At 34.5% G+C, this 144,179-nt stretch overlaps 1 protein-coding gene, 1 long non-coding RNA gene and 1 other non-coding gene across 3 annotated transcripts; 2 read left to right on the plus strand and 1 right to left on the minus strand.

The window, feature by feature from the left end:
• Positions 1-23,981: 23,981 nt before the first annotated feature.
• Positions 23,982-47,193, minus strand: RGS18 (regulator of G protein signaling 18). Its single transcript, XM_060644352.3, has 5 exons — positions 46,819-47,193; positions 46,254-46,355; positions 45,118-45,179; positions 27,220-27,386; positions 23,982-25,756 (listed from the first exon to the last, which is right to left on the minus strand). The coding sequence occupies exons 1-5, from the start codon at positions 46,935-46,937 to the stop codon at positions 25,499-25,501; spliced, it is 708 nt and encodes a 235-aa protein (XP_060500335.1). The 5' UTR covers positions 46,938-47,193; the 3' UTR covers positions 23,982-25,498.
• A 4,556-nt stretch (positions 47,194-51,749) lies between these two features.
• LOC132687007 (U6 spliceosomal RNA) lies at positions 51,750-51,856 on the plus strand. Its single transcript, XR_009613950.3, has one exon. It is a non-coding gene; the product is annotated as a U6 spliceosomal RNA (small nuclear RNA).
• Positions 51,857-66,154: 14,298 nt separating this feature from the next.
• Positions 66,155-108,253, plus strand: LOC132685756 (uncharacterized). Its single transcript, XR_009613307.1, has 2 exons — positions 66,155-66,293; positions 107,988-108,253. It is a non-coding gene; the product is annotated as an uncharacterized LOC132685756 (long non-coding RNA).
• Positions 108,254-144,179: the final 35,926 nt, after the last annotated feature.

A 144,179-nucleotide genomic window follows, 5' to 3' on the forward strand; every position in this document is an offset into this window, starting at 1 on the left:
CTTTTACCTCTTTGGTTAGGTTTATTCCTAAGTATTTTATAGTTCTTGGTGTAGTTGTAAATAGGATTGATTCCTTGATATCTCTTTCTGTTGCTTCATTATTGGTGTATAGAAATGCAACTGATTTCTGTACGTTGATTTTGTATCCTACAACTTTGCTCAATTAATATATCAGTTATAGAAGGTTTTTGATGGAGTCTTTCGGGTTTTCCATGTAAAGTATCATGTCAACTATGAAGAGTGAAAGTTTGACTTCTTCTTTGCCTGTTTGGAAGCCTTTATTTCATTTTGTTGTCTGCAGAGGCTAGGACTTCCAGCACTATGTGGAACATAACAGTGTGTGGAACCAACACAACAGTGGTGAGAGTGGACATCCCTGTTGTGTTCCTGATCTCAGGGGGACAGCTCTCAGTTTTTCCCCATTGAGGATCATATTAGCTGTGGGCCTTTCAAATATGGCTTTTATGACATTAAGGTTTGTGCCTTTTATCTCAACTTTCCTGAGGGTTTTTATTAAGAAAGGATGCTGTATTTTGTCAAATGCTTTTTCTGGATCTATTGACAAGATCATATGGTTCTTATCCTTCCTTCTATTAATGTGATGTATCACGTTGATTGATTTGTGAATACTTGTGAGCCAATCCTGCAGCCCAGGAATGAATCCCACCTGATCGTGGTGAATAATTTTTTTGATATACTGTTGAATTCAATTTGCTAGTGTAGTATCTTGTTGACAATTTTTGCACCCATGTTCTTCAGGAATATTGGCCTCTAATTCTCCTTTTTAGTGGGGTCTTTGGTTTGGGAATCAAGGTAATGCTGGCTTCATGGAATGAGTCTGGAAGCCTTCCTTCCCTTTCTATTTTTTGGAACAGCTTGAAAAGAATAGATATTAACTCGGCACTAAATGTCTGGTAGAATTCCCCTGGGAAGTCATCTGGTCCAGGACTCTTATTTGTTGGGAGATTTTTGATAACTGATTCAATTTCTTTGCTGGTTATGGGTCTGTTCAAATTTTGTATTTCTTCCTGTTTGAGTTTTGGTTGTGTGTGGATGTCTAGGAATTTGTCCATTTTCTCCAGATTGTCCAGTTCGGTGGCATATAATTTTTCATAGTATTCTCTGATAATTGTTTGTATTTCCGGGTTGGTTATGATAAGTCCAATTTTGTTTATGATTTTAGCTAATTGGGTCCTTTCTCTTTTCTTTTTGAGAAGTCTGGCTAGGGGTTTATCAATTTTGTTTATTATTTCAAAAAAACAGCTCTTAGTTTCATTGATCTGTTCTACCGTTTTTGTTTTTTTTTTTTTTTATTCTATATTGTTTCTTTCTGCTCTAATCTTTTTTATTTCTCCTCTTCTGTTGGCCTTGGGGCTTGTTTGCTCTTCTGCTTCTAGTTCCTATAGGTGTGCTGTTAGACTTTATATTTGGGATTTTTCTTGTTTCTTGAGATAAGCCTGGATTGCAATGTATTTTTCTCTTAGGAATGCCTTTGCTGCATTGTAAAGGGTTTGGACTGTTATGCTTTCATTTTCATCTGTTTCCATATATTTTCAAATTTCTTCTTTAATTTCCTGGTTGACCCATTCATTCTTTAGTAGGATGTTCTTTAACTTCCATGTATTTGGGGGTTTTCCAACTTTTTTCTTGTGATTGATTTTGAGTTTCATAGCATTGTGATCTAAAAATATGAACAGTATGATCTCAATATTTTTATATTTATTGAGGGCTTTTTGTAGTCTATTTTGGAGAATGTTCCATGTGCACTCAAGAAGAATGTGTATTCTGTTAAGTCCATCTGGTTCTGTGTGTCATTCAGAGCCATTGTTTCCTTATTGATTTTCTGCCTAGATGACCTGTTCATTGCTATAAGTGGAGTATTAGGGTCCCCTATAATCATGGTATTATTATCTATACATTTATTTATGTTCATGATCAATTGATTTATATATTTGGGTGCTTTCACATTGGAAGCATAAACATTTATAATTGTCAGCTCTTCTTGATGGATAGACCCCTTAAGTATGATATAATGACCTTCTTCATCTAATGTTACAGTCTTTGTTTTAAAATCTAGCTTGTCTGATATAAATATGGCACTCTGACTTTCTTTTGCCATCCAGTAGCATGATAGATAATTCTCCATTGCTTCACTTTCAATTTGCAGGTGTCCTCAGGTCTAAAATGAGTCTCTTGTAGGCAGCATATAAATGGGTCTTGTTTTATTATCCATTCTGATACCCTATGTCTTTTGATTGGGGCATTTAGTCCATTTACATTCAATGATTATTGAAAGATATGAATTTAGTGTAATTGTGTTACCTGTAGGTTTCATGCTTGTGGTGATGTCTCTGGTCCTTTGTAGTCTTTGTTGCTTTCTACTCACAGAGTTCTCCCTAGGGTCATCTGCAGGGCTGGTTTAGTGGTCATGAACTCCTTTAGTTTTTGTTTGTCTGTAAAAGCCTTTATCTTTCCTTCTATTCTGAATGACAGCCTTGCTAGATAAAGGATTCTCAGCTGCATATTTTTCCTATTCAGCAAATTGAATATTTCCTACCACTGCCTTCTGGCCTGTGAAGTTTCAGTGGACAGGTCTGCCACTACCCCTATATCTACACTTGTAGGCTGAGGCCTGTTTGTCCCTGGCTGTTTTCATGAGTCTCTCTTTGTCTTTGCATTTTTCTAGTTTCACTGTGATATGTCATGGTGTTGACCTGTTTTTGTTGATTTTGAAGGGAGTTCTCTGTGCCTCTTGCACTTGGATGCCTGTTTCCTTTCCCAGATTAGGGAAGTTCTCAGCTATAATTAGTTCAAATAAACCTTCTGCTCCTCTCTCTCTTTTCTTCTTCTTCTGGAATTCCTATGATATGGATATTATTTCATTTCATGGAATCATTTAGATCTCTAATTCTCCCCTCATGATCTAGTAATTTCCTTTCTCTCTTTTTTTCAGCTTCATCATTTTCCATAATTTTATCTTCTATTTCACCTATCCTCTCTGCTTCTTCCATCCTTGCTGTCACTGCATCTAGTTTATTTTGCATCTCATTTATAGCATTTCCTAACTCATCATGACTAATTCTTAGTTTTTTTTATGTCTGCAGCAATAGATTCTCTGCTGTCTTCTCTGCTTTTTCAAGCCCAGCTATTAGTCTCATGACTATAATTCTAAATTCTTGTTCAGACATATTGTTTCTGTTTCAAGCAATTCTCCTGCTGTCATTTCTTCCTCAAATTTCTTTTGAGGAGAATTCTTCTGTTTCATCATTTTGGCTAAATTTCTGTCTTTTACTTGTTTTAATAGCTTGTTATGTGTCCTGCACCAGTGAGTGCTACTATATTAAAAAGGTATCATACACTGTCCAGGGCCTGACATTCCAGTAAGTGTTTCTAGAGTGTGCTGCATGCACTCTGTTGTTGAATATTTGGCTGCTCTATTCCACTAGTCAGCCCTCTACAAAACTCCTCCTTACTTATAGTGATGGATTCTTTGGACCTTCCATCAGGTGTGTTTTGATTTGTTCAGTGAAGTAACACTGGAAAAAAGGAAGGAGGACAGGGGAAACTGATCCTATACAAAGAGAAAAATGAAAGGGGTGAAAAAAAAAAGACCAGGCAGAGAATAAAAGAAACTATGTCTTAATCCAGAGAGAGAGAGAGAGAGAGAGAGAGAGAGAGAGGTAAATAAAGTAGGAAATACAGAAAAGGTATAAAAAGAATAGAGTAAAAATGCCTGATTAAACAAACAACCAAAACAGATGAAAAAAACACACAAACAAATATATACATATATAATATGAATTGACCAAAACTAAAATCAGAGACTATGAGCCTGATTCCAACTGACAAAAAAAGAAGAAGAACAAGAAGAACAAGAAGAAGAAGAAGGTAGAAAGAAAAAGAAGGGGAAAGAGAAGAGAATGAAAGAAAAGAAAAGAGAAAAACAAAACAACAACAAAACAAACAAACAAAAAATATAGACTAACATATAAAACTGCAAGACAGTTGTCTGTTGGTACCTGAGACTAGTGGCTCTGCTGGTCTGGAGGAGAGGCCATCTGGTTCATTCAGTGTCCCTCGTCCAGTAAATAAGCAGTTACCAGGCACAGAGGGGTAGGGTTTTTTGTAAGCAAGTCCCACCTCCATTAGTGGCTGCTGCACTGTCCCCTGAAGCTCCACCATGTTGGGGAGGAGAAGGAAAGGGGAAAAAAATCACAACCTCCCTGGACCGGGTGCCTCAAACCATGCTGTTCAGGCAGCCCTCACAGCGTAACACGGGCTATGGCTTGTCCTCACAGGGTCCCTGGTGCTTCTTAGGTGCTTGACTGGGATTCAGTAACTGACATCTTAAAGGATCCCTCACCTCGAGGATCTGGTTCTGGGGTAGTGCCACTCTGCCCTGCCTATATGGTTGGCGACTATAAGGTTTTGTCCTTGGTGGGGCAATATACCCTCTTCCCACAGTGATCAAGGGAGTGGATTGGTCTTTCCCAATGCACTTGGGAGATCAGTATCATGCCCCAGGACTGGCTCTCCCTTCCATATCCTCTACCCCACACACGCACACCAGGGCAGCTTTGGTTGGCAGAAAGTCATGCACCCCTGAAAACTCTGATCTTCAGCTTCTTAGAGCTTTTTTCCAAAAAAGAAACTGGCACTCTCTGTATTTCTCATTCCCCTGTCTGCGGTCTAGAGAGGTTTTTCTCTTGTCCTAATGCAACACCATACTTCCTTCCACAGCCTCTCTTTTTCTGCCTTTTGTCCCCCCACCCTCTGTGCCCATGCTGCTTTATTTCCCCAATTTTCATACATGCACCTCTGTCCCACCAAGCTGTCTCTGTCTACCTGTGGAGATTTTTCTGTCACTGTGAAGACTGATTTTCTAGGTGTTCCAAGTGTTCTGACCTCAGTACAGCTGTGTTTGAGGAATGAGGGAAATCCAGGTCCCTCTACTTCTCTGCCATCTTAACTCCTCCCTGTAACCTCCTAAATTCTGAGGGAAGATCTGGTCGAACATTTTTTTTTTATATACGTGGCCCAATACATTGAACATGCTTAGTGACTTTTAATAATGACAACAACCTCATAAGTGTATAGCACCCATGTTTTATGCATTCTTTGTCATTCTTATAATGTTTTATGGCCCAAATAACTTCCAATTAGATTAAAAATAAATCTTTCCTGTTTGATTGAAGGAGCATCAAATCTTTATTTTTTCAGCAGACTGTGCCTGTTAGCATATTTGAAATGAAATAAAACTGTGTGTTCCTTCCTTTGATATTGTACAGGTAATCAGATTATTTGCTAAGAAATTATCTTTCAGAATTAACTCTCTTCATGGTTTTTATTTTTTCCTTTGGCGGGACTTCCCCAATTTAATACCCTTCCAATACTTTTGGCAATCATATAAAAATTCCATGGCGGGATGAGTCAGTATTGCAGGTAAACTTTGGAAATTATGGGAACAGATATCTGAATTTCTGAAAATTGAAATTCCAGGAAAATCTTCCTCTTAAATTTTCTTCCTTATTCATATAATGTTACAATTCTCCTGTCATGTGAAAGGAAGTGTCTTTCTATTAGTTTTCTAAACTGCAAGTAACATGTTACGTATATGGGGCAGTGACAGAATAATAGTGGTACGTTTTTAGTAAAAATGAATCAGGGCAGCTATTGTGTGCTGGGCCTGCTCTTCCTCTGCTGCCACTTGTCCTGGGAAACTGACTAAACAATAGAAAGTTATCTTTATAAAAACTTCAAATGTATATAGATTTGTGTGTATGTGTGCATATCCATTAAAACAAATTGCCACTGTCTCTTCCACACCAAGCTTCTCAACCTGACCACCTTTTGTCTCTGTCTCCCAAACATATCCAGTCCCATTAAGAAGCAGAGTGTCATAACTGTGAAAGAGAAAGGAGTCCCTTTATGTTCCTAAAAACATGTGCTATTTGTTTTAGGATACAGTAGCCTAGCTGAACCCACAGCCCACACAACCCGTGCCTACCCCAGCTTTGAGATGTTGGTGGAAGTGTCTGGATTGTCCCTGAGAAGCTGATGTTGCAGAAGAGTGTCCAGGGATTTATATGAAAATAAATATAAACTTGGCTTCAGCAGTACAAGCATTATAAAGCTGATAGATACAAGGGTCTCCTCCTGAAAGCTGGCATCAGTCCTATAATTAGGATCCACTAATGTCTTCTGTGGATTAACAACTTGGCTTCCAGGTAGACATGACTATGAAAATATAGGTAGCTCCTTGTACACATTTTTGTCCTGTGCCCATTTCACTCTTTAACTCTTCAGAATAATTCAAAGTAAATTATGCTAGCATGTGAAAGATTTTGTGGGTTTGGATGAGAGTAAGAAGTAAATCTTAGTGTTATTTACCTTCTCACTTTGATACTTTTTTTGACTGCCAAGCAAAGGTGTGGGTGACATTTGAAGTACGGTTAACTGATTTGGAAGAAGAGGTTTTTTTTTACATAATTCTAGAGGCTTTTAAAAGTATGAGTGGGATTTGCACAGCAGGTGGTGAATGGCAGCTGTTTGGGCAGAATCCGAACAAGAATATCAGACACCTCCACATTATAAAAGTCTCAAAAACAAAATATGCTGGGTCTGATGTATGACAATGCATATGAAATTACCTATTACTTTTTTCCCTTTTTTTAAAAAAAGTTATAGTTATATTTTTTTCTGTAGTTTTAATTTAATACAAGACGAAAAGTATTTAATATAAATTAATTTGAATTTAAAACCCCAAATAAGCCCTTCCACCAATGGTATAATTATAGCTTTAAATGTTTCCATTGTTGTACTTCGCACTTATTGTTTTGATTAGGAAAGTCATAGGGAGGGACATTGTAATTGGATTTGAGTTGGGATCTGATTTTGAATCCCATTTTAACCACTATCATCTTAAGTTAAAACAGGGATGGATATTTAAAAATTTTTAGTGTAAAGTTTTAAAAAAGTTTGTTTCTGTTTTAAGTCCAGACATTCATTCATTCATTGAAACTTTTTTCAGTTTCTACTCTATATGATACCCTATATAGAATATAAAGATGAATAAACCATAAATTAGATTTCTATATAGAGAATGAGAAGATGTAATAGAAATAACCATAAATATGGGTCGCCTGGGTGGCTCAGTCAGTTGAGTGTCTCACTTTGGCTCAGCTCATTATTTTGCACTCATGAGTTCTAGACCCACATCAGTCTCTGTACTGACAGCTCAGAGCCTGGAGACTGCTTTGGATTCTGTGTTTCCCTCTATCTCTCTGCCCCTCCCCTGCTTGCACTCTCTCTCCATTACTCAAAAAATAAAATTAAACGTTAAAAAAAAAGAAATAACCATAAATATGTGTAGAAGATGGGCGCCTGGGTGGCTTAGTCGGTTGAGCGTCCGACTTTGGCTGAGGTCGTGATCTCACAGTTCGTGAGTTCGAGCCCCGTGTCGGGCTCTGTGCTGATAGCTCAGAGCCTGGAGCCTGCTTCGGATTCTTTGTCTCCCTCTCTCTCTGCCCCTTCCTCACTCATGCTCTGTCTCTGTCTCTCAAAAATGAATAAACATTAAAAAAATTTATGAAAACATATGTGTAGAATATGATTGCATCAGAATGTTGATATAAGACTAGAAAGATTATGAAGCTGCCACCAATATACAGCAAAAACCAAAATCAAGAGACATTGAGTAGGACAGATGATTAAAAAACAGTATTGATGATAAACTAAAAAAGCTTCCCTATACTAAGTAAAAATGAGCCATGAACATAATGGATATTAAAAAATATTAATTGGATAAATACATTATCTCTTTTAGTTCTCCAAACAACTAATAAAGGAGAAATAATTATTTTCATTTTATAGATGAGGAAACTTATGAGTAAAAAGTCATTAGCAACTTGGGCAAATCTATACAACAATTAAGCTTTAGAACAGAGATTTAAAGTTGGCTTCATTGTATTTCAGTTTCTGCACTTGTAACCAGTATACATTTTTGTGTACCCCAGGAAGACAATTAAAATACTGTAATACTTATAGGTTGGAAGCTGTATTTGTCACTAAAGAACTAGAGTGTAAAGTAGAGAAATCAAGTGAGGCCAATGATGTACCAAAGTCATTTTCTGATCTACCACAAGAACGATTTAATGTGGGGTTGGTAATTCACTGACCTGAGGTTGTAGTACACCTGATATTTATAGTTAAGCTCTGGGCTGGGACTGTAAGGTAGATAGGTAATTAGAATGGCCAAAATTACTTCTTTAAATTACATTTTTATTTTAATTTCATTATAGTTAATATACAGTTTATATTAGTTTCAGGTATACGATATAACAACAATTCTATACATTACTCAGTTCTCATCATAAGTGTACTCATTATCCCCTTCACCTATGTCACCCTCGCCCCACCCACCTCCCCTCTGGTAACTGTTTATTTCTTCTCTATATTTAAGAGTCTGATTTCTTGCTTTCTTTCTCTCTCTTTTTCCCTTTGTTTTGTTTCTTAAATTCTATGTATGAGTGAAATCATATAGTGTTTGTCTTTCCCTTATACTTATTATACTTATACTTATTATACTATATACCTCTTAATACTTATTATACTATATACTATTATACATATATACTATATACTATTAGTTAGAATACTATATGCTTCTTGTACTTATTGTAGCATTACTTATGCATATATTTTTAAGTCTGCAGCCCCATCCATGTTGTTGCAAGTGGAAAGATTTTATTATTTTTATGGCTTAATAATATCTATCATCTGTTTATCTATCTATCTATCATCTATCATCTATCTATCATTTATCTATCTATCTATCATCTATCATATATCTACTGCATCTTCTTTATCCATTTGTCTATCGATGGACACAGGTTGCTTCCATAATTTTGTTATCCAAAAATTCACAGTATACTCATTAAGTGAGTTAATTTGTATAAAAGAATGGATGTTTGAGTCATTATTCTATAAAGAGTTCTCCTTACCTGGTCTGTTCAATCTACCCTTAACTGACATGTTAGAATCCATCTACTAGTTATAAATCTATTAACTTATTCTGACTCATGACTTTCAAAAGGTAATATAAAAATAAATTGAGGCAAATAGAATTCACTTTTTTAATTAAAAACAAAACCCTAGATACTACCATTCAAATGGGTAAATACATATAAACACATACGTATACACCATATATAAAAATGTCATACAAATTATATAAATATTTCCATAGACAAATGTGTAAGTATCTCAATATATACATTCCAAGATACCTCCCCCCATGTGGATGTGGTTCATTTTAACTCAGTTACCAATGAGTCAGAACAACATGTACATAATTCTGCAGACACAGTTCAAGTATACTATAGGTAAAATAGAAGTATGCATATTTTGTGTTAAATAAGCTACTCAATGAATTATGTGATTGGGAAAATCTACTTTTAGTTCTAAAAACTCAGGTTTCTAATGAAATACTGAAATACAAACCACCATACCCTGTCCTGACACCTCTCACCTTCACCATATGGAAAAAAAAACAATAGTAATTCAGCAAATATATATTTTTATTTTTAAATAAATATGTTCTATGTATTAATTTATGCAATTGATATTTATTTTGTATCAGTATCAGTATGAGTCAGGTGCTGTGATAGGTTTTTCATATATATTATATCATTTAATTTTCACCCATTTTAATATTATAAAATTGAAATTTCAGGTCTCTAAACCACTGTGGCCATGAAACACAGTTCTGGTTCAGGTGGATAGGCAGAGGCCCTTTGGGAGGGTGTCTTTTCAGAAAAGAGGGTCCTGCTGTGATCAGAGGAAGCCTCTAGCACTTTCTTCACTTTCTCTTCTCTTTGTTGGACAAGCAGACCTCAGGCCTACTATTGCTGCAGCATACTGCCATCATGAGGACAAAAGGCCTTGAAAAATAACAGAGCAATTAGAGGAACCCTAGCTCATAGATATGTCAGATTGAGCCAACAGACCAGTCCTGGCCTGCTTATTATGTGAGGAAAAACAAGGCTGTAATTTTTTTTTAAAGCTACTGCTAGTTTCTGACTAATAAAAACACACAGGTAGAACGTGAAAGGCTAGCACAAAACACGGGCCTGAACAACTCCAACAGCAGTATGTTTTTCTGTTTTCCAAACTGTGTTGATATCCTTAAGGAATTCCTAGATTTCAAGGAAGACAGGCAAGTGAATGGTTAGAGTTATTATGGCCCAGATATTGCTGTTCTATTATAAGCAGAGTTTCATAAACACTTGTTTTTCCCCCATATAGGATCCTTTTTGACAGCCTCCTGTATTTTGGAGAACTAACCTCAGAATAATTCATTTGCTCTCCTACAATCTTCTAAACCTTCCCCTCATCCTCCTGTAATGTGTGTCCCAGGGAGCGAGATAAAATTTGGTCACAAGATAAAGAGGGAAAATACTCAAAAAGGCTAGAAAAAACATAGGGCTTTACATGAAACATATTTATTTCCTAAATTCATGCCTGGTTTTTCTTGTATATTTATTTTCAGAGGTCATAAAATTATTTTAAATGTTAGTAGTTTTAATGTATATTAAAGTGTGTTCAGAAGTTCAATATATAGTATTATGCAAGCTGTTTATAAAACATTTTTACTATGTGTCAATCTCCAAACAATTACAATAGATGTTTCGAGAAATGTCCATTGCTTTTAGGTTTAGATTCACTCCATGACGCCAATAGTAGCTTCTAATTGGTATTTTACTATTCTGCTACAAGCTAAAGACAGGTAAGTGTGTACATATGTGATATGAAAAGCAAGTATTTTTTTACCAACATTCTTTTTCAAAGTAAATCATAGGTTTCATTGGGCTTTTTGAAAAAGTGTTTGTCTTCTCTTCCATAGTGCTCCTTTTTTCCATCTCTAGTTGCAACATGACTGAAAGCTTTCGCTTCCTGTAGTCAGTAAGTGAGGCAGCAGGCAATTGGACATTATAATTGTCTCTTTTGGAGGCTTACAAGGGTTGGTGGTAAAATAATAATAAAGTGGTTAGGTTAGACAATATTGTAGTCTGACATTCATCTCAAAAATTCTAAATGTGAATACTAATGCTAGGATTAAATATAAGGTTGCATTTTAATCTACTTTACTATGTGAAATTATGAAGCCATAATCAACTGAGTCTGATTCTGTGGAAATTAAAGTTAAAATTATGCTTATAAAAATGTAATTTAATATTCATTTCTAGCACTAATCATTGCTTAACATTTTAAAAGATGGAGGAAGACAAGGCACCTGGGTGGCTCAGTTGGTTGAGAGTCTGACTTAAGCTCAGGTCATGATCTTACAGTTGTGAGTTTGAGTCCCATATTGTGGTTGCTGTTGTCAGCCTGTCAGTAGAGAGCCCGCTTCAGATCCTCTGTTTCCCTCTCTCTGCTGAGGGACAGCTTATGCTGTCCTCCCCAACAATAAATAAATATTTTTTTAAAAATGATGGAGGATATTTGACCTGATTCAATAACTAAAAATTAAGTCTGTTCTTACATAAATAGTACATTATATATCCAAAATATTTAGGTAAGTATGTCTCTATATATAAGATCATGAAAATGGCTTTTGTTAACAGTAATCTTTTGCATTTGTAAAGTGTGCTTCCTTCAAAAGGCTGAAAGTATGTTTTAAATATCTTTGTACTGCTTCACGGTAACTCTGTGAAAAATGAAACAGATCTCTTTAAAAAATGTCATTTTAAAAAGAATTTTCTCTATGGGAATAAATGACCTAACGTTGAATAAATAGCTCCTGAAAATCTATTGCTCCCTTTGTCTCCCTCAAAGTGTACAGTCAGATCAATGGTCTCATTGAACTTTGCACTGGTCTGAAATAATCTAATGTATTTAACCAATTTTAGGTCTAATGTTTTAAAACATTAAAACATTAAAAAGGAGTAATTGATCCTGTCTAATTTATCAATTCATGTATCCCAAATCTTTCTTGCATGTTTATGATATAAAATAGTTGTTCAATAAATACTTAATATCTTCATTCATATCAGATGATGACTCTGTAAGTGTCATAAATGTGTATACATAAGCGTTTGGAAGTTTAAAGAAATGTATTAGTGTTTTTATTATTGCATGACAAACTACAACAAACTTAGCCATGGGTGAGGACTCTGGGTAGGGTTCAACTTGGGTTTTCTACTTAGGGTCTCGCCATGCTGAAATCAAGGGAATTGTCAGGGTTGTGTATTTATGGAAGTGGCTATCCTATCATAGTTTGCTATATAATATAAATAAACCAGGATAGGATCTGCACTAGTTTTATTTTTTATTTTTTTTATTTTTTTTTTATTTTTTTTTATTAATTAATCATTTTATTTTCAGAGTAGATCACTGAGCATGCACTAAAGTCTTGAATGCAAATGATATTAAGAGAAAAAATGCTCTTATCATAAGTTTAAGTGAAAAAGTTAAATTCAGAGTATTAGAAATATTATATGAAATGTTAAATATCCTTTGAGCTCCATTCTACATGTTGTTGAAAATGGCATAGAAAATATATCTTTTTTTTTTTTTTTTTCAGGGGCCAAAGGCCTTTTTTTTTTTTTTTTTATTTTTTTTTTATTTTTTTTTATTTTTTAATATATGAAATTTACTGTCAAATTTGTTTCCATACAACACCCAGTGCTCATCCCAAAAGGTGCCCTCCTCAATACCCATCACTCACCCTGCCCTCCCTCCCACCCCCCATCAACCCTCAGTTTGTTCTCAGTTTTTAACAGTCTCTAATGCTTTGGCTCTCTCCCACTCTAACCTCTTTTTTTTTTTTTTTTTTTTTTTTTTCCTTCCCCTCCCCCATGGGTTTCTGTTATGTTTCTCAGGATCCACATAAGAGTGAAACCATATGGTATCTGTCTTTCTCTGTATGGCTTATTTCACTTAGCATCACACTCTCCAGTTCCATCCATGTTGCTACAAAAGGCCATATTTCATTTTTTCTCATTGCCACGTAGTATTCCATTGTGTATATAAACCACAATTTCTTTATCCATTCATCAGTTGATGGACATTTAGGCTCTTTCCATAATTTGGCTATCGTTGAGAGTGCCGCTATAAACATTGGGGTACAGGTGCCCCTATGAATCAGTACTCCTGTATCCCTTGGATAAATTCCTAGCAGTGCTATTGCTGGGTCATAGGGTAGGTCTATTTTTAATTTTCTGAGGAACCTCCACACTGCTTTCCAGAGCGGCTGCACCAATTTGCATTCCCACCAACAGTGCAAGAGGGTTCCCGTTTCTCCACATCCTCTCCAGCATCTATAGTCTCCTGATTTCTTCATTTTGGCCACTCTGACTGGCGTGAGGTGGTATCTGAGTGTGGTTTTGATTTGTATTTCCCTGATAAGGAGCGACGTTGAACATCTTTTCATGTGCCTGTTGGCCATCCGGATGTCTTCTTTAGAGAAGTGTCTATTCATGTTTTCTGCCCATTTCTTCACTGGGTTATTTGTTTTTCGGGTGTGGAGTTTGATGAGCTCTTTATAGATTTTGGATACTAGCCCTTTGTCCGATGTGTCATTCTGCACTAGTTTAAAAAAAAAAAGATAGTAAGGGGATCCTGGGTGGCTCAGTCAGTTGAACGTCCGACTTTGGCTCAGGTCATGATCTCACACTCTGTGAGTTCGAGCCCCACATCGGGCTGTGTGCCGACAGCTCGGAGCCTGAAGCCTGCTTCGAATTCTGTGTCTCCCTCTCTCTCTGCCCCTACCCCGCTCATGTTCTCTCTCTCTCTCTCTCTCCCTCTCTCTGAAAAATAAATAAACATTAAAAAAAAAAGATAGTGAATGGAAAGCATTTAATCCAGGTTTCATTTATTGGTGTAACCTAACTTTGACCTCATGGTAAAGAAGCTAAGGTCATGCAAGAAGATGATGTGTTTCTCTCAAAGTTTGATTTTGGCTGTGCCAGCAGAATCTAGGTAATGACCTCTCCAGCTCCCCACGGTTGATTGTAGGTAACAACAGTACCGTGCCTTTTCCTCATCTCTTATTACCGTGCACTCTGCCCCTGATGCTTTTATTTTTCCCATCTCAGCACAGACTACAAAGCCTAACAAGCAACTAGGAATCAGATTCTATGTCACAGTTGCTCTAGCAGGTGGAGGTGGCTATGGAAGGACAAAGGAGGCCGCAGGAGGCAAAGAGGCATTTTAAAAAGTTTAATACCCAAGAGCCCAATGCTACAGGAAGAAACCTAGGAATAAGACAAGTCATGCAATGTGTTTTTTAGGCATTATGCTCATTCTGATCAACAGAAACACAGGATCATGTTACTGAATTAATATTTTGCAGGACCCTTTATATAATTTCAAGAAACTCATCTGCATACTCAGTAAGGTTCATGAAAATCATACTTCTTTATCAAGAAATGTAGAGAATTATTAGTTATTCTGATTTAAAGGGAACAGGATAGGAATCAGTTGAGTGACCTGGAGAGAGACTGTAATTTTGTGAAACTTTTATTCAAACAATTTGATTTTAAGATAAAGAAGTAACAGATCAACAGACATCTGCCACACTTCTGTGAATAAGAATGCAATTTTAATCTTGTTCAAATCGATAAACATGGAACATAGTCAATAAAGATGTATGTGTTGGCTGCCATGGGTTGAAAAAATACTAATATAGGTTTAATGAGAGACGAAGAGACAATCAGCATAAATGTAAAATGGACATAGACTTACATGATTAGTAGAATTGCATAGAGAATTATGTTAGTAGTTGACAAATAGCATTGATAAACATTTTCTAAGGCCAATGAATAAATGAAAGAGACAATGAAAACAATGGCTAATTCTCAGACTTTGTTTTTATCCTACAGGATCGTCTCTTCGTGTCTCTCAGAATGAAAGTATGCTAGTTGACATCATCACAAAAAGTTTGTTGTAATTGTTGAGCCATTTCCTATAATAATTGCTTTTTTAGCCCTGAGGTTGGTTTTTAAAGCTTGAATTATGAATATTTCATATTATATTATTTTCATATTCCATGTGCATACCTCATGCAAATTAACTTTCTTATAGCCTCACACTGACCTTTACCTCATTGAAGGAAATTAAATTGTAAAGTGAATCTGCTTAGGAAAATCTTTTTCAAAAAAATGTCTCTTGCTCTACATTGTTGAGGTTTAACAGAAGCCTTTAGCCTTCCAAGTCATCAATCCTATTATATAATGAAATGAAATTTGAGATAATTGATAAAAAATTAAAATACTTTGCTTTTCTCAAGATGAAAATGAAATAACAGTGTTTAAAATATTAGAATTTAGTAGATAAGAAAAAGAGTAACTGCAACAATTGGCTCTTAATATTTTCAGGATTTGAAGGTGCTTTTCAACCCATATACTGGCATAGCTGACATTTTTCTCAGGCTGCTTGAAATTGATAAAACACATATTGAAACAAAGACATTCAATTCTGGAAATATTTAAAAATCCTCAATTTGTACTTCCAATAATATATTCACATATTAAGAAATAAAAAATACCTTAAATACCTAGAAACAAAAAAGATATGCTATTTTCCATGTTACTACAAATAATAAACTGTTTTCTGTTTTATCTGAGAGTGCTTTCAGAATAGTTGTTAAATCTCGATGATTTCTGAGGAAAATAGAAATACAGGATGTGTGTTTTCTATGCACAAAATCTCAGCTTTCTTCTAAAATTTGCAAACGTAACCTCATGATGCCTGGCGGCAGTGATGTCTTGTATACTAAAGAAGGAGAAAAACTTTGAGCTTCCTATGCACCATTTATTTTAAATTCACATAGCATCTTGTTTTCAACACTCTGAAATCATATTACATGGACTTTATTTCTTTTATCCAAACATCCTGATTCAATTTTCATATTAAAGTATTTTTTAATGTAACATCATGCATGGCATCAAAAATAGAAGCGTTGGTGTTTACTTGTGCACCCAGAAAGTTTTGTTTGTAAGCCAGGTTTAAAGGGAACACACCTATAAAAAGAGAGTTTACATATTTTAGAATAATCTCAATTATTACTTAGTTTAGGAAGATGAAGTCTGAGAGATAAAATAACCAAATCTATAAAATCAAGAGATCCAGTTTATTTTTTTAGGAATTTTAATTTTAAAAGAAGTAGAAGAAAGAATAGCCATATATGAAGTGGTAAAATTGTCAAGCTTGTTGACGTTAGGGGTTGAGAAACAAAAAATATATAAGTAGATTCCATAATTGTTTAATAAATTGTATGATTCAGCTACATATATCAATACATGTACAAAATTCTTTCCCACTTGAGGAACATTTCATAGAGATTAATTGTCATTTCTCCCAGAACTTCCCTTCTCCTCCTTGCCATTTTTGTCCAATCCTACATTTCCTTCTATACAATCCATTGTTTTACTATGACTTTACGTGCTCCTTTACTTTATGTAGCATAATTAGAGGTTTTAAAAAGAATATTTAATCACAAATTTTCAAATGTATAATTGTGATTTTACATTTAGTATCTGAACCCGCCCTTTTTTTTTTCCTCATTGAGGTCAAGTCTGGTCAGAATTATCACTTACCCTTTGAGGAGACTTGAGCAAACAACCCATTTTATATCTTTGCTAAAGACTTAGCCTTATAATATGGAAGAGAAAAATTAATGTCTATGGTCAAAACTTACAATTTATTTTTTTTTAATTTTTTAATGTTTATTTATTTTTGAGAGAGAGACACACAGAGCACAGGAGGGAGAGGGGCAAAGAGAGATGGAGACACAGAATCTGAGGCAGGCTCCAGGCTCTGAGCTGTCAGCACAGAGCCCAATATGGGGCTTGAAGCACAAACCATGAGATAATGACCTAGGCAGAAATTGAACGCTTAACCGACTGAGCCACCCAGGTGCTCCAAAACTTACAATTTAAATGTTCACTTTTTATATTATTAATTTTAACTGGCATTACTCATTCTAGCATTTAAGTATATGTAGTATATATAAAGTATGAAAGAAGGAATGAGATTTTTTATAAAACAAAATAATAAATCAGCAGAGCTCCAGTTATGTTTTATTAAAATTATTCTACCAAATATTTAAAAATTAAGGTAGTTTCTATTTAAAAATTAATTTAAGCGATTAGCCCATTTAATATATGACACACGTCCTCAGTATAAGAGCCAAATACCAAACTACTTAGCTTAGTATGTTATAACTGAGTAGTTATATAAACTAAATATACAATTTTAATGTAAAGCATAACAGTAAGTATTTCAGTGGTTACAAAGGTCAAGAAGTTGGGAATTGCACATATATATCTCTATCTATCTATCTATCTATCTATCTATACATATGATTAAAATTATAATACTGTTATGAATTATGACTAAAAAATCAGGTACTATGCTAATAAATGCACACACATGCCTTATTTTATTGAACTTGACTTTATTATGCTTTGCAGATATCGCATTTTTTAGAATTTGAAGGCTTGTGGAAACCCTGCTTGAGCAAGTTACCAGCACCATTGTTCCAAGAGTGCTTGCTTACTTTATCTTTGTGTCACATTTTGATAATTCTTGCAATACTTCAAACTTTTTCATTATATTATTCTATTTGTTATGGTAATCCATGATCCATAGTTATAACTTGATAAAAGCTCAGATGATTGTTAGCATTTTTTAACAATAAAGTATTTTTTAATTAAGATATGTACATTGTTTTTTTTAAAACACTATTGCACACTTAATAGAATACAGAAGTGTGTGAGCATAGTATTATATGACTGGGAAACCAAAAGTTCACTTGACTTGCTTTATTGTGATATTCTCTTTATTGAACTAGTCTGGAACTGAACCAGCAATATCTCTGAGGTATGCCTGGCAATTAATTTACTTCATTTCTTCCATAAAATAAACTTCTGTGAATTTTCATTGCTTCAAAAATTGCCATTCAACTTAATTATGTCTTTAGAATTTTTAAGTAAAACAAAAATAATTAATTTAATGTCTTTAAACAATTATATATGTACATGTGTGTATTCACTAAAATTTATGTATATATTTATATACTTATATTTACTTATATATTTATATAAATCAGCAAAAATACATTTGAAGGGTAGAATCTAGTTTTATTTTGATTTTTGATTAAGGTTTAATTTTCAGTAAAGCAAACTAGATGACTTCTTTGAAAGGATGGTGTATTTGGTATACTCATCTGATAATGTATTTTATATCAGAAGAAAATCCTGATATTTAGTAGGTACTGATAAATTTTTATTGACGAGATGAATAAATAAATTATATTGGTTGATATCGGAATCATGTTTTCACACAAATTCTTTATTATTGTTCTGACTGTTCTAGAGATGACTTTACTATCCTGACTTATAAAATGTGAAAATCGATGGACACAATCTCTAAATCTCCTTTCAGCACTAGTGTTAAGTGTTGGAATAAAATGTAAGAAATCTGCAAATTGTCCAATGCAGTTTCCCCATAAGGGAGTGGATTTCCCTTACCAGAACAATGTCATGCTTTGAATAGAAAATTTCAAGTCTTGCCAATTTGTCCTTGTTCAAAAACGACATGCAATGTTTTCTTTCTTTAAAAAAAATTTTTTTCTTTGAGAAAGAGAGCACAAGTGGGGGAGGGGCAGAGGGAGAAGTGCAGAAGATCTGAAGCAGGTTCTGTGTTGACAGCAGCCGGCTGGTGTGGGGCTCAAATTCATGAACCATGAGATCATGACCTGAGCTGAAGTCAGGCACTCAATTGACTGAGTCATCCAGGTGCTCCAAAGATTTTATTTTTAAGTAATCTCTCCTCCCAACGTGGGGTTGGAACTCACCACCCCCGAGATCCAGAGTCACATGCTCCACTGACTGAGCCAGGCAGGTGCCTCTCCAGAGCATTATAACTAAAAATATACTGACTTTTAAAAGCCATTATTGTATACCTCATGTCTATCTTTCTGCTTTTGGACTTCCTTTACTCTTCCTCATCCCTTATCTTCATACCTTGTAATCCATTAATTTTTTTCACATACTGCTTTTAGGATTTACCTCAAGTATATTATCACCTGTCATGTTTGAGATTTGGCTATATTTTGTTCATGGCTTTATTGCTCTAGTTCAAATTGATATTATAAATTATATTTTTAAAATAAAGAGAATTTATTCTTTCCAAACTTCAATACTATTTTGAAAATTTAATTTTTTGTTATCAACAAACAGAATTCTCTTAATTAATATTCATGTTTATAATCCATCATTAGAATGATGACAATAGTAAATAGATTTTAGAACAATTAGAAGGAAATATACACGTGCACTAAAATGCTTGTTCTGAATTGAAAGATTAGGTCTTTTTTCTTCAATTTATTTTCTTAATGCATTATATTTGTCTTTAAATCATATGTAGAATTAAAAACTGTTTCTCTTAGATATGTTTATAGTACTTTTTAAAACCATGATGTGATATCAGAGATTGTGATTCAGATTATGATAATTTTCAGTTTTCTATAATGCATTCTTGTTTTCCAGAATGTATACATTGCTTTTGTTGCCAATATGCATGTTCTTAAAATTAAGATATTTTCCCCCCATTTAACCTTTGCCGATGACTTCAAGATTACTTGGACATGTTTCAAATATTTGCTGGAAAATTAGCTGAGAAAGATATTTATTAGCTGAGAATATGATATGTTCTATGATAATTATGTAATCTTATGTAATCTTTCTGACTCAGCCATTCAAGAAAATGGAGGCCCCAATCTAAGTTATTCCTAAATTTCTAAAAGATTCATAGATTCTATATGAAAAGTGAAAAAATGAAGATTAAATGATATCATTTCCTTTGTTAGGCAGATACAGTTGCTAAACACAATACTATTTGCAATATTCAGGGATTTAAAAAATGCTTCTTTTTATGTGATTTTTAAAGCACAAAAATTACTATTTTATTGATTTCTCTCTATTTTTATCTGTTTAAATAGAGATTCTAATTTTCAAGTCAAAATTTTTTGCAAAGTATAAATATTATCTTATATCACCCCAAACATTTGCCTATAAGACTTTCTTCAATGAAGAAACTGTGATACTGTGTGGCAGAGAGAATACAGTTTACCCAGTAGACTGAAAAATAATGGTAATTATTATTATTTTTTTTAAAAAATCACACTACTGGTATATTTATATATATGTGTATACCATCCTGAAATCATCTTTTACTTACAAATTCTTGGCAAAATAGCCATCTGGAGAAAAAACAAACAAGAAAATACACTATAAATGGCTAGCAAATAATGTTAGTGGACCAAATTGCAAGGTTATTGTTTCCTTCATAAGCATGTGATTCCTTTTAGAGAATGTTAATTTTTTTTCACAATAAATATGCTTATAAATAATATAAATAAGTAAAATGTTATGGTTTCAATAATGATTTTTCAATGAATATTTCATAATTTCAGATATCATTCATCTGATTTTTTGGTTGATATTCATTTACCAGAGTCTCAATACTCTGCTTGTCACTTTCTGTTAAAGATCTACTTCCAAAGCCTCTATGTGAAGTAATTTTTTTGTCAATAAAACCTAAATACTTTTCTGAAATCTCCTACTTAACGGTAGCCTTTAATGAATCAAATCATAATGTGAATGAAGTCCATTTATCTCTTCCATGAGATCTCAGGTTTATAGAGACAAGCATTTTAAAGCAAGTTTCAATGGCAAGATAACAATTCAATATCTCACCTCGTACTACAAAATATACTCAGACGTATTGTGAAGACACAAAGGTATGACTCCGGTGTTTTGTTACATCACATGAAAATGTCTGGCAATTTTTTAGAGATAGGGATAGCAAGATATCTGTGACTGTTTTGCATGTTGGATTGAAATGACTAGTTTATGTGTTTGCCTACATACGAGTATCGTCAGGTGTAATATCCTCAACAATATACTCTACACTATGTTTTTCACTTTTGCATTCCTACCATCCAGTACAGTGACTGGAACAAAGGTGAAGTATAGCCAATATTTATTGAACTTCAGGGGTTCTGTATGATAAAATAAGGATAAATTAGGTATAGAGTATTCCAAACTATAGGTTATTAAATAAATGTATTACAGATATTGTTAATACTGATTTGACATCATTTGAATTCATATTTAAATATTCTAATTTCTCTACAGGTAACAATAGTTCAATGTTCAGAAGATAATTATTGGGTTTTACATGTTGATGGCCATCTTTCCAAATATTTTCTATCTCCTTCCTTGCTCTAGCAAAAAGAATATTTATTTTGATTATTATTTATTTTCTGTGTATTGCTAGTGATATCAGAAATGGACTGTAAACAGACTATCTGAAAGTTAATACTGTTGTTTTCACTAAATTCATGATATTTTAAATATTTCCTTTGGTTACTACTTCTAAAATTTCATTTCCACTCTACAAAATTCAATTTGAAGGTAAGGTTCCTCAAAAAATATGTGTATTTTCTGTAAAATGGTCATATCTTTTAAAAGCACAGTTAATATTGGCTCATTATTTTTCATATGCAATATTTTTCTACTTATGCTGTTCATTTTTCTCTATTGTTCCTCAAATGATATGATTTTTTAAAATGTTGTTTAGATTTTTTTTTTTACTCTACAAAAGACTTTTGTACAATTGGTTGTTTATAAAGTAAAAACACATGAAATTAACATAACCCCTCAGTCTTAAATAAAATGTATTCTTAGATATGTGTATGCTTTTAGTTCCGCTTTCATTTTATAAAAGGTGCACGAAATTTCTACAAGTTAGTGGGACTACTGTGTTTCTCTTAAACAAGTGAAGAAATTAGCTATCCAACTCTTAGCTTCAAAAGATAAATGATATCTGCATCATCAGTCATGGATGGATTTACTATCTGGTATAAATATGAAGGAACATCTTGTGTAAAGCATGGCTTTTAGCTGAATATTGTATTATGCAAATTTTATCAGAGAACATACCATGAAGAAAGTTTCTTTCTCTCTCCTTTTCACTCTGCTTGATTCACTTCTGAATGTCCAGCAGTTAACTGTACCAGTCAAACACAAAGTGTTCAATAAATATTTGTTCATTCATTCAACATGCAACAGAAGCTGGGTTTGGCTATGTTATATTATCTTTAATTTTCATTATTGAAAAGATTCCAGTTAGTGTTTATGAATAAACCCATGGTTAAATTGGCAAGGATCTTTGTATTTGTTTTCTCTTTTATAGATAGATAATAATTAAAAAGCAAGGAAATTAAATAGAAGACCAATCAATGTAACACAGTGAAAATAAAATTAATGTGTTTAAATTTTAGCTAATGTTATTGTTAAGTCTGTGAGCACTTTTGGAAGTATGTATCTTTAATATGCTTTGTCCTTTTTTTTCTCCTAGAGAAGGACTTCATTGCACATAATTAGTAAGTTAAGTTTTTTTCAGCTTTTCTTTAGAAGAATATTTTAACTTATAATTTTCCAATATTTTTATATGACTAAAATGTCATTACTTACTTTTCAATGGAGGGCAAATTTATAAAAGATTAGGTGAGAGCAAGAACTGTTCTCCCGCCCCCGTATTTTATTCAAGAAAAATCTCCTTATTCTCAAGGGACATATATTTGTTTTTAACATAAACATTAGGAAAATTTATATCATAATTAAAATGTGATACGTAAATATTGAGAATAATTCCGATATTTTAATGTTCATGCACTAAGATCACTGTGAATGTTTATTTCAATATCACAAATGAGAAATTGAAGTTCAAAATATTTAAGTATATTTAGGTAACTTTCCCAACATACTACACTTGATAAGTGGCAGACCCAGGATTCAAATAAAATATGCCACATTCAATTAAAGTATGCCTTTATTCTTTGCTGAAATGTGAATTTTCCTCATAATGCATCCTTTTGCTTCCATTTGATTCCATATTCACGTATTGAATTTCTATTATGTACAAAATATGGCAGCATAGGTATTGACTTTTGTCTATGGACTTCAAGATACTCCAAATTATCTTATTCAAGCCATTTAAAGACATTCTATTTTATACATATGATCAGTCAAAAAAAATGTAAGCTACATTTCCTGTGGTTTCTTTCCTTTCATGTATTTCTAAGTTTTCTATAAAATTATTCCTATTAGACCAATATCCCATATTAACTTTTAGTCTGAAGTTTTCCTTCATTAACTATACATATTTGCCTCTTTTCCTTCCTTGGGCATTAATCAAGAGGTGCTTTGGAGAATATCAGGTGATGTACTTAGAATCAGTAAATGTAGGGACCATAAAGAGGATTAGAATTAGAAATGCTGAGCCCTTTTATTAAACAAAACATGGTTAAGATAGATATGTTTAGAAGTTAAATGAATTTCTGAGGCTTATACATCTGTTTAGGGAGCCCAGGCACTGAGGTTCTCAAGATCTCAGACTTTTATTATATATTTCTGCAATTCCTTCAGCCATTGCTCAGTACTGTCTGCACAGTTTTACTCGGCTTCTTTCACTTCTCCAAATGTTTATTTTGTTTTCTGTTTGTGGCCACATTATCCTTGGTATGTTTTTGAAGGGTCCCATTGAATATTTTAAACAAGATATTGGACACATCTGTGAAGTATTACAAATAAAAAAACCCCCTACATAATATGTATTTGTAGTCCTAGAACAATGCTGTTAAAAATCAGCCCATGATTTTTCTGATGATACCAGAAAGCTTGCATGGATGCCTGGGTGGCTCAGTCGATTAAGCACCTGACTCTTGATTTCAGTTCAGGTCATGGTCTCATGGTTCATGGGATTGACTCCTGTGTCTGGCTCTGTGCTGACAGTGCAAAGCCTGCTTAGGATTCTCTTTCTTTCCCTCTCTCTTTGTCCCTCCCCTGTCCCTCCCCCCACCACATGTGCTGTCTCTCTCTCAAAATAAATAAATAAACATAAAAAAGGTACCTTGTATCAAGTCTTAACTGTGCATGAGGCAATCAGACAAAAAATAAAATACAAATCACCCAAAGAAAAATTAAAAATCACTTTCTTGGTTGATTTTTGAAAAGCATGATACCTTGTTTTCATATCTATAACTGTATAAAGAATTGAATTAGCATTAAGATCAGTGACAAAACATTTTAATTCTTTCTATTCCATTATCATTCTAAAATAAGAAAATATGTCTATGTGTAATTTGATGACAGAAAGAATATTCAATAATTAGCAAGAACACTTAATGGTAAAATAAACATTAACTGTACAAAAGAAGAAATTAAAAATATTTATTACTATAGGTAATCCATGATTTTTATATTTTACATTTCAACTAATATAACATTTGCCAAAGCCAAATGTATGACATCTTTAATTATATAGGCATTTACATGCAGCACACATTGAAAATTAAATATTTCCCTAAAGTAGAGACATATATTTATTAGCATAATCTTATTTTGAATAAGATAGAATTAAATGATTCAATGAGACTGGAAATAAGAACATGATCAATGGGGAACACTTTCTTTCTATGAGCCAATGTAGCAGATGCATGAGTCTCCAGGGCCTTTGACTCCTTGCTTTTTTACCTCCTCTCATTTCTAACTTTCAACCCAATCCTAAAAGTCTAAGCATGAAACCTAACTACAGCTGGGGTAAACTTCCTCTGGGCGTCATTCAAACCACTGACTGCCACTATTTTAATAGCAGGTTACTTATGTTAGCAGGTAAGAAGATGCTCCTAGTCTCAACCTGGAGCTATGTATGACCTGGTCATGTTTCTGTGACCACCAGAAATGTGCTCCACTTATTGGGTAAGCCCATGTTCATTTAGGAATGAGCCCACATGTGGATCCTATTCTCAGTTATCAATATGGGTTATGTTGAACTTGGAAGTTCTATAGATGTGAATGTGTCTTCCCCAAAGTTCCCGTTTCTGGTTTATAACTAGAGGTGATACAATGCTTATTCATGAGCCAGTGTTAGTAACACAAGAGCAAATGATTGTCTTCTCCTATTGTAGAACCAGATCACTTCTACACTCTCTATGACTGAAAGAGAAAGAAAGAGTCTTCATCAGTATGGAAACTGTGTTCTGAATATATGGATATCTGAGCAATAAATTGTTTAATCTAGAAAAATAATCCAAAGTAGATATTGGGTCTAACCATTGACAATTTTGCAAAAGCTTAACTTTAATTCAACTTTACACTCTCATAAAATATTATTACTTATTTACTTCTTTTTAATTAAGTAATGTTTTTGGGATTATGAATGGAATGAAGTCAAATGGAAGGTTTTACAGGATAAATTGGCAGATATAGTATGTGTTGTTAGAATGTAAATTTTGATTTACATTTTAAAAATCCATTGACATGGTGTATTTTATTTTAAAAGATGTACCCACTTGTAAAAAGTAAATATTCTATATCTTAAAAGCAGATTACAAATTTGCCATCAAAATGAACAAAATTAATTTTCTTTATAACCAAATGGCAACATCTGACTTTACATCCTGGAACTCAGCACAGGTGAATGAGCGTGATCGTCTTCTAAGATTTGTTGGTCTCTGAGGTCTTCCTTCTATCAAGTCTAAATAGATGTCAGACTTCAGAAAACGTGTGTAACTGTCTTGTTCCATAAGCTGATACACTCTGCTTTGTGCAGCATCAAAGCTGTGTAGGGTGGGTTGGGTGATGCTCTTAGTAATAACTTCTTTGGTGTGAAAATCAAGGTTAACCTAGATGATAATAATAACAAAAAAGCATGAATATGGTCAATCTACTTAAGTAAACACCTTTGAAAAACAAAGTGCAGGACTGATCCAGTGTTGGAGTGGGCATAATGTACTTGAATGCTTGGGTGATTTTCTTTGTTATGGGTCTAGGGATCCAATGATTTACTCTGGGTTGGCATTTCATCAGGGTCTTCTCTTCCTATGCTCCTGGTCCTTCTCACTTCTGCTAATTTAAGATAACGAAACATAGTAAATATCATAAAGACCATCAGGGTAACTCATTTTCAAAGTGGAAACTAAGCTTCACAGAAATCAAATTATTTTGAGTGAGGGCAGTGAGTTTGGGGCATATCTAGGATTTCAATGTGGGGCTTTTTTTTTTTAAATCACCATGCTCTTTTCATTTTATTATGATGCTTTCTTACAAACAAATGTGTGCTGAAAATGGAGATCTTATAAAGATATAAAATCTTTCAATGGTTTTATGAAACTACTACTGCTATATCTGATTCTGGTAGAGGTGTTTTCAGGTAAGGGTCCTTCCTTTTCCCTCATAGGTAGCACCATAAAACTAGCTGTTTTTAAAAATCCATGTATAAGGTTGGCCATGGGAAAAACAGAATAATGCACTGAAACAAAGAACCAACTGAAACATGCTGAAACAAGAAAAACAATCATCATTCCATGTGAAATGATATCCACATAGACGATGCTACCTCATGGACAATAGTAATTTATAGTAAAACAGAACTCTTACCAGTGATAGACTACCAGTTCTACTCCTTTAGCGAAGAAACACTATTTTTTGAACACACAGAAATATAGAAACTCTATTTAAATTACTTTTGAGGGTAGTCAGGTAATATTGGCTAGTTTTATAGCTATTGTTTTAGTGGTTGTATCACACAGTTATCTCACACTGAGCTTGTGGTCAAAGAAAATCACAACTGTTTTTTTTACTTGAACCATTGCCAAATTAGGTTTCCCTCAACTATTTATTATGAAATTTTCTTTAGTCTATCTTAAAGTGGAGGAATAATTATTTTGGGGCAATCAAAACTTTGCATTGGTAGATGAGTTCACACTAAAATGGCACATTATACAAACTTTTTAATTTCTCTTGCCTTCCTCACTTATAGAAATCATTAGTTTTGATGAGACATTGCTTATATTTAGGTTATTAATATGGATAAGTGAATGAATCTAAATGCTGCAAATAATTGCATTGACTCTTAGTCTAGAATAAAAATAACCCCAAGGAATGACTTCAATTATAATTTTATTTCCATGGCAAAGTCTTACAGTGAATTTTGTTTGTATGTAGGAATTTACATTAATACCCATTTTTACTTCAGTGAAATATTGACCTTTTGGTGGAATGTATGAGGATATCAATTTGATCAAGGCAGACTTTCTCAAAAAATTTTTCAAACAGTTTTAAATTTTTATGATCATCTTTACTATACCTCTTGTGGAGCATCATTCTGTATAAATTTCTCATATATTGCTTTTGCTTTAAGGATAATTTGTTGAGGGTCTTCGCTTTTTTTGAAATCTTCACAGGCTATCCAAAATTCAATGTTTTCCTCACTGAATTCAGTTTTAAGAAATCTGGTAAAAGTCTCTAGTCCATCTACCAAGAAAAGAAGTGATATATTTTAACTATAAAATATTAATTAAATGCTGAGAAATTATATTACATAATATTATTTTTTACTCCAAATATTTATTTAAATTCCAGTTAGTTAACATGCAGTGTCATATTGTTTCTGGTGTGCAATTTAGTTATTCATCACTTATATATAAGACTTAGTGCTCATCACAACAAGTGCCCTCCTGAATATCCATCACCTATGGAACCCATCCCCTGCCCAACTCCCCTCCAGTAATGTACTACTTGATATTAAAGTACAATTGCAAATGTTAACAGAATAACTACCTCTTCCCTCCAGTGCAATGAAGTAACACACATCTTGAAGAATATAATGAGGGACATCATGTAAATAAGCTGTAATCTTCACAATTATAAAAGGTAAGTATCATTCCTGTTGAAATGAGGCTGGTATCACACTTAGATCTGAGTAAGAGTGACAAATCCCTATTCAGGACCTTGCTTGGGTTTCTTTCAGATCTCTCAGCACCTCTCTCAGGGGTGTGGGCGTTATTCTACAGAGCCAAGAAACCATTCTATCTGGAGTTCATCCCCCCAATTCTAGACTATGCTTTTGTATACAGGACCCTGGAATTCCCTATCTAAAAGCTCTGTGTTACCAGGGTTTGCATGGTCTTCTTCCCTAAATTCATCCACTAAAGGCACACTGACTCAATGGTATGTATATCATTAGGACAGGACTTGGATCTGCAGGCTGGGGTGTCCAAAAAAATGTACAAAAAGAACTTTCACAGTGTGGAACCAAACCATGAGTGGAAAGAGAAGAAAGGCAGTCCATGTTGACAGAGTAGAACTGTAAAAAGTCTGAGAATTTTAAATTTAAACTTAATGGTTACACAGTATATTTGTCTAAATAGAAGGATGAAATATATACATTTTTGACAGTTTGTTAGCTTGATTTATAGCTCTTAAGCATTTAGACATTTAGTATGGGGGTCTCCATTTTTACTTTTTTCCTGAGCTCCTTCAATGTTAGTCATTGGTATCAAGCCTTTTGAAAGACAACCCGGTTTCAAGTTCATATTCAGCCAGTTACTATGTGGTCCTGAGTGAAATACTTTTCTTTCATTGCCTCATTTTCTCAATATTTAAAATTAAGATAATGATGATACCTACCAGATAGGGCTGTTTAGAGAATTAAAAGCATTGATTTCAGGTGAAGATGGAGAAGGAGGACCCTAAGCTCATTTTGCTCCATAAATAGCAACCACATCAGTGTAAATAACCAAGAGAATGACCTCAGGACTGGCAGAACAGACACTCCACAGCTAAATGTAGAGAATGTAGGGAAGAGGACACATTGAAGTAGGTAGGAAGGAAAGAGACATAGTTAGGAGTCAGGACTGGCAGAACAGACACTCCACAGCTAAATGTAGAGAATGTAGGGAAGAGGACACATTGAAGTAGGTAGGAAGGAAAGAGACATAGTTAGGAGTCAAATGGATCCATACGATTGTAGGAGGAAGGGATGCTGAAGGCCCTGAAAGGGGAGAGAAATGGACCCTCATGTCAGGCACCCCAGGCTCAGCCATAATAGTATAACACACATAACACACATAGGAGACACCCCTAATGCTCCAGATTCTGCTGAACAGGGGACATCGCACTATAGGGAACCACAAGACTTCTTCATAAGGCCATTACTTTCAAGAGCAGATCTAGCTGACTTTCCTAACACATAGAAAGATATACATAGAGCTAGACAAAATGAGGAGACAGGGGCTATGTCCCAAATAAAAGAGCAGGACAAAATAGAAAAATAGACTTGGGGAACTCAGCAATACCATCAAGTATAATAACTTTTTCATTATACAGATCCCAGAAGAAAAAGAGAGAGAAAAGGGGGAAGAAATTTTATTTAAAGAAATAATAGCTGAAAAATTGCCAGTCTGGGGAAGAAAACAGAAACCCAGATCCAGGAAGCACAGAGAGACCCAACAAAATCAACCCAAGGAGGTCCACACCAAGACACATAGAAATTAAAATGGGAAGAAGTAGAGATAAAAAGAGAATTTTAGAAGCATCAAAAAAAAAAAAAAAAAAAAGGAAAACAGTTACATACAAGGGAAACTCTAAAAGTCTATCAGTTGATTTTTCAGCAGAAACTTTGGAGGTCAGAATGCAGTGACATGATATATTCAAAGTGCTAAAAGAAAAAAAAAAACAAAAAAACCCCAAAAACCTGCAACCAGGAATACTCCATGCAGGAAGGCTAGTATTCAGAATAGAAGAATAGATAAAGAGATTTCCAAACAAACAAAATTTAAAGGAATTCATGACCACTAAACCATCCCTAAAAGAAATGCTAAAAGGAACTCTATGAAAGGAAAGGAAAACCATAAGTAGAAGTAAGAAAAGTAGAAAGCACGAAAACAGTAAAAGTAAGTATATCTATAAAAAATAGGTCAAGGGATTAAGAAAATAAAAGGATGTAAATTATGACACAAAATACAAGTATATCACTAAAGTAAGTCAGCAAACCATGAGAGAAGTAAACAAGAGAGGAGAGAATTAAAAGTGTTAAAACATGCAAGGTGCTTAGATCAGTGACTGGCACATAGTATGTATACTGTACGGGTTTCAGTGGTGGTGGTGATGATAATGGTCTTGATGACTATTATTTATTTAAGGTTCAGTCAGGTTAAGTTTTCATAGCTAGAATGTGGCAGGCTTAGAATTCCTCTCTAAGACAAACTGACTTTAAAACTAGTGCTCATTCAACTTTTTATGATATTCTACTTTTAAAAATTTTTTTTTAGATTGTATATTTATTTATTTTGAGAAAGAGTGCTCTGCACTGTCAGCAGAGAGCCTGATGTGGGGCTCGAACCACAAACTGTGAGATCATGAACTGAGCTGAAATCAAGAGTTGGATGCCTAACTGACTGAGCCATCCAGGTTTCCCTGATAGTCTACATTTTTTGGCCTATATACATTTTAAAAAATGAAACTTCTTTATTTTAGAAAATTATAAATTCACATGTTGTTGTAGGAGAACAGAGGTCCCATGTACTCTTTATCCAGTGTTCACCAAGGTAACATCTTCCAAAACTATACAGTTGTTGTTGAACAATGCAAGGGTTAGGGGTGCCATGCAATCAAAAATCCACTTGTAAGTTTTAACTTCTCAAAAACTATCCTGCAAATAGTTTACTGTTGACCAGAAGCCTTACAGCTAATATAACCTGTTGATTAACACACATTTTGTATGTATGTGTATCACATACTGTATTCTTACAATAAAGTATGCTAGAGAAAAGAAACTATTATTAAGAAAATCATAAGGAAGAGAAAAAATGCATTTATAGTATTGCACTGTATTGATTGAAAAAATCCAAGAGTAAGTACACCTATGCATTTCAAACCCATGTTGTTCAAGGGTCAAGTGTAATACAGTAAGTATCACAAGTAAGATAATAATATGCCACCATTTGTTTAACTATTTGCCCATTGAAAAACATAAAGAGGCTGGTTTTTTTAAACGTATTTTACTTATTAGAATTATTTTACCCATGGATTATTATAACAACCTTCTAATTAGTGACCCTGGCTCCAGGATTCCCTTATTTCTTCCCACAACCTCTTAGTTCATTATCCACAGTCTGGTTAGTATTATCTTGCTAGTATAGACCTTATCATGTCTCTTCACTGTTTAAAATTTTCCAGGTGCCCTTCATCTCTTTCCACTCTCTTTTTCACATTTTAAGATCCAAGAACTTAGAACATTGTGCTACAGTTGCTTGCTTGCTTTTATATCTCATGCTACTTTTTAAGATTCATGAGATGAAGACCTTTGTCTAATTTGCCACCAAATGTCCAACATGAAGAAAACATTCAATAATTACTTACTGAAATAAATGATCTACAAATAATTAAATACATGAGAAAAAATTTCATTAAAAATAAAAAAAGTTTTGGAAAATGTTTTGTGTTCTTCATAAAACATCAATTCTATAATAATTAGGAAAGAAATTGTTAAAGCCAGTACGTATAAAAAGGCAATAAACATGGGGCGCCTGGGTGGCGCAGTCGGTTAAGCGTCCGACTTCAGCCAGGTCACGATCTCGCGGTCTGTGAGTTCGAGCCCCGCGTCGGGCTCTGGGCTGATGGCTCGGAGCCTGGAGCCTGTTTCCGATTCTGTGTCTCCCTCTCTCTCTGCCCCTCCCCCGTTCATGCTCTGTCTCTCTCTGTCCCAAAAATAAATAAAAAACGTTGAAAAAAAAAAAATTAAAAAGGCAATAAACAAAGAAACAAAACAAAAAATCTTGTCATATTATAAATATGGATACATAAGGTATTAAATTAATAATATATTCATTTAAAAGTCAAAACTTATCTTAGCCTAATGTTATTAAATATTTAATTAATGTTCTAATTTCAAGCTTGTCAAGCAGAATTTTTATTATAATTTTACTTGTTTGAGCAAACAGAAAGGGAGAGAAATGGCAACTGATGAATTTTATTTCTGAATATTAGTAAGTTGGAGGTTGGCCTCATGAGTTTTGCCAAGGTGAGCCTTCTACTGAGAATTGGGTCCATGGTGTGTTAACAAAATGACAACATCAATATTCACAACCTTCAAGGTTAGAGTTTGTGGTAAATGCCATCCTATGTAATTTCAGACAAGCTGAAATATTTTTCTGGGGGTACATTGCTCCCTTTTGGATATCACTGTGGGCTATTCAAGCATATTCCTAATTCTATTTTGTATTCCTAACTTTGGTCAACTATCTTATTAAATAAGTTTGTTTTCATCCCAAATTCTCCAGTGAGCAACACATTAATTTATTTAAAACATATTTATTGGGGCTCCTGGATGGCTCAGTTGGTTAAGCAGCCAACTTCGGGTCAGGTCATGATCTCGCGGTCTGAGTTAGAGCCCCGCGTCGGGCTCTGTGCTGACAGTTCAGAGCCTGGAGACTGTTTCAAATTCTGTGTCTCCCTCTCTCTGACCCTCCCCCATTCATGTTCTGTCTCTCTCTGTCTCAAAAATAAATAAACGTTAAAAAAATTTTTTTTAAATAAATAAAAAATGTAAAACATATTTATTGAGTGCTAATTATATCCCAGACACTGTTCTCAATACTGAAGAATCTAGCTAAACAAAGTCGACAAAGTTCTTGATTTAATCTACAGAGCCCCATGTTAATTAGAAGACATATTTACTCTTAAACTATAAATAAGAGGGTCATGACAGAGTAGCAGGAACCAAATTTGCCCTCTGACCATACATAACCATAAAACTTGACCCAGTATCAAGGCAGGAGTTTTCAAGCATAATACAACTGGTAATAGGAACTGGAAACAGTGAGAGAAAAGAAACATATGAAGTGAGCCCTTTCTGTCTCTCTTTCTCTCTGTGTTCCTCTCCCACCCTCTCTCTTTCTCTCTCTCAAAATAAATAAATGAAATTAAAAAAAAAAAGAAACTGACCATGAAGTATCCAAAATATTGGAAGTAGCATGCAAGGACAGTAAAAAATCTATTATTAATTTGTTGAAGAACATAATAGTTAAGGCATAATGAGTAAATAAATGCAAAAAACTCAGCATAGAAACTGAAACTACGGAATCAAATGGAAATTCTAGATCTGAATCTTGAAAATATCTGGGGTAAAAAGTTATTGAATGGGCATGACAACAAATTAAAGAAGAAAGGGCGAGTAAACTAGAACAGAGTTGAATAGAAATTATTTAATCTAAGGAAAAGGAAAGGAGGAAAAGAATAATGACCACACAAAATTATGGGACAACCGGGAAATAAGATGTAACCTATAGATTCCATTTATATCAATGATGACATTACATTTAAATGGACTAAACATTCTGATTAAGAGTCAGAGATTGTCAGATTTTATTAAAAATTAAAATGACTATATATTGGCTATAAGAGACACATGCTAAAAATAAAATACCAGGAAGGTAGTATAAAAAGATGAAAATGATTCACAAGGTGTTTTGCATAAGAAATCTGTATAAAAACAATTTGATATGGCTCTCTCTCAGTAGAGAGGGAGGGAAGGAGAAAACAAAACAAAACAAAACAATACAAAACAAAACAAAACAATACAAAACAAAAACCCAAAAACACAATTTGATGTGGCCTGACACAGTGACTTCAAAATAGCATCTTTCCATTTCGTAATTGTAAAGTGGTCAACTGTTACTAGTAAATAACAATCCTTCATATACATGATCTTAATTGTAGACCTTTAACATATGAAGAGCTTTAATAAATGAAGCAAACTGGAAGAACTGAAAGAAGTAAAAAAATTATAATATAATTGTAGATTTTAATTGTATTCATGTATAAATTTATAGAACATGTAGACAGAATATTGATAAAGTAACGTAAAACATTATCAACCAAATTGACCTAATTGCTAATTATAAAACACATATAAAATTCAAGAGAACAAGAAAAGATTATCCAAGACAGACCACATGCTAGATAGGGTATAAGATAAATCTAAACAAACTTCAAAAGACTGATACCTTACAGAGTATCTCCTTTGCCCACAAGGGTTTTAATAAAAAATTATAACTAGTAACATAGCTATAAAAGTCTCTATATATTTGAAAATAAAATACACACATAAATTCATAGGTCAATATGGAATTACATGAGAAATTAGGATATATTTACAATTGTATTATAATGAAAATATGGCACATCAAAATTTGTGGGGTAGAGTTTAAACAATATTTAGAGGAAAATTCATTACATGTAAAGCTGTACTAATAAAAAAAGGGTATGAAAATCAAGATTTAAGTTTCTACTTTAAGAAGCTTGAAAATAAGAACAATTTAAAACCACAGTAAGTAGAAAGGAAAAATAATTAAAAACAGAGCAGAAATCTATATGAAGGAAAAAAAAAACATAGAGAAAATTAACAAAAGCCAAAAGTTGGTTCCTTGAAAACGTTAATAAAATAGAACCCTTAGTAAGCCTGCTTCATAGTAGGAAGCAAATCAGGGATATTACCACATATCTGGCAGATAGTAAAAAGACAGTAAATATTATGAACAACTTCACACCAATAAATGTAACTTAAATAAAATGAGAAAATCATTAAAAAAAGAAAACCTACCCAAAATGATGCCGAGGAAGTGAAAAATCTGATTGCCCTAATCCAATTAATAAACAGATTTTATAATAAAAATATTCTCTCTTCTCCCCAAAAATTTTGGGCCCAGACTTGGTGAATTTTATCAAACATTTAAGAAAAAGTGTTCTAGTGGTACCTGGGTGGCTCAGTTGGTTGAGCATCTGACTCTATTTTGGCTCTGGTAGTGATCCCAAGGTCATGGGATGGGGCCCTGAGTCAGGCTCTGAGCTAAGAGTGGAGCCTGCTTAAGATTCTGTCTCTCTCTGTCTCTTTCTCTCTGCTCCAACCTGTGCTCACATGTGTGCACTCTCTCTCTCTTTCTCTCTCTCTCTCTCCCTAAAAAAAGAAAGTATTCTAAAACAGTGGAGGGATGAATACTTTCCCCCTCATTTTAAGAAGCTAGGATAACTCTCATAAAAAAACCTGCCTCCTCCAAAATAAATAAAATAAATATTAAGAAAGAAAGCAAAAAGAAAATTACAGACCTAGATCCCTCATGATCACAGATGCAAAGATTCTGAAAAAATATTAAAGACTTAAATTTAGTAATATATTAAAAGAAGCAAGCATTCTAGCATTATGGTGAAAAAATACTGTGAAATAAAGTGATAGCTTTTTTTTCCCCTCGATTCATTTTCACCTATATTAATTTCTTATACTCACTTCTGTCTAGCACTATTCCTTACGGTCAGTGATGGTGTCTAATATAAAAAGTTCTGAGGCACCTGGGTGGCTCAGTTGGATAAGCAGGTCACGATATCATGGTCTGTGGATTTGAGGCACACGTTGGGCTCTGTGCTGGCAGCTCAGAGCCTGGAGCCTGCTTCAGATTCTGTGTCTCTCTCTCACAGCCCCTCCCCCACGGGCACACACACTGTGTGTGTGTCTCTCTCTCAAAAATAAATAAATATTAAAAATTTTTTTAATTAAAAAAAAAGTTCCATATTGAGTGAAGCAAGAATAATGAATCTATTGGTAGAATGAAGGCAGTTAAGAGATCTGGCATTTGTGACATGTTTAGAGGTTCTGAGGGCTAAGTGCTGCTTATATGCACTACCACATTTACCATTTAACTTTTACAACAGTTGCTTGGAATATGTCTTATATTCATTTTCATAGATGAGGAAACTGAGTTTCAAATAAGTTCAATTTCCCCAGATCTCATTTTCAAACAACAAAACAAAACAAATTGTAGAAGTATATCTGTCTCAGGAAGGTAACACTTCCTATGGTAGGCAGAGCAACAGCCCTCCACAGATGTCCATGCCCTAATCCCCAAAACCTGTGAATGCATTACCTTACCTGGAAAAAGTGAGTGTGGTTAAGGACCATGAGATGGGGAGAGTATCCTGGATTACCCAGATGGATAATCAAGTCCAATCTAAGCACATAAATCCTTAAAAGCAGAAAAAGGCAGAAGAGTGGGTCAGAGAGATACAACACAAGAAGGACTGTTAATGACTTTGAAAATGAAAGAAGATGGTCATGAGCCAAAAAATGTGGTGGCTTCTAGAAGGTGGGAATGGCCATCAGTTTACAGCCAGCAAGAGAATGGAGACTTTGGTCCAAAACTACAAATAACTAAATTCTGCTAAAACCCTGAATAGCAGGAAAGGGTTTCTCCCCTAGACCCTCCAGAAGGGACAGCAGCCTATTCACACCTTGACTTTTTTTTTTCAATGAGACCCATACCATACTTCTGACCTACAAAGTTATAAGAGAGATTTGTGTTGTTTGAAGCCACTAAAGTTATAGTAACTTGTTACAGTAGCAATGGGAAACTAATACAATCCTCAAATGATGCTTTACATTTCACCATTTATTTCTCCTATATATAGAACTTGTCCTCTTTGTCATGAAGCATCATTTTTTTTAATGTTGTAAGCAATTAAAACATATATTTGAAATACAGGAACAGAAAATGACAACCTACAAGTATTTCCAAAATATTGACTATGGCATCACTCCAACCACAACCATGACAAAAGAATCATGTCTCTACCCACTGCTCCTGCCGCTGGCGTTTTTACTGAGATAAAGAGGGAGATTCTGCCATTTTTCTTTCTCAGTAAATTAACACTGAGCAGATGTTGATGGTTAACTGTTCGTGGAAAAACGAGGAAGACAAGCAAAGATCGGGCTTACAAGATTTGAGAAGGTATCAGTTAAGACTGACAAGCAACTCAGAACTTGTCTACAGTCACTAGATGCTGGTAAGATAATTCCTGGTTAAACAGAACTTTCTTAAAAAGCTCTTAGTGCTAAGCAGTTCCTGAGTGAGTCAACAAATTCTTATCACTGAGAAGAGCAAGAATGATCAATATAGGTGATATTTAACCACTTTCCTAATTTCTTTAGCTCACTTTGTGTTTCATTTTCAAGATTTATTTCTCATGTTGAGCGGTGTGCTTTTCTCAGAAGGTGCAAGGGAAATATGAATGGGTAATGATTCTCTGAAGCATTTTGATACACAGAAGCTTTTCCTCAAATACCTAAAATGTATACGTTTCAGACTAAAAATAAAATTCCTGCTATCATGGGGCGCCTGGGTGGCTCAGTCTGTTAAGCCGCCGACTTTGGCTCAGGTCATGATCTCGCGGTCCGTGGGTTGGAGTCCCGCGTTGGGCTCTGTGCTGACAGCTCAGAGCCCGGAGCCTGTTTCGGATTCTGTGTCTCCCTCTCTCTGACCCTCCCCCGTTCATGCTCTGTCTCTCCCTGTCTCAAAAATAAATAAAACGTTAAAAAAATTAAAAAAAAATCCTGCTATCTTACAATGAGACAATAATCTGTTCCAGGTTAAACCTAGTTTAGAAAGAGGAAATAAATTATAAGCTTTATTGGGTTTGTGAATAAAGTTACATTGACCCAAGTGAAGGAAAAAACTTTTCAGATTTCAATTTATTCTATCCACATGACATGTATAAGCATGGTTGACCAATTTTTAAATGCCAAATTATTCCTAAAGTGAGTTAATAAATGTCATAATTTTGGGAGAATATGATCATTACTTTTCCTATTAATATATCTCAATTTTTGCACTAACATCCAAAAGGGATCATCCATAGGCCAGGCAACTGAAATTGCTACATATTAAAAATAACTTTCTTCATCTATTTTATTTATGAAACACCTAGTATGAGCCCGAGAACTGTATTATATACTGAAAATGCAATAATATTAATTATAATGGAAGTTTTGAGTGTTTGCTAAGGTCTTGGCACATTGCTATATGACTTTTATTAGTGCGGCTCCATTTAATTTTCATGTCAACCTTGTGGAGTAAGTCCTTTTATACCCATTTTTATAAATAAAGAAGTTGAGATTCAAAGAGTTAAGTTGCCCTAAATTTATAGCTGGTAAAATATAGAGCAGAAGTCTGAACTGTAGTGTATTTTGTTCAAAGTTATAAACTGCCATAAAACAACAAAATCCCTAGTGTTGAGTAATATGAAGGTTAATGGACAAGGCACGCACTTATATACCAAGGACTAAGGAAGGATATTTGTGGGATGATTTATTCTATTTGGAGCAGCCCAGGAAAATCAGCTTGTATGGAATTCAAATAGAAGACTTCAGAAAATAGCACAAACGTTTCTTAAAATACAGTCCTTTAGTAATTCATAAAATATGAGTGTTGACTATGTGCCTGCCATTGTGCTCTGAAATATCATGCAAAAGGCCTTTGTTACCATGATTGGTCTTGAGTTTGATATGGACACTCAGAGTGAAGTCCAACTCTGAATAGGAGAAGCGCTATGTGCTAAAAAGTGCTGATAAGTGGGAAAATCAAAGTGAATGGATTTTGTTGGCATATATGAATACAATAAAAAGAAGAAATACTGATTCAAGAAATGAGTTAATAATGAATGAGGGGTGGCTGGGTGGCTCAGTCGCTTGGACCTCTGACTTCATCTCAGGTCATGATCTTACAGTCGTGAGTTTGAGCCCTGCATGGGGCTCTGTGCTGACAGCTCAGAGCCTGGAGCTTGCTTTGGATTCTGTGTCTCCCTCTCTCTCTGCACCTCTCCAGCTCATACTGTTTCTCTTTCTGTCAAAAATAAATAAACATTAAAAATTTTTTTTTGAAAAAATGAATGAGAAGTATTTAATTTTAAAAGTTTAAGTAAATTACTTTTTAAAAAGTAATATGCTTAACTAACTAGAATTTAAATAAAAACTTAAAAAAAAACAACAGTAAAAAGCAATGTTGTGAAAGATTATCCCAGCACATGAGTGACTTCCTGTTTCTCTTACTCTGGGCAGCTGCATTGTCAGGTCACCATGGAACCACTGCTCACACGGACGGAGTAACTGACCAAACAGTCCTTTAGAAGGCAGCAGTGGTGAATGCAGCTGCCATAAGTGCCTGATGGAACCTATTGGGATTAGAATTCACACTGGAAGAAGCTGGCTCAATGTGTCATACAAATATGAAACACTTGTGATTGCATGTTTCTAAATTGAAACGCTGGCATCTGTTGGAGTATTTTTCTGATGCCAAGAAACCAAATGAAACAAAAAGTCAAGAAACTCTGAAGTTGGAAACTCAAGTACGGTATTACTAGGTTGCATTGTTTCCCCTTTAATATTGGGCTTTATAGCTCTTGACCCTACACAGAATGTTGTGGTTACTTTTGCAATAATGATTTACTTATGTAATCCATTCCTAGTTTTAACTGGATTTTACTTATTTTTATTGTTAAACAGATTAAGAAATTGAGTGTTTAGCTTGATTCAGATTGACTCAGAAATTTAACTTTGCAGAACACTGGAATCCCTTATCTTGCAGAAAATCAGTAACCGAAAATCGGGAAGGGCAAGTTGAAAAGCCACAAGGTAGAAAGTGTAAGGAGAAGTACTCATTTCCTTCCCCAAAAGTGAAGTACTCATTTCCTTGCAGCCTTTACTCAGTCAGTAATAAGTATTTTCCACAGTATAATTAGTTTATACTTTTAAATCAAGGGGGTGCAATGACCTATATATTCTAGTTCTCTCATCTGTTATGAATTATTCCCAGAATTAAGTTTATTTGAACCACAATTCAGGGTGCAAAAAGTCAAGCAAATACTCATTAATGAAAAGGTCAAAAATATTGGAGTTATTTGTAATGACTGGAAAAAAGGGTGCATAGGAAAATATACAGTTATGTAGTGGAAAGATTTTCTTATTGATAGAGACTCCCCGCAGGAAGCAACATCCTCTTTCACATCCTCAATTATTAATTATGTGAGATGGTTAGAAAAATCTCTATTTATGATCGATTACTCTTCCACATTCTAGGTGTATGCTTATAAAACCCTGCAAAACTTCTGATGTAGTTTACCAGGAACTAAATAAGTTCAAACTCTGACCTGTTATCTTCTCACAAATCTTGTTCTTCCACCTCTTTTTCTCATCTTTAAAAGGCACTGTCATCTTCCTATTTAATGTGGAATAAAATCTAGGGACCTTTGGCTCATCCTTTTTCTTCGTCTCATATCTCTTCACCATCTCACTTTACAACACACGTACACATTCAATCAATCACCAAGTTTATCCATTTTCTTTCCAAAATAGCACTTACTGTGAGGTTAGCTTTTATATTTGTAACAACCTTGTGGGTAGTCCATATTACATGTATAGAATTCTACGTTTCTGTCCATCAGAGTTTTCTGACAAACTCTTCCAAAATTTGTCCCCAACTTGATTTCCCAATGTGTTTTTTTCAGTACTCTGCCTCAGTGAAAGATAACTGGTTGCTTTTCCAAGTTACAACAAAATCTCTAGCACTTTTCCTGCCTTTTTTTCTCAGCTCAGGAATTATTTTTTCTTCTGCCTGTTGAAACCTTGTACCCATTTATCCAATCTCTAAAAATTTTTTGAAAGGCTACATGATACATTGCAAGTTATATAACATTTATAAAACTAGCTAATCATTTTCAAACATATATTGATCAACATCATGATTTTATTTTCAAAGATGTCTTACATGGAACATACCTATATACATACAAACACACACATATATATGTAAGTATAATGTATATATATGTATATATACAATCTTATTGGTATTAATTGGTTTGCTAACTTCATATTAATAGCATTTACTTTTATAAAGTCAATCAGTGAATGAGGAGACTGATAACTAAATATGAAATTGGTGATTATGAATTAGATATAATCTGACATTGGTTTTGATTTAATCATAAATTCTATTTCTATTAAATAGCATTTGGAAATTATTGATTTTTGGAGGGCTGCCTGGGTGGCTCAGTCATTTGGGTGTCCAACTTCGGCTTATGTCATGATCTCACCATTCATGAGTTCGAGCCCCACATCAAGGCTCTGTGCTGACAGCTCAGAGCCTGAAGCCTGCTTTGGATTCTGTGTCTTCCTCTCTCTCTGCCCCTTCCTTGCTGTGTTCTGTCTCTCTTTCTCTTTCTCTCTCAAAAATAAATAAACATTAAAAACATTAAAAAAATTACTGATTTTTATATGTATAGTTAAATTATAGACTTTTATGATTCATTTCACAATTCCAGACAAATTTGTCAATAAACGGGGATGGTGGAAAAAAATGTATCCTAATATCTGTATAGAAACAAGTGAGGAATATTTTATTTTAGAATAGATTTGAATTTACAGAAAAGTTATGAAGATAGTGCAGTTTCCTTATATCCCACAACCAGTTCCCTCTTATTATTAACATCCTACGTTGGTAAGGTACATATATGATAATAAACAAATACTGAAACTTTTTACTAACTAAAGTGCATACTTTGTTTAGATTTACTTGTATTTTATCTTCTGTTTTTTTAAAGAGTAAAACTACATTTTAAGAATGAAATTTGGATAAAATAGTGGAGTTAATTAAATACTCCATGGATTCTGTCGCTTCCATGGAAGATATAGTAAAAATCATGCTTTTTCTGTTTTAGTCTTATCTGTCTATTGTGTGTCACTGTAAGCCATGCTTCCTTTTTCAAATTATGTTTCTCAGCAGAGAATTACTTTCTTTTTAATTCCCTAAGTTAAACTGGTTAATGTCCCACGCCTATGATGACTCTCCACTTGGGTGTTCTCTCTTCTTGTCCAGCTGGTGAATTTTGATTAATCCCCTAAAATCTAGCGTAAGAACCATCTACTCTGTGGCTCCATTTCTAAAGATACTAATAATCAGCATACAGTGCTTTAAATATCAGCCATTTTTGTCAAACTAAATACTCAAATTTCCATCGTATTTTGATTTTACATTTTGTTATGTATCACTACATTTCTTATTTGCCTAAATTTAATACAATCTCTATTTCCTTTATATAGACATGACATATAGAATTTGAGAAACTTACTCATTTAACCAAAGGGGAGTTACATAAAATTTGATAGAGTAAGATCTTTCTTAAAGTGTGTGCATATGTGTGTGTGTGTGAGGGGGGAAGGTACTAATGAGTAAGATCTTTCCTTTTTTTTGGTCTGGAGTCAAGTCAGTAGAATTGAGCTGAATTTAACCATTGTAACCAAAAAGACCTTTTTAGCTGATTATTTTAAGCTTTATTATTTAATATTATGATAAGCTTTGCAATTAAAAATAATTGGATTTTGAGGGATTGATTAAACGAATACTAGTAACATAATTTTTTTGTGAATGCCATATAATTTAATTAGCACTTTGATCATGAACAATGATAATAATGTCCAAGTGGGTCAGTGCTGACTTTTGTTATCATGTTGAACTCTCTTGATTCAAATTGCTATTTTACAGCTCTTTAATATTTCCACCAGCAGAGAAAAGAGAGACAGCAGCAGATTCAGTTTTTTCCATTCAGGTTTGACTACATGCAAAGCAAAATGATTACAGAATGCCAGGGGAGAATTTTCTGTAGGACTAATTAGCCTTGCTAAATCTTTCTTCTCTCTGAGTCGTGAGAATATGATGAAATTATTATGTACCAATTTATTAAGTTCAATAAATAAATACAGCTTATATATTTCTTTTAATTGAAATTTAACCCTGTTGGGAATGAACTGGAAAATAGAAAAAGATTATTAAATTCATTGTTTATAATTCTATTTTTTTCATAATACCAGTAATAATTCACACTTATGGAGTGTCAGTTACTGGTTTCGTATTCATCATCTCATTTAATCCTGAGAGAAACCCATTCCTACTGGAGTTAAAGACACTGTTATCTCCATTTACAGTTGAAGAAGCTGAAAGTCAGAGACATAAGGAAGCTTACCTAAGATTATGCAATCATTATGTAGCTGAAGAGAACCAGAACTCAAATGTCAAAGGAAACGTGGGCTAACTTTTTCTTCGCAACAAAATTGGTTATATTATTTAAGAACTTAATATTTATCAGGTGATGGACTGGGCTGAGCCTCCACAGATGAAAAGACATCTGCTTCCTTGTAATAAACTATCAAATTCCAGAAAGAAAGAAAAAGAAAGAAAGGAAGAAAGAAAGAAAGAGAAAGAAAGAATTCCATTCCTTTTTTCTCTTGCTGTGACCGGTGAAGAGAATAAAGGGGGATGTGTTCAAATGTTGGAAATACTAAGAAATAAGAAAAGAAACAAATTTGGGGAGCATAATTAATGATGGAGGAAAGTTTTATACAGATTGTTGTAATTAGTCTTAAGCACTGACAAATTCCTGAACCAAGACAGTGGAGTTAGTGAGAACAAGACAGATTTGACATATATTGAGCAAGAATTGGAATAATAGTTAAAAAATGATTGGATATCGGGGATGAAGAAAAGTGAGCAGTTGAGGAAAGATGTTTAAATTACTCTTCTCCAAAATATGGACTGATACAGTATTAAGGTGAAATAAGGAGAAAGGAGTAAGAAGTTACTTTTTTTTTTAGCATCAACTTCTTTCTTATGTCATTTTCATTGATTACATTCTTGCTTAAATGCAAGCCTTGGTTTTTGTACCTATATTTTTCTTTCTCTCAGTCCATATTACAATTCAGAGGTAGAATGTATTTTCATTGGAAGAGGGAAAGTATTCAGGGATGGTGTACAGAAATAGAATTCTTGTGTCAATAAATTCAGGGAAGCATTAACAGAACACCAAGACCTTACAGAGATGGACAACTAGGAAGGAGAAAAATACAGAAAATGAAGACAGACAAGAAAAGTTGGTGTTTCGTCAAACAGAGCACAGTACTTGAGGCTGAATTACAAGTAGTGCACTCTTAGCTGTCCTAGCAACAGAAACCTCTTCTTCCAACAGAAACTTTAGAATGTGAACTCCACTAGGAATACTATACACAGTAGAGTGACAGTACAGTAGTTTAGCTAGCCTCATCTTGGAATGGTCTGGGCAAGAGCAAGGAGGGTTTGTGTTTTAGACAAAGAATGAGGTGAGGAACCAGGGAAATTGTGAGATACAAGTAAAAGTGGTGCACTTGAGGAAGTGTGTAATGGTAAAGTGTTTCTGAAACAACTCTGCTTGGTTGCCGAAAATGATCAACCCTGTGGTTCATAGGCCCATCGTTTACTCAGTTAAACTTACCAATTTTGCTTCATGAAAGGAATCAGGGACTCAGTAAAGACAAAAAATGCTCACACCCCTGCTTTATGTAAGTTGACACTACAGAGTAACAATCTAGGCAGCCTATCTTCTGACTCATGCTTTATCATAGTGTTGAATAGTCAAACAAGGACTCAATATTTGTCCTCACCTTCCATGTCACCTACAAAACTCATAAGAGATTATTGATATGAGGAGTGAAATATTTACAAAATTTGGAAAAATAAGTATTTTCATGAGGGTTTCCTGAATTTCCAATAAAAGAATTTCTTTACATTTTAGATCACTTAAAAATAAAAGTAACATAGGATAATCAAGTATTTAAAAAAAACAAGGATTGGGAAACCTGGGTGGCTCAGTTGGTTAAGCAGCTGATGTTGGTTCAGGTCATGATCTTGAAGCGTGGGACTCTGTGCTGACAGCTTGGAGACCTGAGCCTGCTTCGGATTCTGTGTCTCTGTCTCTCTCTGCCCCTCCCCCACTCATGTTCTGTCTCTCTCTCTCAAAATAAATAAACATTAAAAAATTTTTTTAATAAAGAAAAAAAAGGATCTTAGGGTCCCTGGGTGGCTCAGTCAGTTAAGCGTCTGACCCTTGATCTCAACTCAGGTCGCGATCTCATAGTTTGTGAGTTCCAGCCCTGCATCAGGCTATGCACTGTCAGTGCAGAGCCTGCTTGGGATTCTCTCTTCCTCTCTCTTTCTGTCCCTCACCTGCTCTCTCTCTCTCACACACAAAATAAATAATAAATAAATATTAAAAATAAAAAAACCCAAGGATCTCATTAAAAAAATCAATAAATGAAAAATTTGAAACTGTTAATCATGACACAAAGAGGTAATATTTCAACCACAATAAGTATTTCTCAGTAAAATTAGAATATTGAAGAAATACTTTCCATTTGTTGACTATTCTTTTAGTTATTTCTCTTGATCAGAAACTCAGATTGCCGTCAATTACCAATCAGACTACATTTTTATTGCAGCCTGTTTTGTATAGTTACATGCATATTTTGTGCAGTTTTCCATTAAGATGTAAAGCATTTGGGGAAAATACCACTAACCTTTATGGGAAAGCAGTTTGTCAAATGATTCACCCCATATCACTGCTTCTTCAGGGGAGACTCTGTTCAAGAAACAAAATGTTTATAATGGAGTATGCAGAAAGTCTGTTTATGGATCTGCTCTAACATATGCTATTACACTGCTCTTTACAGTCATATTTCATGGGGTTTCTTCTTTTATTATTATTCAATGAAAGTTGTTTTTACATTGGAAATTTCAAAATCATTGGTCAAGTTTAACATATAATAAAATAACATTCATTATTTTCTCATGAGTGTACGAATCATTTTATTTAAAATTAATCATGTGTTAGGTTAAGAACAAAGGAAAGGAAATCAGGTCACTTATCTTTTTTATTTTTTTAAGAAAACAATTTATTCATTTCTGCATACCCAGTTTAATTCAACAATTAGAAGAACATAAACTGACGGTATCTTTTAGTCAAACTTTTTAACTGCAATTTCCTTGAAGCTCTTACCACAATATGCAGCAATTTAAAAAAAAAAAAAACAGATACAGGAAGTTTGGCTAATGAAGTTCTAAAGGGATAAGAAATATATTTAAAAAGCTGCAATACAACAAGTATTTTAGAGTTATAATTTACAGAGTATAATATATTTGTTTTGGATCTTTTATTGGTCATATTTCATTCTTGGAAGAATCTGTATTATACTAGTAGATAAGGCTATTTCATTTTCTGTTTGAATTGAAGAAATGGCCTAAAGTGACAAAACATCCCTTTTTGTGCTTTCTTTCTTTTATACCTAGAGGAATTTTTTTTTCAAACTACTAAAGGAAGAGATGAATAGCTCTCCTCTATGACAATATTACATTGTGAAAACTCTTAAATTAATGAGTATTTCATCAGTTTATAAGGAGTAAAATATATCATTTAAAATTGACAGGTATATAATTTTAAAAGAGCACCTTTAAATTTTTATAAGGTTATTTAATTTGAGTTATTAAAATAGTTTAGTTTTATGGAATATTCCTAGTTTTTTTGAAATGAGATCTCTAACCTTCCTTATATTACGGTGTAATTTCCAATAAAATGCAAATCCCTAATTTCCTCTTTCTTAAACCTTTAATGTTAGAATCAGCAAAATCTTCCCTGAAATAATTAAAAGTTATTCACCTTGTTTCTTTGGCCAAGTTCCCAGATCTGCTGGAGGGGGGTTCTTCATGAAACTCAAGTTTCTGCACAAGAAGACTTAGCCTATTTCTTTTTTCCTTAGCTCTGAAATGAAAACGCATTAGCTTCAGGACTATTTGGATGACAATTAAAATCTTTCCTTCTGACTGTCGAACAAATTTGGAATTGGTAATCACCTGAACATCCCTTCTCATCCACCACCCACTCTCCACACACTCAAAATGGTTTTCCTAATGAATTTCATTCAATTTGTGGAGGAATTAGGACAGCATATGTGAAATATATTTGTTTTTTCCCACAGTGACTAGGAAGTATTTGAGGCTATATTTTAATTAAGATTGTTATTACTTCTTTTGTGTGGTTAGAATTGTTGCATTAAAAAAAATAAAAACACTTTAGATTTGACAGTTGTTTACGCCTAACAAAGAGACCTTTTTCCTCCAGTTTTAACAGTACAGTCAATATACTTTCAACCAGATATTTTAAAAACAACTGCTAACAAATATTCAACATCAATCATGTTTTAGAAGTATAAAACTGATTTTACCTGATTTTGGCTTCTTTGCTGGTTTCTTCTTTTCCTAAACCATGTATTAACTTGAAAAAAGCTTTTTCCTTTGGTTCACACATATTTAATTGAGAAAAGAAAACCAAAGATGTTTCCATCTTCTTTCTCTAAAAGGAAGAGATGCCTAGCTTATTACATCTTTCACTTGTTAATGGTATTTCATAGTTATACATGGTACAATAAAAAGTTATCTCAACTCTGTCAGCAGTGCCAAAGAAAACCCCCAAAAAAAACAATAACAAAAAAAGAGTCCAGAGCTGTGTGTCTGCCTCTACAAAAAAGTAGAACTGAGGAACTGAAGTACAATTTGGTTCTGAGTTGTTTAGGGAAATGATACTACAAATTTGCAAAATGACTCTTGGTCCCTAAGATAAAGACTAGTATTACCACAGTGGAACTTCTCTTTCTAGTTTGTGCAACCAGAATGATGCTTTAATCGACCCAAATGACACTGTCATTTCCCACAGGAACTTTTTAAAACATCTTTAAATGTGTATAGTGTGTATTCAAATATGTTGTGGTGAAGTACTACATCAAACATTAGGAGATATTTTCCCTTGTTCTTAATTTTTTTTTTTTTGCATATTTTAATTACAAGGAGTTAAGTAAATTTCATTTACTTGACATAATGCTATGTAATGTAAATTACCTTTGATTAACATATTGTATCAAAATAAGAATATAGATCATGGAGTTTTATAGTTGAAAGAGACAGTAGAAAGTATTTAATTCAATAATTTTTAAGCATAGTTTCATGGAATGATTTTAGACATTTAAGAAATTTTTAAGCAGTCCATGGTAAAAATGGGGATAAAAAGATAATATGTAAATTTTTTCTTAAACTACATATATATTAATATGAAGAATTTACTTATTTTGAAGTTGCCCTTCTACCTTTTTGATTGTTAAAAAATTCTTTTTGATGAAACATTTTAACTAGAGATGGCAGGTTTTGTGTTTGTTTATTTTACGTCCTTATTAAAAAAAAATGACAACTCCAAGTTGGTTAAACATCCACTTATTCCACTGTTTTAAGACACCTACATATCTAAGAAATACTGATGTAGTCCATAGTTTACATTTTGTAGAAAAGGAAACCAAGAATGATAGATATTAAGTGATTTATTCTTGCAAAGCCCCAGAGGTCAGTGGAAGAAAAGATCTGGAATTATCGGAGCCTTTGATCACCAGGAGCATGTGATTTAGTCTTTCGAAAAGTCTTTGATCTCCAGTAGTGGATGCTTTAATTCCTCTAAAATTTTGTCTATTAAAAAGGAAGTTAACAAATGTATAATAAACCTGTTTTATTTTTAGTCTTTTCAAATTATTGATTTCAAGAAAATAGTTGACAGGGATGCCACCTAGGAGCTCAAAACATTTACAGAACTGAAATTAAAGAATATTTAGTATATATTTATACACACACCCTCCTGATTCGATAACTTTTATTTTGCACATATTTTTATAATTTTTTAAAAAGTTTATTGATTTATTTTGAGAGAGAGAGAGAGTAGGGGTGGGGCAAAGAGAGAGGGAGAGAGAAAGAATCCCAAGCAGGTTCTGCGCTGTCAGCACAGAGCCTGACGTGGGGCTTGAACACACGAACAGTGAGATCATGACCTGAGCCGAAACCAAGAATCAGGCATTTGACCAACTGAGCTACCCTGGTGCCCCTGAACACATTTTTAAATTCATCTTGACTGTTGACTATAATGAGACTATATTTGAAGTACTATATCCAGAGGAGAGACAGAAACTTACTGGTGTTTTCATTAGATGTGTTGAAATTGTGTGCAAGCTCATAGAACTAAGGAGAGAGATATTGTGAAAATATGGACACAAGGAAACTACATTAAAGGCCTGTGTAAAGATCTGAAAGAGAACTATGAGATGTGTGGATTTACTCTTTTTGTATGCAAACAGTCGGAAGCAGGAGAGAAAGAAAAGGGTGGATGCTGCATGGTGGCCAGCATTCTTGGGCACAATAATCTCTTAAATATATATTTTAAATGAGAACAGTCTTTTATATTTACCTACAAGTTAATGATTTCCAGTTCTCTTCACTTCTTTGTGCAGAAGTGCACAAGTCCCTTAGCCTGAACACCTTTAACATTTGTTGTCGTGAAGGTCTGCTGAAAACGAATTTTCTCAGCTCTTGATATTCTGAAAATGTCTCTTAAATTTTTTTTTTCCTTCTCAGTTTGAGGGATATTTTCACAAGATAGAATCTAGGTTGACAGTTGTTTTTTCTTCCTTCAGCAACTTTAAAGATGTTGTATTTTTGTTTTCTGGCCTCCATTATTCCTGTTAAGAAGTCACTGCTAATTCGTTTAAGAGTTCTTACATCCTAATGTAAGACTGTGACCACTTTTCAGATTTCTTCTTTATCTCTGGTTTTTAAAGACTTGATTAAGATATGAAAGGTGTTCATTTTACTTGGGATTCGTTGAGCCTTTTGGATTTGTGGGTTTATAATTTTTGTCAAAATTGGAAACTTTTAGGTACTAGCTCTCCATTTTTTGTTTCCCTTTCTCACAACTTCAGAGACTCAAATTACAGGTATGTCTGACCTCTTGATATTGTCCCATTAGTCACTTAGGAAATATTCAGTTTTTTGCCTCTTTTCTCTCTGTTTCACGGATATTTTTCATCGCTATGTCTTCACAACAATTTTCGCCGATCTTTTTTGCCACAATGCCTTATTTGTTGTTAAGCTTATCCAATAATGTTAATTCACCTCCAGAGATCTGATTTTTTATAATTTGAATATTTTACCTTCATTATGTTTTTTAATGTTCTTGAACATATTTTAAATACCTATATTGAAGTTTATTTCTGAAAATTCATCTCTGTGATCTGGGTCTGCTTTTATATTTGTTTTCTCCCTGATGACAGCACAGTTTCTCAATCCATCAGATGTCCAATAATTATTTATTGGATGCTGGGTATTTGAATTTTATGATGTTAAATATCAGAATTTTGTTGGTCTTCATTAATGATGATGGAGTTAACATTGATCAGCAGTTATTTAAGTATCAGCTTTGTCTTTAAAGACTTTTATTTAAAAGCTTGATATTATGGGTGCATATAAGCCTTAATTACTGAGGTATGATGACACCTAAATTTATAATGAATTCCCAGGGTGTTCATTAAAGCTTTCCTATTTTGGATGGTAAGAAATTGAATGTCCCTCAGCTCTGCATGAGCTCTGAAAATTATTAACTTATATCTTATGGTAAGTATTCTTTGCCAATACTCATGGAGTTTTATCCTGCATGTGAGCTGCTTGGTAATAAGCCAGACTCAAAGGTAACCTTGCACAAATTTCTTGTACTCTTTCTAATACTTTGTCTTGCAAATTTCTGCCCCCCTTACTCTTGATATTTCCTCAGCTTAAAATCGTATTTTTTTTTTCTGTTTAAGGAATACCCCTGTAAACTTCTCAGTTTCTAAATGAGACTGATATTTCTTCCCCACACTAAAGTCTTTTAAGAAAGTGGTTGATGTTGTATGGTTCATTTCATTGTCTCTCATATGTTAAGGATCTCAGATTCCTCAGTGTCTAGAAACAGTTATATTACATTTATTTTTTCAGTTTTGTAGTTTTTTTGGCAAAAGGTAATGTATTTATTAATTAATCATGGCCATGGCCATCATGATCATGGCCAATTAGTCACGATCCTGGCCATCTTTTACCTGACATATATATGTCCAATTACCTTACTGAATTCTATTATTGCTCATAGAATTAACTCATAGATTTTTTTCAATTAGTTTTCTTAAACTTATCAATAAATAGATTCTGTATAAATATTAGTAGTTTCAACAAACCCTTTTAAAATTGCTATACTCTAATTTATTTTCCAGTCTAATATGATTGGTTTATAACTTCAGTGTAGTAAGTTGATAGTTGGAATCCTCACCTTCTTTTCCATTGCATTAGGAAAAATTAAGGCCCATTAAAATTAGGCTGGGTTTCATACTTATCTTTTGTGAACTTACACAATTTATACAGTTATGTTCCTTATTCTCCTTACTATAACTTTGTATGGAATTTAAATTTGATATATTTCTCTTGTTTATTTTCTTTTGATACATTTTTGTTGTGAAATTAGTTTTCTTGTGCTTTTAGAAAGGACCAGGTTTCAAGGAACCTTTTCTATTTTTATTAAATTTCAGTAATCAGAGTGGAGGTAGTATTTATATTATTCTGAGAATAATTTAAGAAATGAGTAATTAGTGGATGTTCTAATTTATCATTCCCTGTGCCAATGAGAAACTGAATTCTTAGGGTGAAATAAGGGACACATAGATGCAATAGGAAACAGTTTAATTAAAATCTCCTTAGTCTTGAAATTTGATGGCAAGAATCAGTATCAACTTTGCAAGTTGATACTTGATTGGTCACAGTTTCTAGTCTTTTATATTGGACACAGGATATATATTTTTCCTACCTGTAAATATTTCCTACCTCTTTCCACTATAAAGACCTATATATAATTACTAATGCATTAGCATTAAGACCCAGATTGTGGTTTTGAAATGTCACCCCTTACTAAAAGCAGCTTAGGTTTAGTGGAGATATTGCTGATGTCTGAGACAGGAAATGAACATGCTGAACTGGTCAATCTTGTCATGTCAGTTAGCAAGTAACTATCAAAGACAAGTAGAATAGATATAAAAGATATTCAAGGGCTGACACTGCAAGTCTTCCACTAAACAAAATGAAATCCTTTGAATTTGAAGAATTTTAATAATTAGAATGGATTGAACACATTAAACTTATTTATATCTGTGGGGTACATAATATTATCTAAAAATAATTGTCTACCTTCAGAAGATTATAGAAATTAACTTATTATCATGAAAACTTGTTAATAAAAGGAATAATAAAGAATTAAGAAGTTTTCGTGCTCGCTTCAGCAGCATATATACTAAAATTGGAACGATACAGGAAAGATTAGCATGGCCCCCGCGCGAGGATAACACGCAAATTCGTGAAGCGTTCCAGATTTTTATGGAACAGAATAGAGAACCCAGAAATGGACCCACAAATGTATGGCCAACTAATCTTTGACAAAGCAGGAAAGAATATCCAATGGAATGAAGACAGTCTCTTCAGCAAGTGGTGCTGGGAAAACTGGAGAGTGACATGCAGAACAATGAACCTGGACCACTTTCTTACACCAGACACAAAAAAAAGCTCAAAATGGATGAAATACCTAAATGTAAGACAGGAAACCATCAAAATCCTTGAGGAGAAAACAAGTAAAAATCTCTTTGACTTTGGCCGCAGCAACTTCTTACTCAACATGTCTCCAGAGGCAAGGGAAACAAAAACAAAAATGAACCATTGGGACCTCATCAAAATTAAAACCTTCTGCATGGTGAAGGAAACAATCAGAAAAACTAAAAGGCAACTGCTCGAATGGGAGAAGATATGTGCAAACGACATGTCAGTTAAAGGGTTAGTATCCAAGATCTATGAAGAACTTATCAAACTCAACACCCAAAAAAACCAGATAATCCAGTGAAGAAATGGGCAAAAGACATGAATAGACACTTCTACAAAGAAGACATTCAGATGACCAACCCACACATGAAAAATGCTCAACATCATTCATCATCAGAGAAATACAAATCAAAATCACAATGAGATATCACCTCACACCTGTCAGAATGGCTAACATTAACAACTCAGGCAACAACAGATGCTGGCAAGGATGTGGAGAAAGATCTCTTTTGCACTGCTGGTGGGAATGCAAACTGGTGCAGCCACTCTGGAAAACAGTATGTAGGTTCTTCAAAGAATTAAAAATAGAACTACTCTATGACCCAGCAATTACACTACTAGGTATTTCTCTAAGGGACACGGGTATGCTGTTTTGAAGAGGCACATGCACCCCAATGTTTATAGCAGCACTATCAGCAATAGCCAAAGTATGGAAAGAGCCCAAATGTCCACCGATGGATAAATGGATAAAGAAGATGTGGTGTATAAATAAAATGGAGTATTACTCAGCGATCAAAAAGAATGAAATCTTGCCATTTGCAACTATGTGGATGTAGCTAGAGGGTATTATGCTAAGTGAAATTAGTCAGTCAGAGAAAGACAAACATCATATGACTTCATTCATATGAGGACTTTAAGAGACAAAACAGATGAACATAAGGGAAGGGAAGCAAAAATAACATAAAAACAGGGAAGGGGACAAAAACATAAGAGACTTAAATATGGAGAACAAATAGAGGGTTACTGGAGGGGTTGTGGGAGGGGGCATGGGGTAAATGGGTAAGAGGCACTAAGGAATCTGCTCCTGAAATCATTGTTGCACTATACGCTAACTTGAATGTAAATTTAAAAAATAAATTAAATAAAAATTTTAAAATAAGAATTAAGCCATTTTCCTGCCTTTCCTATTAATTCTGCGATGAGTAATCAAACAGTAGATAAGAAGAAGTATTTCAACTTTTTAAACAAATATTTAAATATAGGCATTAAGCTTCAATGGTTGCTAAGGTCACAAAAAGAGACAAACATTATAGGTTTCCTATAGCCTTGCCATATCCCACTTACAGTTTTCCAAAGAGATCAGATCAGAGTTTGATCCAGTCTCTGGACCCAGTTTCTAGTTAGCAGGAATGAGAGAAGACAGAGGAACATGTTGAACCGCACCTGAATGTGCAATCAGTGAGATCCAGACTGGGGGAAACTACATAGTTCACTTCTTCAAGGAAAAGGTGATTGAAATAAGGGGGAATTAGAATTGTATCTGTGGACCGACTGAAAAATATTAATCTATAAACCAAATATGTATTTTCAAATAAAGAACTAATTGCTTCATTAGTTCGACCTGAAACTCTATTTGATTTTTATCTAGAAAACACCCATGTTCTACTACTAATCACGTGGTCAAAATTGACATATGATTTTACTAGCCATTTTAAGAGTAACTGCATAAACACCTGGGGTAAGGAAATTCTGTAAGAACTTACATATCAGAAAATAAATCAAGTCTCCCTTTCCATAATTACCCCCAACTACTCTCAATCATAGTAATTTGGTAATTTTTCAACACAGCAGCTCAGGGTGAATACTGGAACACACTAGTTCTTCCAATACTCTACAGGATTATACTAATTCAAAAATCACGATATTTCTACTACCAGCAATAGCAATAAAAAAACCAAACAGAAAGCAAATTCATTGACTACCTCTAATGCAAAGGGGGAAAAAGTTCCTACATCCTCAGTGCAAATGTTATATATTATGTTTTACTGAGGAAGCTCACAGGCAGAGAAACAGCAAAGTGTAAAAGATCTCCCACACCTGCACTGCTTCACCTAAAAGTATGTCTGACATGGGCATAGCTGCACTTGACAACTTCATAGAAGAGCTTCAAGACAGAGACTTTACCTCAATCATCAAAATATTTATAAGGAAAGGAGGACAGATAGCAGCTGTGTATCAATGGGAGTGCACTGGTTGAGGAAATGCCCTTATTTGAAAGAAAGAATCTCCAGAGTCTACCACACTCTTCTACTGAGCTAACTCATAACTGCTATGCTAAATTATTCCTATCCTACAGAAAAAAAGAAGAGGAGAGGACAAGCAGGGCCATCCAGAGTTGTCTCTACCTCTTCCCCAGTGCCAAACAAAATAAAAGGCATCACTCAGCTTCATGATATGGGCCCTGCCCATCTTTCCAGCCTCATTTCTCACCACATCCATTCTGTCCTTTTAACCCCAGCTGTATAAAATCATTGCCATTCTTACAATGGATGGTGCTGTTTTGCAATACTTAGTATTTATACTGTCAGGAATAATAGTAAAAGACTTTAAAATAGGGAAAAGATTACTGAGTGTCCTGCCCAGTTCACCCTTCAGAGTTGTCTTCCCTTTTCATTGTCTTTGAAGCATATTACAGTTCTATAAATTATGAACACGGATAGCAATGCCTGTGATTCCTGTTCACAGATATGCAGATTAGCCCTAAGGAGATGCATTTGACTATTGCCCTATGGATGTTGATAATTTTGCATCTATTTGTAAATTCATTTTAGTATTCTTGATGACCAGTATATGTGTGAATGTTTTCAGTTCTCTTTTGAACACTTTATAATGTCTTACTGATTCCCTCATTAACTAGTGAGTTAAATAAAACCTTAGATGTATGTTTATTTTACATTTGGAAAAGAATCATAATTTTACCTTTTTGAACATTTTATCACACATTGTAATACACACAAAAAGTGCTGAAAACCACACAAAACAAATGCATGCCATAAAAATTATTTAAATGTTAACACCCTTGTAATCATTATTCAGGTAAAAAAAAACAGTACTTTGCCAGCCACACAGAAGCCCCATCCATGTGCCACACCACAATTACCAGCCCTCCATCTTCTCATGGGTAACTATTATTCTGAATTTCAAAAAGATCATTGATTTTTAATTTTGTAACCCAGATACGTATCCTTTGATATTATATTTATCCTCTCCCTTTTTTCAACTTGCTATGACTTTTAAGTCTCTTTTAATAGTTCCCTCATCAATCCCCTTCTTTTCCTTAAAATTTATCTGTTGAAAAACTGAGCTATAATTTTCCCCACTATCTGAATCTTGCTGATTGCACATTCATGGTGCAGTTCAACATATTCTTCTGATTATGAATGATATTTTCAGGTATTATTATAGCAAGCATGATGAATACTTCAGGAATTAAAGGCATGACTATGGTCAAACCTGCCTATGCTGTAATCGTATGACAAATTACCTTGGACCATGTCCAAGGACTTGCCAAAATGAAAATTTAAACCTTTATATATTGACCAAAACTTTTTTTCCTTTTTATATTGCAACCTATTTTAATTTTTATGTCATTGTCAAATATACAACTTCATTTAACATTTCCAAAAGGATTAAGAAACTTGTCTTTGTAAATTAATAGAATCAAAACTATGGATGGATTTCAACCCATAGATGAGAGAACCAAGATGAGAAAAATTTAATGACTTGCTCACTGTCAGCATATTACTGGCAGAGTTGAAAATGGAATAAGATTTTTATAACTCCTGGGCCTTCCCTCAGCTCATCTGAAAGTGACTAAAAGCTTTTGGCTTGGAAATTGCTCTACTCATGTCCCATGTCTAAGCACTCCAGTTTGCTTGTGACTTTACCAGCCTCCTACAAGATTCCTTTTTTTCTTCCACTGGGGCTTTAACCTGCAACTGGATTTAAAAAAAAAAAGCTAGATTAGAAAAAGAGCTACCAGGGTGCCTGGGTGGCTCAGTCAGTTAAGTGTCTGACTTCAGCTAAGGTCATCATCTCGTTCATGAGTTCGAGTCCTGCTTTGGGCTCTGTGCTGGTGGTATGGAGCCTGCTTGGGATTCTCTCTCTCTCCCTCTCTCTCTGCCCCTCCCCTACTTGTGCGTTATCTCTCTCTCTCTTTCAAAATAAATAAAGAAACATTAAAAGAAAGAGCTACCATTATTCTGCCTCTCTTCCAGCCTCTAGTCCTCTGACAGTTCTCCCACTTTTTTTGCTCTACTATTACATCATAGTTTGATGGTGGTCTTCCCCACCTGCAGACCTGTAACAGGCTTGTTTTCTGATCCTTTATTGCTAATTATACTAGGACTCAATATATTTTAAGTTTTTCAATTTGATTAGAAATTTTTGTTTTTAATAAACATTTTATTTTGAAAGAATCAGATTTATAGAAATATTGCAAAGATATTCAAAGGTATAGGAGTTCCCCACCTATTCTTTCCTCAGTTTCCACCATTGTTAATGTCTTACATTACCATAGTATATTTGTGAAAACAAAGAAATCACTATTGGTGCCTAGATGATGAACTAAACTAGGTTTGATTTGGATTTCACTTTTTTCCACTAATGCCATTTTTCTGTTCCAAGTTCCAATCAAGAACTCCCCATTGCACTTATTTTATTTTTTCCACATTGTATTTACTAGTCATCCCTGATTAGTTACCTCTATCCATGACAATGTCTCAGTCTTTCCTTGTTTTTCACCACTTTGGCAGTTTTGAGGAATACTGGTGAGGTATTTTGTAAAGTATCTCTTACTTTGGGTTTGTCTGATGTTTTTACCAGGACTAGACTGGATGAGTTTAGGAAAAAAATACCAAAGAAGTGGAATGCCTTTTTATCACAACCTATCAGTGGGTATATACTATCAACATGACTTGCATTGGTGATGCTAACCTTGATCATTTGGCTTAGGTAGAATTTGCCAGGATTTTCCACTGAAAGTTTTTTTCCCAAACTTTTTATGCTTTATTCTTAGGAAAAAGTCACTAAGTTCAGCCTGCCTTCAAGTGGGAGGGGGGCAGAATTAAGTTCTACCTCTGGAAGAGGAAGTATCCACACAAATTATTTCTAATTCTTTTGTAAGGAAGATTTATCTCTTCTCTTACATTTATTTATTCAATAATTCATTCCATCAATACAGACTCATGTGTATTTACATTTTCAGTTACAATCTAGTAACCGCAGATTTATTTTGATATCCAATAGTTCCAGCTTTTGTCATTGGTAACTCAAATTAGTTCCTTGTTGCAGGATTTTTAAGTAATTAAATACACTTCATTTCTTAACTATTACTATGGGAAGCAAATTTTTTTTTGATATCAATAAATCTTGAAATAACTTTTTAAGTTAATGTGATGGATTTTGCTGACAAAAAAAACTTTGAGAAAAAAAAATACAATGTTTGCTATAGTTTGGAATTAGAATATCATAATTCCCCATACACTTTAATGCTCAGTTTTAAAACTAGCAATGTGTTGCCACACTTTATTTATCCTTTATGTCCTTATATGTATTTATTTATTTATTTATTTATTCATTTACTTATTTATTATTGTAGAGAGAGCATAAGCTGGGGAATGGGGAAGAGGGAGAGAGAGAATCTATGTAGATTCTATGTTAAGCATAGAGCCTGATGTGGGGCTTGATCCTATGACCCTGGGATCATGAACTGAGCTGAAATCAAGAGCTGGATGCACAACTGACTGAGTCACCCAGGCACGCTGTCCTTATTTTTTAAATAATTCAATTCCATTTTGAGGTATAGTATTTATATATGCATTACCATTGTGATAAAATTTCTAAAATTCCCACCTACTGATGATTTTCAAGAAAAACATTCTATATTCTTTTTGTTCCCTTTTGAAATATAACATAAAATAATAATAAAAATATGTAAAATATATCTGGGGAAAAACTTTAAAACACTCCTGATGCAAATAAATAAAAATACAAATAAAGACTTTACTTTTAATTAAAAAAAATGGACACGATGTTAATAAAATCTCAGTTATATCCAAACAGTGCCCCTGCCTCCCAACCCAGTGCTATTTAAACAATGACACAGAAAAAAAAAGAATACATGTTAATGGTCAAGAAAGTCATATAACAAAGAGAAGAAGCCTATGCTTAACAAATCATAAAGTTTCCACAGTTTAAAAAAATGTGTTTGTTATATTTTTTGATAGACTGATAGAAAAAAATCTGAAGTTTAGAGGTAGACTTAAATATTAGAGAAAATCAATATTTAATAATAGTACCTTTTACATCAGTGGGAAAAGATTGGCGTTTTAAAAACAATTATGGTGAGACAAATGTATAACCATTATAAAAAGATAAATGTAGATCCTTACCTTGCTATTTATAAGATGATAAATTCCAAATGCCCCAAGGACTTAAATATTAAAAATGAAACTATACAACCCTTTACAAGTTAAAAGAAGACATGGGTAGATTTCATTAAAATCTGGGAGAGGATAGAATTCTTCCTAAAAATAACTCAAAATCTGAAAGTGTTTTAGTTTTTAAAATGTTTAATAAATTTGAGTATATTAAAATAAAACCAGAATTTTATTCAAACATAAACTGAAAAACCATAAACAAAAGCCAAAAAACAAACTGTGGGACAAATAAAATATAGAACACATAGAAAGGGTTAATATCCCTAAATTTAAAGAGCTACTAAAAATAAAAAAGATTAAACTCAATGGAAAAATGGAAAAGACTATAAAAAGAGTTCACAGAAAAATAAATGTAAGTGGGATTTAAATACATGAAACTATGCTCAGTCTTAGTCATTGGACGAGGGAAAATTAAACAAGCATTTAGGGGTATTTAGGGAATTATTGGGGAAATCTGAGTGAAGTCAATAATTTAGTTAATTATATTGTACCTCCCAAAGGTACACATTTTCAGTTATACAAGATGAATGAGTTCTGGAGATCTAAGGAACCGCATAGTGATGATAGTTAATAATACTGCATTGTCTGCTTTACATATGTTAAGAGGATAGATCTTAAATCTTACGGACACAAACACACACACAATGGTAACTATATGGAGGGGTGGATAAGTGTTTTAGCTTGATTGTGGTGATTTTTTCACATTTAGTATAAATGAGTGTCTCAGTCAGAGGAGGCCAGTAATGACTAAGTATATATTGTAGTTGTAGGCATCTCTGTTGGAAATTTACACATAATTCTGTTATTTTTAATTTCATGAACATTTCACACAGAGTCCTGGAGTGTTTTTATAATGAAATTCCCTCCCAGCTCCACATGCACATATTTACTCACACCACTCTTTTAAGGGTAAAAATGGCCACCGTTTGGGTGATGTTTCTACATTTCCTTTGTGGTCTTGATTGGACGTGCTGACATTTATCACTGATTACCTATGATTCTAAGTTTCCTTCTGTGATCAGTATGTTGTCATTCTTAGGAAGTGTGTGAAAGAAATGACTTCTGAGAAACAGTTTTAATGAAAACTTTCTTTGGTCTTAGTTTTACTCTGCTTTTGGAACCTGGTAACTTTCATATGCATATTCCCTAAGCATTAGTCAAAAAAGTTTTGCTGTTTGTTTGCTTTATTTTTTCATATTAGAATATAGATGGACAAAATAAAATATCTAGGATATGGAGCTGATGTCAAAATTGAAAAGGATACCGATAATAATCAAAGTACCTATGTATCCAGGGAGAAAGAATGAGAAAGAGTTAAAAAAGAGAGAGACAGACAATCTTTAGAAATCCAACTTAAAATATTGCTTATATAATTGAATTCCTAATGAAGACAGGAGACTCTCAAATTCCAGCTGACCAGGTTTTACCCTTAGGACAAAAGTAAAACTAAATATAAAATATAACAAATTATATTTTTGTTTTAAGCCATTTTTCATAACTTTGTGTTTAAATATGGTTCATATAAGTTCATAAAGGTGATTCTGTTGCTAGGTGGACTTGGGAGACCTAGACCCTGAGGCCTCAACCCAGCCCATCCAAAAGATTTGCCAAAGTCTCTTGGTCTTGTCACAAGAATTAAAAGGACAGACAACACAGCGGATAAGCAGTACAAGCAGGAAAACTTACTAAAGTGAAAGCATAGATCAGACAAGCTCAAGGGAGAGCTGGATGCTTGGTTTAGGTTTCTATTTTTATAGACAGTTGTTAACAGATGGGTGGAATATTCATTACTTCAGGTGGGGATTTCTTTGAAGCAGGGTGGTCTCTTCCAAGAATGTGGGTTATGTGCCTTTTCTTCCTTGTTTATTCAGGGGATTCCAGCCTACTTTGCCAGATACTTTGGGCTTGTCTGGTTTGATCTCGTTTCTTGTGGCTTTCTTTTGGAATGCTACCAGGACAGTCCTCTAACTTTCTCATAAGTAGCCATGACTTCCTCCTTGCTGGCCTCCAGGCATCTTGTTAGACCTAACTAACTGCTTATTCTAACAATTTAAATACTAAAATCTGACATTTTCTTTCCAGGTCAGTCTAAGTCCAAGACACTGAGAGAAATATTGTAGTATTTCAAGTGACATTAGTGTTTGACTCACTGGAAAGTTTTTGAGCAAGGTTTTTGAGCAAGGCTAGTTCATTGTGTTTTTTCATGACCAGATAAAATATTCTTTCAGGACATCTATTTCTTTTGCTCTTATTCTCTGTCCATGAAGCAAACACGAGCTTTCAAGTACCTGGTTGCCTTGGCACTGTAAAGGAAGTGCTCTTGACAGAAGACCCAGGGAAGAAGTGCTCTGGTTTTGAACACATAAATTACATTCCTCGTTTGTTATTTGCATTTTTTTCCTCCTTAATTAATCCATTGAGACATGTTCAAATGTAAATCAAATGCCTAGCCCTTCCTACCCTTGAGTATGTAAGTCTTTTCAATAATAAAATTATACTTAGAGCTGCTTCTGCCTTTTCCAGAATAAATTCATAATTTCCTTTCTAACTTTACCTCCCCCTACCCAGGGATTTCTTCTCCCACAGAAAGTCCCATTATCTCCTGTGGAGTATTCACACTTGCCTATGAATCATGTAGTTTCATTAAGTTGTTCTGCCTGTCTCTGTGCAGAATCAGTGCTGTGATGATCAAGTCAAAGACCAGGTGGTCCTGGAATGGCCCTGATTGAACATTTTTGGCCCAGTGCTTTGTTCACCCCCATAAACTTGTTACACCTATCCAGATTTCTGCCTCATCCTACTGGCTCAAATGTTCTTGTCTAAGGACAAGCAGGGCATCTTTTCTCATTATATAAAAAATGTCATTATCTTTAAGCAATTATGTTGGGAGAGGGCTAAACTAATTCATTGTTATTTCACTTGAATTCTTTCTATGTTCATGAAAATTTATATATTTATCAAATGCATAGACCTTAGCATACTCTATCAGTTTCCTATTGCTGCTGTATGAAATTACTACAAACCAGGTGGCTTAAAACAACACACATTTTTTTCTCTTACAGTTTTGGAGGTTGGAAGTCCAAAATGTGTCTGACTGGGTTAAAATCAAAGTGTCGGCAGGGCCATATTCCTTTCTGGAGGCTCTGGAGTAAATCCATCTTCTTGCCTTTTCCAGCTTCCAGAGGTGCTCATGGTCCTGCTCCAAAAACTGCAATGTCCAGTTGACCCTTTTTTCTTTTTTTTAATGTTTATTTATTTTGAGAGAGAGAGGAACAGAGACAGGGAGAAAGAGAATCTGAAGCAGGCCCCACACTGTCAACACAGAGCCTGACACGGGGCTCCATTTCACGAATGGTGAGATCATGACCTGAGCTGAAAGCAGGAGTCAGGTGCTTAACTGACTAAGCCACCCAGGATCCCCAAGTCTTTTTTTTTTTTTTTTTTTTCCCTTGGCATCACTTTAACACTGACTTTTCTGCCTCCCTCTTCCGCATTTAAGTACCCTTGTGATTACACTGGTACCATAAGGATAATGCATGCTAATCTCTTTATTTTAAGATCAACTGACTAGCAATCTTAATTCTGTCTATTATTTTAATTCCCCTTGGCCATGAAACATATCAAAAAGCTCTAGGGAATAGGGCCCGGACATTTTTGGAAGACCATTAGTCTCTCTACCACACATACATTCACAACAAGAAAAGCCCATAAAACAGGATTAGGGTAAATTTCAATTATCCTTATAGTTGAGAGTTTGGTTTAATGACAGTGTATACTTTTGAAGTAAGAATGATTTTGAGTCTGCATACATTTCATTGTTTAAATTGTTTTTTCTTCTATGGTCTCTTTGACTGATGCCTAAATATTACAGTTCAGATATCTAGTAAAAATGTAAATGTGGAATGAAGAGGAATTTTTTGTTTCTACAATCCATTCATGTCCTTGACCTCCTCACTCCTAGTAGAAAGTGGTTCTTTTACTACAATGACATACTGAAGTTATTCTCTACATCAGTCAATATGAACAGTAAATACTCTGAAATTGAACATATAGATAATTTTCTCCTTGGTGGCAAGTCTTCCCTTTGGTGGAAAGTTTCCAAAGTGTTTTGAATATGAAGATTTTTTTTTATAATATCAATGCAATTTTATACCAAGTTAGTTGTGATACTTACAGCATATGTTGATCGAGAAATATATCATAACAAAAAATACTGTGATTTAATTAATGGCTTTAAGTAAGTATCTACATTCCTTATCATGCATATGTTTTAGGCAATGGAACAAGAAGTGTGTGATGTTATCTATGTATTCATTTTATGCAGTTTTGTACACATAGATATTCAAGTTCACAGGTCCTTTGTAGTTAACTCTGAACTGCAGAAATACATGGTAAATGCAAATTGCAAACCACTTCCTACAAGTCAAAAGCCTTTCAAGTCTATCTTCCTAATCTCCATCAACAACACAATTTTTGTTCACAGCATTGCAAAATACTATTGCCTCATTTTTGACACTTCAAAATAAGCAAGAATCTGGAAATTTACGAGGAAAATGTGTTGATAATTCTGAAACATAAATATGCAAATAAATTGATTTTTTATTCCCATCTACTAGTTGTCTAGTATAACATTAAAGAAATAATTTAAAATTCATTTATTTTACAGAATTAAGATATACTCATTAATGCTACTTGATAATTACCTCATAACTTCTCAGATAAAATTTTTAAAATTGTTAAGCCAAATCTGTCTTCAAATTTCATCCCTGATTTAAGCCTTCAAGAAATAGTACGCCCACTTTTGATAAACCCCAATTCCATACAAATGAAGAAAGGCATTCATAACAATTCTAAAATTTCTACCTAAAACCTAAAGTACATTGTTTCATTGAGTAGTTCTCTATGCTGGAGAGATTACCATGCTTTATGACAAACATAATTGGAAAATAACTCTTAGAAAAATAAAAATAATGTATTTGGTGAGATATATAAACTCAGCTGTCAATAAGTCAATATCCTACTCTACGTATGGTCATAGCCTTTCATTTAATTTTCCTTTTTATTCTGCTCTGTAGTTTCTGGTAAATTATTACTAGAATGTTTATTAGAAAAAATAAAAGAGTTTGAAATTTTAAATAATCATCACATTTAAAAAATCTTGTTCGCTTATTAAGATTTACTTAGAAAGGAAGAATGTGGTGAATAAATCATTTGCCTAAAATAATGGCTTAAATGAGATTATAGAAAATTTAGGAAAGGAAAAAAGTAAAGGTCAATGTTAAATTATATGATTTGGCTAACAAAATAAATCTCTTCACTTTGCCCTATTCATTTAGATAATGCTTTTATAAGTTTCATCCTTCAGTGGAGATTTGGCCAAGGACTCCTAAATTTGTAAATAATTTCTCAAGTTTATGTAGGTTATGCATTTAAAGTTGTTTTTAATGCAATATATTTTAGATATGTACTGTAGGCTTTTCTGATCAGATAACTGTGGTATAATTTAAGTTTAACTCTTTATCTGGATTTAAGTTTATTAGGAGCCTCCTAATGTACAAATGACATTAACAGTTTATAATTCCATGATAGATAAAATTGCCTCAAATCTGATAAAGATAGGGTATTATGTACGAAAAAGATACTGGCATATTTCCATTGCTAAAGGCTAAGGACACAGAACATTTGCAGACTAAATAGTGTGTAAATTTTAGTTTATGTGCCCATTACAGTCACTGTCGACAGGAAACAGGATGCACACAGTGTGAAACAGGACTTGCAGTATCACTTGAGGCTTGTTCTCTGAAATTTACCAAGTCTATTGCCATTAACAGCATCTGTAGCAGGAGCCTAACATTTTGGTTTTATTTACATAGCAAAACAATGCATTGAGAATTGATCATTTGTCATTCGCTTTTCAGAAATAATCATTGAATCTTTTCTCAAAAGAATAGTGACCTCTAAAAACCAGTAACACCCAGAGCATCTTATTTTTCATAGAATGTTAAAATTTTTTAAATAAATTTCTGGTACACAAGGAAATCTACAATGATTACTTACAAATCATATGATGTTTAGGAATGTTGCATTTCAAATGTTTTTTTACTAGTGCTTTTGTAAATAGTATTGTGTTTTGAGAGAGGATTTTTGCTTCTTCTTTTGAAAACTAGGTAGAGACACAGAATAAGGACTATCTCAGATTAGATATAGAGGTCTCTAAAAATGATAGGAAATTGTGTTTTTTTTAATTAAAAAAATTTTTTTAATGTTTATTTATCTTTTGAGACAGGGAGAGACAGAGCATGAATGGGGGAGGGCCACAGAGAGAGGGAGACATAGAATCCAAAACAGGCTCCTGGCCCTGAGCTGTCAGCACAGAGCCCAACGTGGGGCTCGAACTCACGGACCATGAGATCATGACCTGAGCCTAAGTCAGATGCTTAACCGACTGAGCCACTCAGGCGCCTTGGGAAATGGTGTTTTATATTGGTTAGGTGTTATAGTTTGATATTTAATTCATGAGAAGCAATGACAGGGAGCTGTGAACAACATAGCTTCTAGCCTTAGTCTGTCCTGGGCTCATAAATTGCAAGCTGTGTGACCTACAGGTCACTTGGCCTCACTTTGCCTCAGCTTTTTCATTTTTATATGGTGATAATAATGGTACAGACTTCAAGAGGTTGTCATGAGGATTAAATGAGTTAATATAGGAAAGCACTTAAAGCATTGCCTGACATCTATGTGCTTTTTTTTTAGGGGGTGGGGAGGTATTAACTCATTTAGTATTATAGGTACCGAGTTCATACCAGGCACTGTGCTATCCTGGAGTCTCAAAGGTGAATAAGTTGTGGCCTCTATTTTCAAAGAACTTAGCCTGATCATCTCAATATAATGTGTAGAGTATGAAATCCATGCCTGTTTCTATGGAGGAAATTTGGCTCTGGGTTTCTCAGAATACCTGAACTGCTTCTTAAAGGTAAGAAATTACCTGAGTGAAAAGCTGAGGAAGGGCATTTCATTCAGAAAATAGCACAAAAGACATAGACACATGAAGTAAAACAATATATGCAGGGAACTTCTAGCAATTCAGTATCAGAAAGCTTAATCATAAGGACTTATACCTCTGAAGACACACTCCTCCCCACCTTCGTTTGCTTAAAAGAAATCAAATGTTTTGGTGTTGGTCATTGATTCTTCAGATGAACACAATGCTTCCCATTCCTTTTAAGTTAAATTAAGCAAACCTGGGAACAAGAACTTGGGAATAGGTACTTGCTTGAGAGATGATCCTAAGAAGCACAAATGAAAAAGAGCTGAAAAAGAAACAGAAAGAAACACAAATAGGTGTGTGTTAATAAGTGGGTTTCCATTTTAGGCAATTGGAGCTCAAAATGGGGACCCTCTGAGAAACCATGTAGAACATCCTTCTGAATTATTTCACAAGAAGATGGAGAGACGGGCATTTATTCACCAACCTCCACCTGTCCACACTCACCATTGGGTGAAGGTTCACCCTTGAAGCAGTCATTCTCAAGAATTTCAGTTGTAACTGCCCCTAGTCAGCAAGCTTCCGTGGGGTTAGAATTAGCCCTCATGCAGCAAAGGAGAGAGATGCAGTGTTTAGAGTGAAATGCTACTGACATGCCAAGAACTATTTTCTATAGCCGCAGGTGAATTCAGAGGTGGACCTAAGGAAGAGGGACCAACTGTGGACACACATTTAGGTAAGTTGTCAAACTTCTTAAGACTTTTGTTTCTGTAGCCCCTGATATGAAGAATGAAGCAGGTGCTAACTGGAGACTTGAGATAAGGATGGAGAAGCAGGGAGAGGAGATATCATTGAACATCTCACAGACCATGTTAATGCTTGCAATTTATTTTGTATTATTATAAAGAAAGTCCTTCAGAATGGTTTTAATATAATAGCATGTAAAATTTTCAATTTGCATCTTGGATAATTGTCTTAGATTGCAAACATCATCCTTAACTGAAAAATAACATAAATTTAGCTATTTTATTGAACGTGATTTAAAAATGGGTCTTGGTGCACACATGGAGATCTGAGATTTGGCAAAGGAAAAAAGAATTAGATTCTGTATTATAATTTAGTTCAAACCAAACTTACATTTGAACATATTTTGAATTTCTGAAAGACTAAGTAAATCACAGTATTTTTTATAGCATGGAGTAAAATTTACATATTTTTACATTTTATGAAATTGTATCACTCTATCATGATGTCACATGCTGAGTAAAATGCAAAGATGCACCACCTACATTAATGAATGAGTGCTTTTAGGGCCACATGTTATGCATAATAACTGATGAATGCAAGCAATCTATCTTTTCAATTTTTATTATAATCATATGCTATTTTATTTTTCCAGTCTTATTGGGACATAATTAACATATTGCATTATATAAGTGTAAGGTGTACAAGTTGATTTGATACACTTATATATTGTAAAATGATTATGACCATAGCATTAAGTAACACCTTTATCACCTCACAAAACTTCCATTTCGTTTTTGTAATAAGAACATTTAAAACCTTCTTTCCTAGCAACTTTCAAGTACAAGTACAGTATTATTAACTATAATCTCCATGCTATATATTAGATCCCCACAATTTACTTATCATATAACTGAAAGTTTGAACCCTTTGACCAACATTTCCCCATTTCTTCCAATACCTCGTCCTTGGTAACCTCTATTCTACTCTGTTTCTATGAGTCGGACTTTTTAGATTCCACATATAGCTGATACCATACAGTATTTGTCTAAGATAAGATAGTTTCATAATAATATTCTAGGTGTACATATTTCTACTTGTCCCCAGACAGTGGAGACACTGCATAGAAACGAGTGCAAGAAAAAAAAAAAAATTACTTACTCCGGACAGTATAGCATCAGTTACAGGATTTAATACTGATTTACACCAACAATTTTATAAAATTAATGAATGAGTAATTGCTTTAAAAATATTTTTAAAACAGAGGAATGATTTTTAAAGAGTGTTACCAAGTTATTTAATTTAGTATTTTGAACTTCAGTTGACAATCCCTTTAATAACACTATTTTCTATTTTATAAAAATTCTATTTATTGCTTTCTAATCTTAAATGCACGTCCTTTGACAGAGGAAGATACTACTTTCTCTGTATTTCCCATCAGCATTTTTAAGGTGCGTATTAACCACACTAATTTCTTAGGATAGATATAATTTATGTGAGGAATTCATACATAAATCAGTTAGAATAAAGCTGAACATGTTTCCTAAAATATATTTAGTCCTATAAGACTACTCGTGTATTTGACTATATTATATTTAATATCTAAAATAGCTGTTGTTGATTTCCTTAAAAATGTTATTTCACTTATATGTGGTGTGTGTATGTATGTGCCTTGGAATATGTGTTAATGTGTATGTTATGTGTACCTATGGAGAGGTACACACTATTATTACTTTGGAAGATATTGCACTTTTTGGATATATCTCATAGCTTTTTAAACTTCTAAGTTGATATTTATTTTCATTGATTAATTGTTGAGAACCATATAAATACTAGCCTTTAACCATGAAAGACATCTATTTCCTAATTTCCCATGATGTGGAGGAAGAAGTTGTTGTCTGAATCTGCCAACTTAGAGACAGTACATGTGGCTTAGATAGAATACAGAGATTCCCAAATGTATGGACTTAGGTAGCTTAGCACAGTCCCTGATACAGCGTTCATGAGAAGGAAAGGGAGCTTCCTTTATAAAGATTCTTCCTTTAGGAATATCAGGGCAATTAACCACCTAGACAAGTTCAAACATAGTTTCTCTATATAAAGTAAGTACAAAGTAATGTAAAGGCCTTTGACACACAAACACAAGCACAGATTGCAATGTCAAAACATTGTGTGACATTAAAAAAATTAATCTCACTAAACTATAGCATTTCCCAGGCCTGTAATTTATGATCTGAACTGTGCTGTCCCAATGACAAACAAAAGCACACTGAAGTGTTCCTACCTTAAATTGTTCAAGTAATTTTTTAAAATAATATAACTGCTTGTCTTTTCTCTGTCATTTTTGGACAAATTAAAATTTCTTATTTCTACTATATTCCTTAGTGCTTACACCCTTAGATTCAAAGAGGAGAACTACCACACAATCATTATTCTTTTCCATTGCTATTTTTTTTTAATCATTCAGGCTTTCTTAATCATTTTTTGTAAAAAGCCTTACTGCTTTTAGTCCAATATTCTAATGTAAATAATTTGTAATTTTTGCAGGAAGTTTGGACCCTATGAAGATTTAAATAGTGAGGAGTCTGTGTCTGATTCCACTGAGATCAGTATTTATAGAGCATACTTTGCTTTGTTCATCTTCCTGCAGTAAAACTATCCAAACCCCTCAGAATAGTCCATTTATCCATTAAATGTTCAAAGATGTATCTCACTTACCAACTAATTGATTATATAAAATACACTCTAACTATGCACCTTTCTCTAAATACTTATTTTCCAGAATTTCTGACTCCCAGGATTATCCCTTTCTCAGTGCAGGGTACCACCACACTACCTCCTACCCACCACCTGATCAATCTAGGAGAGCAGAAGGGAGCCTCTAGGATGGTTGGAAAAGAAAAACCGGAACTCTTTTTAGCATATGAACATACCAAAGTTAATGCTAAGTGGCCAAACAAACTTAGGTATGGTAAGATATATTTGCCTGCTAGTTGTTTCATTTTAAAGTTGGATTGGGAAAAAATATATATATCTTTTTCCTTCCCCTCCCACCTGGGATTGCTAAAGCCCATTAAACCCCTCCAGTACCTGATGGGACTGACATAGGCCAGAGGCTGAGAAAAGAACAAGTCAGATCTTGGGGGAGACTGGAGGAATTAAGAGGATAGTTGAGAAGGGAGAAAGATGGACCCTGGGTTCTCTTTTATGCCCACAGAGTGGATAGACAACAAACTGATTGCCAAATATGTATACATGTGGCATATGGATATATAATTTTATTAAATAAAAATGGAGATCAAGAAGTTGCATCTTTTGTACATCAACAGGCCAACCATTTTGCGTATATTTTTACATTCAGTCTCCAATAGCATTGAAAAAAAAAAAGCATTATAATCAGATGAACAGTGTGCTCTTGAGAAAGGTTGTATCACATACCCTAGGTCAGCTTGTAACTAAAGGAGCGAGAATTTTTACAATAGTCTCTCCAGCTCAACTAATTGCTTGGATTCAAACTCTTTAAAAAGATTTTTTTGGTAGATAAACTTAAAGTTATTAAAATTTTCTTATGTCATAAAAGTGTTATTTCCTAAAGGCAATAATTTTAATTTTCTTTCTTTTCCCCAAATCCCACTCCATTCAGATCTATTTCATTTGTACCAATGAAATTACCAATATGATTTTGCTAGGCTAGCATGTTTAAATGCAAGTTAAATGACTTGGAATTAAAAGATATTCATGAACATTTCCTGAGGTATTTTAAAATTGCATAAACTTTCAGTTCTTTATGGGTTTGTGAGAAGGTATCATATTCACCAAGCTGTGCTCTGTTTTTATTAGAAAAACAAAATTTCTTCTTTCTCACCTTTTCACATTAAAAAAAAATGTTCTTCTTAAAGATTGCCATTGTCCCCTATGTCCTGTTTTTCCAAAGACTTTGTAAAAAATGCTGACGCAACAGGGAAAATACTTAGGTAAATCCTATAGGCAATAAATAAACATAAAATTGTTCAATTGCTTCTTACCACTCACAAGGTCCAGGGGTTGCCTGTAACTGCCAGCTTCTGATGGTAACAAGTCCTGACATAGACAAAGTCATGCTGAAATAATCTATGTAATTCTAGAAATCCTACTTTATTTTCTGATTCTGTTACCTTAAATCCTTTGCAAAAGAGTTTTTTTTATACCAGGAAATAGTTAAAGCAATTTCAAAACACCTTTGAAATTAATCATAAATGCATGCATAGCTTTGATATCCTGCTCTATACAAATCTTAAACAATAATCTTTATGTAATTATCAAGTTTTAAAACTAAACTTCCCGATATCTTCCAAACTAATATTTCCTTTGGTCATTGCCCAAATTGTCAGTTGACTATTCCTAATATCTGTATATTTGACATCCAATGAATTAATCTTTTATGTTTGATGGTGTGAGTTTTCCCATCTCATCTTAGAGCAATGCAAATCACAAGTTATACTATAAGCAGAATCAGCTATATAATTTGTGTAGCTCAGGGAAAAATAAAATTAAGTGCTTCTTACTAAAAAATTATTAAGAATTTCAAGATGGCAACATCAGAGCATTAAATCAAGTGCAGATGCCCACTGAGCACTGGGCTGCTGCAAAGGTCATATTGTCCAAGGAACCAAACCCTTTTTTAAAAATTTTAGTTCCTTGACTTGTCACCACATTCTTTCCTAGTAATAGCCTATATTCCAGGCATCCTATAAACAGTCTTATTGAAAAAAAAAGGTAGATATACTAATTCCACCCATAAATAAAAATTAAATTAATAAAAACATAATTCTAATATAATTTTTATAGATTTTGAAGGTATCATTGAAACATAAGTCCCAATAAGTAAACTCTAAGAATTGGTAATATAAAGAACTAAAACAAACACTATGATCTATCAAACTTATTTTGAGCTTTAGAACTTATAAAAATAACTGGCATTTAGGAAATATTGGCATTTAGGAAAATGCCTTTTTCGTTGTTGTCATTATACTAGTGAATCTTTCTAGGGTTCTGTACATGTTATTTCTTACATTTCAGGCTGGCCACATGGATATTATTTTCTATCAGAGTATACCTAATGCATACAATGAAGATTATGACTCTTGATCTTGTCTTGTCCTTCTCATCTGCTGTCCCAATGTATATTTTTCATATGCCAGGATGCATATGGACCATTTGGATGATTTATTCCAAACTAGTCATTCTCCATTATTTCTTATTACATAATTGGTATATTCAGTATAAAACAAAATATGAAAGACATGAAAAACCCATAATTTTACTCCAAGTTATTAAGTTTTAATATTGGGTTATGGCCTTCCATTGTTTTTTAAAAAGGAGAGTATATTATACAGATTTCTTTTGTGTGTGTGTGGGGGGGGGGTGTTGGTGAAATATTTACTGTACATCATTTCATTTGGTTTTCATACCAACCTTGAGAAGTAGGCATTTTTATGATGAGGAAACAGAAGCTCTGAGATATTAAGTGGCTTTCTTAGGTTGTTCAGTTAGTTACTGCTGAAGCCAGACTTCAACCTGAGAGTTTAGAGTGCTATTTTCACTGTACTTGACTGGCCTTGCCTATTCCCCTGCACTCTGAACTACATACTGCCAGTCTGATTTCTCTATAATTGTTTATTTTCTTAGTAGTTTTAAAAATGTTTTTTAAAATTTATTATTATTATTATTTTTAATTAAAATTCAAGTTAGTGGGGCACCTGGGTGGCTCTGTCAGTTAAGTGTCTGACTCTGGTTTCAGCTCAGGTCATGATCTCATGGTTTCTTGAGTTTGAGCCCCACATTGGGCTCTGAGCTCACAGTGCAGGGCCTGCTTGGGATTTTCTCTCCCTCTCACTCTGCCCCTCTTCTGCTCATGCTGTCTCTGAAAAATAAATAAATACACTTAAAAATAAAATAAAATAGATTCAAGTTAGCTAACATACAGTGTAGTCTTGGCTTCAAAAGTAGAACCCAGTGATTCATCTCTTAGATCTGACATCCTGTGTTCATCTTAACAAGTGCCTTCCTTAATGCCCATCACCCATTTAGCCCATCTCCCTACCCACCTTTCCTCCAGCAACTCTCAGTTTGTTCTCTATATTTAAGAGTCTCTTCTGGTTTGCCTCCCTCTCTGTTTTCATCTTATTTTTCCTTCCCTTCCCCTTTGTTCATCTGTTGTGTTTCTCAAATTCCACATGTGAGTGAAATCATATATCTGTTTCCCTCTGACTGACTTAATTCACTTAGCTTAATTACCCTCCAGCTCCACCCACATTGTTGTAAATGGCAAGATTTCATTTTTTTTTTTTTTTAATTTTTTTTCAACGTTTTTTATTTATTTTTGGGACAGAGAGAGACAGAGCATGAACGGGGGAGGGGCAGAGAGAGAGGGAGACACAGAATCGGAAACAGGCTCCAGGCTCCGAGCCATCAGCCTAGAGCCTGACGCGGGGCTCGAACTCATGGACCGCGAGATCGTGACCTGGCTGAAGTCGGACGCTTAACCGACTGCGCCACCCAGGCGCCCCAACATTCTTTTTTTTTTTAAACCTTTTTCATTAAAAATATATCAGGGACATTTTCCTAAATCAATAAATATAGTTATATATATTTTAACATTTGTATTTCAGTCCATTATATAGTTGAGGAGGAATTCACACAACTCATCTCTGTTGCTGGAGAGTAAGGACCTTGGTCAACTACATTTTCCAGGCCTTTCTTTCTCAATATCTTTCTGACAAAGGTGTTATTATGTCTTATCTTTTCAGTTCCAGCATTGCTTATTCAACTATTGTTTACTTTGTAAGAAAGCTATTGCATTGTTTTTTAACTTGAGGGTTTCTTGTTTGTTTGTTTGTTTCTGTATATAATGCCAATTCTCACTTTTGGCTTTTGGTCATGCTTCACTCAACTGTAACTCCAGCCTGTTCAGACTCCTGTTCTTAACTGACTCTGTGGGAAGGTCCCAGGAACAAACCAGTCATGCACAGAAAAGCACTCATGAAGACGGAACAGTAAGTGCAAAGGCTCAATGAGTGTGTCAGGTCATCAGCTGAGAGTAAGGTACAGGGAGGAAGTAATGTGACATTTTAATAATAAATGAAAAGAAGCTTAAGAAATAAACTCTTACTATGAATCAAGATGGGGATGTGGATGATTGGGTGAGATCAGGAAGTAACATAGATCTTTGGGGTTGATAAGACTAAGAAATTGAGAAGTCATAATATTGTGCAAATCATTTTCATGGGTACTGAAGTCTCTAAGAATGATGACAAGAACATTGAATGGTAGAAGGGTGTCAGAATTAGATTTGGCTGTTAAACCAGACTCCAAGGCTTATACTTACATCTCACAGGCAGAATGTAGTTATGTTCCTACATTGTAGAATAAAAGAATTCTCATACTAAGAAGGAAAGGGACAGCTGAAGTAAGATAGCTCCTTGTCTCTATCTTTACTATTAAAAACTATGAAACTTTTTTACTGTGAAACTTCAGAAGAGTCTTCTACACAGTTATCTTTAAATTTAATGAAACAAATTTGAAGTACTGGTTTGTATCTTAATATTGTTTTATTTCTACTTCAAAGCTAATGCCTGAAATGTGGTGGATGATCAATACTTGTTTTTGAGTAAATCAATGAAAAAAATTACTAGATGATTATTGTTTATCAAGCATGAAAAATCTCTACTTCAAATTTCTAGCACTCTGGAAATTCACAGAACAGTGTTCCTACACAGTCCACGTACATAGAAAATAGCTTGGACAGTGGACAGAGCATAGAGAAACTAGGTTAAATGTTAACTCTGTTACTAACACCTAGTATGACCAAAGGCAAGTTCTTTAACCTCAGAGAGGCTGTTTCCTTCTCTTCCATATTCCAGATCTGGGCTCTACACTCAGACTAATATGTATGATTAAAAAACAAAACAAAAAAACAAAAAACAAGTGTATAATGTTGCTTTCTCATATCACTGGTTTTGAGTCTGTGTTATAGATATCTAAAAGATTTAGTAGATAGTGATTTATACACATTTTTCTATCTGCAGGCTATGTGGGAATCATTGATCAAAGACTTAATATTTTCAGAAATATGATACGATTGATTTTATGGCCTCTTATGTTTCAGTAGAGATATGAGACTAGTTCTAGCCAATGGGTTGTGAGCAGAAGGAAACTATGGTCTGGGCATTGAATGGCAGGACAGAACCCTCAAATTTTCTCTTGTTCTTTCTATAACACATGGTAGGCATGAGATGGCCTTAAAGCTCCTGCTGCTAGTATACATTCCATGTACAATCCCCTCTCCCTTGAAGTGGAGAAGACCCACTGAGATATCACTCTTGTGATTGGGTTACATTATATGGAAAATCTGAAGAGATTTTACAGATATAATTAACATCCCTAATCAGTTGACTTTGAATTAAAAAAATTATTCTGGCCAGGCTTGATTTAATCAGGGAATCCCTTAAAAAGAGAAATTCTCCTGCTTACCTTAAGAGAGTGAGCTGACATGTTGTCTGTGAGTGGGGTAAGTGGTAAAGAACTATGAGTGACTCTTAGAACCTGAGAGCAAACCCTGAGTAGCAGTCAACAACCATAAGTAGACCTCTGTCCTACATCCACAAGGAACTGAATTCTGCCAACAACCATGTGATTTTGGATGAGGACCATGGTTCCATAAAGAATGCTGATTGCCATTTTTTGATATGATGGGAGAATACCCAGCTAGATTGTGCCCAGGCCCTGACTCACAAAAACTATAAGATAATAAATGTACATTGTTTTAAGTGTTATTTTAGGCCATTGAGCTTGTGGTAATTTTTTACAAAGCAATAATAAAAAAAAAACCCTAACACATAAGCAGCAATATTTACAAGATTGCTGTTATAGATTAGTTTCCTGAACTAAGATTATGTATGTATACAGTACTCTTGCTAAACAACAGTGCACATATAAGGAGAACAAAAGCTAAAACTTTGTTTCCTTAAGTACTGATACTTAGGGGCTTTTTCTCCCTTCCTTCTTTCCTTCCTTCCTTCCTACCTTCCTTCCTTCCTTCCTTCCTTCCTTCCTTCCTTCCTTCCTTCCTTCCTATCTTTCTTTTTTTCACAGCCTAAGATAGCCTATCTTAACTGATGCAAATTTGGCACTGAAAGACAAGTGCTATAATAACAAAATAACATATTTTGCATTGCTATAAGAAATTTGCCTAGTAGTGAGGAAACTGTTATTAGAGATTAGAAAGATATTCATCCATGATATACAATGGAGAAATACATGATGATAAAGCTGTAAAATGTGCAATGCAGATAATCTTCTGACCTTGTCACTTTAGGGAATGTGTTTGGAAAATAGAATATTAGTAATGTGTGCTAGCTATCATTGGCTGCATTTGAGAAATACAAAGAAGAGATGAAGAAATGCATTAAAAAATAACTGGCCAGTTTGTAAGCAGAAACGAGAGAGCATAGAGAGAATTCAAAAATGTAAGGAATTATAGGATTGGAAAAAGCAATTGCTTCTCAATCCCAAGCAATAAAAGATACTATTGAGAAATTCCTCAAACAACAAAGGTTGATTAAAACTCAGCCGTGCAGCAAGAATGCAATCAATGGTTTGGCTGTCACATCCATTGTTAAAACTACTTGATGGATTAAGGTGATAGAAGGTATATTCTTTTCATTGGACAAAAGAGTTCAGGGAACAAGTCTAAGGGTACAACTCTCCCACTGTGCCTGAAGAGGCTCAAGGTTCCTATAGTTAAACCAAGAGAGATAAATTAACTCTGGATATAGCTCATGGCTCATGGGACTGGCTGGAATCAAACAGATTTGAAGCTAACTTCTTGAGAGAGTTATCCTGCCAAAGTAACCACTGAGCCTAGGCTAAAAAATATCTGTGCTTACTTGAAGTCCTCAGCTTTCTATAGATGAGAGGTAGGCTAAGAAAGCAGATCAGTCCCTAATGACATCAAAGTTTTCAATACCCTCTTCAGAAGTGTCAGAATAATAGAAGAGAGAAGATATCTTTGGAGAAAGAGCTAAGGATCTAAGAGGCCAATGACCAGAATTTCCTGACATTGGAATCAGGGCTCAACTGAGATATGCTTGCCACAACAGTATAGGGTCTTCTTGGAGCTTTTGACCATGGGATTTCAGAATTGCTCTGGACCATTAACATCCTTTCCTTTTTTTTACTACTTGTGAATGGGAGTGCTTACTTTGATAGTCCTGTTATGTTTTGCTTTGTTTTCAATCACTGTGGATTTTTTGGAAGTGGGCATACAGTTTTCTGATATATCTGTGGATCAAGAGAGGATCACAACTGGACCTGCTGTAGTGACTACTGCTCATCACTTAGAGATCATGGGCTTGAGGGATGGGTCTTGAATTTATGGAATTTTAGGGTTATCTCCTTTTGGAAGGAAAGAAATGTCTTTTGCCTTGAAAACAAAAATGAACCAAGTTGATAGGCATAAAGTGGACTGTCTGGCATTGATGTTGCTCACTAAATATTTCTGTCTCTCTTCATTCCAGTTTTACAGTAGTATTGTATTTCCTAGGTTATTGTTGCTACATGCAGTCATATAACTAGCTAGGGGCAATAAATTGTGAATAGAAGTGGCATATGCCATTCTAAGGCTGAACATTTAATTGATAGTCAAACCAAATTCAGAACTCTCTGTATCCTCTCAGATTCATACATAAATATGGTGTACTTCTATCCTCAGTAGTAACTGGAAACTTCTGGAAGGAGAGATCACAAGTAAACTAGAAAATTCAAAATTGGGGATGATGGAACTATAAAGTTAAAGATAAGGAGAGATATTGGGAATGACGAAGAAAAAATAAACAGGAACACAAAACTGCAAAAAAAGGGGAAAGAAAAGAATTCACTAGGAGGGAAGGGGTGGTTGGAGGTGGTAAGTAAATAGTGGTCAGGCAATATTTCCAGATACTAGGACCAGTTGTGACGGGGGTGGCTCTATTGGTAAGGAACCTAGGGTGATGGTGATAAGCTGAGTCCCATATTGTGCCCCTTGATAGACATGTAGTGCAAGCTAAAATGATCTCATTTTAGGTTTCAATCACTGTGATTTGGGAATTACCTGTTACCACAATGTAACTTCATCCATCCTGAGAGAAACAAAAAGGAAGTCTCAATCACTTCCCAAATATATCATATAGGGAAAGATATCAGAAGATCTGCTCATTAGTTAGAATCCTTCAAAATTTGATAGAATGGAATTTTGATATTTAATTTTAAATTTGTTTTCACAAGAAATTATTGCTATCTTCTGGTTAAAAGTTCTACAGTGAAATAACTCTTAAATATTATTACATTTAAATGAAGGGGAAGTTGGTGGTGCCAGAATTAACATAGAAACTGCTTGTTGATGTAAGTGATTCTATTTATAATGTTAAGAGAGATTAGCTTAAATATCCCATTTTAACTGCAATGTAAGTTGAAGTGCTGAAAGTTAAAATTACATGTTTTGAATGAATTTACCTATGAATTAAGTCTACTACTCATAGGAAATGTTTCAGCAATTTATCAAAAATCACATGAATATTCATTATAAGTTTACTTCTACTAAAAACCTTAATTGTGCCAACATCTTTATGATGATGTGATTGTGATGAAGAACCAACATAACATCATTTTATTTGTCACCAGAGAAAACCTATGTTTGTCTAATCAAGAAGTTTCAAGGCAAAAATAATTTTTAGAAACTACATAAAGGAAAGATCATGGTAGTTGAGTTGGAATAAAGCATTTTTGGAAAGAATACCATCTTCCTCAGTTAAATTCTTATAAAAATCATGCTTTAGTGATTTAATTTAGTATAGGATATTAGAAAGTATAAAATTTATTATATTGCAACTTAGAAGTAATGCAGCTTGATAAATAAGGGATTCTATTAACTAGGCCTATCTATCATCATCTGGCTTAGTGACCTTGAGATGGTAATTTAACCTCTTTTTTTTCCCCTTTAAACCTTGGTAAATGGGATGGTTTTAAACAATTTTTACCTGGGTGTATAAGTAGCATTCTGAAAGAAGGAAAGAAAGAAAGAAAGAAAGAAAGAAAGAAAGAAAGAAAGAAAGAAATGAAGAGAAGAGAAGAGAAAGGAAAAAAAAAGAAGAGGAGTCAAACTAGATCTTACACAAGTTCAAAGAACTAGATCCAGGGTTGAGGATAATAATGGATGGTTTTACAAGTGATATAGAAGAACCAGGTGAAGAGATGAATGTAAAGTGACAGCAACAGAAGCAGATCCATCAGAATTGGGAGACCCACATTTGGAATTCTAACCACACCACACTAGTTCTTATCTAGCTGTAGGTAATAACACTATGAACTTCTCTTCTCAGACACATGTAGAAACCTCTAAGTAGAGGGATACTAGAGAGGATTAAAAGCAAAAACCTCCACAACTTTACACTGGATATAATGTAGTAATGTGGGTAGGGGTAACAGAACAGGAATGATGAAGAAAAAAAAATACAACAGGGAAAGGACAAGAAAGAGAATAAAATTGAGCAGGAGATAGGGAAGGTGCCTAGTCAGATAATTTTGGAGCTCTTTTGAGAGGGTATCCGTTGTTAGTACTTATGCTGCCAGATTGTTCTATCCACTTTTTATTTCATTTAATGTAGAAACAGTTGACAGTGTTTGAAATCACTGGAAATAAGGTCTTCAGAAATTAAGATCTACTGAAAGGATAGATTTGTCCTGGAAATTTTATCCATAAAAAGGAGATGGAGAACATGACTATTAATAAAGTATTGAATAGTATTTTGTTTCTGAAGGTTGACACTAAATGATTCTCACGGGAAAAAAAAAACTGTGGGGAGGGCAAGAGGTGATATAATTACTTCAAAGAATCCTGTGATTACTTTTATAATTTTAGTGAAAGTCTTTCAGTGAAAGACATTTTTGGATGGGAAATATGACAAGGAAAAATGGGAATAACCACCTAAAAGGTGCTTTTCACTTAGAAAAAGAAACTGGTGAAGATGTAGGAAATAGTGAAAGATATATTAAGGGGGTCTCTACACACTGAGAACAATGTGCAGTATGTAGAGTATGCTAAGCAAGAAGAATAAAGATTAAGAGTACTTTAGGCTTTGTACTTAAAGGAAGAGTAATAGTGTATAACCTTGTATTTTTGTGGGAAGGAAGCTATCATAGCCATGCACATTGTCAGAGACAATATGTAAAATGTGGATAGGCAGTGCTAAGAAAGTCAAGTGCCCAGAATTAAATGAAATAAAAATCTCTAAGAATAAATTTTACCTAAATGAATGAGAAGAATAAATTTAGGACTCTAAGAGAAGGAACTGTAAATGATTATAATAGTAATACCTGTAAGACAGATACAATACCTCTCATTTATTGATACATATAGCTTAGAAGTCAGGAGAAGGCTCTGTGGAGTCCCACTGGCATATATACCTTGGCTCTGACAAATACACCTTGAGTATGACTCTTGTCAAATTGCTTAAGTTCTCTAGGCCTTGTTTCCTTACCTATAACATTAGGATGCAAATATTATTTTTATAAGATCATAAGAATTAAAATTTCAGTACGTAGCACATAGCAAATATTCAAAATATGTTAGCCAAGTATGACAGCGAACTTGTCTATATACATTTAAAAAATATTTTAAGATATCACCTAATATGTTTTCCTTTCTCACTAAGTGTTGTTTTGAGGAATGAGGAGTTAGGTAGCGAGCATTTTAGTTATTTGGTCATTTAGCCATTAAGGCTAAGCCAAGAGGAAGGATGAAGGGGTTAGAAGAAACTACCTAGAACAAAACAACCCATTGTCAGTGTGGTAAATGATTTACCTTTGCTCAGGGAGAGATGTGAACTTTGCCCTTTTATCATGGAAGGTAATCTCAAAACCCTTGGGATGTTTTATTAGATAAAAGTGTTTTTGTTTACCTGAAGATCTTAAATTATGCCAAGTAGTATAAAAATGTGATATATGGTGGAGACTTTGGGTCATCTATTATCAGCTCAAACTCCAGAGAGCCTAGAAAGTGAGGTCAGCTATATAAACAGTCCACCATGTCTATATGACCAAGCCCCAAGACTATGGACACCAAGGCTTGGGTGAACTTCCCTTGTTGACAATTTGATTATCACACATTGTGCTGGAAAAGTTAGCACTGTTTATAACTCCACCGGGAGAGGACAACTGGAAGCTCCATGCTTAGAACTTCCCTTGACGGTCTCATGTGTCTCTTCCCTTGTTTGATTTTAATCTGTATTTTTGCACTATAATAAACTATAATTGTGGGTATAACAACTTTCAGTGAGTTATATGAGTCCTCTAGTGGGTTATCAAACCTCAGGGTGGTTTTAAGGAGCCCAAAGTTGCATTTGGTGTCAGAAGTGAGGGTTGTCTTTGGAATCCCTGAATTCGCTACTGATGTCAGAAATGAGGGTAGCTGGAGAACTGTTCTCTAAAGTTATACCTTCTCATTAAAGTGGTTTTTGGAGGGTGGTTTTAAAGTTAGGGTTTTTAAAAATTCATTTATTTAGCTATTTACCATTATATCAAGCAAATAGGAAAGGTGAAAAGGATAGAAGAAAATGTCTATAATGAAGAAGACTTTGTCCAGTTTCAGGTTTTAAATTAGACACTAGACTTTTTAGATCTAGAGAGAAAAAGCCAAGATTTGAGAATATGGAAAGGGTTTCTTTAAAACTCCCATAGTTAAGCTTTTCATTTTCTCACACTAAATCTGTCCCTGCCTATCTTCTTCATCTTAATAAGTGTCATTGAAGGCTCTCTATTTCCTGAAAGCAAAATCTTGGAGTTATCCTTGATTCCTCTCTTACCTTCATTTTTCACAACACATCCAACACCAAGTTCTGTCGGCCCTATTTACAAAATATAATCTGTATTTGTTTACTTCTTTATGGTTTCATTACCTCCAAATTGAATGAAAACCTCATATTTCCATCTTCAAGAACTACACAAAGCTTCCCAACTGCTTCTGTTTTCACCCTCCACCTCAGTTATTCTCTAAGCCAGTTTGTTCTTGAGGTAAGATCCATGGACTTCAGGGAGACCATGAGATTTTCAGACTCAGCGTGTCTTTGAGGTCAAAACCATTTTTATCATGATACTAACATATTATTTGCCTTTTTCACTGTGTGAGCATTTGTACAGGTGATGCAAAAGCAATGGTGGGTAAACAGCTGGTGTATTAGCACAAATGGAGGCAATGACATAAGACTATACTGCTGGTCGTTATGTTTGTCACCAACAGAGTTACAGTTAAAAAAAAGCCAGTTTAATTTACAAATATCCTTGATAAACTGGAAAAATATTAAATTTATTAAACTTCAGCTTATAAATTCATGACTTTTAAATATCTGTGTGACGTACATACAAAACACTTTTGTTACATTCAAAGGTATGATAGTTGTATGAGGTAAAACTTACTCAACTGTTGGTGATGTGAGACGAATTAGCAGCTTCTGACTCATAGAATATTTTTACTTGAGAGAATGATAGAAAAACTGAAGTTATTTAGTCATAGGTATTCTCTAAAATGAACTAAACAAGATTTTCACTTCAAGGAGAACTGATAGTGTTTATTGCCAATTATAAAATTTTATCTTTCAAGAGAAAAGTCAGAAGTTTACAAAACTGAATCTACTTACTACCATGAGTTTAACAACTTCCCACTACTTAAACACTTGTCTGGTAAAGTCAGTGCTGGTACTAATAAGTATGACTTAAAAAAATGTTTGGTTAAATGTGTCAAGAAGAAGAGATGCATAGCTCATGCAACTACATCTTTTTATTGAATAATGTTTGTTCTATCAAATTATGCATGGTAAAGTGTTCATTTTAAATGTGAGATAGATCAAGATATTTTACAGGAGCTAAGTACGAAAAGTTCACTAATGGTTTCAAAATGCACATTGACACTAACTTTGAAGGAACTATCACTTGCAAGTTTGGTATGGTATGAGAGAGGAATATCCACAGAAATCTGATAGGGCTATTAAAATACTCCCCCAATTTATGGGATGCCTGGTTAGCTCAGTCAGTTAAGTGTTCGACTCTTGATTTTGGCTCAGATCATGATCTCATGATCAAGCCCAGCATCAGGCTCTGTGATCACAGCACTAAGCCTGCTTGGGATTCTCTCTCTCCCTCTTTCTCTGCCCTTCCCTGCTCTCTCTCTCTCTCTCTCTCTCAAAAATAAATAAATAAATAAATAACATAAAGTAATAAAATAACATAAAATAATGGATTACTCCTCCCTTTTATAACTATATATTTATGGGATGTAAGATTTGTTTTTCATATAATTAAACCCAAAAGTACATTTCAATAGATTTAATGCAGAAGCATATATAAAAATATAGCTCTTACATTAAGACGGACTTTGAAATGATTTGTAACAATGTAAAGCAATGTTAATATTTTCATTCTTTTTATGGTTTAAAAAATTTAGTTACTTTCAATAAAAAATTGTTTTTGTTGACATGTAATTTTTTTATTGTCTTTAAGTTAATTAATAAAAACACCACATTACTTAGTTTTAACTTCTATTGTAACTAGCAATAGATATGCACTATGCAAACAAAAGCTCTTTGAGGTACTCAAAAGTTTTAATAATTTAACCAAACACTGAGACTGAAATCTTTAAGAATCACTTGTACAGGCACTAGCTAGACTGATATTTTAAGATATCATCCCCTCCACTGACTTCTCATTGCATCTAAATAAGATCTAAATACTTTCCTCCAACTTACAGTCTAATATGCTCTGACTGCTGCAAAATTTCAACAAACTTTCCCCCTTACTCATTACAATTCAGCCACTCTGGTCTTCTTTTCTGCCTGGAATGTTCCTCTCCATCATTTCTACATGGCTAGTTCTTTCTTGTGATTAAAATATCAGATTAATGTCACCATTACAGGAAATCTTCCCTGACTCCTCAATATAATGTAATTGTTTGACAACGGTTACTTTATATGTATTTACCCTGGTATAAGTATATGCAAAGTACTTAATAATTTGTGATATTTTCTTTATTTGTACTATTTTGAAATTGTATATTAATCTGTCTCCACCCTCTAAAAAGTAAGTTATATCAGAGCAGGGATCTTGCCTATATCATTTATCACTTAGTCCTCAGGTATAAAACAGTTCTGGGTGATGGTAGATGCTCAATGTATTTTTGATAAATAAGTAAATGACAGCTTGTGCAATTAGCTACATTTAATTAGACAACATTTCAGAAAAAAACATTTCATTTTTCAGGGAAAATTTTAAAGAAGTCCACAGGATAAAATAAAACTTGGTATTGTGTTGAGGTATGTTTAAGAGAGAGCATAAAAATGAGAACATGAAAACAAGGGCAAGACAGACAACATGAAAAAGAGGGAGAACGAGAAAGAGAACTTTTGAAATATAATTCTCTCATTCCCACCTTGGAATCTAAACTTGAGGTACTGGATGGCTGGAAGGATGTAAATAGTTTGAGGGAATCTAAAAATAATAGTTTGTGAGCAATTTTCTTTTATCTCCCTCCCTTCTTCTTTCCTTCCTTCTTTCTTTCATTTTTTGCAAGTTTCTCAGAAAATTCTCATGTTTGGCATGGTACTGAGTTCAGATGGTGAAGAAAAGTAGCACAGGAACTGCTGAGGAAGATGATTGGTCCCAAGGACAATTTCACAGAATCTTGTACTATATCAGATGGTACAGAGCAATCAGCTGAGAATTCTTCATTTGATTCTCATAAGTGCCAAAATGATGGAATAGAAATATTTGAAGCAGGGACAAGGCAGCATTTCAGGACCAAGGATAGTGAGAAGGCTTGTGCTTGGCACTGGAATGTGTCAGGATTCTAACAAAATATCCAGCCCTGACAAAGAGTAACTGAGCAGATACTTAGCAGAGGTTACTCAGTGAGCAGGTAGATCCTTTCATACTAAAATTCCTTAAGGTGTAAGTTACTTTAGCACATTGTTCAGCTACCTGTTTCTGTCTTTGTAAAGTTTTTGGCTCCAGTAACCTTTTTTTTTTTTTTCCTTTCATATTGCACATTTGATAAGAAATTAAAATTTTATTTTGGTATTTTAGTATTTCTCTTGTTTTCATTTTGGGATGATTGGTCCAGTACATAGTCACATAGTGATGGGAATGGAAGAGGAAAACAACTTTTTCATGATGTTTGATTGTGACGGAAGGCCATGTCATAGTCGCTGAAGGAGACATTTAAGTAGGTGAATGTCAGGCATCAAGGAATGAAGAAACACATATACGGTAGTCAGAGAAGACCAACACACGCAAAGATAAAAATGCTTCATCTAACGGTATTGCTTATGAACAAAGACTTTTAGAGCTTTTGGGGGAAATTTTTCTGCTGATTTTTGTTATGTATGAGAAGAAGATGGAATGATTAGCACAATGATACAAGGTGTGTTAACAGTAGCATTTACACTGGAAGAGGGAGGCCATCCAAATTGCAGTTTCTGACATTATTCAACATTGACTTAGCGAATTCTTACAAAAGTTCTGCTACACAGGTTGACCAGAATGTCAGAGGTCAAGGTTTACTAAGCACAGTGGTACATCACAAGGGGCCATAAAATTATAGACTATTTGTTGAACTTTGGGGAAATAAATAGAAATATGAAGAAAGTTTAGAACAATTGTTCTGATTTTTATAAAAAGAATGCACTATTGGTCAAGGAAGTCAAGATTGTTTTTCTTATTATTATGCAACAATAGACATTTCCAAAAGCAAACTGCTGGAAGAAAGAAAAATATATTATGCTTAAAATACTCTTCATAGGTTTAGAGAGGGAAATGAGGAAAAAGCTTTAAAAAATGAGAAGAATGAAATGGCTGCCAACATAATCCCTTACAGTATTGAAGGCCAAAATCTCCCCCTCACAAAGACTTATTGCTGTGTGCATGATATTAATGTAAGATGAGAACAGGTCAGCAGGAAATTTCAGATACATCTGAGTAGTTTATTTTTTTGACACATCTGAGTAGTTTAGACATATATGTATGTGTCAGAGAATCTGGACAGAGAGTTAAAGAAAAGAATGTTTAAATAGGAGAAACATTAAAATTCAAGAACATTGAGGGAGTAAGCATAGTGTTTTGAGTCACAAAAACTTTACACACATTTTGGCAAAGAAGAATTTATTTTTAAAAGTGGGAAACAAATGCTAAAAGATGAATATGCAAAGGTTGGGTTGGGAAGTTTTCACCAGAAACCTAGATAAGATATCACATATTTACTGTTCCTAATTTTATTTTGCAACAGTTGAAGAGCAGTTTCCAGAGAAAGCATTGATAATTTAGCTAACAAATCCCATTTAATTAGCCGACAGATTAAAAAAAAAAAGACAAAAAACAATGAGGTAACTCATATTTCCTATAAAAAGAAGTAACTCTAGATTACTAACAAAGATTGTCTCCTTGCTCAAACTTTAGTCAGGCTCCTCTGAACACTTTTTAACTAGGCCTTATCCTTGGGCCTTGTCTTTAGTTGGCCTACTCTGGTTTCAGCAAGAATCCTGCTAAGTCAGTTTAGTGAGAATCATCCCCACCCTTGATATCTGATCAAACTGTTCATCCCCCACCCTTGATATCTGGTCTTCTGGCCTGCCTTCAGCAAGAATTCTGTTAAACTGGGTTAGCAAAAATCCTCCTACCCTTGTTATCTCTTAGTAATTTTCCATCCACTGATGCCCCTCATTCTGGTCATTAGTTATAAATTCTTGCTTGTCCTTGTATTCGGAATTGAGCCCCATTTTTATTCTCTATTGCAATAGTATTGACATTCATAGCAACAGTCCTGAAAAAAGTCTTCCTTGTCATTTTAACAAGTGTCAGAATAATTTATTTCTTTAACATATACAACTATGTAATCACATAATACTCTTTCATTAAAATAAAGAAGACAAATGATAAGGTAAGTTGGTAAGTTGATGGGTAGGGAGCTTTCAAATTCACTGCTCATATGGAGAAAGTATGGGGAAGAGAGTATTGTGCAGAAGAGAGATTTTCTATAATGTACAGGGATGACCTATGAAAAGGACATTTCAGATTGGAGGATAAAGGTCAAAAGCCTGGTAGGGATAACCTAGAAATAATATTAGACAAATGTCAGCATTCTATTGAAATAAATGAAGTGAGGGTGAAGCCAATGGATGAGGTCACAAAAAAAGGAAGCATCACAACATTGCCGGCCCATAGTGGAATGCTTTCTCTGGGAAACTCCTAAGTTAAATCCATAAGTGAAGATCTAAACTAGCAGCATATAAATAAATAAATAAATAAATAAATAAATAAATAGCGGCATTTCACTCATGAGGAATAAAGTGATGCCATAAATATTTTTAAGGGCATAGACACAACCTCCAGAGTTTAATTCAGTGTCTGAATTACAGTTTATCATTTATCACATGGTATGACAGTACCTTACAAGTGAATTCAGAAACCACTGTCACTTAAAAGAAATTTAATAAAGTATTTGAGAGTTTTTGCCAATTAATTGTCTTGACCTTTGAAACTGAGAATTTAAGTATCATATCTGTTTTCAGTATTCTCTTCTTGCTTATGAATATTCAATCATTTAACTCCAATTCCTCTCGTGCACAGGTTGCATTGCTGAATAATTTTATGATATGCATTGTGATCCATCATATATTTTGAGCACCTGCATAATATTTTCATGAACTTTAAACTTTTAAAGTATGTTGATAACAGTGAGAACTTGCAATTCTGTTTTTCCATATAACTCCCAGGAGGCACATATTCTGAGTAATGGATCATTTATGAAAGAACAAAAATAAATTTACATTTAAAAGAAAACAATGACAATAATAGGGGAAAAGCCTCAGAATAAGCTTGAAATTCTTTAGTTTTATGTCCCAAGTCCTTTATGACTTACTTTTCCTTCTTTCTGCCTCACTTTCTGCCTTCAGAAATACCTTCCTTACACAACTCTCATACCAAACACCGCAGTTCTTTTTAAGTTGTCTCCTCTTTGTGCGTGTGCTCTTACAGCTGCTGTTCTCTGCCTAGAACACACCTACCGCTGTCTTCAACTGCATACTAATTGTTCACATACAAGTGGTTGGCCCCAACAAAGACTAAATATGTGATTTTCTTTTCTTTAATGAGCATAGTTGTCAATTATACCACAGAATAAGCAGCTACAGAAAATCACCTTATAATTATGGAAGGTCACCTTTTAGGAGAATTGTACCCTTTGTCATTACAGAAGACAGAATCTCTGACTACAGGGTCAAGGGTGCCAATTGTTTTAGAAGAATGATCGGTTTGACTTAAGGTAGGGTTATCAGTTTTGTAAGGAGCAGACACCCTATCTAACCACAACTTAGTATTATTGAGGCATTCTTGTCTTTCATATAGTGATTTCATATATGAATAATGAACTAAAATAGAGATTGTGCTCAAGACAAAGAGATGTTGTCTTTATTGAGCTAGGTGCTTGCAAATTATTGTTTCCTTAAGAATCCTACACAATGTTCTCATTAAGTAGATATATCAGTAGAATGCAGGATTCAGTCATGGCCCCTTATTATGAGAATGATATTCCCTCTAAATTCATATGCTGAAGTCCTAATCCTCAGCAACTGAGAATGTGTCTATATTTGGATATAGGGCTTTAAAAGGGGTAATGAAGGTTAAATGAAGTCATGTAGGTGGGACTTTATCCAACATGACTGCTCTCTTTATATAAGAAAATGTCAGACACACACATGCACAGAGGAAAGACTAAGAAAAGACAGAAGAAAGAAGAAACCCATCCTCAAGCCCAAGAAAAAAAGAAATCAATCCCACTGACACCTTAATCTTGGATTTCAAGGCTCCAGAACTGTGACACAATAAATTTCTATTGTGTAAGCGCATCCAGTCTGTAGTACCTTGTTATGGTAGCCCTAGCAAACCAATACACTTCTGTACCACAAACCTAACACTTTGGTAAGGTTTCACTGGAGTAAGCAGCAATCGCCTGTCCTAGGAAGATGCCATAGCATTCTCCCCATTTCTGAGATACCTCATTTAAGTAAGAGTACTTTGGTACTCAATGGCCCTGATAACATACAACCTGAATCTCTTCAACCAACTGCCCATGAAGCAACAGAGAGTGGAAAGATCTCAGGTCTAATTAGTACCCAAGGGTCCTAATTATATGTGAATCCTTCCTTAAGGGTTATATGAGTGGAAAACTTTCTCCTATGATTCCCTAACACAAAAAGGGGAATCTGCTTTAGTACATGTGGACTTTGGAGGAGCCAGGAAATTTGCCATGCCAGGTTCTCTTCTTGAAGACCATCATTCAGCATTTAGTTTCCTTTTTCTTGTAGTCAACTCACCTATACGGAAGTTATCTTGACCAGACTTCTCTCCAGAGACTTGAAGCCTTAAAAGACACACAAAACACAAAATGGAGGGAGTTATTGCTACTGATCTACTGGACTTCTTACAATAACTAGAATGTCTAAGCTTACCTGATAACACTCCCAGAATATATTGGCATGGCACTATTTTATCCACTCAAGCTGTTTAGAAAGACAGTCTAGTTACATACCTTAGCCCTGGATGACTCTTTAACACAAGCTCTATGAGGCCAAGAACTATGTCTTTCACCCCAAGATTTGTTGCCAAGGTGTGGCATAAGACAGCCCGACACATAATCTACTTTAAATACATAGAGGTAATACTCTAAATATCTAAAGAACAAAATATTGTTCTTTGTTTTAGGTAGGATATAATTCTTACACATATAATTTTGCATAAAATCAAGTATGAACTGGTTATAATGGTTAATATCTACAGAAATGTTTAAACCACTTTGAAGAAGACAAAAGAAATTCTAGCTTTGAACTGATAAGAACTCTATTTGTGTTTTTTGGAGAAGAACTGTACCTGTGAGATTGAAGGAAGAAACAGGGAAAGGCTTTGGAAAGCATAATGGAATTTACTTTCAGTAGAGGGTACTGGCCCTTGGTGGGTACTGTATACCTTTACTGGGACCGTTTAAGGCCTTTCCACTGCTAAGACTCAGGCTGGCTTCTCAGATCCCATTAAACTCCTCTCCTTCATTCTTGTTTTATGCTAGAACATACATTCCAGAGTCTCATGTCCTGTTAAAATGGTCTCCAGAGATGAAGTGCAATCCTTTTCCCTATGAAGTGCGATCCTATTGTTATATAAATAAGCCAAAGATGGCCTCTGCGTATTAGCACCTATGTTGTTTATTTCTGGAAGATTCAGCCTGCCAGTGCCAAACTCAAATTTTTACATATCCAGTTACTTAAAAATAGCTGAAACAAGCAGATTTTTAGCCATTTAGAGCATGCCTGCTTTGCATACCCTGCAAAACCTCACCTCCCCCATCTGCTAGCAATAGAGAAGTTATTCCCAGGCCATAAAGACCTCATTCCCAGGCCATAAAGACCCCACATTGCTGTTGCTACCCTTCTGGGGCTTTCTGACCCAGAGCCTCCGCAGCATGCTGCTGAATGACATCACCTACACTCATTAGCCTCCTCTGTGATCTTTCTTTCCCATGGGAGTTCCCTTGCTCTCCTACCCTTCGAGATCATCGCTCCTCACTGTAAGCGTCTGGATAGTTTTATGCCATGAGAGACTTCACTTCTCTTTCTTGGACACAACCATGTCCAAGCACCCCCCAACAAACCTTGCTGTGTGATAACTGCCTCTTGTGGTCATGTGAAAACGTGTGCTCTCAAATCCCTCAAAACCCCTACACCTATTCAATTTCATCTTTTTCTTTTTCAATCTTCATTAAGTGTTTAAAAGCAAAATAGATTACATTTTCCACCTTCCAACAAGACGTGTTGCAATTAGATAGGTATAGCTCATATGATATTGGGAAGCTCTGAGCTTTGGCATCAAATCAGATGGTATAGAACAGGTTTTATTAACAAGGCGAGCCATTTCTCCAGGGCTATAGTCTTCCCCTCTCTCTCTATATGGCCAGCTTGGGATTTCTCAGATGCAACTCAGGCCAATGGCTACAGCTAAACTGTTCTACGTGGGCTCATCTTACTAAGACTTGCATATTCTGCAAGGTGGCCCAAGTAACCAATAAGTGAGGTACTGAGAGACTCATCAGGGCTAAGACAGAGTGGAATTTTCCACTGATCAAGTTTAATAAAAATTCTTCATTAATAGAACATTTTTTGACGGACATTAGCAGGAGCAAAAGGAATGGATGACAGGACAGTGGGAGCTGCACATCACAGATGGCTTGCTGCTGTGAAGTATACCTTGCTTAACTAGAAAAAAAAAAGGTAAAAACTTTTTTTTAAAGATATATGTGCAAAAGTTACAAAGTTTTTAGTGTTTTTGTAACTCTTCCAATCTTGATCCATGACTGAAAATTTCCGATCTATTTCTACGGTGTTAATCAGAGATTAGAAATTTGTGGATACTATCATTCTAAAGTGTATCTGTCCACAGTTCTCCACTACAATCTCATCTGTTAAGAAACATATTCTGACCTTTTCCCTCTTGACTATCCTTTTTAAGTAATCGGTCTGTAGACCGCACACAGAGCTTCTTTATGAGGACATGTAGATTGAGAAGCATCCATTTCTCCAGGCATAGTCCACACACAACCAATTGATGTGTTTATCCATAAGAAGATAACACTTATTTGAAAATAGCATTTTGGGGGGGGGGGGGAATCTATGATGCTATATGGAAAATTACACACGTGCGTATATAAATATACACACATATACATGTTTATTAAAAAGCAGAATAGTTGTTCTTTTTTTTCTTTTTTTTTTAATATATTTTTTTTAACATTTATTTATTCTCGAGACAGAGAGAGACGGAGCATGAATAGGGGAGGGGCAGAGAGAGAGGGAGACACAGAATCAGAAGCAGGCTCCAGGCTCTGAGCCATCAGCCCAGAGCCTGACGCGGGGCTGGAACTCACGGACCACGAGATCGTGACCTGAGCCTAAGTCGGACGCTCAACCAACTGAGCCACGCAGACGCCCCAGAATAGTTGTTCTTAATAATGGTGTACTTTGCCATGAGACTTCTTCTCTGACTATAGTCAAGGAAAGGCTTCATAAAGATTATGTGAGTAGAATTTCAATAGATCTTTCAAAGAGATAGGAGGAACTATTGGAAGAAAGGAATCAGACATAGATGAATAAAACCAAAATGATGTTTAGGAAAAGGCTGAGTAGCTCAGGCCACCTGGAGCAAATAGTGCATGCATGGGAGTAGCTGGAGATGTGGTTTTAGGTTGAGAAGGTTATTGAGCTCAATCATACAATTGTAAAATACAAAGAAATATAAATGGTAGACACTGTTCATAAAAACAAAGTGAAATTTGAAAGAATTTTATGCATTTTAGCCATATATATGAATTCAGAAGCTATATTTTTCACACAATTTATTTTAACAACCTTTTCCAGTGCCCACCAGTGTAGTGCACAGCTTAATGAATATTTATTGCGGGACTAAAATTTTTCCTGCAGTACTTCCAAACTTAAGGTCCATATGTATTAATTTTCCATTCCTTTTGCACCCTATATTTTACTAAATATTACCTATGTGGAATATATGTGAATCTAGCCATATATGGAGACATAACCTGCATCTTCTTGTGACTCTAAAAGGCAGAACTTTAACCAATGGTGGATTTGCAAAGAGACATATTTTGCATAGAACTTTTTGATGAATAAAGCTGATTGTAATACAATTATGAACAGTGCAACAATAATGAGCCTTTCACAATTAGTTTTCACAGAATTTAAGCAAGCTTATTAGGTGATTTCCTAGGCTTTTCCTAATCCAAAGTGAAAATCCAAAAAGAAATCCAAATAGGACTTCTTTTTTTAGTCTTTTGACTATTCTAAATACAGAATGCTTAAACAGGACCTAATTCCATTGATTCCTGTTTTACAGTCTCCAGATTATACCATGTTAAATTCATAATCTGTTCTGTGAGTGTGAGGAGTAAATTATTCCTTGAAATGAGTGTTAATTGCCAGAGACAAGAAGTAATCACCAAATTTCTCAACATATGCATTATTCTTCATTGTAATTTTGGAGATTAAAGAGCAAAAAGTCATATCCTAAACAAATTTATTTTCCATACTGTGCACTTTCTTTTTCAAGAACAATCTTAACATGTACAGACTCAAGACCATCTATGCCTTTGGGTAAATTTATAACTATTAACAAAAAATCATAAAAGTCCATTCGCTAATTTTGATCACCTACTACCATGCTTGCAGAGGTGCTATTTGATGATCTGGAAAGTAGGAAGGCACTTGAAGGAGTAAGAGGATTGTGACAGGGCATGAAATACAGTAGGGAGAGGTAGGGACTGAAGCAGAGACGAAAAAGTCATCATTGCTGCTTGATCTTGACTTGCAAGTAACTCTACTAATTGCTGTTCATTTATCAGGCTTGCCAGGAAACGCTGGCTCTAGTGTAGACCTCATGGGTTACTTCTTTCCCCACACTCACCCAGAGGCAAACAAGGAAGGGCAGAATCAGAAGCAATGACAGAACTTTCTATGTGCCTGGGAGGTCTGGAGGCTCTGAACAGCTTGAGCAAAAATACTGAAGTACTTGTGTAAGCAGTAGCCATCCTTTTAACATTTGCAACTTTTGTAAAAGGAATTCAAGATAAGGACATGATTCTGCACTCCTTTTTATTGTGCTCATTTCCTGAATGCCAGTTATTTAAGTTGTTTTATGTTTGATTAGTTTGGAATTACATGCCTTTTATATGTTGGTCAATTTATCTTTAGGAAACTGATGTTTCCCCAAGGTCATAGCAAATATATGCTGTTTTGTTTGCAAGTATGTGTTGCTAAGAGGAAAATGTTAACATCAGTCAGAGATCACCTCATCAGGGTTTATTCCTGAAGGTCTGAATCTCCATGCTAGCTGCACTAATGGCAATAGCAATATGTTATTTTCTTATATAACAACAATAAAATGCTACTTAGTACAACATTATACAAGCCTACTTAGTTTCTAGTCTTTTTCGTAATATCCCCCATAGCACTGTATATTTCCAAGCCTGAGTTCTGGTCTACTGCAAATATTAATGGAAAATAATTACACACAACTCTGCCAGATAGACCATTACTTTCAATTCCCTTTGAATCATTTAAACAAAATAGAATGGATTTTTCTTGATTGTTTAATTATTGAGTATAATTACTTCAAAGTTTCTAACTGGACTTCTTGTGTTCACTTAAGAATAGATCATAAATCAAAAAATTATATCTTTAACATCAAGTATTTTCTAATATTAAAATAAAGACCAGAAAAAAAAACCAGATCTTATTATCAGCATATTATTTGCAAAATCTCTTGCAAATATTTATTGGGCATAAAGGCAGGAACTTTGCTTTATTAGCTGCTTCATCTGCAGCACCTAGAAGTCTGCAGAACACTTAACAGGAATTCAATAAATATCTGTTGAATGGATAAATGGAATTTAGTTTAATCAAAAGCTTAAACCTGCATTTAATACTGTGCAGACCTTTTAATGTGAAACACAAAAAATGGGGCTAGCAAGGTATCTGTTTGCTGTTTTTGTTTTTGATTTAAGGGTAAAATGATAGACCAAGCCATGGATCTGGCAGGACATTCTATGAAACATTTTTGTTATTTGTGTTATGTGTTCAAAGGGCTTAGAAGAGCCAAGCTAAAGAGCCCAGGACCTTTATTTTATCCCACTAACAAGGAGTTACTGTATACCTACTGTGCATTATTTCTGAGAGAGAAAACAAAGAAGCATAAGCTTATCTCTACCCTGAAGGAGGCAGCTGTTGGAGACAAGTGGCCCACGCATGAGGGACAACCAGACAGTACAAAACAATACAATGTGAAAAGCTAAGCTATTTAGTGAATTAAAATCCCTACTTAAAAATTACAACACAAAATGTTTCTCTTGTTATCAAGGAGAGTAGCAAGGACTTTTGTAAACTGGAGGTGGCAAATTGGCTGTCTTAAGTCAAGACTGCAGACTTGGGATTTTTTTGCCTTCACAATGTAATAAAATAATAAATCAATACTTAAATATTGAAGATTTTAGATTAAAAATATTTTTGGGGGGTGCCGGTGGCTCAGTTGGTTAAGTGACCAACTTCTGCTCAGGTCACGATCTCACGGTTTGTGGGTTTAAGCCCCACGTCGGGCTCTGTGCTGATGGCTCAGAGCCTGGAGCCTGCTTCAGATTCTGTGTCTCCCTCTCTCTCTGCCCCTCCCCCACTCATGCTGTGTCTCTTTCTCTCAAAAATAAATAACGTTAAAAATTATGAATATATTTTCATTGTTTCTTTTGGAAAATAATTTCAGAAAACCTGGCATCACTGGACCAGTCCTTTTCAGAGATCACCAATGGCTGTTACTTTATGCCAAAGTACAGATACTTTCACCAAATGAGACTACTTTTTCATTTTTGTTACTTTCCTTGAAAGTATCTGGGTTTGCTACTCTAGTGCTTACTCACAAAAATATCTCTGGCCTTTAATGTTTCTTTTGATCTTTTTGAGACAAAGACAAGGATCATCTAGGATCTCCTACTTCAGGACAACTAGAAGTAGGTTTTTAGGAAGGTATATTCTTTTTTTATTTATTTAGAGGGAGAGAATATGCAAATGGGAGAGGGGTGAGGGAGAAAGAGAGAATTTTAAGCAGCCTCCATGCTCATCACACAGCCTGAGGCAGGACCGATCCCAGGACCGTGGGATCACAACCTGAGCCAAAATCAAGAGTTGGATGCCCAACCAACTGAGCCATCAAGGTGCCCCAGGAAGGTAGATCATTAAAAAGTAGAGTGGGAATTTCACAACTCTGTTTTCTAAATATCGACCAGAAGGAACCAGATCCAGAACTGGAACCGTTTTTAATCTAATGTTTTGCACTTCGTGACTTTTCTTGTTACTTTAGTTTTAGAAGTTTCATTTCACTACTTTCTAAAATATTTACTGTCAAAGGGATAAATATTATTTCTTTATATTGGATTTTGAAGATTAATTTTTTTTAAGTCTATTTATTTATTTTGAGAGAGAGATACAAAGAGAGCAGGGGAGAGGCAGAGAGGGAGACAGAAAATCCCAAGAAGGCTTCATGCTTTCAGTGCAGAGCCCAATGTGGGGTTTGAACTCATGAATTGAGAGATGATGAGCCAAAATCAACAGTCAAAATCAAGAGTCAGATGCTTAACCTGCTGAGCCACCTGGGCACCCCTTGAAGATTAATTCTTTATTCTGGTCATATCAGCTTTCTCTCCAAAGTCATGCAGACTTCACCAGCATTCTAAATTTTGTCATCTATGTATTGCATTCATCATTTACATTTGTCTAGTCTGGTAATTTTTAATTATAGTTGTAGAAATATTTGTTGAAATAGAATCATTTGTAAAAGCTAAATTTGTAAAATGAATCGGAAGAAAGGAATGTGGTAGATTTCTGTTTGTCTCTTGCCAATCCATCATCATTTTCTTTCTTTTTTTAATGTTTATTTATTTTGAGAGAGGGACAGACAGAGTGTGAGTGGGGGAGGGCCAGAGAGACAGGGAGACACAGAATCCGAAGCAGGCTCCAGACTCTGAGCCATTAGCACAGATCCCGACGTGGGGCTCATCGTGACCTGAACTGAAGTCAGATGCTCAGTTCTGAGTAACCCAGGTGCCCCTTCATTATCATTTTCTACCACAGTTGACCCTTGAACAAGAGTTTGAATTGTGGACTCATTTATGTGTGGATTTTTTATAGTATGCTACTATAAACATATTTTCTCTTCCCTATGATTTTCTTGCTTTCTTTTTTTAATGTTTATTTATTTCTGAGACAGAGAGAGACAGAGCACAAGTGGGGGAGGGGCAGAGAGAGAGGAAGACACAGAGTCCCAAGCAGGCTCCAGGCTCCGAGCCGTCAGCACAGAGCCCGACGTGGGACTCAAACTCACAAACTGTGAGATCATGACCTGAGCCGAAGTAGGTCGCTCAACCGACTGAGCCACCCAGGTGCCCCAATCTATGATTTTCTTAATATTTTCTTTTTGGAGTGCCTGGGTGGTTCAGTTAGTTGTGCATCTGACTCTTGATTTCAGCTCAGGTCATGATCCCAGGGTTGTGGATGGAGCCCTGCATTGGGCTCTGTATTGAGTGTGGAGACTGCTATTATTCTCTCTCTCTCTGCCTCTCTCTCTGTCTCTTTCCCTCTCCTGCCCTACTCACACACTGTCTCTCCCTTTACAAAAAAAAAAAAATATATATATATATATGATAAACAAATAAATAATATATATAATGTTATTTTCTCTTGTTTACTTTATTGTAAGAATATAGTATATAATATATATAACATTCAAAATATGTATTAATCAACTGTTTATGTTATTGGTAAAACTTTCAGTCAATGGTAGGCTATTAGTAAAGTTTTTGGAGGAGTCAAAAGTTATGTGCCAATTTTTGACTGCATGAGAGGTTGGTACCCCTAACCCCCACATTGTTCAAGGGTCAACTGTATACACAACAGATAGATTTCCTTTTGGGGACTTAACTTGCCTTGTTTCTGGTCATGTACACAAGTGGAGAAAGAGAAACCTGAAATATGGTTCTTTACAGGATGGGGATGTGCTACAATTCAGGTCATTGCTACTTAATATCTCAAAGAAACCCCGAGGATAAATAGTATACTTTTACTTTATGTCAGTGATATTTTACTATTTGGGGAATTCTGACATTCAGAGGAAATCATTAAAGTTCAGTCACAGTAAAATTTCTCTTTCTCTCTCTCTCCAGTTATGATATCACTGAAAGTAAACAAGTGCTTCCAAACAGTCTGGTATCTTCCAATTATTCAACAAATGTAGTCAATCAACCTTACAATTACTATCTTGGTTTTTAGGCCATAGAATTAAGACTCTTAGCTCCTGAGGAACTCACCATGCAGGGAATATATAGACAACTGAACAAGGAGTTTAAAATTTAGTACCATCAGCAATGGAACATACATTAAAGGAACACACAGAAAGCACACATACTTGACCTTGAGGTAAACAAAAAAGCTTGCTCAAATTGAGTCTATTGAAGAATATGTTCATTACAGCTTGGGGTACTTAGGAGACTGTCAAATATTGCTATATATGCTAAAGAATGCATCATGCATTTGATAACAAGAGAGTTTCAAGTGTTTTGTGCTATTTGAAATTTTATTTGTAAGGAAAAATCCTCTATCAGTCCTGATGCCTTACTGAATTGGGATGGGATAGAGAAGGAAGAATCTAGAATGACACCTAGGTTTTTGAGTGGGTTTTGAAAAAAATTACCTATGGAGGAGCTTGTGGAGGAGCAGGTGATGGGAGCAACAAACATGGTAAGTTCAGTCTTAAAAGATATATGTGTGTGTGTGTGCGTGTGTATACATATATATATATATATATATATACGTATATATATGTATACACACACACATATACAAACGCATATATATGTGCGTGTATATATATATATATATATATACATACACACACACATACATATATATGTATATACACAATATAATATATGGATAATCAGGTGGAGATGTCCACCAAAACTTTGAAAAGACATAGTTGAGCTCATGAGAGATGTCACAGTTAAAGATATCGATTCTAATGTAATCAATATAGAGGTAGTGTCCATAAGATCATTTACAGGTGAGTTCACAGAAGGAGAAGAAAAGAAAAATGAGAATGGTCTTTAATCGCTAAGAGCTAAACAAAATAGCTGAAGAGTATGTCATAATAGTCAGTAGAGATTTAAAAAAATCAATAAGGCTGGAGAAGGGAATGATTTAAACAGTTCTGAACATCATGTAACAAATCTTAAACTAGGAGTCATTCATGACTTTCAAGGAGGCAATTTTGGTGAACTGGTGAGTAAGAGTAACAAGTTAGATTGCTCTTGTTTGAGGAGTGGGAATATAATGAGAGTAGAAACAGCAAGTGTATACTTCTTTGAAGGAAGTTGGCTCTGAAGAGTGGGAGAAATAAGGAAGTAGAAGGAAGGACAATTTAGACTAAATAGAAGCCTCAAAGGATCTGTGGTTATAAATGGGCAGTGTTTTTGGCAAACAGGAAACGTGACTGTCCTGACTTCTGTCGATCTCCCTAGAACTGTGTAGGAATTTGCTAGGTCTGCAAACTGAGTGGCTTAATAACAGAAATTTTTTATCTCTCAGTTCTGGAAGCCACAAGCCTGAGATCAAGGTTTTGTCAGGACTGGTTCCTTTTGAGGGTAGTGAGGAAAAATCTGTCCCACGTCTTCCCCCTAGCTTCTGGTTGTTTGCTAGCAATCTTTGCATTTCTTGTTGTGCAGAAGAATCATTTCACATTTCTGCCTTCTTCTCCACATGGCGTTCTCCTTGTGTGTGCTTCTGTGTTCCAATTTCCCCTTTTTATAAGGACACTTGTCATATTAGATTAGGGGCCCAATGTACTTCAGTTTATGTCACCTTAACTAACCATATCTGCAATGACCCTATTTGCAAATAGTGTCATGTTCTGAGGTATTGGGGGTTAGGATTTCATCATATGAATTTTGGGGGAAAATAATTCAACTAACAGGTGAAATGGTTATACCCTGGTTAATCCTTAGGGTTAATAGTGAAGTCTGAAGTTTTACGAAATGAAGTTTAAGAATAATATATGGTAAACCCTTTAAGAATTTCTCTTGATTCTATGCTATGTTTCCTTAAATAACCCGAATTTCTTGCCCTACTTTTTACTCTTCTCTTTAGAAGTAAAGTGAGTTAGTTGACTAATCACACAAATGACCTTGATGTGGGGTGTTCAGTTCTCTCTCTTCTTTCTCTTTCACCAGAACATAGATATTGCAGGGAATTATTAGATCCATTTTGACTCCAGCTCCAAGTGGCATCTCCTAACCTGGCTTTATCAGTAACCCAGCTACTGATTGCGGTTTTGTTTCTCAACTTGGTCTAAAATTTCTGAAGCATATAGACCAGAGCAGGGCATGGATACAATGTACTTTTCTTAATACTACGACCCTTGTCTCTCTTCTCTTTTCTTCTCCTTAGTATTCTACTAACCATTCTTGTTATTTTTTACATTGCACAGTAAGATGCTCATTGTGGATATCTTATTAAAAAAATAAAATTTACTATTTATGACAGGCTTCTTTGATCTCTCCATTGCAGTATAAATCATTGTCTATTTGAAGTGCATTTTTTATGCAAGGTGACTATGTTCACTTTTTTATTCATCTGTTCATTTTAGCAGCTATTTCTTCGGCCCCTTTATTATAGACATTTGTAATTCTTTTGGCTGTCTACTTCTGAGAAAGTCTTTCATTTGTGTGTTTAAGAGGAACGCCATACATTTGCCTGGGAGCTGAGGCATATGCACAAAACCTAAGGGTGGCTGATGAGATGTGTCTCTTGAGATTTTGAACCCGAAGAAATGGACTCAAATGAATACAGAGAATTTCTTTTGTCAGTAACTGGAGAGGCAGCAACGTCCATTTCCATGTGTTGCAAGACTAGCAATGACAGGAATCCTGGGGTTAGTGCCAACAGTGACAGTGACACCAGCTTCAAGTGCCAGTGTGCACAGTGATGGCAGCAGGAAGCAGTGCCAACCCAGGACTGACACTGTTTGACATGATGTTGGCTGAGGTTCTGGCTGCATTGCTTCCCTTTCTTGGTGCCCTGACTTTCCAGCTCTCCCAGACATTCTCTGACTTAAAATGTAATCAATACTTTTCATTCTTGTTAAAATCAGCTAGGGTTGGTGTTGCTTGTAATTCAGTACTGTGATTAATATGTGATAATATGTTTCGATACGGATCACACGTGCCAAACATGGTCTTAGCTGCTAAAGGAATAAAAAGGAGTTTAAGAGTCATGATCATAAAGAAATAAGAATCCTCAAAGATCTCCTCAAAGTGAGTTTGTCAGCCAGAGTTTCATTTTTTTTTCATATTCTCAGTCAGTGTAAAGAAACTATATACTTTGTTAAGTACATGTTTATAAGGTCTGGAAAGATAAAATATTTCTGCTTAACTAGATCAAGAGATTTTAACAGTATCTTGGGGATAAGGGTTTTCTGAAGGGCCAGAGAGGAATCTTTATGTATCACTAAACAAACCACAGCATCACAGATTCTTACAGTGGAAGTGAATCCTTCAAAGCCATCTAATCCAAACTCCTACTTGTTCATAGAACTTAAGAAAACAAATTCACACTCGCGTTATCGGAACCTGGTAATTACCAGATTGGGGCCTGTCATTGTTTTGTTTTTGTTTTTGTTTTCATTATTGTTCTTATTGTTTTTAAATGAGCACAGACTTTCCTTAATATATCACAATTATAGAAACATTCCAGGCTAGTCTGTCAGTTAGCCAAGCCTGGCAGTGGAGCAGAGCTTCACGGGACAGGCCTCCAAGTATGGAACAGAGTGACTCCGATGGTTTAGCTACACTTTTATGCTTCACTACTGCTTTTCACAGATCTTTGGTTTTGATCACTATAGGTTTAAGGTAGATCTATTGAAATCATAATAAAAGGAGGTCTGACTTAACCACTTCCCTCCATCTCACAGTTGCTATAATAAACTGCTTGAATAAACTATTCAAGATCCTCTTGAATAGTCATGGCATTTATATTAGTCAAAGGTTGGAGGACAAAGACAGAGTCAATTCCATCGACAAGTGAGAATGAATCCCCTAATCTTGAAGTTTTCTACATTACCTTGGCTATGACAGCAAAAATATATCTGGTTTGGATCCAGAAGCTGGTTTTCTAATAGTTGTAGGAAAATTCCAACTATATCAAGTATTATACACATGCTTTTGGAGCAAAGAGTGAATTCATGAGTGGTTATATTTTGTTTCATTTGCAAGAAGAAACTTGTTGAACAAGAAAGTTATCCTCAGGTGATAACTACACACCTCAGTAGTTCTTGTCTCCCTTGGATTGCTCAGTGCTTTAGCTCTTCTAGACCATTAGTTTCAGAATAGTCTTTCACAATTTAATGAACACTGTAGGAATAACCTCAGTGGCTGTGTTTTCAAACTAATAACGCTACAATTGCTTGAGTGGGAGCTTATTATTGTGCCAGATTGTCTTCTAGACACTATATATATACACCCTCCATTGTTAGCTAGTTCAAGTACTTATTTTTCAAATTATTCAGGTTCAGTCAAACTCAAACTCTATTTCTTCATTTCCACTAGTTTTCCCATTTTGTTCTGTCCATTGCTTTTGTCATTGGAAATTTAGACATAAATTGTGAGCAGGAATGAAATCTACTCTTTTGAAATTCTATGAAATAAAATCAAGCTGTCACTCATGTACCTGCATCTGAGCGTGTGATTTTTAATTTCTAGAACAGTATTACCCCACAAAGATAGAACAGTAGTGCAGGGCAGCATGGTATTAATATGTGTGATATAAATACAACATACCCGTATTTGATTCCTAGTTTGCCTGAAATTACCAACTGAACAAATCACTTTAACTCTCTATTTGGAGAATTTTCTCTGAAAAATAACAGAAATCAACTAAATGTCCAATGTCCCTTCTATCTCTAACATCTATAATGCTATGACAAAGATTTACATGCAGCTCTAACATATAGATAGATAGATAGATAGATAGATAGATAGATAGATAGTATTCCAGTTGCATTCATCTAAGTGCCGATTTGGTGTCTTCACTTGAGAAAATTATGGGCATCTCAAATTGCAACATAATCTAAACCAAACAGTCTCTTTTTTCAAGATTCAACCCATAATTCTTAAATTGATCCTTGATGGAACCACTTTCCTTATAAAACAAGCAAGAATTGGAAATATCCTGGGACTTCTCCCATACTTGGAGCATCCAGTCCACTACCAAGCCCTCTCACATCAGTTCCATAATCTCCCTGAATCTACTCCATTCACTTCTTTCCATTTCTACCTTCTTTGCCTTAATTCAGGGAATATTTCCCTCTAGCCCCATCGGGTTCAGCACCATAGCCTACCAGACCATTTAGTTTTCCCCATAGCATGCCTTTCCACTTGTTTCTACAATGTCATAAAGAGCAAGTCTCTCTCCTAGCATTTATACAATCTTACTAATCTCTCCATCAATACCTTGGCATACCTGCTGTGGTATTAATACTGATTTATGTGATTTCACTAAAGTTTTCACCAGCCTCCCTATACCAGTCAATATGTTATTTTTTGATTTGTTTGTTCATGCCTAGGACTTCTTCCCCTATCCCTCACTTCTTCACTTAGGTGATTACTACACATCTTCAAGGTTCAGTTCAGAAATATCCTCTTCTAGGAAGAGTTAACAGGCTATGTTAACAGCTCTTTTTCTGAATTCTCATAGAATCCTGTACATGTCTCTATTGTTATCCTTATCATACTTATTTTTTTTTAAAGACTAAACTGTCTTTATTCTTGATTTTCAAAGTTCTTGAGATCGGGTGCTGCATCTTTCAACCCTATCTTCCTGTGCTTATTAGCAGATGGTAATTTCTCCATAAAGGCACACGGCTTAAAATCAAAATGCAGTGAATATCTCCAAGATCTTAAAAGGGGTGGGAATTAAAGCAGTATACTCTTTAGTTACTTAGTATTCAGAAATATGAATATAAAACCCAAAGGAGAGTCTCCTATGGTGATGGCTTCAGTCTGTCTCTCCCACTGATTACAACTACCAACTCTGCAAAACACAGAAACAAATACCTGAGAGCTTGAAAACGTGAACAAAAGCAGGTGGATTATGGAGGAGAGTAAAAAAAAAAATGTTTTATTTTTCTTAAGGTCATGCTCCATAAGTATATCCCAGTCCAGAAGCTATACCATGCCAGTGGTAAAATGCTGACAGAAATCATAATATACTCTGGGCCAAAGGAAACAGGAAAGGGAGCCTATACAGGTTGGAAAATGAAGAGAGGATACAGAGGTAGTGAACCAGAGAAGGAGAATCCTTAATTTTGTGCATGAACCCTTACAAGTTCCAGACTAACCTCTGATCTATACATGCATGGGTCAGACTCAAACAAGCTCAGCAAAGTCTTGAAGAACTGAACTCAGATTACAATCAACTCCAATAAAAAGCAACACAGAACTACTGTGTAAGACTAACAGGATTGACTGTCTCCTCAAACAAAGACTGAAATATTTTGCAGCAGCTTTACAACATAACCCAGAGTATATATATTATATTTTCACAAGATGAAAATAAAAATTACTCAACATCAAACAAATCAGAAAAATGTTTTATTCTAAAAAAAAAAAAGACAATAAAAAGATGTCAGCAGCAAGATGTCCCAGATGTTGAAATGATCAGATAAAGACTTTAAAGCCAATCTTAAAATTATGCACTATGAGGTAAACGAAAAGTCCCTGGAAGTAAATGAAAAGATAGAAAATATAAGACGATAAAAGGCTATTTGTTTTCTCTTAAGTTCCATGAGTTTCCAAATTCATTGGTGTATATTTGTTCACTATGTTCTTTTATTAAGCTCTTAATCTTCTGTTGTGTTTGCAATTATTTCTTTTTTACATTCAGAATTGTATTTGCATGTTCTCATTTATTTTATCCCTCTTTGCAGAGATTTGGCAAAATTATTGTTCTTCCTCAAAACACAGTTGTTGCTGTTTTTTAATTTTGTTTATCTTCTTTATTGATTTTTCTTCTGGTTGTTATTGTTTATGTTACTGACCTCTAGTTTTACGGTTATTATTTTTTCCGTTTCCCTTGGGTTTGCTCTCTTGATCTTTTGCTAACTTTTAAAATCAGGTATTTTTTTTAGAATTCATCTTGTTTCTGTTTAAATATACATAAAATTATTTATTTCCTTTTTAGTTCTACTTTATCAGCTACTCCTTACACTTTTGAAATGTAGTGTTTTCATTTTCTTTTTTTCTAAGTATTTTTAACTGATCTTTATAACTTTATTTATAAAAAATAAAACATATTTAGTAAGAGTATATGCACATACACATACAAATATGTTTATACTTTATCTTTACATAATTTTTATATGATTTTATGGTTTACTCATATTTAGTAATTTAAAGTTTTATTTCATTGTCATCAACAAACATCATTTCTAAGTTGTTGATTCTATCAAATTTATTGAGATTTGCTTTTGTATATTATGTGCACAGTTTTGTTTTTCACATGCTAAGTGTGAATATGTATTTTTTGAAATGTAAAGTATATGTATGTATATACACATATATACATATGCATATATTTCAAAGTTAATACTTATGTTCAAATTTTTATAACTTCAGTTATTTTTCCTGCTAGTTTGATACATTTTTCAAATAAATATAAGAATATCGTAAGGTATTTTGAGATATTTTTCCTATAATTCTTTCAGCTGTTTTATATATTTTGACATTCCTTTGTTTATTAGATCTGTTTTGTTTCTTTTATCTACTTGATGTCATCTCTCTTTTTCTTTGTTTTACACATGAATTCCCTTCTATTTGAAGCTTTATTTTCTCATATTTTTATTCATTTTTAAATATAATATAGTTTTTTGGGATGCCTGGGTGGCTCAGTCGGTTAAGCGTCTATCTTCTGCTCATGTCATGATCTCATGGTTTCTGGGTTCGGACCCCGTATCAGGCCCTGCACTGACAGCTTGGAACCTGGAGCCTGTTTCAGATTCTGTCTCTCTCTCTTTTTGCCCCTCCCCTGCTTGTGCTCTCTCTCTCTCTCTCAAAAATAAACATTAAAAACTATACATATATAGTTTTTAATATATCTCTTCTAGGGCAAAACATTGATGATTTGCCTTTTATCATGGATCTAAGAATCTGTGTTTTTAATTCATGAGAAAATATTGTTAAATTAGAACTTATTTTTGAAATTTCTATTTTCTATTTATCACAGTTCTTTCTTTTCTTTTCTTCCTGGCTTCCTGGCTTTTTCTTGGCTTCCATTAGATGGATCAACATTTTATGCTATTTTAAAAGTTACACATTTTACATTTATATACATACATATTTCATCCTTTTCTGTTTCAATTTGTTAAGCTCACAAATCTTTTTTCCTTGAATATAGGGTGCTCATCTCCTTATATCTTATTCACTTCTTTCTTTATCCAAATATGTTGACATTATTTGTAATTTAGTTCTGATTGTAATAGATGTATGTTTCGTTTGTTGGTTTTGTTTTACTTTTCTAAATAACAATAAGCTACCCTAAACTATTAATTTACTTACACTTGTAGTATATCTCATAGAATCCTCCTTGATTTATTTTCTTGCCAGAGTAGTTCCTGGAAGAATAAATCTGAAGATGGTCTTTGTGTGGAATGGAAGTATCTAGGACTGCTCTTACCAATATGGTAGTCAATATTCACATATAATTACTAAGCAAGAAGATCTATAGATAGAGAAGCGCTAGAAAACATCTTATTTATTTATTTATTTATTTATTTATTTATTTATTTATTGAGAGGGAGAGAGAGCAGCCAAGTAGGGGTGGGGCAGAGAGAGAGAGAGAGAGAGAGAGAGAGAGAATCTCAAGCAGGCTCCAGGCTGAGTGTGGAGTCCAATGCAGGGCTAGGCCCCATGATCTGAGAATCATGACCTGAGCCACCCAGGCACCCCTTACCCTTCCACTGAAATGGTAATTTGGCTAAGTTTAAATTCTAGCTTTGGACTTTGCCAGTAGCACTTTAAAAACTTCCCATCCAGTGTTGGAGTTCAGTGTCAATTTCATTAGTTTCTTTGTAGAATATACTATCTTTCTTAGGAAGCTTTAGAATTTTCTTTTTATATTTCATTATCAAAATAAAATTTTTTTTAATTTTTTTTTTAACGTTTATTTATTTTTGAGACAGGGAGAGACAGAGCATGAACGGGGGAGGGTCAGAGAGAGGGAGACACAGAATCTGAAACAGGCTCCAGGCTCTGAGCTGTCAGCACAGTGCCCGACGCAGGGCTTGAACTCACGGACCGCGAGATCATGACCCGAGCTGAAGTCAGCCGCTTAACTGACTGAGCCACCCAGGCGCCCCTCATTATCAAAAATTTTTAATTTAAGTTGGTCTTGAGATTAGGTTGTTGTTAGTCTATGTTCTTAGTCATTATCTTTTCAGTATTTTTCTCCCCTGTCTACATTTTTTGTGCCCAGAACTTCAGATATAAGGATGTTGATATGCCTATTACTAGACTCCACATATCTTAATTTTTATTTACAGTGCCATGAACTGCCAAACTTTTATTCATTTTTATCTTCTTTAAATTTTTTTTAATGTTTGTTTATTTTTGAGAGAGAGAGAGAGAGACAGAACATGAGTGGGGGAAAAGCAAAGAGAGAGGGAGACACAGAATCCGAAGCAGGCTCTGAGCTGTCAGTACAGAGCCCTAACGTGGGGCTGGAACTCACAAACCACGAGATCATGACCTGAGCTGAAGTCAGACACTTAACTGACTGAGCCACCCAGGCGCCCCATCATTTTATCTTCTTTAAAAGAGTTTCTTAAGATGATTTTCTGCTGTATACATTCTGCCTTTCTTCCAAGCTACTATTTTTTAAAAATTTAAATACTGTCTATTCCATTGATGTTTCTAGTTGTTTTTGCTTAATATTATTGTTATTTTTACTTAATGCTTTGGGGTATTTTATTTTTTTATTATTATTTTTTTTAATGTTTATTTATTTTTGACAGAGAGACAGACAGAACATGAGCAGGGGAGGGGCAGAGAGAGAGAGGGAGACACAGAATCCGAAGCAGGCTCCAGGCTCCGAGCTGTCAGCACAGAACCCAACATGGGGCTGGAACTCACAGACTGCGAGATCATGACCTAAGCCAAAGTCAGACACTCAACCAAATGAGCCACCCAGGCGCCCCTGGGGTATTTTAGACCTATTTATTATTTTTATTTCACAGTTACATTAATTCTGTTTTGTGTAGTATAAATCATTCAATTTGTAGTCTTATTTTTGTATGCATTTTGGTTCCTTAGATTTCTTATTATTCCCTCCACCCCCATAAGCTCTCTTTCAGCTACCTTAGATAGTTAGGGAGGGAAGAAAGGCTAAAAGTCTGGTTTTAGCATCTGTCCTTGGAATTTAAGGGAGGGGGTTTAAAAATATGCTCCAGGGCAAGGAGACCTCTATAGTTGAACATTCAGCCTAATCTTGCAGGTGACCTTATCCTTCAGGACATTCTCCACGCTTCATGCTTGGGTATTGTTCTTTTCCAGAAGTTTCTAATTCCCAAATTATGATCTTCTAGCCCAACCTGTGAGGTGATGGGGTGGGAAAAGTTTCTGTCTTGTCTCTCTAGGCATATTTTATTAATTCTTATTCTAGACAGTATAGTCTCTGATTCCAGTCAGATCTGGGTTGACACTGTTGCTATTCTGACTCCAGTGGCCATTTTTAAAGCAATAACCCACCCATGGCATTATGGAAGTAAAAAAAGGAACAAGTACATTTTCCCTCAGCCTAAACTCTCCACAAGGAACCAGACTCTCCTTAACTCTTAACTGTCCACAGACCCTCCTCCCTTCTACCCAATATTAACCTCAGATCAAACTCTTCTGTTTCCTTAGAAGTGTCTCATTTTTATTTTAGTTTCACAGATCCACAAGATTGTCTGATTTTCATAATCAAGAGAGAAGTCATCCACACATTTCGTCTTTTTAGGAATCATCAGCAAGTCACAGAAACAGATCTTATATAGAATATGTTTACACATTTTAAAAACAACATTTTTATGAAGGCCAAATGTTCCTTGATAAGAAGTTTTAGCAATAGATTTGGTAAGCATTATAATTGAGAAGAATGAGATTTTTCAATATATACAATGAAATTTATGACCATGTAAATAAAATACATTCTGCCTTTATATGATTATTTAATTAATTTCTCCTTGTTTTGTGTTTGCCTCCAAGGCAAATAATATAATTTAGGTAAAAGCATGACTGTAGGTACAAAGCAAACTGTGAGAGATTGCTCAGTAAACTTTTCAACTCAGTGGCTCAATGACAATAGTGACAGCTTTTGCAATTAGTTTAGGCTCTTTGTTTCTTGAGGCAACTGTAAAACCTACAGCCATGTATTCACTTTTCCAATGAAATTGGTACACATCATAAAAATTGTATTTGAGTTAATTGGTACACTGGCTGACAGATTCAGCAAAGAGGCCAAGCCCTGAGCCATCCAGTTATTGCTTAAACTGCTCTGTTGTAACTATGTTGGCTAGGATCATTGAGAAGGCTGTGCTTCCCCAAGGCTTATATAAATCACAAATTGAGGACTCTGGTATTTAGGGATGTCAATCTGACATTTTTCATGAGCATCAAACACTCACAAATTACAAAAAGTAAAACGACATGCTCTACATGGAGGTATTTTATAAAAACCAAGTAATAATGTTATCTTGCTCAGAAATACATACAGGAAACTTTCTGGTTAACCAGATGAATAAAAAGTTATGTAGATATAAAATCTATCAATTTTTAAGTTTAAAATCCCTTTATAAAATGTATTATAGTGTAATATTTTCTAAGTCCAAGAAATTAGGCTCTTATTTCTCATTTGACCATAAAGAACTCCCTATCCACTCAGTGGAAATAAACTTTGAACTTGTTTTTAAAAGTTGCCTATTTCCAGTACTCTTGTAAGACAAGGATTCCTGGCATATCTATTTAAAAATCACTTTTCAAAGGACAATAAATACTTTAGGATAATTATTCTTAAACCTGGATGCTACCCCTTTAGGGGAGCATGAATACAACCAGTGAACTGTGACTCGTTCACTCATTTCAGTCATCTGCAGACAATGAAAGAGAATATTTCTCAAAGTATACTCAGGATATTAAATATTAAAAAATTAAAAGTAACTTAGAAGTAAATAGATTATCCTAAGTAAACCTGAACCCTAAAAATTTCAAACAACATATAGTTCCAAAAAACAATGTATTTTTCATTTTCAGAGCATTGACTACTGGGCACATGTAAGCATTTAAAATATTGCTCTATTTACTATACATACAAGAAGAATAGTCATTGAATATAGCCTTAAGTTACATCTGAGGTCTTGTGGAATAACATTACTCTCTTCCTGACATATTAGATTGATTCAAACATATTTATAGCTTTGTGGGGACACTGGAATTTTCAGCTTTCCTGGAAGAATTTGATCTGTCACATTTAATAACTGGAGGTAGATTTATAATGAAACTAATAAAGCCTAAGCTGCAATAGCCTTTAACCTTTAATGTCTCTAGAAGGGACCTAAGCAATATGTTCATATGATCCTATGTATGCTAAATTTTTCAAAAATTCAGTAACTTTTACTGCATTCAGTCAGGACCATTGTGTATTTCCACTTTGGCTTCTTCTCTGCCATGCTTCCCCTCATGTTGGGTGACAACGGGGTATCTTAAGCATTCGTGAAATTGTGAAAGGGGAAGTTGAGTTGGAAACACATTTAAATTCACTGTTATCTCCTTTCTGATACAAATAAATATCTGCACTTATTCCAAATTTTATTTTTATAATGTATTCTTTTCATTAAAGAATATTCCCAAATTGTCAGTGTTTTGGATTACCAAATCCTGGATCTGCTCCTGATAGAAATCCTAATAGTAACCTTGAGGACAATGTAATCCTGCAGGCTCCTTGCAGTTTTCATTGTGACCTGGTTTTATTTCCAGTCTCTACGAACTATTAATCTTTTGCCACTAGTGAATTGTATTTCAGTTGGGCTACACAAGTCTCCCTACACTGAATATTGACCCATTCAAATAAATTTTCTGCACTGACACATGAGGTACACTTTCTAAAAAAGAAAATCCTGTCATGTCACTTACAAATCTCTATTTTTCATACCTCTGGCATAAAGTCCAAAGTCCTTATTATAACTTGCAAGGCAATAAATATTTTATCTCTCCCTCCTCTACCCCAACCACTCTATGACCCAGTCCCAGAAGGGCAATCCTCCTTTAGTAATCATTTTCTACAGAAATGAGCTCTCAAGTTGGCCCACAATGTCCAAACCATACCATCTTTCTAATCCATTTAGAGTAAGGTTGGATATCAGGAAGACATATGATCCCATGGGAATTTTCACTTGCAGTAAACTGTATTGGGGAGATAGGGCTCCTTATCAAGATTCTGCTGGTCTCTGAAATGAGCAGTGATGTAGATGTGGGATTGGGAAAGTGATGTTTCCATTATACACAAAAAGAAGAAAAAAAAGTTAGAGCAAAATAGAAACACAGGGATGACTGAAACAGAGATGCTGAATGCAGCAGACATAAAACACCATGGGGTCCAAAGGATCAGATCATGATGGCTTGCCTATGACAGACTGCAGCCATTCAAAGGACCTACAGACACTCCTGGATTCTTATTACATGTCCCTCTTCTTTCTTGGTTAGAGCTAAGAGCATTTCTTTCGCTCATAGTAAAATAAGTCCCGAAAATTAAAATACACAAAGCTCCCATTACACTCTGCTCTCTTGCCTCCACACTTCCACATATTCCTTTGCTTATAACCTCTGTCAATGATCCTCTCCTTCCTCTTCAGTCACTATCTCTACATCTTACCAAAATCTTGTATCTGAATCCATCTTTGTCAATATATATTCTGGGAAACCTTTCCTAAAAACTCTAGACTGAGTTAAATATCACCACCACCACCACCCTTTTATTTTCTTCTTATTTACTACTTAAAATAGTAAGAAAGTTAAGCATATAAACTTATTTTGTGCACAATCCTGTTTGTAAACACCCACATAGCACTCAATCCACAGCAGATGGACTATAATTAATTTTTGTTAAGGAAGGAAAAAAAAGAGAAGTGAAGGAAGAGAGTAAAGAAAGAATGAAGACAAACCAAGAAGATAAAAATAAATGAGGTGGTTTATTAACTTGCAATGGTCATACAAATAAATGGCAAAATTGAAGTATGAACTCAGCTTGATCTAACCTTCCAAATAGGTTCTTTCTTATAACTAACCAACCTGCTTAACTACATCATAAGAAAAGCACAAGGAAGTTAACATATAAATGTTAGTTGACCTTAACTTGTGCTATTTGCCTGTTCTTGATGAATATGGCAGCTCAGTGTAAGAATCAATTATTTTATTCATAATTAATTCATTTATTGTAAATGTACTTTGTGCTAGGTAATAAAGAGGTGTAGGATGATCAGAAATACATGGTTTATTAAGAGGAAGATAATAAGAATTACACAATAAGGATAGCATATACATCTTTAACTCATTTTTATAATCAGATTTTTTTATTAAAGGAAAAATGTGAATTATTTCCTGAGAGGAATTCTTGGCCCTAGAATATACAAATTATGTTATATATACTTTTTACATTACCAAAAAGAAAAGACTACCAATTAAGGCATTACCAATGGTGTCACCTACATAGATTATAAATGCAGAAAAATAAGCTCTAATGAATGTGAAGTTGCCTATACATTACCTAATATAGTAGCAATAAGTATGCAAAAGAACTTATTCATTTTCATAGATAATTATTAATAAAGCAATCAGGTAGTATGTGAGATCTACAAGTGTTAACCAATAACAGGTAAATAAATAGTAAAAACCTACTTTTTTCAACCCTCTGCTTGTTTTGTTATATAGCTGATGTTTAGTCCTCCAAACACATCTTTAAGGTATTTATTGGAATTCCCTGGAAACAGACTCTAATATGGTGATTTGAGTGCAAGAGGTTTATTCGGGAGAGCTCTAAGAAAAGTTTCCTATAGGGGCATGAGGGACCAAGATTCAGTAGAGGGAGAAGTCGAACTGTGACTTGTTTTAAAAGAAGCATCAATTAATCTCACAGAGAGCTTTGAACCTGGGATGGTCATGTAAATCAATATTAGGTATCATTTGAAATATATGGGATATTGATTGAGAAAATAATAAAGACCAGACTTTCATATATCCTCCATCATTGGATGCTATTTGCCCCAATGAATGCATGAAGCCTGGGGCGAGACAACAGATTTCCACCGAGGGAAATTCTTAGAGAGAATGCAGTCAACACTTCTATCAGTTTGGAAAATGAGTTCTCAGTCCAAAAGGCAAACCTAAGTAGCATGCACTACATGAGGTCATTTGGTGGTCAAGTTATGACTACAGCAAACTGCAGAGTCAATCTAAAGAATAATGTGTTCGTGCTTTCACCTTTAGGAAGGAACAGACTATGCAAAGACATATTTTCTAGCACAAAAGGAAATGAAAATTGGCAATTAGAGTAAAATCTTTATTTTTTTTCTCTGCTGGAGATATCTAAATAATTTGACATGCAATTATCTAGATAATTGTATTAACTTTTTATCTCAGGATATGTGAGTCATTAAAGTACCATCAAATGCCATTTAAAAAATATGCAGATATCTGTATGTGTATTTTTGGAATATTGTAAAATGTTTTCCACATGTTAAAGAGATGGCAACTTTAGCTTATTGCAGCCATGCTCCCCCCACTTTTTTTCTTTTTTTGCTATCAAGGCTTGCCTATTACCTCTTAACCAATAAACACCAATCCTACTGAAGGAATCCATACAAGTTTGTTTTCTTAATTTTAAATATGGACTTTTGATCCATTTAAGTTAGATAAATTTGCCTAATAACTTGCTACTAAAGACTGTGTAACAACAGTATTTAAGTCACTCCAAATGAGAGGATAGTTTTCCTGCAAAAGGTCTTCTGACCATGTTATTCTCAATTAGTTGTCTCTATCTACAGAATTCAGGAGGCATCAGTGGTAATCTAAGAAAGTAAATCTTAGTGTGAGAATATTTTGCCAGATCACTTTCTTCTCAAATTGCTTTCAATAATTACATTTGTCTATAAACCCCCAAATACACATTTTAAGTTAAAATATAAAAAAAGAAGATGAAGGTCATGAATTATAAACATGTTATATATACATAGTAATGAGAGAACAGTACTTTTGGTAATTCAAAATTTTGATAACTGCATCATTCTTCCTAATTGCATGGTTTATGTCTTACCCATAAAAACATAAAAGTTACTAATTTTCCATTATATACAAATATGTAAAGCATTCTGCACAGATGGATTTTACATTCTTATTTGCCAGAGGATCTTCATTAAGCATCAAACACAAAGAAAATTACAGTTAAACATGAATCCATTCTTCATTTTTGCTTCTTGGCAAAAATTAAGAACCAGCATTTTATTTTTGGAGAAAGGCACCTTAATTAACATTTGTTTGTCCTAAAATTTTTGTCAGGTTTTATAATATAACGCATCTTAAGGTCAAGCTCATGTTTGAAAATATGTACTTGGGGAAAAATATGGCACTTTTGTCATCCTTATATTTGCAGTACCTAGTGGGGTGCCTGGCTTTCAGTAGATGTTTATTGAAGGTGAAAGAAATTAGCTAAGTGATAACAGAGGCCAACTAATTGAGTGTCTGTGTACCAAGTTAATTATAGTGTTTATAGCTATGAACACTATAATGTTATACTCACCCTTGAAAAACCATGTGTGGAAGTAACTTATTTTATTAAGTATGTGTATATAAAATAATACTTGTTTATATAATCTTTTATAAAGTGTGGACATTTATTTGCATAAATACCACTAAATGTGGGGGACATGCATATTATTAAAATGTCCTAGAGGAAATAAATTACCTTACAAACTTAAATTTCTAGCTATATTACTTGGCATATGTTTCTGGCATCTTTAAACATACTGATAACTAGCATGGATGCTTGAATCTTGGAACAAAGCTCTAAAAATAGTTGACATTTTGCTGTTTCTATGGTAACAAAGAAAATGGCTTCATACTCTAGCACTGCTCCCACAGAGCTTAATGTTCTCTCTAGATTGCCTATACACTATACTGCTATGTTATTGTAGTAAAAACCACCATTACTCTTTTCTTCCTGTCTTTGATGTGTCTGATAACAATCTGATCACTAGTGTAACAATCGGAGTGTTTACCTGCTATGGTTAAAACAAACATTCCAGTCATTTTTTAAGAAACTGAATTTTATCTCAAAAAGTGCTAAGGTCAGGCCAGACTTTTACATGATGTGATCTGAACTATACTGAAAGGCTCTGGATGACTTCTCCATCTGCCTCAATGTCTAATATTTACTAGTGGGAAATAATTCTTTTAGGTGAAATAATTTCCCACTTCTCTTAATGAACTAGCTACCACTGACTATCTGGGGACCTGTAACAAATCCCATAATTTTGGGTGTATCTCTGTAACATTCACACCAATTCCAGTGTGCCTGTTCCCCCAAGGAATTATAAATTTCATCAGAATGGGTGGTGTGTCTGTTTCCAAGGGGATCCTCAGTGTTGTAGGTAGAGTAAATGTCTAATAAATGTTTTACTGAAGATGTGGTTGGATGAATAAAAATGTGTTTAATCTGAGAATGGAAAATTTAATTTTCAACACATCATTTGCACTTTTTGAGTTCTAAAATATATCTCTCCATCCCCTGACAACTCAACGGGAGTAGTCCACCAGTTGGTGATGGCGTTAAGTGTAATAATTCTTCAAAGATGTTCAAGGCCCAGTTCCAGAAACCTGTGAACATGTTCGCTTACATTAAAATGGGGAATTAGGTTACAGATGGAATTAAAATTGCCATTCAGCTGACCTTACAATACAGTGATTATCTTGGATTATTACTATTGTTCCCTGCTGTGGACTGAATGTTTGTAATACTCCCTCCAAATTTATATGTTGATTCCTTTTTTAAAAAAGTTTATTTATTTATTTTGAGAGACAGAATCCCAAGCAGGCTCCACACTGTCAGCGTAGAGCCTGATATGGGGCTTGAACTCATGAAACATGAGATCATGACATGAGCTGAAATCAAGAGTTGGATACAAATGACTGAGCCACCAAGCACCCCTATATGTTGAATCCTAATGCTCACTGTGATAGTGTTCAAGGTGGAGCTTTTGGGATGTAATTAGGGCATAAGGGCAAAGTCCTTTTAATTGGGATTGGTGCCCAAAAGAGCTCCCTTCCCCTTCTGCCATGTGAAATTAACAGTGAGAAGTTCACAGGTCCACCAGTGCCTTGATATTGGACTTCCCAAGTCTCCAGAACTGTGAGAAATAGACTACTGTTGTTTATAAGCTACTCACTCTGATATTTTGTTTCAGCAGCCTAAACAGACTAAGACAGGCTCAATACAATCACAGGGTTCTTAAAAGTGAAAGGGGGAAACACAAGAGAGAACCAGGAAGGTGGCAGCCTTAGAAGTTCTTGACTGGACAGTACTGGCTTTGAAGATAAAAAATGATGGTCCTGACCCAAGGGAAGCAGGTGTTCTCAGAGCTGGAAAAGGCAAGCAAACAGACCCCTGTAGTTTGCAGAAGTAATGCAGCCATGCTGACACCTTGTTTTTAGCCCAATAAGATGGTTTTAAACGTTTGAGCTACAGAGTGATCACATTAAGGAGGGCACTTGCTGTGATGAGCACTGGGTATTGTATGTAAGTGATCAATCACTAGACTCTACATCTGAAACTAATGTTATACTGTAACATTATATTAACTGTAATTTAAATAAAAACTTGAAAAAATAATAAATATAAAGGAATGAACTACTGTTACATGCAAAAAAAGAAAAAAAATTCTGTTATTGTAAGCCAATAAGTTTGTGATAAAAAGTTACAGTAGTAAACGGACACTAATTCAGTGGGGAACAAAAGAAAATTCAGTAATAGGGAGTTTACCTAGTAATAGAGGGCTAGATAACTTTGTTTACTGAGATACTTTGATCAAGGTATAATGTGATAATATGGGAAGGGAAAACACTTTGCCTCTAGGGGAAGCTGATCTCTAAAACAAAATGAAACAAAATGAAAATAAAATTTTCATTGTTCTGTATTTAAGAAATTCTTTTTATTTATTCCATCTTTTCACTGGAAAACAATCCAAGTAGAGTAATTTCTATCACCAGATTTGAATGAGAAATGTTAATAAGGAAACAATAAACAAGAAACCAAATCACCAATTTCATTTATTTTTAGCATATGATTCAAATTATTATTGTTCTGTTAATACACCTTTATGTGATGGATAATTTGTGTGTGATAATGTACCACAATTCACCAACTTTACTCTACAGATTGTAAAACATATGACTTTACTGCTGACATTGAAATAGTATTTTATAGATATATAGGTGAATGACACATAAAGGAATTTTTTAAATTGAAGTGTAGTTGACATACAATGTTATATTAGTTTTAGGTGTACAACATAATGATTCAATATCTACATATATTACAAAATGCTCACCACTAAGTATAGTTATCATCTATCACCATATAAAGTTTTTCCGATATTATTGACTATATTCTCTGTGTTGTATTTTACATCCCCATGACATTTATTTTACAACCTAAAGTTTGAATCTGTTAATTTCATTTACCTATTTTACCCATCCCTCCCACTCCATCCCCCCTGGGAAGCACCAGTTTGTTCTCTGTATTTTTTGAGTCTGTTTCTGTTTTGTTTTGTTTTTTAGATTCCACGTATATGACAAATTACACAGTATTTTCCTTTCCCTGATATATTTCACTTAGTATAATACCCTCTAGATCCATCCACATTGTTGCAAATGGCTAGATTTCGTTCTTTTTTTTTATGGCTGAATATTATTCTATTCCATATCTTGTACAAGGGACTTTTAGTGTTTTTTAACTCAATTGTATTAGAAGTATCATCTTCCTATTATTAAGACTAGAATAATCAATCCATTTATAAGAATGTGTTTACTCTTTTGAAACATATATTAAATGTCTTATTTTAAGTAGAGAAATGGCATGTTCCTTCTTACATGTAAAAGGACTTTCTCCATATGTGGAGAATAGTTTCTGAGGGAAACTAGGAGCCCAGGAACAAGACAAAAAGAGGAGACTATCTAAGATCTTATGGTAGTGATTCAAATGAATGAGATGGATGTTTGATATAGGAGAGTTGTAGATTTGATAGAAAGAGTTGGATATATTCCAAGAGATGTGGATATCTTTTAGAGTTGAATCTGTCATTGAATACAAATGGGTATGATAAATAAGGCACATCAAAAACATGATCTAAGGTTTTGATACGAGCTACTGAATGGACTTCATTGATAGGAGACAGGTATAAAAGCAGGTTTGTTGGGGCGCCTGGATGGCTCAGTCGGTTGGGTGTCTGACTTCAGCTCAGGTCATGATCTCACCGCTTGTGAGCTTGAGCTCGCATTGGCTTCTGTGCTGACAGCTCGTAACCTGGAGCCTGCTTAGGATTCTATGTCTCCCTCTCTCTCTCCCTGCCCCTTCCCCACTCACACTCTCTCTCTCTCTGTCTGAAAAATAAATAAATGTTAAAAAACTGCTTTAAAAAAAAGCAGGTTTGTTTTTGGGAAGGTAGTTTATGTGGTATTTCAATAATTCTGTTTTGAATATGTTGTCTTAGATGACTACTGGGCATCAAAATGTAAAGTTTAAGTAAATATTTGGATATACAAATCGAGATTTCAAGGAGAGGTACAGACAGAAAACACAGATTTGGGATATACAGGCTTATAGATGGTAACTAAAGCTATGGATTCAATGAGATTCCCAGGGAGTGAGGGGCTGATAGACAGGACCTGGGCTACTGCAACACATAGGGTTTGAACAGAAATAGAAGAGTCAGCCAATAAGCCTAAGAAGAGAGGAAAGTATGAAGTAGAGGAAAACAAGGAAGAAGTGATGTAATAAAAGCCCAAAAGTGGGAACATTGTGTTTGACATTGATAAAGATATACTCTGTTGAAAGCAAACCAAATAAATAAACCAAAATATTTTCCCATTAATTTGTATATTGATAATTATGTTTTTACCTTAAGCTTTTCAATACTAAAGTAAATAAGCAATTTATAATATTGAAATATACAATCTATTTGAAATAACAATCTATTTTTATAATAGATTTTGCCATTTGGGTAATTTGGCCAAATGTGTCTTTCCAAAATGTGTCTCTTTTATCTAACAGATATTTACTCACTTGACCAATTTCATGTAATTATTTCATATATTTAAAACTTTAAATTATCATTATCCAAAAACCTATTTCAGTGGAATAAATCTATTAAAACTATTGAACAAATACTTCATTATCTCCTTATAAATAGAAATCAATTGCTCTTTCATCTATATTTTATTTCAATTCAGTGAACAATGACTGAGTACATACAGTTCTAGCTATTGTTCTTGTTCTTGGAAATTAAGAAGATAATAAGAGCTTACACTTTGTGAGAAGAATAGCAATCAGTACTGGATTTTGGCCAGAGTGACCAAGACAATAGCTACTTAAATAAGACAGACATTATTCCTCTCTTGTGGAAAAAAAAATCAAGATAGTCTAAGAATGATAAAGACAACAATTATTCAGGAAACAGTTCATACCAGCTTCCAATACACATGGCTTCCACCTTATGGCACTATATGATTCCATTCTGAATATTTTCACTTTAGCACGCAGAAAAAAACATAAAAGACAGGACCAATTCTTCCCTTTTAGGGCACTTCTTGGAAGTCTTACATCACACTTATATCCCTTAAATCAGAACTTAATCACATGACACACTACCCATGATGTAAGCTGGAAAATGTAGTCTTTCTTGTGGGAAATCTTAAGAGCCATATAAAAACTCGGGTCTCTCTTACAAATTAAAAAGAAGAAAACAAGTATCAGGGATAATTTTACAATGTAGACATTTACATAAATAAAATTTTTAATAGAAAATAAATGACTTCCCAAAAATAGTGTACAGAGTACCAAAAGAACACACACACAAAAAATGGAACCCCACCCAACCTGAGTAGAGCAAGAAAGATTCAATTTTGCCTAATCTGAATCTTGAATTATAAAGAGTTATGCAGTTATGGGAGGGAAAGGTCTTCTAAAAAAGAAATTAGAATGAGCAATCGCACCCAAAAGAGAAATATCAGTCACTTTAGGAGGGATATACAACTACGTTTTTTTTTTTTCAAATGGAAAAGAGTAATTTGGGGTATGAATATGACTAGAGAACTAGGCAGGTGAAGCTTTCGGAGAGTTGTACATTATGCTAAGGAACCTAGATTTGCTTAATTCAGAGCATTGCTAAAGGACTCAAACAAAGGACTGAGATTGCTCAAATTGCATTTTAGCTAGATTATTCCTATAAGATTACAGACAATGGATCTGAAGCAGAACCATTGTAGGAAGTAGGAACATAACTTAGATGATAACACAAGTCTTTGGAAAGATGATGAGAATCTGAAATAAGGAAAGGTAATAGGGAGTGTTGTGTAATAAAGAATTTGGCTGGCTTTTATCCCTGGTTCCTAGGAGGCAGCTTCCAAATCCTTGAAATTTCATAAGTGACAGGTGTACCGTTGTTATGCAAGGTAGTCCCCTGTGACCATAGCTGGGTTTCTGCTGATGAGGAAAACCAGGATCAGGGCTGGCCACACCAGAAAGACCAACCATGTCATTAGAGGGTTGGGGCTTTGATCCAATTGGTATCTGACTGACTTTTGGGGAGGACAGGGGGCCAAAAGATTGAGTTCAACTGCCGGACCAATGATTCAATCAATTAGCTTGTGTAATGATATCCCAATAAATCTCTAGACACGGAGGCTTGGGTAAGCTTCCCTGGTTAACAGCATTCTGTGTGTATTGTTACACAACAGTGTGACAGGAGAGTGATGTATCTTGACTTGGTGAAGAACTTAGCATTCAGAACCCCCCCCCCCCCGCCCCCAGGTCTCACCCTAGTCATCTCTTCTTTGGTCCTGTTTTGTATCCTTTTCTTCTATTAAAAACAAAAACAAAAATAACAACAACAAAAACCCTGTAAGTATAGCACATTTCCTGAGTCCTGTGACTTTTCCCAGTGAATTATTCAAACTGAGGGAGTAGTGGAAACCCCCAAGTATGTTGCCAGTTTGTCAAGAGGGCTGGTGTCATGGGAACTCCTGGGCTCAAGGTTGGTATCTAAAGTGAGGACAGTTTTTTGGAGGCCTATGCCCTTATCTTGTAAAGTTTGTCCCAACTCTGGGTAGTGTCAGAACTGAATTGCTGGGAGCAAAGAGGAGAGGTAAGGAGACTTTAGGCATTTTAGGTCAAAGGAAGCTAGACTTGGTAATTGGTAAAGGCCAAATAGAAAAAAAATTACAATAGTACCCTTGGTTAAACATCAATTGAATTTCATGTGAATTGGAGTTAGATGCTCACTTCGAAATATTTCATCACGTTTACTACCATGAATGTCTGGTGAAACTTTTTAAAGTTGTTCAGGCTGTGAGTCACTTCTCATTTCATAAATTATCCCACAGAGAGCAGGACATCCAGCATAATTAATTATTCCCTTCCCACTAAACATGCTCCTGATCGTGATAACCAATAATACTCCAGAAAATTTCCAAAATGTACCATGTATATCGGGAATGACTTACTGAATGACGTACAATAGGAGAAAAACATGTGGTCATGAGTAAAATGTGAGGAAAAACAAATTAAGCAGAGAAAAAACAGGCAATGCAACAAAAAGTAGCATACAAGGAAAAAGACTATGATATAATGGAAGCTGAGAGAGCTTGTTTAATAAACAGCAAACAAATTAAAACTTCAGAAGAGAGAAATAATAATACTTTTATACAGTAAGGCCGTTTTCACTAATGAGGAGGAAAATTTCTGACTTTATAGATTATCTTGTTATGTGTTTTTCAGAATTCATAAATTTCAACTAATGTCTAAATACTGGAGGAAAGGAAGGAATTCCATTTTGAAATTTACAAATCTATGTATCTGAAACTAAATGTTTGATGCAGCTAGTATAAAACATTAGAATGCTCTTATGTCTACCTTGTTTTTTTTTTAATACATGAATTTTAGCATATAGTATGATTTATGTGAGTAACTAGAATAAGTGGATGATTGGCCATACTATTTTTTACTCTTCATCCAGATATTTTGCTACATTTATATAAACCATAAAAGTATATTTTCAAAGATGAAAATTCTACTTACCCAGGTAAATATGCAAGAATTAAGCAAAGTTAATTTTTAAAATTTAATTTTGTTAGCTCTGAATTTAGAAATGTCCATGCATCTTTTTTAAAAAATTTTTTTAATGTTTGTTTATTTTTGAGAGAGGGAGAGAGAGAGGGAGAGCGCGTTCAAGTATGGGAGGGGCAGAGAGACAGGGAGGGAGACACAGAATCCAAAGCAGGCTCCAGACTTTGAGTTGTCAGCACAGAGACTGATGGGGGGCTCAAGCCCACGAACCATGAGATCATGACCTGAATTGAAGTTGGACACTTAACCAACTGAGCCACCCAGGAATGTCTATTCATCTTCCGCTTCTACTAATAAAAAATATATCTCAGCAACTATTTGTTGCTTTAATTTACCTACTAATTTTATTCCAGTTTTAACTAGGTAAAAAACAAAGGGCAACTTTAAGCTCACTTTACTTTAGTTGGAATTGAAGATGTGGCTTAAACATCAGTTTGAGAAGTTTTTGGAAAGTGAATTATACATTGACTACCAGGCAATGTTTATTTAGCAAACTAGATTAAAGTAACAAAATTTATTTAATGGTTTATATTTTCAAAGGATGATACTAAATAATATTGCTATATGTGTGCACATGTGACAGAAGAATAGTCCTTATAATAATTATTGGCTATCTGTTCTCTCATTTTATTTGGTTTTATTGTACATTATTTGGAGTAGAAAGTACAGTTTAGACTGCATTTTGCTGTTGTGATTGTACAGGATTATTAGATCAATCTTTTAAATAAAAATTAATTAGCTAATTAATTAAATTTATAAAGGTATCAGATGTTTCAATTAAATTGCTTAACTTAAAGCATCATTTTATTTAAAATTAATAAATTATAAATACATAAATGGACTGATTTATTTTTTCTTGTGGAGTTGATAATGAATTAGATGATATTCATCTACTGCACATCAATCTTCTATATGGCTGGTTCCAATGTAACTTCAATAATTTTTTATTCAACTTACTACTATCTTTTCCATTTTAGCTTATCATGTAACAATATACTACTATACTACATCCTACTATATACTACTATCCTATGATACATAATAACCTACTATCCTATACTACTATCCCATAACTCATTCTTCAAAGAAAAACACATATTTTATCATGGGAGACATTTTGTTTGCTTTTGTGAATGTAATTTTTTGTCTATAAATTCAGTTCATATTTTACTAAATTTACTTAGTATTACCTTAGCATAATCAGGTAATTTTTATGCATCATAAAGACTGTTTTGTCTCCCTTACTTGTTTCTTACCTGATATATCCTTTAAAGATTCTGCAGGAAAAAAAATACATTTAAAGAATTTCAACGTTAGCATAATTTATTTGTAGATTCCCTTAAGAAAATTTACCTCCAGACAATAATCCAAACTTGTTTCCTGAACAGACCCACCTATCTTTTTAGTTGAGTTAATAAAGTTTGCTTTATTTTCTCACCCAATCTTCTGTACAACAAAGAAGCAAACATGTTTATACACAGACACAAGTTCAAGTTCAGCAAGAGGGAGAAAGAGGAGCCAGGGGTTATGGAAACATTGCTTTCTGTGTTATTCCTGTAAATCCCTTGTGTAATTACTACTTTGGCTTTGTCACATCTTTATTTAAAACATTACATGGCATTATTTTCCTTAAATGTAAATACTTCCTCTGACCCATGATAACTTTACTTTTCCATAATAAATAAATACTGGGTTTCAGAGAATGAAGTATAGATTCTACTCCATTAAAACCAAAATTCGGCTATCAGGAGAGGTCTTTTGAAGATCAATGTGAACTTCCCACCAGAGTGAGACTGTCATTGAAAGTCCAACCCTAAATGTTCCATCTGTGCATCTTTCTCCTTTAGACCAATATACCAATTCTTTTTTCTTAATATATTCACAGGAATATTTACAATTTATAATGCGCTGGGAACATAAAGATGAAGCAGAACTGGGCTCTGCTCTCAGAGTTGATTTTTGGCTATTGTTTCTGACCATGCCCAGCATCTCCTGTGCCTGGATAAATTAAACAGTGCATTTATTTCTTATTTCTTAGTTTTTAAAACCAGATTTGGGGGCGCCTGGGTGGCTCAGTCGGTTAAGTGTCCGACTTCAGCTCAGGTCACGATCTCGCGGTCCGTGAGTTTGAGCCCCGCGTCGGGCTCTGGGCTGATGGCTCAGAGCCTGGAGCCTGCTTCTGATTCTGTGTCTCCCTCTCTCTCTGCCCCTCCCCCGTTCATGCTCTGTCTCTCTCTGTCTCAAAAATAAATAAAACGTTAAAAAAAAAATTTTAAACCAGATTTGAATGGCCATAGCTGCCAGTAGAATAGAATAAAACCCTCAAAGTCAGTCATTGGGTTCTTCAAGGTAGATACTGACTTTATCGATTCAAATTTTTAAGTTATTTTAAGAGACAGAAAACTTATACCTACAATTCTACTTGACTTTCTTATAACTGACAGTTTTCTCCCATTATCTACTTTTCAGAATAAGAATTTGACCAGCTTCCAATTTTCAGAGGGTCTTAGAGAGGCCAGAGGAAGTATATGTGAAATGAAACTCATTGCTTCCCAATTGTCTCGGTGAGAATTAGACATTATGGGAGCTGAATGACATGATCTCAAGTGGCCCGTGTAGACATCTTCCTCATAACAGTCACCAGTTTCAGTGACCACATAGACTACATCTCTGCTGCCTTCAAAATCTGCCCACTACATTTCTAGACACTTATTTTTCAAACCAAACTTAAACAAAGATCACCTGCATTATCTATCACCAAAACTCACCTTATAGAAGTAAATGACATGAAAGAATTTGAAAATTATCTTATCAGACACTTGTGATAAATGAAAAATTATAAGAAACACTGAAAAGAAAGCTTATAGTTCAGAAAAATGGACTCAGGAATTGCCCTTTGTTTTCAAGCTTCTATTTCTACTTCAATAAAATATTACATTATTCTAGGTAAGTTTGGGTTAAAGTATATGTATTATTAGTGGTAAATCATTTGAAATAAACTGAAATTTTTTTCATAGAAGATATTTAATAGGCTGACTTAAACCTGCAGATTGTTACCAAAAAAAAAAAAAAAAAAAAAAAAAAACAAACTGCAGAGGACAGGATATTTTAAGAAATAACACAAAATTTTAATGGGTATGTAGGTTTGGAAAATATAGGATAGTCCTTTAAACATAGAGGTAAGTTACTATTTTGTCTTCTTCTATAGGAATTAGATACCTTAATCCGAAATATATTCATGATTAGGTGTGATACATAGGAATCTGTCATGTATCTTATGGCACTAAAAATAAGGATTACTGCAGTGAATGTTATCATTGGAGAATTTAACTTTAATTTTAGTCTTAACAGCTAAATCCAGGGTTTATAATTAGGACTTAGTGTGGTTTTTTTTCCTTAGTGGAATAAGAATTTTGCTGAAGATTTCAATGAAATCAATTTCAGGGTAGCTTTATCTTTGTTTCACTTGAATTAATATTATCTTGAGCTTGAGGGGTTTTTTTCCAGGTTTTATCACACCAAAGCTAGTAAGTTTTGCCCAAATATTGGACAGGTAGTATTTATTTTAGCACATTTCAAAAATCTGTATAGAAATACATGTTCTCCCATATCATATCTCGTTAATATATCTCATATGATATATAGCATCTTATACTAATATATGTTAATATATATTTAGATATTAATAAATGAGATACCTCATATTAACCTTCTAATGCTTCTGAAGTTCCCACTACAGTGTAATGGGGTATAGCATATACTATTATTTGAACAGGTTACATCCCAGTGAATGTTTTTGAAAGATATTTTAATAAGTGATTAAAATAAAAACTAAGGCTTTGTCTTGCCCTCAAGTAACTCCTGGTCAACTATTGGTTGAAAATATAATTTAAAAAGTATAAAATAATAATAACATAAATAATACCACCTACTCTATTAGCAGAAAAAGATAACTATAACAAATAAAGCATTTTCAGGGCAAACATAATAAAACGTTATTTATCATTCCAATACTAGCCCAGTTTCTAGTTAGGCAAGTCTCCTGGATATGTACAGCTTTTTTGCTTCCTTTTCTATTTGTCAAGCAGTATTTTAGGCTTCTTGCTTCTTTTGACTCTGTCAAAACAATCCCTATCAGAGAAAGAAAGAATGGAGGATCTCGTAGGGTTGTTTGTCTGTTTGTTTGTTTATTTGAGTCTGGCTTAGTAGACTATACAGCTGACCCTAGAACAATGCAAATGTTAGGCATACCAACCTCCTATGCAGTAAAAAAATGGGCATATAATTTTGACTCCCCCAAAACTTAACTACTAATAATTTTACTGTTGACCAAAGCCTTACTGATAATGTAAACAGTCAATTAAGACATATGTTTGTACATGTATTATATACTGTGTTCTTATAATAAAATAAGCTAGAGAAAAGAAACTGTTATTAAGAAAGTCATAAGGAAAAGAAAATATACTTAACAGTACTCTACTGTATCAATATTGTAAGTATATATAATTATTGAAAATTATCCATTATAAGTGGACCCAAGTAGCTCAAACTTGTGTTGGTCAATGGTCAACTGTAGATACCTTCCACCATTATTCCATTGGTCAGTACTCTATCTCATCACTCCAGCAAGCAAAACTATGAAATATAATCAAGTTATGTGTGCAGAAGAAAAAGGTAAAATATTTCAAATCTAGCCAGTCTCTGCCACAATATGCATTTGGCCACCAAATATTCATTTCACCATTGCCCAATACACAGGACACATCACCTCCTTCCTATGTGAAGTAACTAAAAAATCTTATCTAGCTACTAGTTGACCCTATTCTAATAACTCCATTTAACTACTAGCCCATGTTCTCCAGGTGATGAGCAGTTATTTTTATTTGGCCTAGATATTGCTTGTGTTATGAACTGATAATGTATGTTATTTAAAAATATATGCATCTCCATACCCAATATATAATGATAAACTGAGGATGGAACAACTATAATAAAATTGGCTCAGAATGGGCAGAATGGAATATTCAGAGCAGTCATAGCTTCACAAAAGTTATCAGAATCTGCTGGATGTGCATTATGAAAACCTAACCTGGGGTAAGGAAAATGTCATGTAGATTCTGGTTTTGTTCTCTGATAACATTCCTGTAAAACAATATTTTTCATGGTTCCTTCCTCTCTCTTTAGAAAGTACTTTTTTTAAATTTCTTTTTATTTTTTTATTTTATTTTTGTCTACTATTCACCATGGCCACAGCTAACAGAGGTGATGGGAAGTATGTCTTCTTTAGAGAAACACAGATGTGGCACCTGCTTGTCAGGTTACTGTTAGGTTATTACAGTAGAGGTTTAGAACATAGTAGACAGCCATAGACTATTTTTTTAAACTAGGCTTGCAGTTTCTTTGGTAATACAATTTTCTTGAAAACTTAGGAAGCTTTTTATCTATTGGCTTCCAGACAGATCTATTTGGCAATAAACACAAATTTGTACCTAAAATTATTTCCCATGCTTGACTTTTTCCTTTATTATCTCCACCTACCTCCTCTCTGATTAATGACAGCCACCTTGAGGCTATAGAGACTAAGGGTCTTGAGTAATATTCTTGATCTGACTTTGCCTGCAAAACTAAGTCACCTAGTTTAAAAGCTTTCTTGGATTTTTGTTGCTCAAAGCTTTTTTTCTTTTTCTTTTTTCCTGTTTTGTCTTATCTCTTAACTATTTAGGGTCCAGAGTAGTGATTTTTCCAAAACTTTAATACCCTTGATTGGTGAAATTTCTCCATTCCCTTTGATCTTTCCCTGAAAATGAGCTACTTCTTTTATGGGCAGCTCTCTCTTTTATAAGGACTTCTAAAAAGGAACTCATAATAGCTGATGGATAATATCATTCTGGCACTTTCTAGGCACTGTTATAAGATTATAGGCTCAGTAAATATATAGTGTTCATTTCAAGTTATTGCAGGTAAATTTCTATTAAATATTTTGCCACAAAATAATATGGCTCACCAGCCTTCAAGCTTATTTTTTTTCAGTTCCTTTGCCTCCTGCTGTGTCACCACAAAACCAATAGCACATGATCAATTTTGTTTTTGTTGAAAAGTAATACCATCCTTCTGAGTAGGAACTTTTATATTAGTAAGGACAGGCCACACTGCTCTGACAAACAACTCTAAAATTTCAGTAGTTTAACCTGACAAATGCTCATTTTTCATTTACACAAGAGTCTAATGTTTGTTTTACTGGATGACCCACATGGAAGATTTTTCTCCAATCTGATGATTCACGGATCCAGGTGCCTGCAAATGTTGTCTCTGTTACCCTCTAAGGCCTCAGTACACATTGCCTCCAGCTTAGCTAAGAAGGTAAAAGAGAAAGAAAATGGAAATCTGCTGCTGTTTTTAATGGTCTAGACCTGCAGGTAATGTCAATGGCTTCTACCTACATTTCTCCGGGTTGTGAGACAAAGGGAGCAGTTAAATGGAATGCCAAAGTTCTTGTCTTGAACAACTGTGCAAATCCTGGCACCATTTAGTGAAATGGGAAACACTGGCTGAGAGTCTGGAGAGTGAGGATCCAAGTGTTCGGTTTGCACATATTAAGGTGACAGATGCTTAAAGACATTCAAGTGGAGACGTTAATTAGATAGTCGGTTGAAAATTTTAGTGTTAATGCCAGTATTGGTGATATAAATTTAGGAGATATCAAAAAATAGAAGGTGTAAAGCTACAGGACCAGATGAATTCACTCAGGCATTGCATACATCCAGGGAAGAGAAAGGGGCCAAGGTCAGAAATCTAGGGCATTCCAACATTTAGAAAGTAGTCTGGAGAATTGGACAAAGGGATCTAAGAAGGACTTGTCAATGAGGTAGAAGGAAAATTGGTAGGTCATCAAGTCCTGAATTCCAAAAAAAAGTAAATGTTTCAAGAAAGAAAGAAAAAAAAAAAAAAGAATCACTAGTCTCCCAGGTCAGATAAGATGAGAGTAAACCAGTGGATTTGGTTCAATGAAGGCCATCGGTAACCTCAACAGAAGCAAAGACTTTGGAATGATGGGGGGAATAGATGGATCTAACCTGGTTTTAGAGAAAACTGAACAGAAAAATAGTGCATTTGCTGGAGGAGATGAGCCATATTAAGGAGTGAAGTATGATATCATATTTGTAAATAATTCAGTAGAAACAGGAAAATCAAAGAGACGAGAAAAAAAGAATATTCATAAAACATTTTGTTGTTGAGGAGAGAAGGGATAGAATTTTTGTACATACAAGGAGAGCCAGTCTCAGAGAGAATCCATCCTTTTTGAAATAAAAAAGTTGGGTTTTTGGATATGTAGTAGATGAAATAAAGATGTTCTTTCCTGATTCTTTAATTTTTTTTTCCTAAGAAAAAGAAAGTAAGATAACGATTTTAGGGTGAGGAGTGGGCATTTGAGATGAGAGGAAAAGGAAAAACATTCTCCTCAGAAAAGATTACACCATTCTCAGTACTGACCCTGTGAACTGTTGTCTTAGCAGAAGCTTAAAGGTCAATGAGGCATCAGGAAAGGTGTAGACCTTGGCAGTAGTGTTGGATGCACCTTATCTGGTTGCTTACCACAAGGAGTGGGAGGTGCTTAGCCTGGGGCGCTGACCTAGCAAAAGTATAGTTTTATTTTATTTTATTTTATTTTATTTTATTTTAGTCAGGTTTGGACAGCTCCAGAGTACAAGTTTGCTGCTGCTCAGTCTTGAACTTTATAGGCACAGGTAGAGCAAGGAGCTAGTTTTTTAACTTCAAGGTGGTTGATTCTCACATACCCTATAGAGCAGTGCTTCTCAAACTAGCTTTGGTGAAAGAAATTATTTTCTTCTGTTATTTTTTTAAACTTTAAATTCATCTTGGACCAACACTGTTGTAAAATATAATATTGATTAATTATTTAAAAAATTGAATGGAAATTCATACAAAGATATAAGCCTCGGTGTTTTTGTCATTCTATTCAACAGATAACAAAATATATACATTCTCCAATAGCTATAACCAGAACATAAAACAGTAAAAAAATAAAGAATTACACACAAATTTTAAGACATCCTTTGAAATTACTTGTACACATGATTAACATAGAGAATCTCTCTTATGGTCATAACTTGTCCCTCAGTTGTGATTCAACAGAACTCACACATGAAGTGGTGATTCCCTAAGTTAGGCACCTGATGTCACTCTTGGAGCAACTCTATATACATTGGTATTAAAAAGTTTTATAGTGACAAATGAACTTCTTTTTCTCTTTGCTTGTTAACTTATTTAATATAGGTTGAATGAATGCTACTTATATGGGAAAATGATATCTAAACTGATTCAATGTTTTATTTTGTTTTTCATTCTCTTTGCTTTCGACTCCGACAGTGTAGATCTCAGTCTGACAAAAGTAGTTAATAGGAACAAGAGAAAAAAATTTAAAGCAGTTTCTGAAAGCTTGAATATTCATTTTAGGTTTTATTCAGAAAGAACCAAGATATGTTATACTTTCAAAATTCATGTCCAAACCTTTTCTAGTAGCCAGGTCCAACAATTTGTTCTGTAAAGTTATTGTTACATTTAAATTATCTCCTGGCAGAAGAAATAGATTCTGGATTCATTAATTTCCTATTCATGTATCTTCATTTGATTGAAAATAAAATTCAAAATATGGTATCAAATTTTTAAGGTGTTCAGTGACAGCTTTTCACAGATTTGCAAACTCAAAATTATCACCCACTTCAGGGATAATTGTTTATGGAATATGGCTTTAATAATCAGAAGAAACTCTGTTCTTTCAAACTTACTACTTTTATTTACCCTTTGTTAGTGGATGCTTTTGGTGCCTCATGCAGATCTCTTTTGTCAGATTCCCTTGCTGCTGAGAGTCCTATTATAACTCCCAGTTGTATCCTCTGTGCCATTACTCTACAGAGCTCTCCACTGGGTCAAGCTAAATCTAAACTTCAGGTAAACCCACAACTTTGTCTAGCATCATCTCTTGATTTATTCTGCTGTCTTCATTTCTGTATAGGTTTTACCAGAAAGCATACCCTCAATAAATCCCTGGAACAAGAATCCACAGGCTCTGGTTACAGGGAAACTGACCTAAGACCTGACAACACAGACTTCCATTACTCTATATTTTTAAACTTTGCAAGAAGTCAGCAATACTCAATCATTTGGAGAGAAGACTTTAAACATTATGCAGATTAGAGTTTTCTCCCAGAAATGGTTATTGCATATTGGCAAAATTAAAATTCTGCTAGGATATTTCTCTCTGTTGAATTTATGTTCACAAGTATTATAGTCTGAAAACATCCTGGAGGATTGATCTGATACTTATTCTTCCAAGCCTCTTTTCCTCAGAAACAACTGAGTTTCTGCCATTGTTTTTGGCAACACTAAGTACCAGATTATAGGAACATAATTTTGCCTGAGGAACCGCTTTTGGGAAACGTTGGCTCGCTTTTAAATTTGGTGAGCGTGGGACTAATTCTACATTAATTTTGCATATGTTATCATCTTTAAGTGTTCTTTAAAAGTGACGAACATCAGAAACTTGACATGAAATTAATTCCATTTGTGAGGCCATAAAAATTTCATAATAAATCTTATTCCAGTGAGAGGTAGCCTAAAAAATCTACACAAGCATTGAGAGTCTTCTGGCTAAGTTTGAACAATGTATGAATTTGAAGAGAGTATTGTTGGCTTTAATTTCTTTGGACACTTAACTCATGGGGGAAAGGGATTTTGATTTTACTAATTATTTTACAATCCAACTTATAAAGAAGTTTGTTTGGTGGATTTTCCTTTCTCCACCTCTAGGACAAAGTAAGGGCTAGGAAAGGCAAAAATTAGAGATAATGGAATTTGATAATGAAAGTAGGTTTATATGTAAATTTTGATCATCTCTATCAGGGTGATATTTTATTATTGGAGTATTTTGATCTTGCCATTTGATTTCACTGCAGAATGTATGCTAGATTATATTGGACTAGACATAATATCAAAATGTGGAATAAGTAATAAAATACAGTGGTTTGGAGTTTTGTATTTTTTTTTAATTCTATTCTGACTTATTTCAGAGATTTCTAACAGTAAATGTGATTTGTCCATCAGTAGTCTCAGGAGAATCCCAAAGAAAAACAAAACATTGGCATTGAGGAGCTAGTCATAACATCAGTACAGGACTTTGCAACAAAACTGTTTATCTCCTTCTTCAGATCGTGGGAGTGTACAGCCCAGCTCTAGATGAATAGGTCTGTTAGGTTACGAGAGCCAAATCTGTCTCCCATTATTTGTGACCATACTAATTGATTGTTTTACTTTACAAAGTTTTGGGTGTAACATTCTTGTATAGCATTAGATAACTAAAAACCTCCATGTCAGAGGCTGCCCTGGAGATGCATTGAGTAATCTGTATAAATCTGAGATTCAGAATTGTAAGTCATATGCTGTAGCCTACACTTTTTCCATTATAAAGGGTTATCTTGTGTCCCATTTAAAAAATATTCTTGGGGAGCCTAGGTGGCTCAGTTGGTTAAGCATCTGACTCTTAGTTTCAGCTCAGGTCATGATCTTGCAGTTCATAAATTTGAGCTCTGCATCAGGCTCTGCACTCACAGCACAGAGCCTGCTTGGGATTCTCTGTGTCCCTCTCTCTCTCCCGCTCCCCAACTTGTGCTCTCCCTCTCAAAAATAAATAAACATTTAAAAACATATATTCTCTTTTTTCTCAATTGGATCAGAACTCAGGCAGGGAAAAGGAGTGCTATTTATTGGAGATCTCCTTAAAGATTTTAACAATGTAAATTAAAGGAAAAAGCATGAAACTATAAATTTAGCTAAGGAGGAAATTCAGATAAAACCCTATTTTTATTTTTATGCCTCAGAATTATACAGTCAATCCTAAAGCAGCTAAACTATTCAATATCATGCATGCACTTTATGAAAAGCCGCTTTTCAAAATTATGCAATGCAAAACCACTGAGCCTCATAGTGATATAGCCGAATGCTTAAGTTCTAAAATGTTAAAATGTCTTAGGTTTAAATTTCCATTGTGATGGTAAAAGGGAAAAGTAGTATATCATCATATGATTAAAATGTATGTAATTACTGATTGCCAAAAATGAAAAAAAAGTGTTTCCCCCCCTCAGAAAAACTCTTATTAAATTTACATGAAGTTATTGAGAGATACATTCCACAGAATTAGCAGGAGTTTGCAATAAACTACTATTTGCATTTTAATGTATAGTTTTATATGGATCCATTACATGGAGCAAGTCTTGTGTAATAGCTCCAGAGTTGAATGGGCCCAGTTCACTTTATGTGAAATACAGCCAAGCTAAAAAATTTATTTTCTTGAAGTAGTGGGCTGTGAGGACTTCAAATATATGGTTATTTGAAAAAAGAGAGAATATTATTGGGAATTCATGAGGCAAACAAGATAGGAAATTATATCAACTTAACAGAACCCTGTGCTGAACCTAACACAGGAAGCACATAGAAAATTAGTAAATAAGAGAAACTAACATAAGGAAATGGAAAATGTCTAACGAGGGAGTTGAAATTGCATGGAAAACTGGTATCCTATAGTAGAAAATGAGTGGATTACTAAATGGATAATGTGAGAGCAGGACCAACTTCAGTTACATAAGATTCCATGCTAAGAAGAGCCTGCACTTCATTTGATGATCTACTTTTGTTTTCTTGAAATTGTTCATTTTTGAACAAGGGTCCCTCATTTCATCTAGCACTAAGTCTTGCCAATTATGTAGCTGGTCCTATGGGTGAGTGTGTTTGGTGTTGGTGGAGGGGGCAATTTCCATCTGGGCTACCTACCACCATCTTTGGAAGTGCAGTTTGCTGTAATAGAACGTAGGGGGTTCGGGGTTCAAATTCTAGCTTTGCTACTTACTGTATGAAAATTTTAGACAAATGATTTTACTTCTCTAATCCTTAGTTTCCTCATCTGTCAAATAAGAATAAGCTGCTAATGTACCACATTCAATACTTACATATACATATATGTAATTATATATTGTACAGATACATATAAACTTTAATAGCTGATATAACATTTATTTTGTAGGTGGTTTCTAAAGCAGTTTGATAGTTTCACATGCTCTTTGGGGTTGACATCTGTGATCTTCAAAGGCATGGGTTGAACAGAACAATGGAATAAAAACATGGCTATACTGTGACAGTAAAGAATACTGAGAAATTGAAGAGTAGGGGAGAGAAAAGGAGATAATATGAGTGGGAGATTTGTTGGAAAAGGTGAAAAGGGGAACCAAAGTCCAAGAAAAAAAATGAAAGACTGGATTTTGTGGAGAACTGTAGTTGCTGAGAAATTTCCGGTTTGGGCATGGGTGAAAGACTTCCAAGAATGAGAATGTCTATTATCTAGGACGACTATGATACTTTGTTGAAAGATCAACTCATTACTACAATGTTACTCTAAACTTGTCATACACATAAATCCCAACTGTAAATATTTTTTAGGAAATTCAGAGTTAAATGAATTCTATAAGTGGATTGGCATGTGTGTAAGGTGAGGAGAATATGTAGGACAAAAGTGAAATCAAAAATAGGGTGGATAAAATAATCTGGAATACCACTGAACATTAAGTACCTAAGACCGTGTGAATTTTGGAAAACTGTAAAGAAATGTGACTTTGCACAAACCCGAGTTAAATAACTTTTTCCTACTTTTATTAAAATCTTAAAGTACAAGGGAAACTTTCTCTATGATGATTAACAGTGGTTTAAATTAATGATAAAGATTGTAATATGCCCACTATTGTGCCATGTTCTCATATATATTAGAAACGTTGAACATTAATGTAGGTGCTAATTGAAAAGTTGCTACATGTTGTATAGCATAATATGGTTTTAATTGGGGATAATAATATTAAATTGGAGGAAATAATAGTATTTACAGGGCTCTACATGTCTGAGATGCTATAGTATTCTTCTTTAAAATCTCATTCTTAATTTATTCCTTGAATTCAAAGGAATTATTTAAGCTTTACTGTTCAGAAAGTCAAACAGGTACCTACATATATGGGCACTAAATGTTTGAAGACATTCAAATTGGCTGAGTTCTAGTTTATTTTATTTTTTTGTTTGTTTGCTTTTGTTTGCTTGGGTGTTGTATATGTGTGTTGTGTGTGTTGTGTGTGTGTGTGTGTGTGTGTCTGCATTTTGGTTGAGTTCTAGTTTTGTTTGTAGGAATAACCAAGAAAATTATCTATATAAGCATAATTATTTTCTATTGTGCAAAATAATCCCTATTAAATACAAATTATGATATCTAACTTTTACCTATATTTTTTGCTATAGAATTTAAGAGATGAAGAATCACATGATTAAGTGAGTTCATTTAATCATGAATCAGGGCTTGTTAAAACAAAGATTGCTAAGCTCCAACTCCAGGGTTTCTGATTCATTAAGCCTAGGGTGGGGTACACATTTTGCATTTCCAGCAACTTTCCTAATGATGCTGCTTGTCCAGAAACCATATTTTCAGAAGCTCTGCTCTTCATCATTGGTCATCAAGGAAAAACAAATTCAAACCACAATTAAATACTATATTCACTGACGAGAATGGCTAAAATTAAAAAGACTGATAGCACCAGGGCACCTGGTTGGCTCAGTCTGTTAAGCATCCGACTTCGGCTCAGTTCATGATATCATAGTCTGTGATCTCGAGCCCTGCGTCGGGCTCTGTGCTGACAGCTTGGAGCCTGTAGCCTGCTTCAGATTCTGTGTCTCCCTCTCTCTGACTCTCCCCCGTTCATGCTCTGTCTCTCTCTGTCTCAAAAATAAAATAAAACATCAAAAAAAATTTAAAAAGACTGACAGCAGCAAACGCTAATGATGATATGGAGCAACTAGGATCCTTCTCCACCATCACTGGGTACCAAGTGGTAAAACTCTTTGGAAAAATATTTGGAAATTTCTTATTTAGTTCAACATACACCTACCCATACTCAGCAATTTCACTCTTTTTCCCTTTACTCAAGAGAATTTTAAACACACTTCCCCAACATGACTTTTCCAAGAATGTTTATACCAGCTTTGTTCCTAATAGCCCCAAACTGTAAACTAGTCAAAGGTCCATCAATAAGACAATGGATGAATACACTGTGGTATATTCATACAATGAAACATTACTCAGTTACAGAAAGAAAGAACTACTGATACCCACACAACAAGGATGATTTTGAAAACCATGACGGTGAGTGAAAGAAGTCAGACATTGAGCATACACTGTATAGTTGCTGTTATGTAGTCTTAAAGAAAAAGCAAAACTAATCTATGGGGATAGAAATAGGTGAGCTGCACCTGGAGCATGTTGACTAAATAGAAGTTGATATAAGGTGATCAAATCTGAGATTATGGAAATGTGCTATATATTGATTGGGTTGATGATCACTGGTATGTACATTCATCATATCTCTTCAAACTGTTTATAGAATTAAGATCTGTGCCTCTCAACATATATAAATTTGATTTCATTAATAAACATCAAACATTTTGTATAACATTAGAGTATAGCTGAAATACTAGAAGAATTCAATGATTCCATAAAGAACTCAAAAGCCACAATCATTGGTCAACACTGGTTAACAGTTCCTTAAGAGGGGGGCACCTGGGTGGTTCAGTGGGTTAAGCGTGACTCTTGGTTTTGGCTCATGTCATGATCTCACGGTTCGCGGTTCAACCCTGTGTCAGGCTCCTCACTTTGGGTGTGGAGGGAGACTGCTTAGGATTCTCTCTGTCTGCCTCTCTCTCTCTCAAAATAAATAAATAAACTTAATAAAAACATTAAAAAACAAGCAAACAAACAAAACCCAGTTCCTTAAGGGGACTCCAAGTTTGATGATGTACATCCTCTCACCCGTAGGCCTAATTGGGAGAACCTGAAATGGGTGTGGCAGACAGGGGAGAAAAAGAGAGTGTATAATTTTAGGAACCCTGTAAAGGAAAAGCACTTCTGTGTTTCTTATTCATTCTCAATACTTCACTTCTGACACCTCTGTGATCAGATGTGTGTCGGTTTTTCCCTAATACCAAGCAATTCCCCAACTCTGTGGACAACAACTCAGTATCTTACAATTTAGTTCTCAGACTACCTGCCTGGAAATACTGTCATTCCCCACAGGTTAAAGACTCAATTCCACAAACCTGTCCCCTCCCACTACCACTTCAGATGTTAATCAAAAGTACCAGTTATTGCCTATACTTCTGACCAACTGGCTACAAATCAGAGATTCCCTAAGACCCTCCTCCTTATATTCAATAAATTTTCTAGAGTGGCTCACAGGACTCAGGAAACAGTTACTTTAATTAGACTATTGGCTTATTATAACAGAAAATAACTCAGAAATAGCCAGATGGAAGACAAGCACAGGGCAAGATATGAGGGAGGAGTACCGAGCTTCCATTTCCTTTCTAGGCATACCACCTTCCCAGCACCTCTACGTGTTCACTGTTAAATTTCTTTTCCCACAGACAATTTACTAATCTAAGTTTTTATTTGGCAATTCATGAATCAAGTAGCATCTAATCTAGCAGAAAGGAGGTCCAAAGAGCTATACAATGCAAGAAAGAGAGTTTTACAGATTAAAGTGAGTGGGAACAAGAAAGTTATACTGAGCAATTGCTGACTTGTTAAAACAAGGTTGCCTTCTTCATATGGAGCAAAAGAAAGTCTTGGAACTGGGTCAGGTGGCCTGTCCTGAGTCGGCAAGCACTGACTGGTTGAACCAGAGCTTCTTTTTCTTGGAAAGCAAAGCACAGAAACTCAGGTAAATTTTGGTGTGCTGATAAGGGCTTAGCAATGAGCGACTCCATTGTGGGCCTAATCTGCTTACTTTCATATTACCAATCCCAAAACTGTCCAAATCCCCTCCTTTTGGAGGTTTTCATTACATATGCATGATTGACTACATCAATGGCTATTGATGACTGTTTCAATCTCCAGTCCCTCTCCTCTTCCCAGAGATCTGGTGAGAGTAGAGTAAGGCTGAAAGTTCCAGCCCTCTAATGGTCCATTGGTTTCCCTGGCAACCAGCCTCTATCTTTAGGGGCTTTCTAAAAGTTAACAATTAACTCTGATATGGTTGAAAGGGGCTTGTTATGAATAACAAAAGATAACTTTATCACTCTTATCCCTTAGGTAATTCCAAGCGTTTTAAGAACTCTGAGCAAAATACATATTTGGAGACAAAATTCATATTTCTTATTAAGATTTACAATACATAGACTCCAACAAGTTGGACTGCCAGGAAAGATCTTAAATATCTCAGTAAGGATCCATTAGTGTCTTTTTATGTAAAAAGCCATAGCCAATCTGCATACAATTTTGGCTATTTTTCATTCAGATTTGCTTATTATGTTTTTCTAGACAAGTGTTTTTTAACTCTGGCTGCAATTTAAATCACCCAAGGATCTTCAAAAACATACCAAAATCCAAGACTGCCCTGGAACAGTTAATTAAAATCTACAGTAGTTAAATTTAAGAGCTGGTATCTTTCAAATGACCTCTCTCTTTTGCCAAATGTACTAAATTGAAGACAGATTTTAGTATCATGGCTTTGAATGTTGATCTGATATCATATCCCTTTTTCCTCTATTCTCTGTATACAAATTTGTTCTATCTCTGACTTCTGCCATTCTGCCTGTTTGTTGATAATTATTTACTTAAGTTATAGCTGTTGCAGACCTAGGCAAATTGTAGCCTATGTCTTTCTTTCTAATTACTGAGTCTTCATACCTGTTGGTTTTATTCTGCCTATGCCCAGCTAACTGGAATCACTGAGGCTCTATTGCTGGTGGTTTCCTGGTTTGACACCTGCTGATTCTACAGAAAACAAATTCTTTGAATGTTAAGCTGTCTTGGAAACCAGCGTCAAATATTTTATCTGGACCTCTTTTTGCTTATATTTACCCTGTGCTCCTTGAAAACCAAAGATACTGTGGAGAAAAAGTATCATCATCATTATGCAGAAAATATGTTTGGGAAATTAAGGGAAAAAATAGTTTTCTGCTTCTCACTCATAACACACGTCCAAATCAGCTTTAAAATCACCTGCCAATGCTCAGTAAGCCAAAACCATATTTGAAAGAGTCAGTTGAATGGAAATGTGAGTTGAAGTGCCAAGTCTATTCTTTTTAAATACTGTTTAGGCTATTTACACAGTAACTGCTTTCAGAAGTTTTGTTTTGTTTTAATAATGGCATTGGTTGTAAGGGTTTACCAAAACCTCCTCTTATTTCTTAATTTTTTAAATTGGTATTTAGTATCCTAGCATTGCATTATATGCTTAATTTGGATATGACCACTGAATTAAATGAGAATAGCTTTCTTTGGTGGTACTATCACTTAGGAGGAGGAATTCCAGATTATGGTGGGGAATCACATTTGTCACCTGGAAGTGGAAAGGGGCTGACAGTTCATAAAGAGGGGTTTTATTGAACACAGGATATAACTGTGCCAAAGTTCAGACAGTTTTCCTTTCACTGATGGCAATGCAGGCACAAACATCTTCAAGTAATTATGTGAATTGACAAGTACTCACTCTTAATTCAATGTAAACAGTTGATAAGATTGAGTTAATACTGAGATACAATCTGTTTGGATGATTTCCCACCTGCTTAGGAATCAAAAGGCCATAAGGAATGGAATGAAACAAGAAGTTTGTTTGGCACCTCCATGTGTCCTTCTCTTCATTGTCAATGCCACCTAAGACAAATCTGATTTATTCAGGTTTAAATCTGCATTCCCAGCACTATTTACATTGGGAAAATATAATTTGCATGTCACCATCTGTGAAGAAAGATTATTAAACAATAAAGGATTAAGAGATAAACAGCAAAGCCTTGTAGCAATACGTTGAGTCCAAAATTTAAATGCTGAGAATCTAAAAGATTTGTTTAAGGGCTTTTGAATTGTTTTAGGGTGCTGACTCTGTTCTTGGAATTGAAAGAAGTATAAACATATGCAAAAATGCTTTGTTGTTAGATTATCAACTCTAGGAGTTTAGTTTATTTTTTTAATAATATGGTTATATTTTAAGTTTTAATTTATGCTATGCCAATTTGGTTTCTTCTCTCACTTAAAAATGTAAACATTATGAAATTCAATATATTTTATTGGAGATAATTTGCAACTTTATAATGCTTAAAAATAAACTATTTCCATTTAACATTTATCCTCAAAGCCAATCATTTCTCTCATGATAATATTTAAAGTTGAAGCAATAAACATCAAGGTCCTTAATTTTGTTTATTTTTAAAGTTCTGTTTTCAAAGTTAATAATTTGCTTGCCCAAATATCACTTTTCACTTTGAGAACATTTACAAAAGAAAAAAAGAAATGGTTTTATGTTTCAGACAAGCATTGGGATTGCACAGACAATCTTACATCATCGGTATCCTATTACTCACCTCCATGATACCTATCTTAGGCAAACTTTCCTAAGGTGGTATTTCTAGGCAAAGCAGAGGGAGGCATTTTAAACGTACAAAAAACTTAATTTGTCACCATAATCTGTGAATAGAGAGCTACTGGCTCTAAACAAGCTACAATTTCAGATTTTGTAAGCTCACTAAAAGTCATTCTCCATAATGTAAATTGATGAAAAATCAACATAAAATGAGTAAGATAGAAATGACAACAAAAATTAACTTGATAAATGTTATGCTTATGCAGACAAAGTCTCTGCCAGTTCTCAAAAATGAGTCAAAACATAGCTGATGGGAGTTAACTGGTAACTGCAAAATGTCAAAATCATATTAAGGGAAGGTTGGGAGTTACATTAGAGTTTAGTAAAAAGGAAAACAAAAGAATGACAAACAACTCAGAGGTGTTCTTTACTCAAAACTGGGGTATTACTGCTTTTGCTAATCACTACTCCACAATGTAGGAATATCCCTGAAATAGAGAAGGATAATTCATTAAGCTAATATTCCCACATTGTACAACATCATCAACTTCATTTATTCTGATACAATACATTTCTGGATTGATTTTCTCTCCTAATTTTATAATTACTAAACAAAAGGAGATGCTTAGTATTCTGAGAGATGTTCTTTCTTTCTTCTTTGTTTCTTTGTTTGTTTGTTTGTTTGTTTGTTTCTTTCTTTCTTTCTTTTCCTTTCTTATTAACAAGGGCTCTTACTGTATAGCTTGTTAATGAATTTTTCTATTACAAGTTTGGTTATTGTAAATTGATCACCTATGAATACAGCTGAGACATTCTCTACTGTATTTTCATGCTAGAAGATTACAAGTGAAATAAAAACAGGTTTTCAGTCCCTGATGAATATAATTAACTCCAGTGTCATCTCCCAATCTATACTCACAAATATTTATATGGGTATTATTAGGGATATAAATACGTGCTTGCAGAATGATAAGAATACCAGTAAATTGGGTAACAGGTAGCTAACCATTAAGAATAGATGTCTCATAGCACTAAGCAGTAATCTATAACTAGGGAAAGAGTCACAAAGAGAGTGAGGAAGATGTAAAAGAAAATATCAAAAAGTATGTAAAGCAGGAGTTGGCAAGAGTTATGATGGGGATATGCTAAGTTGATAGCCCTCCTTAAGGTATTCTTGACAGGTTCTCCAGGACTCTGGTTCAAGTTGCTCTAACAACAGGGAAGAAACAAATTTGAGGGTTGTATCTAATTTCCATAAAGGATGTTCATCAAGATATTCAAGCTAAGAGTCATCACAGCCTGAAGTATATGGTCAGAGAAGGGAGTGATCAATATGGACTTATTCTAGATGATTACAGTTTTTACTAGGAGGGGAACCGGAAAAGATTCCAAATAGATTATCATTATAGAACTTTTCTTTAAAACACAGAATACATTTTTCAAGCCAAAAAAGGAAAGAGTCTAATAGGTTAAACTATGAAAAATGTCAGCATCCATGGAGAAAAAGTAAACTACAATGCTAATCTTTTATGTGATTATACTTCACAACTAGTCTTAAAATTTTTGCTTCCTGTGTCATCTGTTGCAGGGAGAAAACCTAAAAGTACTAGTGTGACATCTTCTGAGTCCTAAATTTATTTAAGAAGATTTAAAAAATATTATTGTAATAGTAAGATATTCACAATGCTTTTTACAGCATATTTTCTTAAACATTATAAACAAAATCAAATGGCTTAGTTAAAAATTTAGGGTTAGCTTTATTTTCCATACTGATAATATTGTGCTAGAAACAAACACTCCACTCTTTTATGTTTATGTCATTGCAAAAAACACCAGGCTTAACAAAACACCTTTTTAAATATACGTTTCTTTTATTTTAAGTTTATTTATTTATTTTGAGAGAGACAGAGACAGTGCAAGTGTGGGAGGGGCAGAGGGAGAGAGAGGGAGAGAGAGAATCCCAAACAGGCTCTGTGCTGCCAGCACAGAGCCTGACAAGGGGCCTCAGCTCACAAAACCGTGAGATCATGACCTGAGCTGAAACCAAGTGTTGGATGCTTAACTGACTGAGCCACCCAAGCACCCCTAAATTTCTTTTTTTAATGTTTTTTGAGGGAGAGAGTGCATGAGCTGGTGTGGGGCAGAGAAAGGGGAACAGAGAATCCAAAGCGTGCTCTGCACTGACAGCAGTGAGCCCATTGAGAGGCTCAAACTCATGAACTGTGATATCATGACCTGAGCTGAAGTCAGATGCTCAATCAACTGAGGCACCCAGCTTCCTCTTAACAAACTTTTATGTTTGTAGTGTTTAATAGTACTTTCAGAGGAAATACACATAATATTAGTATCTGTTCAGACACTTTTGTGCATATGGACACTGATTGTTGGGTCATGTATAGGTACTTGTTCTCTGTATGTTATAGGAATTATACCTAAGTGAAGTGATTAAATAATGGAATAAGACAGTAACAAAAAGCATACTATGTATATAGTACATGATGGATACATTGGGATGGATTGCTACCTACCTTTTGAGATAACAGGTTAAGGATATAAGGACAGGATGTAAAGATACATGTATATGTATTATACTGTGTTTAAGAAATGTAGCATTGGGGTATATGGTCAGCTTAGGGTAGAATATTTAGTACATCAGTGTATGTTAGCTGACTTGAGAAGAATTTGGTTTTTGAATTGAAAACATCAATGCTGAAGTTGAGTTTATCTCCTGGCTGGAGAGAAGCTATACATCAATGCCATACTATCTTCCTCAAATAATCATTAACTATCATCTCAAGCTAAGTTAGAAAGAGAGTTTCAAACAAAATCTATGCCTATTGATTACTAACAATATTACATTATCAAACTCATTTCTGTGATAATCAAGATGTCACTATATAATATAAACATACAGATCTTCAAATATGTTTACTATTACCAGCCAAGTTACGTCATATATTGGATATGCTGAATTCAAGTAGTCTTGAAATGTTAACCAACAAAATATTTCTTCAAATGAAATCTAATATGGAAATATAGTATCTAGAACACAAAATAGTGAAAGTGATCTTCTTGAAGTATTTACATAGACCACAAATACCAGTTACTCACTGTCATTCTCCAACACCCACCCCTGTTATTTTAGGGGAACTCCTAGTCTCCTACTTATCTGTTGCCTGTAGTTCTAAAATTATTTTGCCATTGTACAACATTGTACAACATTGTAGAATTTAGTGATTCAACACTTACATACAACACCTGGTGCTCATCACAAGTGCCTTTCTTAATCATCATCACCTATCTAACTCATTCCCTTCATCCACCTTCCCTCTGGTAACCCTCAGTTTGTTCTCTATGAGTATGTTTTTTGGTTTGCCCCCCCCCCCCTTAAGTTTGTTTTGTTTTTTAAATTCCACATATTAGTGAAATCATATGGTATTTGTATTTCTCTGACTTATTTCACTTAGCATAATACTTTCTAGTTCCATCCATGTCATTGCAAATGGCAAGATTGCATTCTTTTTAATGGCTGAGTAATATTCTATTGTATATATATATTGTGTGTGTGTGTGTATATATATATATATATATATATATATATATATACACACCTTTTATATTGTATATATTGTGTGTATATATATACACACACATATATGTGTATATATGTATGTGTGTGTGTGTGTGTGTGTGTGTGTATATATATATATATATATATATATATATATAACACCTTTATCCATCCATCATTTGGCCTCTTTCCATAATATGGCTACTGTTGATAATGCTTCTGTGAATATGGGGATGCATGCATGCCTTTGATGAGTATTTTTATCTCCTTTGGGCAAATATCTACCAGTGCACTTGCTGGATTGTAGGGTAGTACTATTTTTAACTTTTTGAGGAATTTCCACATTGTCTTGCAGAGTAGCTGCACCAGTTTGCATTCCCACCAAAAGTGTAAGAGGGTTCCCCTTCCTCCACATCCTCACCAACACTTATGTTTCAGAATTTTAGCCATTCTGACTAGAGTGAGGCGATATCTTAGTGTGTTTTGATGTGTATTTACCTGATGAGGGGTGATATTGAGCATCTTTATATGTGTCTGTTTGCCATGTCTGTGTCTTCTCTGGAAAATTGTGTCTTCATGTCTTCTGCCCATTTTTAACTGAATTGTTCATTTTTTGGGTGCTGAGTTTTATGGGTTCTTTATATATATTGGATACTAACCCTTTATCAGAT

This window comes from Panthera onca, chromosome F1, assembly GCF_046562875.1.
Source record: "Panthera onca isolate mPanOnc1 chromosome F1, mPanOnc1 haplotype 2, whole genome shotgun sequence".
NCBI classification, from domain to species: domain Eukaryota; kingdom Metazoa; phylum Chordata; class Mammalia; order Carnivora; family Felidae; genus Panthera; species Panthera onca.

What these genes read in the sequence shown, in the direction of transcription:
- RGS18 (XM_060644352.3), bottom strand. Translation starts at nt 46,937, where the DNA reads ATGGAAACATCTTTGGTTTTCTTTTCTCAATTAAATATGTGTGAACCA. An exon ending in AGCAAAGAAGCCAAAATCAG is followed by an intron (nt 46,356 to 46,818) that starts GTAAAATCAGTT and finishes TTTTCATTTCAG; the next exon opens with AGCTAAGGAAAAAAGAAATA. An exon ending in CAAACTGCTTTCCCATAAAG is followed by an intron (nt 27,387 to 45,117) that starts GTTAGTGGTATT and finishes TTTTCTTGGTAG; the next exon opens with ATGGACTAGAGACTTTTACC.